The sequence below is a fragment of the Saccopteryx leptura genome, chromosome 6, assembly GCF_036850995.1.
Source record: "Saccopteryx leptura isolate mSacLep1 chromosome 6, mSacLep1_pri_phased_curated, whole genome shotgun sequence".
Classification (NCBI taxonomy): domain Eukaryota; kingdom Metazoa; phylum Chordata; class Mammalia; order Chiroptera; family Emballonuridae; genus Saccopteryx; species Saccopteryx leptura.
Window position 1 is genome coordinate 45,285,475 of NC_089508.1, and position 144,179 is coordinate 45,429,653.

The following is a 144,179-nucleotide window of genomic DNA, read 5'->3' on the forward strand; positions in this document are numbered from 1 at the left end:
AAAACATGGTGTATAGGGTGTGGCACCATCCTGGGTTTCAGGTGCCCATTGGGGACTTAGAATGTATCCCCTGAGGGCAAGCAAGACTACTGTACAGAGCAGAAAGCTGAAATAATCTAAAGAGGTAAGTATGTTTTTGCAGTTAAACATTATTCAGAACAGAGCAATAAATTAGTCCAAGCTTTTTATTAGTTGGAAATAGAATGATAGAAGTCTTGAACTCAATGTATTTTTTAATGGGAATTATAAGTTCATCAGACGAAATCATATGTAGGCAGCTTTAGAAAAGCCACTGACTATTCAATCTATTGCAAGTTCTTCATCTTCTATAATTCTTTTTCTTTTTTAGCAAGTGAGCAAGAGAGAGACAGACAGGGACAGACAGAAAGGGAGAGAAAGAAGCATCAACTCATTTGCAGCACTTCAATTGTTCATTGATTGCTTCTCATATGTGCCTTGACCTGGGGGACCTAGCTGAGCCAGTGACCTCTTGCTCAAGCCAGCGACCTTGGGCTTCAGGCCAGTGACCATGGGATCATCTCAGTGATCCCACACTCAAGCTGCCAACCCTGTGCTCAAGCTGGTGAGCCTGCACTCAAGCCAAATGAGCCCGAGCTGAAGCCGGTGACCTCAGAGTTTAGAACCTGGGACTTCAGTGTCCCAGGGTGATGCTCTATCACTGTGCCACCACCAATCAGGCCATAATACAATTTCATTAAATAAAAGTTAAGTACTATAGCTTTAGTACTTTAGGCTGAATGAACCGAATTCTGTGCAGGAATTCCATACTATGCAGTTAACTATATTGCTTCCAAATCTAAAGAATAACTACCAGTAGCTTTTTAAAGCGAGAAATGTTTTTCAACTGCTGGTCCATGGAGAGGTCTGCCAGAAATTTTGTGTCAGTTCGTGAAAGAGTTAACTACCCTGATGTTGTATAAAAATGATAGACTGCCTGACCTGTGGTGGCGCAGTGGATAAAGCATTGACCTGGAAATGCTGAGGTTGCCGGTTTGAAACCCTGGGCTTGCCTGGTCAAGGCACATATGGGAGTTGATGCTTCCTGCACCTCCCCCATGTCTCTCTCTCCTCTCTCTCTTTCTCTCTCTCTGTCTCTCCTCTCTAAAATGAATAAATAAAATAAAAATTAAAAAAAAAATGATAGACCAGTAATCTTAGTTGAATTTGCTTATGCTCAGGGTGATTTCTGCTTTATTGGTCCCTGACATAGTTCTCCTATTTTCACCATCCCCAAGTGTAAAAAGTTGAAAACCACTAGATAGAACATTCTGTTGTATATGAGATACTTGCTTTATGATTTAACATGTCCCTATTGTCTTATGGCAGTTTTGAAGGTTAGAGGTAAGAGAGGTGCTTGCTCTTAAATTTTAACTTCTATATATTAGTTTGAGTTGAAAAAGTATATATATTTTAAATTTTGAAATAAAATATTACAACTCTGAAGTGGTATTAAGTAATATTTCCTTTCAGGTTTTATTTTAAGGACAGCATCAGTGTTTTCCCCCTGGGTGCTTATTCATCAACCCAGAAGATGTCTTTTTTTTTTTTTTTAAGACTTTATTCATTTCAGAGAAGAATTTTAGAGTGTGAAAGAGAAACAGAGCGTGTGCGAGAGAGAGAGAGAGGGAGAGGGGAGAGGAGAAGGAAGCATCAACTTCCATATGTGCCTTGACCAGGCAAGCCCAGGGTTTCGAACTAACGACCTCAGTGTTTCAGGTTGATGCTCTATCCACTGCGCCACCACAATTCAGCAACCCAAGAGGGTGTCTTTAAGTGCCTTCCGCTTTTTCCCTTTAGCCCATATGATTGTCATGGATACCACCAATGTATAGATACTACTTTTCCTAATTTTGTACCATAGGAATTCCCTAGAGTTGCTGTAGTGGCTTGGGTGGTTAAGGACAGCTCTGTTAACAGCCTCAATGCTATTCTGTTCCTGAGTGTGACCTAAAGTACTGGAATTTAGACATTACAATTTACAAATTACTTTCACAAATAATCCTGTTGAATTCTCACTATGGCCTTGTGACATTGATGGTGTGATTCCTATTCTGTAGATGGGAAAACTGACGTTCAAAGGATAAATGACTTGTCCAGGGTTGCATGATAGTAAATGACAGAACTAGGATTCAAACTCACATCTGGCCTCAACCATTCTTTCTGCTATATTACATTTTCTTCCTATAGCCATTATACTTTCTAGCCTGTGCATTCAGATTCTTGCTGACGATTTGTGGCTGTGGACTGTTAGGCCGTCTTTATCAAAACAATCTATAGCTATTTCCTCCAGTTATGGAGGACCAGCATATATGCTCTTTCAGCCCCTAACTAGACTGATATACTTGGGTTGTCTCTTGAAGTGGGTGGGATTTACAGAATTGCTCACCTTTAAGGGAATTTTGGTTTTATGCTAAACTTTGGTAACTGAGTACTTAGTATTTGAAAAAAGTAACATACTGGCCCTGGCCAGTTAGCTCAGTCAGTGAAGAGCATGGCCTGAAACAACAAGGTTGCGTGTTCAGTCTCCTGTCAGGACACACAGGGGAAGCAACCAAGGAATGCTCGACTGAGTGGAACAGCAAATGAATACTTCCCTTCCCCCTTTCCTCTCGTCTCTCTAAAAATCAAAAATTAAGCCCTGGACATATAGCTCGGTTGGTTGGAAATCCATCCTGGAGCACGGAGGTTACCAGTTCAATTCCTCGGTCAGAGCACATACAGGAGCAGCTCAATATTCCTGTCTCTCTCTCTCCCTGCCTCAAAAAATTTTAATTTATTTTAAATGAAATAAAGAAGAAACATACTTCTTAAGCAGTGGATCTAATTTACCCAGATTAAGTCGTGATCAGTATGAAAGAAAGGAGAATTTTGATATTTAATACTCAAATGTTACAGTGTATTTGATGTTTTTTGAGAATATCAGAGTGTGTAACCTAACCTTTTTTTTTCTTAAGGTATTTGAAATAAGAAATACTGAAGACCTAACTGAAGAATGGTTACATGAGAAACTTGGATTTTTCCACTAATGTGAAGTCTTGTGTTTCTAAAGTATTTATGTATTAACCTGACCATACTGGAACCAGACATAAATACTTATTTATGCCTAAAAATGCACTGTTACTTACAGTTTGTTTCCTGCAGTAAAGAAAAATTCCTCATTTGTTCAAAGTTTGAACAAAGAGGAAATCATCTTCATAGTAATGAAATTTGTAAAATGTCTCCTTATATTTTGTAATTGTTAGGTGGACTACTTCTCTCCAGGGACTTTTTGCACTCTTGTGACTGACTTCTATAACTATGTTCAGAATTTGATACTATTTGCAGACAACAGCAGAAAGTGGGTATTGTGATAGACAACATTTTGCCTCCTTTTGACAAATACTGGATATTGACAATTTATGTATGAAAATAGCATATTATCACTTGTCAAAAATTTGAAATTAATATGGGGTAAAATACTCGAACGACCCTATTTTGAGCCATGATTAATAATTTAGTGTAATCTGCATTACTAGTACATCTTTCATCAATTCTCTCCCTTCTTTGGTTTCCTATATTTTTTAAATCAAGTCCAGAAACTTGATCAATCACTCGTTCTTAAGGTCTGGGAGTTAGATTTTGTAATAATATGACTATTCTATGGAAAGTAGCATCTTAGGAACTGATGGGTTATAACTAATCAAGGGCTTCATTCCTGGTGATGTCATTTCTAGGGAGTTTTGAATCTAGGTTAATAATACCTTATTTATAAAGCACCACCTCTTAATGTTGTCCTGTGAAAACTAGTTATTTTAAATGTGTTAATACTGTGCCTTTAATTTGTTAGCTTTAAAGTTAGTTTAAGACTTTTACACTGCCAGTATTCCAGATTTGGTGAAAGTAATACTTTTGTAAAGGGTCCAAGTAAAACAATTTTCTAATGTGTGTATCTGAAATTTGTAATAAATCGATTTCATATTTTTTAAATTCCAACTATCTGCTTGCATTGATGAATATATGGCAGTTGAGAGTTGATATCCAATTCTGGGGATATTTGTGATTAGTTTTGTGCCATAAGAAATGATTACTTATCTTAAAACTTTGGCCATAGTTAATAACATTAACACATCAATAGAAATTGCATTTTATATCCTAAATTTCAGAAAATACTCTAAATTGGACATCTTTCTTTCTTTCTTTCTTTCTTTCTTCCTTTCTTTCTTTCTTTCTTTCTTTCTTTCTTTCTTTCTTTCTTTCTTTCTTTCTTTCTTTCTTCTTTCTTTCTTTTTTGTATTCTGAAGTGAGAAGTGGGGAGGCAGAGAGACAGACTACAGCATGCGCCCAACCAGGATCCACCCGATATGCCCACTAGGGGGCAATGCTCTGCCCATCTGGGCCATTGCTCTGTTGCAATCAGAGCCATTCTAGCACCTGAGGCAGAGGCCATGGAGTCATCCTCAGTGACCGGGCCATCTTTGCTCCAATGGATCCTTGGCTGTTGGAGGGGAAGAGAGAGACAGAGAGAATGGAGATGAGGGAAGGGTGGAGATGCAGATTGGCACTTCTCCTGTGTGCCCTGGCTGGGAATCGAACCTGGGACATCCACATCCTGGGCCGACACTCTACCACTGAGCCAACCGGCCAGGGCCTCAGGCCACCTTTCTTGTTAGATGATGGCATCCTTGGCATGAAGCAAGGATTCTAATATATAGTATACTTTAAAAACAAACAACTAACTGTTCAACATTAATTTGACAGACAGACTCTAAAGATTAACTAAATTTGGTGAATGAATTCTTATATTAAGAATATCTTAGTCATTTCAAAACTAGCAAAAGCATTTTTTTATGTTGGCATATTTTCTATTCATACGGTAATTTGCATTTTTTTTGAGGTTTTTGTGCCAACTTTAACAAAGAGGTAAAGATATTTGGAATTTTTACAATATTGAATAGAGCATCTTCTGTTCCTGACACTTTGGCTTCACTAATCTAGAAGCAGGAAGCAATAGAAAGTTGGAGATGAGGAAGTGCTAGAGTGGGTATTTGTTTTGGTTAATGAATGAGAAGGAATCTTTATTCCAATTTCCAGAGAGAGAGTGAGAAAATATCACCCAATAATTTTAAGAATTCTTTAAACAGCTATTTTGATATTAGAAAATAATGCTTATAGTTCTGCAGAAATGCAAATTAATCCAAGTGAATTTCATGTAATTCAAGAGTGTTTTGGATGAAGGAAATGAGGTTTGTTTCACCTGGTTCACAGCAATAAGAGAAACAAGTGCTGCAAGAATACTTTTTTAATGAGGTTCCTTTGTCATGTGCATTTTAGTTTGGAAAGTCCTCCGTGTGTCGTGTACTGACCTCCAGACACAGAGCTCTTAGTTCTCCTGGTCTCTAATGGGGGCAAAGAACTGTGACAACTTTTTTTTTAATCTTGTTTGCTTATCAATAACTTGTATTTTGCAAGACAATATACCATAGATTGAGGTTAGGTGATCAGTAGAGCATTTTTTTTTGCTCCCTCTGTCCTATAGGGAGGTTTACAAATCCCATGCTCTAGAGCAGGGGTCTCAAACTCAACTCAGCATGTGGGCCGCATAGCAAGATCACAGCCGTTCGTTGGGCCGCACTAGGTCTACAAAAGGTAACTGTTACGCAACACTTTTCTCACTGCAGTTGAAAACAAAAAAAAAATCAGTACAACAAGCACAATCGTACATGCAGTTTACTCAGTGTCACAAAATGACCAGAAACTGTAGTTCGCATCACAACTGCAGTTAACTAAGCTAATATCTAGCTAGGATGCTAGAGAAATGAAAAGTACAAGTAGGCCCCTAGGCTTACTTAATTTTATCCAAAATATTTTGAACTTCGTGGATTAGTCTGCGGGCTGCACAAAATTGTTCAGCGGGCCGCGAGTTTGAGACCCCTGCTCTAGAGTGTTCTGACTTTTATATAAATTTCCCTCCCCCCTAACCAAATTTTGCAGTGTTCTTTTCAAGTACATTTCTTATTTGATCTGTTTCTGCCTTTTCTCAAATAGTAACTCCAGATTTCATAATTCCAGTTTTTACATTCCGTAACTTTCAGGTACAGCCATTCCCAGTCAGCCTTAAATCTTTCCTTAATCATTCCTTTTTGGCAGCATTTTTTTTTTCCTGGGAACCTCCTTCATGGTCTTTTAAGTCAGCATTTGTTTTGAAATTGTTCGCCTTGCATAAGTTCTGCATAGCATCTAACGTTGTCAGAATAGAACCAGCTAGTATTGACAGCATGTTTTTAGTATGGCTTTTATGGCAACGTAAATGACATGAAGAAAACTGTTCTCAGGTCACTATGCTGAAATTCCAAAACGTCAGAGTTTTGAATAGTAATCAATTTGTTCTGGTGTTGACACAATTGTTAGGGAAGATAGTTGGTTGACTACTGACTGTTTTTGTTTAATTAACTTCTAAAATAAGTGTTCAAATTATCTGTTTCTAAAAAGTTTACTAAATGCCGAGTGCAGTTAAACATACTCTTGTTTAAGAGGGTGTTGCTAAATTTTTATTGTCATTACGAAATCTTTATAGCAAAATGTTTGTCAGCATTTTTCTTTCCCTTTTATCTCCTATTTTCAGGAGTCAAATGTAGCCATAAATTGTATTCTGGTCTGACACTTTAAAAAATTCCGGTTAGAGGAGTTTATTGCCAAATTAAATTTGGCTGTCTTTATTCCCTACCTGTATAGATAGTAATGAAGGTGTACCTTAAAAAAATGTTTGGACTTCTTTAAAACCTGAGCAGTGTCAGTAAATCCATACTGTGGACTAGTGATGACTAGATATTTTCATAAGAGTTTAAATGCTGATAATTTCGTGGAAGTAGAGAGTAACTTGTATTTTATCAATTCAAATATTCTTAGTATGGTGGCTTTCCCTCTGTGTTCAATAGACTGATGATACTGGAATCTACAGAATTTGAGCCTTTAAAACTTATATGAAGAAGTGTCTCACACATTTCTGGACAAATCTTATTTTGTATTTCTGCAAGAATGTAAACCTTCTAGGCCACTTAACACCAGTGGTCCCAAGTTGAATATTCTTGAGAAATTTGTTTCCTATTATGCATTTGACATTTTAAATCAGTCATCATGTTCCTGTAATATTTAAAACAACTACATTAAGATTGTGATAGAAACTGTGTTTTCTTGCTTTTTGGAATGTAGTTCATATACATACAATTACTTGAATATTGTTTGAGATCACTAACATGCCAGGGAAGTTCCCACTGATTTAGATGGTCCAATATAATCTCATTCAGGAGGCTTGAAACAATAATGATTTAGTCTTGTGAATTTTAACAGCTCCCTGTCATCATTTAACAAAATCAACAACTGGCACAACTTCTTAAGCTGTGGTTTCAGTCTCTGCTAGTTCATATTGCATGTTTATTTTGGACAGTCTTCTGTTAAGCACGGTGCTTGTACTGGTTTAAATAAAATGTTAACATGAAAGGACGTCTAGTTTTTTATTTTTTACTCGCCTCTCTCCCCTTGGGATTACTGCTGCCTGCCTGGCCCAGTTGTGTGAGCCACACAGGTGTACAGCAGTTGATTCTGTGTGGAAAAACTGAGAGGCAGAATGGGAATCCTGTGGCGATGCAGAGTTGAGGGAAGGAAACTAGAATGAGTTCATAAAATGTTCTAAAACCTGGTTCTTTGCTAAAATTATTCATTTGTAACAGCTGAGGACTTCATTTCAAATGATGAACTTACGCTTTCAAAGGGAAAACTAGATGTTAGAAGTGCTTAGGTATATGGCCTAGGAAATCAAAATAAAGGTTCTTTTATTGAGTATAGTTTATCACTATTTATTAAACATTCATTTAAGACCCATCCTGTGTTTATTATAGACTAGTCTACATGTTATGTGGTTTATAGGTATCTATTGAATGAATAAAACTCACCAATACTTAGTTTTTGTCATATGTCTTGTGATTGAATATGTCACAGCATATTTATGGTTCTGAAAAGAGTAGTTTATGCCTCCCTAGCCTCTGAGACTCACTAGGAGGACTGGCCAGAGTGAAGGAAACGGGTCTTCCTTGTTTCTCAAATTTGGCCATTTAGCTACTTGGTCAGCTCTTAAATTGTTTCCCCCTCCTTATCTTTTGCCCTTTTCACTTTTCAGCAGCAAAAAGCATTTCTAAACACTTAACCTCATCACAGCGTGGGCCCTCCCTGAGTGGATATGGTATCCTTGTATAGTATGTTTTGAGCTATGTTGGGAAATCAATTAGATTAAGATTTTACTGCTGAGCATCAGGGTGTTTTCACACAGTTCTTTTATCCTTTATTAGAGATTTGCTTCTAGGCTGTCATTTGGTCCCCGTTCCTCACATAGGACACCACTTGTCACAGTGACAACGAACTACTTGAAGACCAGATGACATGCTCTGAGTGTCCGAGGGGAGGTAACAGCCCTAGTCTGCAGACCAAAGGACTGAAGCCCCACCCCCAGCCTTACTCAGATATATTTATATATTAGCCAGTACAAATAACTCAAGGAACAGACAGCAGAAGCTTTCAGGGGGTGAAGTGAAGTGCAAGGAACATGCTGACTCCTAATATCTGTTCTGAGAGCCTAAAGATGTCCCATTACTGAATCTTCTCCTGCTGTTCTGCTGTTTCCAGTCCAGGTCAGAGAGGTCCTTGGACTCGCGACCGCTCGAGGCTTTTGCCCGAGGGTGCCTCACTGTCTCTAATTATTTTCCTAACTTTGCATGTCTTCATAGCATGTTCCTACACTAGGCTACCTGAAAGCCTTCTACTGAATAACCCTCTTTTCCAATCACAGGAAAGAAAAAGCTGAATGCCTAGATTGCATCCAAAAGCCATCCTACAGTGCCCAGGCAAAGCAAGGCAAGGCTGTGGTGTGTGTGTGTGTGTGTGTGTGTGTGTGTGTGTGTGTGTGTGTGTGTGTGTGTGTGAAAAGTCTCTATAACCTACACAAAGAAGTATAGATTCTCTTACCATGGAATGAAAGGTCCTCCATATTTTGGCCCACTACCTGTAATGCAGAAGCCAAGCCCAAATAGGTCACAGACCTTTGCTAGGTAGAAATGCCCAAGCCACTGCTTGCTAAAGGGTCAAGTCTTTAAGGCAGCTGTTAATTTGTCCCAAATGGATGTACATTCCTGTCTTTAAGGCAGCTGTTTTTTGTCCCAAATGGATGTACATTCCTGTCCTCAACCCCCTCCCCACTCCTAACCCTCACATACACATGATCTCTTGCTTGTGGCCGCTGCTTGTTAAACCCAAGGGCAGCCAGCCTGTATGATGTTGCCTGACTGGTACCAAAAAATGAGCAGGGCTGGTCTATAAGTACCTTCGATTCCTGGCCTGGGAAAATGATCTCATACGCTTGAATGAGGCAGGTAGCAGTGGGAGCTGAACTTGGAAGAATGCCATGAGATGGAGAAGAGGCCACGTGCAACCTGCAGAGCAGAGGGTAAGGTGGCGCCAGCTGGGCAGTGTGGAACGGGGCAGGCAGCAGAGACACTGAAGCCTCAAAGTGAAGAGACACACTCCTGTCTGTTAGGTTCCTCCTTTGATCTAGGGCCACTCTTCAGAGTCCCATCTTTCTAAGGCCTGGTGGGTCAGCTCATTCTGGGTAACTGCATGCCTCTCGTTAGCAGAAACCCTCCGTGACTTAATACATGTGGACATGTCTGCTTAAGTGCATACGAAAGTGCCTACCTCTAGTACTACCTCTGGTTTCATCGGCCACTATTACCTACACTTACACTAACTCCAGCCTAACGGAGCCACCTTTTATACCAACATGCCCTGGGCTCATCCCCCACCAGCAGAAACACCCCATGCTGCTGTGGCCTGCCAAAAATCGAGCTTCAAAAAGCATCTCAAATGCCATTTAAACCACGAAGTCTGTTTGTTGCACTAAATGGAGTACCTTCTGAAAACATCCACAAAACTTTTATTAAACAACTAATATTAGAGAAGAATTAGGAAATACAAATAAGCAAAGGGAAGGAAAATCCTGCCACCCCAAGAAATCCTTTGTGATATTTTTGGTTGTCTCTCTCTTTGTGAATTCTTGGGCCCCATAGTTTTTTTATGGCCTCTCTTAAGAATTATGGAATTACATTCATTTTTTCTGAGGTAATAAGAATTTCGATCTAGTCTAATGTCAAAACGTCACTATCTTATTTTCTTTAGAGTTCCCCTCCTTCCCTTTCCCCCACTTTACCTCTTTAAAGTGTGCTGGAGCCTGACCTGTGGTGGCGCAGTGGATAAAGTGTCGACCTAGAAATGCTGAGGTTGCCGCTTCGAAACCCTGGGCTTGCCTGGTCAAGGCACATATGGGGGTTGATGCTTCCAGCTCCTCCCCCCTTCTTTCTCTCTGTCTCTCCTCTCTCTCTCTGTCTTTCCCTCTCCTCTCTAAAATGAATAAATAAAAAATAAAAAAAATAAAATAAAAAAAATAAAGTGTGCTGGAGGCAGGGAAGCCCACCATGGGGAACGGGACATGTTCTGTCCTTTACCGCCCTGCCTCGCTCGCTCCAGTAGTGGGATTGGAGGAGGCACAGTGTAAGGGCACAGAAAAAGACTTATTCACCTGGAGTGGGTGCCCCAGGAGTGTGGTCAATGTCAAATGCAGCTCCTTTCCCCCAGGGAGCGCTTTTGTGAGTTCCTTGCCCATTCCCCTGCGGGGGACCTGGGCTGCACCTCCCTTGACTTGGGCCATACCTCCTCTGGCTAACGGCTTAACAACTGCCCCTCCTAGCCCTTGGCTATAACTCAGCTCTCTGTTTTGGTTACCTTGCTTCTCCAGCCTGGCTTCTTGAGCAGGGTCCGTGTCTGGCCCATAAGAAACATGCATTTTTGCCTTGCCATCGGGGAGGGTACACGTTCCCTCTGCCATCAAGCTCAGCTCTCAGGTCTGGCCCCTGCATACCTCTCGGGTCTCATTTTGTCATATTCTCTTAGCACATAGCACCAGAACCATGCTGGGCTTGCTTTTGCTCCTCAAACACATGAAGCTCAGGTCTTCTCACTAGCTGGAGCTTCCTCCTGGGAAGATACCCACCTCCTACCTTCTCTCCCCATATTGTTTGGCTGGCTCCATTCTGAACTGAGCTCTAACACGGCCTGTCCCAGAGGCTTTCCCTAATTATCCACCCTCAGGTAGCAACACATTCACCATCACATCACCTCTCTTTTAATTCTCTGCACAGCACTTACCACCATCTGCTATTCTTCTCATTTATGGAACTTGTCTGATAGACTCTCAAATGGAATAGTGTAACAACAATTTTTTTTGGTTGTTTTTCAACCTCTGTTCTCTGTCAAACCTCTCTTTTTCCCTTTGGTTAGAAAGCTTCCTTGATGTTACACTATTTCCAGAATATTTCAGTTGCATGGTTGTTAAAAGTGTTTTTTTCTGTTCACTTAAAAAAATTCAATCTCATATTTGCTTCCAGCCTCTTCTCCCCTCAGCACAGGCTGAATTGTGACTTGAGGGAAGCCGGGTGCAGGGACGGGTGTCCTTCTGTCCTGCTCTTTTGCCCAGACACTCTCCCTAACACCCTAGTAAGGAAAAGAGGAAGGGGACAGAAAAGATGTTAGTTTAAGGGACTGCCCATAGAAAGTTGACTGTGTTCTCCTTGGTTGGTGAACTTTGCACAGTTGCATGTAATGCTGGTAAGTAGGTTGCTATTCTATTGCATGTTACTGCTTCTCTGTTTAACTGATTGGCTCCAAGTTCCAAGAGTAGGGTAGGTATTCAAATGGGTCTTTCCGAAGGATCATCTTTTGGATCTTTGAATGGCTTTTCAAGGTGTCTTCATGATTACTCTTTCTACAACTTTTGTTTTGCTTGGATTAAATAATGATCACCCCCACCCTCCATTTTCTTAGTTTTCAATCTATGCATTGCTACTTTTCCTCATATACACCAACAGATTAATCAAATGCCTAGCAAGTTTTCCAAACACTTCTAAAGTCCATACTAGAGGCCCTACAGGCATGAGCCACAGCGATCATCCTGAAGCTTCCCTTGCCTGCTTCATGGAGCCCCTTGTTGGATCCTATGCATTCTCCCTCTCATGAACTCTTTTACCGAAATTCGTGGTACCTGGGAGGAGAGCTCTTGTCCTTTCTCACAGTTGACTGGTGATTTGGCTGGTGTACCAGGTATTTTCGGTTTGCCTCTCCAGAACCCCTGTCTGCCCTTTTCCACCCTGATCTCTGCCCCCCCGGAGACTGACCTACAGGACAGGACCTACAGCAGCTGCCTTCCTCACCCTCTGGTTTCTGCTTGAGTGCAGCCAGTCTCCAGGGAAGATGGGAGTGAGGACAGGGTACTTATTCCCTCAATCAGTCCAGGAGGGCTTCCTTGCCAGTCTATGGCTCTCCTTTGAGAGTCACACTTCCACTCAAGACAGCCCTCTCTCCACGTGACCCGATCCTTCTGAACCCTGGTAATCTCTATCTCCCCTCCGCACCTGGGCTTAGCAATGGGAACAGCATATCTTTGAGGACTATAGAATCCTTTCCCACTCTTTAGTAATAGCCCTTTATCAAATCTTCCTCAAATTATCTTAATTCAGAGTGCCATCTCTTTCCTGGGTATTAAATTCTAGGGTGAAAATCATTTTTCCACAGAATTTTTTTTTATTCTTTACAGAGACAGAGAGTGAGTCAGAGAGAGGGATAGACAGGGGCAGACAGACAGGAACCGGGAGAGATGAGAAGCATCAATCATTAGTTTTTCATTGCGCGTTGCAACACCTTAGTTGTTCATTGATTGCTCTCTCAAACGTGCCTTGACTGCGGGCCCTCAGCAGACTGAGTAACCCCCTGCTGGAGCCAGTGATCTTGGGTTCAAGCTGGTGGGCTTTTTGCTCAAACCAGATGAGCCCACACTCAAGCTGGCGACCTCGGGGTCTCGAACCTGTGTCCTCTGCATCCCAGTCCACTGCACCACCACCTGGTCAGGCTCCACAGAATTTTAATGGCCTCACTTCTCCTCCTTCCAGCTTTGATATGCTGTTAAGAAGTCTGATGCCAGTCTGACTTCAATTCTTTAGTAAATTATATTTTTTCTTCTCTCTGGAAGCTTTTGGGATCTTTTCCATATTTCTGGTTTTGTGAAGTGCTCAGTGATGAGCCCTGGAGTGGATCTGGTTTCATTCATTAGATATTTGATGGACCACTTGAATCTGGAGATTCATATTCTTCAATTCAAAGGAAAATTTTTCTATTATTTACTTGAAAACCTCCTTAATGTGTGTGTGTATTTTTCTGGGGGGGTCTCCCCACACCAACAATTCTTGAACACCAGCTGCAAGTCCTACCATTCAACTCAGTTCTGACACTATCTGCCCAGAACAGCATCAGAGCCACAGGTTAAGGCCTAGTCCCATAAGACTTGCCTCCATTTCAGGTGCCCATCTCAAGCCAAGGTTGTTATCTGTGTTGTCACATTGTATACCTTAGACTTACATACGTTGTGTCAATATCTCAATAAAGCTGGGGAGAAAAGCATTTTGATATACATTAGTCTCAATTCAATCTTTTCCCATATATTTTTATTTATTTATTTATTTATTTTAGAGAGGAGAGAGAGAAAGAGAGAGAGAGAGAGAGAGAGAAAGGGGGTAGGAGCAGGAAGCATCAACTCCCATATGTGCCTTGACCAGACAAGTGCAGGGTTTTGAACCAGTGACCTCAGCATTCCAGGTCGATGCTTTATCCACTGCACCACCACAGGTCAGGCCTTCCCATGTATTTTTAAAAGATAATTGTATACAGCATGTATCCAACTTCATGAGTAACATAATATGTATATATACATTCTCCATTAAAAGAAGATGTTCATAAACTTAATAGTTTCATAATATTTTTTCTGAGTGCATATATTATGGTTTTCTTAACTATTTCCTTATTGTTTGATATATTGTTGGTTTCCAAATCTATTGCTAGAGATATTTTTGTGCAAAAGGCTTTTTCCATGCTTTTGATTGTTTTCAGGAGGGTTATTATACTGAACTAGATTCCTGGCAGCTATGGACAAGGGAGCCCTGCCAACATTGAATACTTTTATTTATTTAAGGTATTGCTTATTTTGATTTACCAAAATGATTATCTTTATTTTTTGCTCTTTTAAAAAGACTTTATTCATATAAGAGAGAACAGAGAGAGAGAGAGAGAGAGAGAGAGAGAGAAGGGTAGGAAGAGCTGGAAGCATCAACTCCCATTTGTGCCTTGACCAGGCAAGCCCAGGATCTCAAACAGGCAACCTCAGCATTCCAGGTCGATGCTTTATCCATTGTGCCACCACAGGTCAGGCTTTGCTTTTTCTTGACTACTAGAGAAACTAGACTATTTTCTCATATGTTAGTCAACTACAACTGTAAATTGTGTAACCCTATCCTTTGTCCATTCATTGTCTGGGATTTTATAATTGATTTTAGTGAGTTTTCAACATACTTATCAATCTCTTGTCATTTTTTGCTGGATATTTCAGTGTCTTTTTTATTTTGGTATTTTTTATGTTTTAAAATTTTTATTTATTTGCATAATTGATCTGTTGATTGGGTGGGTTGGGTGTGTGTGTGAGATGTAACTCACTGATTTTTAATTTTGAAAGTATACCTATGCCCAGAGATTTGACAAACCTACATGTGTTCTCTTATTTTATGGCTAACCTTGGATTTATCTAATTATGTGATATAAAGAGAGTATGTAATTATTCATGTAACTCAACAAAGGTTTTGATATCACCAAAAATATTTTCCCCAATAATTTGGGATGTCTTCTTTGAAAAGTATTTAATTCTTATATGAAATTGGGTCTTTTTCTAGAATATGTATCCTAATATAGTGATGTATTTGTTGATTTTTGTGCCTCAATCATAGTTATAATTTTTTGCAGCATTATAGAATGTTTTGAAATCTTGTAAGGCTAATTTCTTTTCACCGTTCTTTGTTTTCAAATATCTATTTGTTATTTTCATGTATTTATTCTCTAGGTGACTTTAAAATGATTCTGTTCCAAATCTCATTGAGATTTAGGTTATCATCATTAGGTTAAATCATAAATTAATTTGGGAGAAAATGACAACTTTTAAAACTTCAACCAAGAAACATCTTTTTTGGTCTTTTATTTTTCTCAGTAAGGTGGTATAATTTACTTCCATATTGATAGTGCACACTCCTTGTTGAAGTTTCTGACTATTTATGTTAACTAGGCTCTAGTCGTGGGATTAATTGTGAGATTACTCATGATAATGGATTGACAAACCCAAAGACGGCTGTAGTGTTGAGCCTCACTGAGACTGGAATATGGCTCGGGACCTGGAGGCACCCAGCTTCCGCTCCATGGACAGTTTTCTAGTTTTCACATCAAAAGCAGAAGTTTGTTAATTCTCTGCATTAGGGTATTAAAGCATCTTCCCATCTAGTTCCTTGTTCCTGCGGTTGAACCACCTGGCCATTTACTTGTAAATCTGTTCTCATTCTCACTGCCTTGGCTTACTAAAACCAGTCTGACTTCCCTTCACCCTTGGCCCATCAAGGCCCTTCCTGCCTCATGGCCACTCTGACGTTATGAATTCATAGCCTGTTCCCTTTACAACTCTTGAGGCCTGTGGGTGGTAATGGCTCCTGGCTTTGCCAGCTGCAGAGTACTGCACCCTCCTTGTGAGTTTCCTTCAGCCCTGCCCACACCATTGCACATAGTATAGGGCATTCCAATGTGGTACATGGCTGGACTGGCACCTGACCCAGGCCTGACCTGGCCAGTCCACGCCCAGCTTCCAAAGGTGAGAGTCCTTGTAATGTTGGAGGTGAGAGGTGGAATTTCATTACTGTTCGCCCGTGGTCTCCTCTGAGAAACAGAATGGAGCTAGTCCAATGGAACTGGAGGGAAATGGGTTCTTTTCAAATGATAGACTTTTTACTTAAATTTACAAAATGTTTCTAATAACAGTATATACAATTTTTTAAAGTATATGATTAAAAGATTAAGTACTAGAAAGTGTAAAATTCAAAGATTAACAAAGGATAGAATAGATACCCTGCACTCATTTTCTAGCCTAATTACCATATGTAGAAGCACAGAGAATGGCACTTCGTGCAAGCTGGACAGAACCACGAATGCTCCAGGGCTTGTATATCATTAAGGTGACTAATCGTCCTCCTTTAGGGAGGACAGTCCTTCTTTTGTAAGTTCCGTCCTCCCTCGAAAGGTGTCCTACATGTCCTCCTTCTTGATATTGGAAGACTAATCTGTAAATGTTCGTATTCGATCAGTGCAGAGTCGATCCATTGCGTGTGATGTGACGTATTTATATCTAAATGAGTACTTTTTTCTTACAATTATTATTAAAAATTAATAGGCATGTAAGCATAATTACAATTTAAAATATTACAAATGTTTTTATTATGCATTTATCATATTATAGTGTATCATTATTGCAATGAATAAAATGTTTCTTTTATTTACGATATTGTTCCCTTCAATTTGTTTTTGTCCTCCTTTTCATTGTAAAAAAGTTGGTCACCTTAATATCATCCACAAAAATTTTCTTTTTCTTTTCATGTTTTCCAAGCCAGTGTTCATTAGACTCCCAACCTCAGGTTCTCTGGTGTTTTAGGGTCTAATGTGGTTGTCCTATGATAATATGAACAGCAGATACAAATAGCAACCAAGCAGCGAACATATTAAACTCTTGACAATTTTGAGTTTTAGCAATTTCCCACTTTTCTTTAAAAAAGAAGCAGGCCTCCATGGAGGAAGTAGCTACCTTACTTCTGCTGAGCCATGGTTTTGATCTAGTCACATAGAACATGTGTGTTATTTATGTCACCAACTTACTCTTGTGTCAGGTCTGAGTTCAGAGACAAGGGACGGAAGGGTGCGATGGGCTGGGAGCTTGAAAAGACGCGTGGAGCTTTAGGCAGATAGGACATGCTTTACTGGCAGCCGCCGCCAGATGCAGGACGGTGGCGGTCACGGCAGCAGCAGCAGCAACCTGACAAAGCGCACCGGCGTTTTATAGTAAAATCACACACAAAAAAGTGGCACCAAGCCATGATTACAAAAAGTGGGGGAACATTATCAGTTATATAAAGTGGACGCACATGTGTACCATCCCCGGCCTGTTTCCCTTAGTCATGCGTGGCCAAATCTGATACACAGGACCTGTCAACACTGACTCCATCTTGTGCAGACTGTTGACCAAGTCTGGGGAGACCAGCTTCCCCACACTCTGGAACTCCACTTATTTTGGGGTTCTGCTGATGGATTTCTCCTTGGTGTCTCCCCACCTGTGGCCTTGCCTGCTATTGCTGAGTGTCCTTGTATATCTCACATTCAAAGGCCCAGAGGAACAAAGAATCTATGCGGTCAGCAAGGGGAATGTTGTCCTGGTTAGGCAGGGCATTTTCCAGCTGCTCCTCCTTAGTACTTAGTGTAGATGGGATACATTTATAAAAAGGGGGCTGACTCTCATGGCTTGACTTAGAAAATTCCCTGAAAACTATTTATCCAGAAATCAGGAGACTGCATCTGCCCCTCATTAGATTATGAGTTCTCATGGACAAATATTGTTCCATGCTGTAAATTATTAGGCTTCTGTGGTCTGTTGTACTAAGTCTTTTTTGAAACCTTTCTCTCTCACCGTGGTGTCCAGTCAGTCAAATCCAGCTGAGTTTATCTCCCAAACACTATCCAATATGTTCACTCCTTTCTCTCCCAGCTTCTGCTTCTTTAGTCAGATCCATAGCTACTTTTGCTGGGACCATTGATGTGGGCAGGCTCCTTGCTTCCAATCTCATACTCCTCTAGGGTCTTCATGCACAGCGGCGCAGTTTGTATGCTGCACACAGCTGGTTGGCCAAGGAGCTTAGCGGGCCTGAAGTATACCCTGCATTCCTGTGCCCTGGTGTGGACCTCTGTTTATCTGGAGAGAGTACCTTATAATTTGCATAAAGGTACTACATAACCCCGGCGTGGTAGACCTGAACTATTCTAGACAGTAGCCACATGTGGCTATTTAAATTTTAATTAATTAAAATATGTAAAACTCAAAGTTCAGTTCCTCAGTCATACTAGCCACATTGCAAATGCATGTACTAGTGGCTACTGAATTGGACAGTGCAGATAAAGAAAATTTCCTCCATTGCAGAAAGTCTGTTAGAACTGGAGAGACTCTGCTTCTAAACCATTCACTGTACAATTTGCTAGTGTGAGCAATCTTTAATGAAAATCTAAACATGTCCCTCTCTTGCTAAAAAAGCCTTCAACGATTTCCACTTTTGTCAGCAGAGATCACTTAGCAGGTGGTGAATCAATTTTGTGAGTCACAATCAGTACTAAAAACAAAAGCACTTTAGTATTGTTTTGTGAAGTTTTTGTTTCAGCTATGTCTATATTTCCTTGTCTCTATATCCAGTTGTTCATCTCTCTATAATTCAATGTTTATATGATGTTCATGGAAAAAGTCTTTCTAATTGTGCATGGTGAGCAAAACAGTTTGAAAAACATGGGCTTGGAGATATGAAGTCTGAACTCCTTAAGCAAGCACGTAAGACCCTCTATGATGTGAACCCCTCCTTAACCGCTTTCTCACTCTCAACACTGTCTTGCCCTGTGTTCCACTAATTTAGAACTGCTTATGATTTCACCTAAGTAAGACACCAAGCCTTTTTGTTTCTTTCATCTCTGTGCATTTAAATCCTCTTGGACTGTTGATTCCACCGTGTTCTTTACCTTGGCAACTTCCACTCATCATGTAAGCCTCAGCTTAAGAAACAGGAATCCTGTCTTGTACGCTCCAGGGTGGGCTGCGTGCCCTTTCATAACATGCCAGCGGACTTTGGTTAACAAGGCTGTAATACTGTAATGATTTATTTACGTGTTCGTTGCCGGCACTATACTAAGTTCTTTCAGTGCAAGTTTATCTTAGTCATTTTTTCTTTTAGTCATTTTTTAATTTCAAAGAAGAGGCACACTACCTGTAACGTACTAGGCTCTCGTGCAATAAATATTTGTTCAAAGAATTAACAAGGTAAGGAAGAAAAAAATCAATCAGGATGCGGACAACGTAAGTGCGACGCAGACTCCCACCATCAGAGGGCGCCGACGCACCTGGACCAGTGCGCAGGAGCACTAGGCGGGCGGGCGGGCGGGCGCCGCAGCGGTAGCGGCGGCGGCGGCAGTCTTGGCTGTGGCCGGGGGAAGTGAATGGTTTTACCCAGAGGGCCTCGCGCCGCCTTTCTCTGCTGGTACCGGCGCTGCTCCCTGCTCCTCCTCCCTGGCCATGGCGTTTACGTTCGCGGCCTTCTGCTACATGCTGGCGCTGCTGCTTACTGCCGCACTCATCTTCTTCGCCATCTGGCACGTGAGTAGTCGGCGCCTCCGGGGGGGGGGGGGAGCCGAGGGAGGGCGAGGCGGCGGCGCAGCCTCTTATCCGGGCCCGCGGTCGGCGTGGCAACGGCCCCCCAAATCTGTGCGCCGGGGAGCGGGGCGGGGCGGGGTGGGCAGGCTTCGCTGCCCGGGCTCTGCTGGCCTGGGCTCTGCGCCCTCGCTCCCTAGGCCCGGGGCTGCGGGTCCTGGAAGAGGCGAAGCGTACGGTGGTTTGATGGATGCGCCCGCCGGGTCCCGGCACAGGCCGCGCGCCGCTGCGCCTCCCTCGCTGGGGGGCCGGCCGCTGTCCTGCGGGGCCCTGCGGTACCCCGCTTCGCTGGTGCGGACCCTCGGCCGCCCCCGTCCTGCACCCCCGCATTCCCAGAGGGGCGTGCGCCTTACTTAGCGGAAATCAAACTTTTCCGAATTATTAAGACAGGCTGACTTTCTTTTCGGGTTTCCGCAGGAGTATGGCCCGAAGGAGAGTTGTAACCTACTTGAAATGAATTTCCAACTCTCCTTTCCCGTAGTTGTTGGGTGCTCTTTAAGTAGAATCATTGTTTTCGGATTGTTTCCTTGTGAACTTTGATGCAGACTGCATTGATTACTTTGTTGACCTTATCTCCGAACTTTTCCCCCCTAAATCATACTTTGACCGCCAGAGTTTCTCAAGAGACAGTCTTCCCAGCCACCTCTGTATTCTGGGTAGCTTGATTTAATAGAAGTACAGGTAGTTTTAATTTGATTTTGAAAATGCTTAGAAACCTTAAGCTTCCCTAGGGGAGTTTTTTTCCTTTTTTTTTTTCTTTTCTTTTCTTTTTACTGACATGCTGCAGGATAGAAGCCCATCCCTATGGCCCCGGGAAGGAACAAGTAAGTTCCCTGAGACATAGTGCTACAAAGGATTTTAAAGGAAACCTGTTCCTCCAGTGCAAAATTAGAAGCAGCCTTCTGGAAATGAGCATTCATTAAAAATTTATCTTCTGCCCTGGCCGGTTGGCTCAGCGGTGGAGCGTCGGCCTAGCGTGCGGAGGACCCGGGTTCGATTCCTGGCCAGGGCACACAGGAGAAGCGCCCATTTGCTTCTCCACCCCTCCGCCGCGCTTTCCTCTCTGTCTCTCTCTTCCCCTCCCGCAGCCAAGGCTCCATTGGAGCAAAGATGGCCCGGGCGCTGGGGATGGCTCTGTGGCCTCTGCCTCAGGCACTAGAGTGGCTCTGGTCGCAACATGGCGACGCCCAGGATGGGCAGAGCATCGCCCCCTGGTGGGCAGAGCGTCGCCCACAGGGGCGTGCCGGGTGGATCCCGGTCCGGCGCATGCGGGAGTCTGACTGTCTCTCCCTGTTTCCAGCTTCAGAAAAATGAAAAAAAAAAAAAAAATTATCTTCTATTTGCTTCGCCCCTCCCCTTTATATTCTGGTATCCTCTGGACTGTTCTTAATTTGAATGATTGAGCATGTTCACTGTCATGTAAATTTTAAGTCAGGTTTTATGCCCATGACAAGGATTTGTTCATGGAACATAAAGGGGCAGAGTCATTTAAATGGCAGCAGCGTCTTCTGCAAAAATAATCTGAAAGGTAGAGTTATAGCACAAATCCATTTCCTTTTGCTACAGAGTGCAATTATGTTTATAATTGTTAAAAAACTCAACTGTTTGTGTAGTGGGGAATGCATATGTGAGCTGTTAAGTAACTGCTCCCTCAAAATGCTTGTCACTGGGAACCAGTAAATTGAAGGGCATTTTAGGCTCTTTGGTGAACAATAAATAAAGATAATTTGGGATGCATACCAGCTCCATCTTAGTAAGCCTCGGATGAAACTGAAACGTGTAGTTCCCTTCCATCTCTGGATGTGGATTTAAGTCACTTCCTGCCAGATGGTTGTTGCTTTTTGTTTTCTGAGTGATGAGGATTCTTAGAAGAGAGCTGTGGATGGCCTTTTTTACATTTTGAATCGGATTGTGTTTGGCTTAAGGAAAACCTGAACTGCACTTTTTAAAAATGGGTAATTTAGCCCAGGCTGGTTAGCTCGGTTGGTTGGAGCGTCCTCCTGAAGTGCAGAGGTTGCTGGTTCGATCCCCAGTCAGGGCACATACAGGAACAGACAGATGTTTCTGTCTCTCTCTCCTTCCCTCTCTCACTAAAATCAGTAAGTTAAAAAAAAAAATTTTTTTAATGGGTAGTTTAGTCTTAGCTTTGAAATGAATCTGTGTCCAGGTGAAGTAGATCATTTTAAGTCCTATTTTAGAATGGAAAATAGATTGTACTCTACATATCAGTGGAGACCTTTTACCCTTGGGGATTTCTTAGTGGTTCAGAGGAGTATGCATCCTTTGGGAACAAATTGAAAATTCTAAATAAATGTGTAGCTTTAATTTTTCTATGTACTACATAAGCTTTGGTTTATTTTCTTAACATAGTTTAAGTATCTGTCAGAAGACTCATTTGGAAATTCCAAGTATAAATTTACAAAATCCTGTTTACATTAATCGTTGTAGGGAGAATGGTTTTTATGCTGATGGTAATGTCTGTCAGTTCTGTCTTAAGTCATGTGATTGATGCTCTGTGGAGACCAGAGTTGAGAGCACAGATTTGTTTGAAAGCTAAAAATACAGAAGTCATTCCCTAAAGACTGACTTTGTCAGATTTGAAGGTATCCTGAATTGGAGTTTGGTATTTTTATGGATTTATTTGTTTTGTGCTTGCAGTTCTGTGAGAAATTCTGTGAACATCTTTGTCTTGATGCAGTCACAGGTGATTTGAAAACCACTAGTTTAAGAATCTTTTCAGCCTGACCAGGTGGCGGTGCAGTGGATAGAGTGTTGACCTGGGATGCTAAGGACCCAGTTTTGAAACCCCAAGGTCGTTGGCTTGAGCGCCGGCCCACCAGCTTGAGTGCAGGGTGGCTGGCTTCAATGTGGGGTCATAGACATGACCCCAAGGTCGCTGGCTTGAGCAAGGAGGTCCACTGGCTTGACTGGAGCTCGCTGATAAAGGCATATATGAGAAAGCAATCAATGAACAACTTAAGTACTGCAACAATGAATTGATGCTTCTCATCTCTCCCCCTTCCTGTCTGTCCATCTCTGCCTCCCCCCCCCCCTTCTCCCTTTCCTTATCTCTCTCTCTCTCTTAAAAAAAAAAAAGCCCTGGCTGGTTGGCTCAGCGGTAGAGCGTCGGCCTAGCGTGCGGAGGACCCGGGTTCGATTCCCGGCGCCCATTTGCTTCTCCACCCCTCCGCCGCGCTTTCCTCTCTGTCTCTCTCTTCCCCTCCCGCAGCCAAGGCTCCATTGGAGCAAAGATGGCCTGGGCGCTGGGGATGGCTCTGTGGCCTCTGCCTCAGGCGCTAGAGTGGCTCTGGTCGCAACATTGCGACGCCCAGGATGGGCAGAGCATCGCCCCCTGGTGGGCAGAGCGTTGCCCCTGGTGGGCGTGCCGGGTGGATCCTGGTCGGGCGCATGCGGGAGTCTGTCTGACTGTCTCTCCCTGTTTCCAGTTTCAGAAAAATGAAAAGGAAAAAAAAAAAAAAAAAAAAAAAAAAGAAAAAGAATGGCCCTGGCTGGTTGGCTCAGTGGTGGAGTGTCGGCCTGGCGTGCAGGAGTCCTGGGTTCGATTACCGGCCAGGGCACACAGGAGAAGCGCCCATCTGCTTCTCCACCCCTCCCTCTTTCCTTCCTCTTTGTCTCTCTCTTCCTCTCCCGCAGCCGAGGCTCCATTGGAGCAAAGATGGCCCGGGCACTGGGGATGGCTCTATGGCCTCTACCTCAGGCGCTAGGATGGCTCTGGATGCAACAGAGCGACGCCCCAGATGGGCAGAGCATCGCCTCCTGGTGGGCGTGCCAGATGGATCCCGGTCGGGCGCATGCGGGAGTCAGTCTGACTGCCTCCCAGTTTCCAGCTTCGGAAAAATGCAAAAAAAAAAAGAATCTTTTCAGAAGAGTTTTGTATATAGCACTTACACAGAAACCCAGTCAGCAACCTACTCATTAAAAGATCCCTTGAAATCACCTGCAGAAAATGTTCAGTCAAAATAGGTTAGTTTTATTTTTTTTAATTTTTTAAAATTTTATTTATTGATTTTAGAGAGGGGGGAGAGAGAAGGGGAGGAGCAGGAAGCATCAACTTGTAGTAGTTGCTTCTCTCCTCTGTGCCTTGACAGGCCAAGCCCAGGACCTCGAACTGGCAACCTCAGCGTTCCAGGTTGATGCCCACCCACTGCTCCATGATAGGTCAGGCAAAAAACAAAAAAGGTTAGTTTTAGAATGCGAGTTTTGTGCTCTGCTATCAGATTGAATCTTGTTATAGGCAAGTACTTGTGTTTGTGATAATGGTCCCTGTTTCGAACTTTATTACTAAATGCCTTGGGGGTATGTCACAGCTATTGTCAGGTAATTGGCTAATAATGTCCCTAAATAATTAGAAATTAGTATCTTCTAATTGTACATTTAATTTTCAATGTTTATATATTGTATATTAGGGATCATTGGCAGAAGAAAATGACCTTTGCTTTGGGTGAGTGCCCTGGGTGGGTAGCTCATTTGGTTAGAACGTCCTCCCCCTACGTCAAGGTTGCTGGTTCGATTCCCTGGTGATGCACACACGAGAGTCAACCAGTGAATAAATAAGTGGAACAACAAAGTTGATGTTTTTCTCTTCCTGTTTCTCTCTTCCTCTCTCTTTCTTTCTCTCTCTCGCTCCCCCCTTATTCTCTCTCTAAAAAGATTTAAATTAAAAAAAAGGAAAGAAAGAAAATGCCCTTTGGTGGGTCCTATGTGTGTGTGTGTGTGTGTGTGTGTGTGTGTGTGTGTGGCATAGGGCTATCTCTCTCTTTTCTTTTTTTGCTTCTTACATGCAATAAATATTGATTGAACACTTAAGTATGTGCCAGGCACTATTTTAGGCTCTGAGGCATAGCAGCGAAAAATCTTTGCTTCATTAAGTTTACACTTTATTATTTAGTTATTTTCCTTTTATTCCTATTTTAGTTAGAATTTTCATTAGGTCAGGTTGATGAGTTTTGCAAAATTCTAGAAATTAAAGAAAAAACTATCTTTTTATGAAGCTAAGAACTAAGCCAGCATATTAAAAATCTAGAAATATATGACTCCCATTGGTTACTGATAGTATTGAGTAACACTGTCACACATACCAAGATGGTCTTCATAATCCTCAGAGGAAGGGCGGAGTTCTTCTGTCCTGAGGGGACCAGTGGCAGCAACTAAAATATCTCCTCCATAAATTTGGTGCCTTTGGCTTCTTATTTTGATGCCTGACTTAACATCACAAAGTGGTACATTTCCCATTTTGACTTTTTAGTACATTTTGATTTGAAGTTGTGTTTAGTGATCTTACATGTTTAAGCCCCATTTCTCCAGAGTCTGGACAAAGGCATTTTACCAGATGTTTTAGGTGGATGCAATGTTTTTCACCTTATCAAATTTTCAGCTTTCACTTATCATACTCTTAGAAACTGGCCTTACCTGGGCCAACCCTTATTCAGTCTTTAGTTTAGTGACCAGATGAAATGACCTGCATGCAGTAGGAATGTGCATAGAACATGAAAGGGGGGCAGATTGATCACTTTTATAGTGGGCCGGACAGGGTTCTGCTCCTGCTCCGAAGAATCCTCCCTCTGGGGCAGACACAGCCTCTGGGTGCAGAGCTGGTGCAGACGAGCCCTGGCGCTTGGTTGCAGGGGTACGGGCTGGCGAGGAGCACCCACCTGGCCTTTGTGCTGTGCAGAAGCTGCACTCCTGTATGTGGTGGTCCTGGCCATGAAGTTGAATAATCCCTAGTGTTTCTCTATTCTGAGACCATTTCTTACATTTCCAGATTGAAATAGGACTTTGAAATGTATGTATTTGGGTACAAATGGGGACAAATTGAAGCATGCGAGTACATCTCTTGTGTTTCACTGAACACTGTGATAGCGGAGGAGCATGCAAAGATGATTAAAAACATTTCCCCCTGAGGGGCACAGTCTGGTGGGGGACACACCTGTGTGTACTGTTCTCCAGTGCAAGAAATCGCATCCTGGCAGCATTATAGAGCCCTGTGCTATGGGGAGATTAGACACAAAGGCACTTAGGTCTGTCAGAGGAGTCAGGGAAACCCGCGGAGAGCAGTTGACATAGAAAGAAGGTTTTTGGGATAGAAATTTTGATACATAATTATGGGTGAGGCGAAGATCACTTCAAGTCTAACTTGAGAGGCAGAGAAAAAAATTGAAAAGTGAAGATACTTATCACAGTTGTATCAGATCATTTTAGTGGTTATTACTATACAAGCGTTTTCAGTTAAGCCTGATTCTAGTTTAGTAGTACATACTGAGTGTACTGTAAATGAGTACATGTAATGTTGGTACACTTTTGCTTTTGTTTTATTAACTTTAATTATTGTTTGATGATGGGGCATGTTTGTTGCTTTTTATTCAAGTGAGAGATCCTAACTGTTTTAATTTTATTTTAGATTATAGCATTTGATGAGCTGAAGACTGATTACAAGAATCCTATAGACCAGTGTAATACCCTGAATCCTGTAAGTTATAATATCGGGTTTTTCTTTAGAGTTTAAAACTTTTTGCTTTTAACTTGAAATAATTTGAAAATGGCCAATATTCTCAGTAGCATGATATATTTGTACTTTTTGAAACAGGCACTTTTAAAAAATATTCTTCTTTTCTGTCCTGCTTGACTGTTCTGACTATTATTAATCTGCTGGTGATCTTGTCAGCTGTCATACTAACATTCTTCCAATCTGCTTTTTACATTTTCGGCCAGACAGTTGAAAAGGTCAAAAAGATTAAAAGAGTCAAAATTGCATTGAAGGTGTGTACTGCTTTTTTAGTTTAATATTTTAATGCTACATTCATTTCACGGGGAGGGTTAAGGCATTTGTATTTGTAAAATGTTCTGTTCAGTGTGCTCGTTCATACGCCTGTTAAGGTTTATGATTTCATGAAATTTCATATTTTATGCAAATGCTTGCTGGCCCAGTCAAGTAGGGAAAGCTGTTAAATGCTTATGCATTTTAAAAAAAATGTTATAGCCATAGGCACTTCTATATTAAATTGTTGGGTGCAGTGTTGACAGTTGGTTAACATAACATGACTTTAATACACTGTGGGCTTATTCACCTGTTGTGACTGGGAGGGAGTGTTCAGTCTCCTATCGTGTTATCTTTGGTTATGTCTATTCTATTCTGGAATTAACTCACTGTTTCAGCTGGTGTTCATTCAGAGCCTTTTCTTTAAGGTAGATAGCTCTTTTCTTAGGCTCTAGAATTTTACAGTAAAGCCAACCTCTGGACTCTTGGTACCAGAATTTTGTAGATAACAATTTGTATAAATATCTATATAGTTATTTGTAATATGATATATATCCACTTTAAATTACACAGATCTGCCTTATACTATGTTCTGAACTCCGATGGGTTTAATTATAATGTGACTCCATTGTGCTTGGGGTTCTCTCTATATTTTTGACTTTGTTTACTTACCTCATTTAGAAAGATTCCCCTTTAGCCTGTACGTTTGATTTCACCTCGCTGGTTAGAAACTGAAAGGTTTTTGTTAGAAAGTAGTGGATATGTCTTCAAGAAATAGAATACAATAATTCATCTTTAAAAATTACTTCATGAAGATGAGAATTTGTGTAGACTTCAGTTATGTAAAAAAATAGCTTGCTAGAAGGATTTTATTTGGAAATGAGTATATAACAGCAATTTTTAACCAGTGTGCTGCAACAATTTTTAAAACATGCAGTGCCTGGCCCTGACCAGTTGGCTCAGTGGTAGAGCAGCACTGGCGTGTGGATGTCCCAAGTTTGATTCCTGGTCAGGGCACACAGGGGAAGTGCCCATCGGTTTCTCCACCCCTTCCCCTCTGGCATTTCCCTCTCTCTCTCTTTCTCTCTTCCCCTTCTGCAGCCATGCCTCAATTGTAGCGAGCTGGCCCTGGGCGCTGAGGATGGCTCCTTGGCCTCTGCCTTAGGTGCTAAGCAAAAGCTCAGCAATAGGGCAACACATCACATGGGCAGAGCATCACCCCCTAGTGGGCTTGCCAGGTGGATCCCGGTTGGGACCCCAGTGGGAGTCTGTCTCTGCCTCCCCTCCTCTCACTGAATTAAAAAAAAATGCAGTGCCTATCTAGTCAGGGCATTAATCTCTTTTCTCTTAGATTGTCAACTTAAAAAAATGACAACAGCCAGCGCAACAATAGCCATCTGTGTGAATGAATCACAACTATATGTCTTTTATTTTTTTGTCAGATCGACAAAAATATTTTTTGGTGTGCCACAGAATTAGTTTCTGTGTGCCCTGAGATGAAGAAGGTTGAACATTGCTGGTCTATAAAGTTAGTTTGCTACTTTATCATTCTTTTAGGTAAATACGATTGATGGAATAGATTTCTAGTTTGTCTTTAAAGAACTGTTTCAGTATGACTTGATGTAGGTACATTTAAAATTATTAACTTACTAGCTTGTTTCTCTGTTCTTATGAAACAAAATATGAGATGACTGCCTTCCCTTTGGAAAGTATCTTAGTTTACTGTTGAAGCTAATGATGACACAGAATCTAGAAACAGATTTCACCTTCTGACAGCTGTTTGATAATATTCTGTCTTTTGGCTTTTCATTACTTCAAAAAAGCACACGATGAGGAGGATAATAGCTGAAATCGGATGAGTGCTTTCCTGTGTCCCAGGCTCTGAGCTAAGCATCTCTACTTGGGTTTTGTCATCCAGTTCTCCTGACAGTCTTGAGACAGGTCTGTTGTTGTTTTCTTGATAGAGTAAACCTAGGCTTAGCAAGATCAAAGCGCTTAGCCCGAGGTCACACAGTGAAGCTATAGCTAGAATTTAACCCAGACAGCCTGATTTTACAGCTCAAGCTCTTCTTGTATTTTCCTAAAAACTATAAACTTAAGAGGGGATAATTTCATTTTAATCTATAATAGGTGATTTTTGGCTTTTCTTAATGGAAAGAAATTTTCACTTAGAAAAGACATGTGCTTGGGACATCCTAATGCTGCAGTAGGTTGGAAGGAAGTTTTATATAAGCACAAGTTGTGTTATGGATAGGGTGCTGGTAATTGGCTTAATAGCAGTGCATCTGACAGTTTTCCCTATTAAAAATTTGTCTTGACAATTCTGCCAAAGTATGAGGGAAGACAAGAACCATTATTTTTAAAAATGTGAACCTTAACTAGAAAATACTATGATTTGCATGTTGAATTGCTATCACTTCAGTCATATTTGCATGAGGTGTATTTTTCTGGATACTAGTTTTGTGTAAATGTTGGTATAAATGTTGGTTTCTAAGTGGAATAACTTTTGTGGCACGTATGGGAAAATTTCATCATTAAAGAATGATTGGAGAGGATTGGTTTTTATGAGAAGTACATAGTAAAAGTTTCTGGACTTTTTTTTTTTAAGAAGGGGGACTGCGGCATTTGTTTCTTATTAGAACTGGTAGAGTTGCAGATTATATTCACTTACTAAAGTACAGGGGGTTCTTGGGTTACGATACAGTTTCGTTCCTACGATAGTGATGTAACCCGAATTTTGGTGTAAGTCAAAACACACCCTAGTCTAAGTCATGTACCTATCCTAACACAGTTGTAAAATCATAATCTAGGACATAAAAACACAACTAAACCACAGAAAATGGAAAAGCACATAAATATACTGTACTGTAGTAACAGACAAAAATGACAAAAATGAGTGTATAAAGAATTTCTTACCTTTATCCCTGTGGTTGGCTTGCACACTGGAAGGGGCATTGCAAGATGGGAGAGAGTGACCTATTGGGAGGAGGAAGCTGGAGAGGCGGGAGAACCTGCAGAAGGTGCTGGAGATACTGGGTCAGGGGAATCGGGATTGCCTAAGGAACATGCAGGAGATGCTGGAGATGATTCTACCTGTACTACAGGTGTTTCAGCTCGAGAAGCCGCTGATGTAGAGGGTACAGGATCTGTTGCAGGCCTCTCTACCATAAAGAATTGTTCCAGGTTAGTTTGGAAGGTTGATAACCAATTCTCTTCCAAAATCTGCCTATAGCATTGCAAGGCATCCATAACAGCTCTGTGCACCTTACTGAATCTGTCATCGCTGGGGCCCTCAGCCTGAAATTTTGCCAACCCATGCTCTACCATAGAAAAATCTTCTGCCAGACCCTTGGTAGTAAGTCTCTTGGGTTCTGGGGTCTCACTGTGTCTTCCTCTTCACTCTGCTGCTTCTCCAGCTGAATGAGATCCTCAGCAGACAGCTCCTCTCCATATGATGTCAGTAGCTCTTTTGTTTAGAAGCCATGATAAGGGCCAAAAAGTCACCAAACAAAGCAACACAAGTGGAACACTTGCGCTTTTAACAGTCCAAAACGGCGCAGGTAAGCGTACCCCGGGACGCCAACTCCCTCACTCGTATGCCACATTACTGCATATTCTTCTGCCGTGTGCAGCCAAACTAGTTTGCTCACGTAGTCTGTAGGTATGATGCCGATGGCATAAGCTGAAACACTCATGTCCCAACTTTTTAAAGTTTTTATGGGAGTGAGCATCTTGAACTTGAAACGTATGTCAAGACTGTCGTAACCCGAGGACACCCGTATATTATTTAAGATCAGCAGGGATCATGCTTTCAGAGTCATTCTGTCTCCATACCTCAGCCAGTAAGTGTAGGGTGAAAACTTGGATGATTTATATTGTAGGTATCAATTGGCTTTTAGAAAGCCAATTTTAATTTTCTTTATTAAAAAGAAAATTCTATTATTTAAGTTAGGATTGTGAACAACAGCTGCAGTGGAACTGTTAATAAAATGTCCTTTTATATTGGTTGGTTCTAGTAGTAGTCATTGAGTTTTAAAGATTTCCTATGGGCATTTTCTTGTTTAGAGACGGTAGATTTTTAACTCTGATGTTAAATAAATGCTGGCTTTAAGATTTTTGCTATTTACAAGTTTATATTAAGTTTGTAGAAAATATCTGGTTGGTGGTGTGGGTTAGTTGATTTTATTGGGATATCATTTAAAATAGTATTTATCAAAAACTTCTCTCTGTACCTTTAATTGGAAAAGTAATTTGGGAGTATTAGAAAATGGGCTTGAGTATGGAATCTAATGATATTATTTCTTCAACTATGGTTTCCCATCAGGAATGATATGATAATGTTGAAGATTTATATAATTTTAATTTGGTATGATGCAGACATTTGAGAAACTAGCTTTGTAGCTGTGACTTATAGGAAGTCCTTTAGCTGCAAATTGCAGTGAAAGGTGTTGGTATTTTTATTTAACAATGCCATTAGGCTGAAATCCTTAGGATGAGAAAGATAAAGCGTTAACTCCTGGTCATTTTATAAAATGCATTTTGCTTGAATTAATTTTTTCCTCATTTAATACTTCCTGTTATCAAAAGGTTTATTTCGTCTTTGAGTTCTGAGCTTCTTTTGGCCTGCCCTGCCTGTAGCATTTCATTGAGAAGCAGGATTAAAGAAACCGGAAGGCCGTGTAAAAACGGAAGCTCAGGATTTGGGGAAATTTTGATTTTGTGGGTCAGAACTCAGTCTTTTCCCTCCTACATTGCAGAAAGCACCTCATTTGCATTTGTGCATATTGGCGTTCTTTCCTCCCTGACTGTGCTGAGATTATTGGCTGTTGGCTTTCCATTAAAATATTTCTTTGTGGTAATGTGATGTGGTTTGTTAAATAATGTATATGTAATATTCTGGGTTTCTGTTAAAGGCTTTAATGCTATGTGTAAACTTCTAACGGGGAGTTTTGTTTTTGTGGATTTTTTTCATATCATGTTGCATGTGATCAAATACATCATTTTTGTATTTTTATCATTGTTGAATAGTGGAAAGAAAAAATATTACAGTTGGTTTGCAAACAACTGAACAGTCTGGGTGGTAACTTTGTATAATATAATCTACTGCTTTAAGAATTTGAGGTTTAAATATTAGGCTAAGAAAAAATGTTATTCTTTTAGTGCAAAGCTGTATCTTTGATTTGTTTGTAATCCTCCTTTTGGTAAAAAGTTAAATATGGGAAACTCAGTACCATTTTTCATCTTTGATTTTAAGAAAACAGTAACTTTTCATTATGGAAATTGGGTTGCCACCCGCTTTCCAAATTAGCAATTGATTTACTGCCCAGGCATTTTGATAACTGGTTTGTGTTTTTCTTCCAGCTTGTACTGCCAGAGTACCTCATCCATGCTTTCTTCTGTGTCATGTTTCTTTGTGCAGCAGAGTGGCTCACACTTGGTCTCAATATGCCCCTCTTGGCATATCATATTTGGAGGTAATATTTAGATATACTTCTAATACTTTTCCTAATTTTAATTATACTATAGTTAATACGGTTATCTTACATGTTAGTCACCTAAATGAAAAACTGAAAATTAGTTTGCATTTATTTTAAAAATTAAGTGGATGAGCAAATAATTGATTTCATATCTCTTAAGGAGCTTATTTTATTACTCTTTAAAGGTGTTTTTTTTAATGAGGTATAACTTACAATAGTGTGCCTAAGTCTGAAGCATAAAGCTCAATGAGTTTGTCCATACATACACACCTGTGAAACCCACCCAGATTGAGACATACAACAGATCTCGCCCCCTGGAAGATTCCTCTGCGCCCCATTCCTGTCAGTCACCCCAGTACCTCCCAAAGAAAACCACTGACCTCTAAAAAGTTATTCGCCTGTCTTTGAACTTTATGTAAATCAGTGCCTATCCAACTTCTTTCTTTGTGTTTATGACTTAAATTTGGTTATTTATAAAAGATATTTGTATTTCATAACTTATAAAGTTTCTGTCTGATCTATAGAGTTAGATGTTATAAGTAAATGTAAAAATCACATTGCCCTTGATTTTTAAGAAATATATACTGAACTAGTGTTTAGGAATCAAAGGTAGCTGACTCTGAAATGGTTAAAAGTGTGCATATTTAGAAATAAAATGAGAAAGAAGGATAAAGCAAGTGTGGTAAGTGGGAACATTTGAATGTCTGGTGAAGTGTTCTTTTACCTTTTCTGTATGTCTAAACTTATGGTAAAATAAAAAGGTTAAAAGAAAAAAGTCTTATTTCCTTTTTGCAGTTATTCTTATTCTTGGATTTCTGAAAAAGTGTAGAATAAACCAGATCTGACTTGTTTAGCTGAGTACTGTTTGTTTAGGGGCTCTAGTTTTTAAATTAAGATGATGAAAGGAAAGAACTTCATCTCTGTCTTCCCTATGTGGACCACCTCTCGTAACAAATATTAGGCAAAAACCCTCCTTCCCACCCCAAGTTTGCTCCCTTTCTGAGTGGCTAATAGACTGTGTTTATTACAGGTATATGAGTAGACCAGTGATGAGTGGACCAGGACTTTATGACCCTACAACCATCATGAATGCAGATATTCTAGCATATTGTCAGAAAGAAGGATGGTGCAAATTAGCTTTTTATCTTTTAGCCTTTTTTTACTACCTATACGGGTAAGTTTAAAAAATAAAATGAAAACATGGTTTCACTTTGCTGCCTAAAGTTTGTAGGCATTATGCTTTTAATACCTTAGAATCCACGTGAAGAATAACTCAGCGCCTCGAATGGTGGTAACTGGTAGTGACTGCACACCAGCAGATTCCCCACATGGAGTGTGACTATACTGGTACTTGTCAAGGCAGGCGACTGGTGTGCTGTCAGCAGCAGATAGTTTAGTCAGGGATGCTGCTTCCTACGTTTTTGGACTCATTCAAGAGTGAAGAACAACTCTCATTCTCCATGGGAAAGTAATGACATTGGGAGGATATGGTTTGGTGAATTTGCCAAAAAAACCAAACCAAACCAAACACGCGCGCGCACACACACACACACACACACACACACACACACAAAACCCAGTCTTGTGATTGTGTTTAATTTTTTTCTCTATCATTCTTCACAAACTGTGTATGCGCTGCCATTCATCTTCTGGTTTGCTTGATCTGAATGGGATGAATGAAAGATACAGTTCTATCTTAAAGGATAATGCAATTATCAATTTTTCTCCCTTTCTGCCATTATCAACTTGGGTCATTCCTCTAGGCCAGGTTTCCAACCTTGGCATGGCTGACATTCTAGGCTGGATCAATCTCAGTTGTAGTCCTGTGCATTGTAGGATAGCTAGCGATATCTGTGTCCTCCGCCCACTAGCCGGAAGCACCCCTCCCCCAGTCATTATAATCAGCACTGTCTCCTGGGGGTACAACTGGCCCTGGTTGAGAAGCACTGCTCCAAGTGGACTGTAGGAGAAATAAATTGGCTGCTTATTAAAACTGGAAAGGCACATTGCCACATGTGAGATTATAATTTTTTAAGTGATATAAATATACTTTCTCATCTTTTATTGATTTATATTCAACTAGCAGACTTTCCACCTGATTTTCAAAATATGAAGTAAATTAAATTAGCTGTATGAGAAAAATTCTTATAATATTGGCTTCCATTTCCTTTCCTGTTTGTTACTTGAAGAAGTGATAAGTATTATATGGTAGGGTTATGTTCAGAGTTCTCTTTATGTCATATAAATTTACATTGTTGAAAAGGATGTAGGAAGGGCTAGACTGGAATTTAGGAAATGTTATGCTTTTGGAGGTTATAATCGTCAAAATGAGTGTCCTTCAGTGCATCTCCGGGTGTCACTCATGAAACAGATAGTGAGTCAGTTCTGGACAGGGAAGGTCCACGTGCCATTCTGATTTCTTGTTTTCATTTTTAAGTTTCTGTAACGAAGGTATGGAGCAGTTCTGGCATATAGTAGGCATTTTAAACATTGTTGAAAGAAATGAGTGATTGGATAAGTGATAGAATTGGAGATGTACAGTGTGGGGAAATGTTCATCAGGAGATGGTGGCTCTAGGATATTCATTTCCATTTTAAATTGTCTATTGAGTTTGCTCACCTCCTTGGTTTGTATTTCCTTTTGGAGATACATGGGTTTTTTTTCCTCATTGTTTAATTCATTTTATTATAGTCAGACCAATGCACTGGTCTGATCATTCTTACCCTGTCACCCCAACTCTTACCCTTGGGATTATTTTTATTTATTTATTATTTATTTATTTATTTATTTATTTATTTAGTGACAGAGAGAGTCAGAGAGAGGGACAGGCAGGAAAAGAGAGAGATGAGAAGCATCAATTCTTCGTTGTGGCTTCTTAGTTCATTGATTGATTTCTCATATGTGCCTTGACCGGGGGGCTACAGTAGACTGAGTGACCCTTTGCTTGAGCCAGTGACCTTGGGCTCAAGCTGGTAAGCTTTGCTCAAACCAGATGAGCCTGCGCTCAAGCTGGCGACCTTGGGGTCTCGAACCTGGGTCCTCCGTATCCCAGCCTGATGCTCTATCCACTGCGCCACTGCCCTGTCAGGCCTTGGGATTATTTATAGTCAGGAAAAGGGCAGATGAACTGTGATCAAACCCAGGTGAGGATTTTTTTTTTAAGATTTTTTCTTTTTGTATTTTTCTGAAGTAGAAGCGGGGAGGCAGAGACAGACTCCTGCATGCGCCCAACCAAGATTCACCCGTCACGCCCATTAGGGGGCAATGCTCTGCCTAACTGGGGCTTTGCTCTGTTGCAGCTGGAGAGCCTGAGGCCAAGGCCATGGAGCCATCCTCAGCACCTGGGCCAACTTTTGCTCTCATGGAGCCTTGGCTGCTGGAGGGGAAGAGAGAGAGAGAGAAAGTAGAGGGGGAAGGGTGGAGAAGCAGATGGGTGCTTCTCTTGTGTGCCCTAGCTGGGAATTGAACCTGGGACTTCCATACGCCAGGCCGACACTCGACTGCTGAGTTATCCAGCCAGGGCCTTGGAGATACATGATTTTGAAGCATGCTTTTCCCACATCACTCTTTCTGTAGAGTTGTCTTGGCAGTCCTTAAGCCTAAATCAAATGGATATTGCCTTTTATTTCAGTTGTTTGTCCCTTTTTCTTAACCCTGCTGATGTTGCTTAGAACCTTTCTCTAATAGGAAAGATCGTAAATTGACCATTCCTATCTGTAAAATGGGGATAATAATAGTACTCACCTCCTAGGACTGCTCGGAGGATCCAAGGAGGTCATGTATATAAAAGACATGACTGAGGGCCTGGCAGGAAGTGAGCTCTGGGAGATGCTTGCTCCCATTAATAAACCCCATCCCAAGCAGTGTGCTGTTTGGGATTTCACTAAGCCCTGATCCCCCATCAAGCTTTCAGCTGTGCCATTCTACTTGCTAAAATTGGAAAGGAAATAGGGGACAACTACAACTCATGCATCAAGCCAAGTGCCACCCTAGGCAACAGTCCATAAATGCAAATTAAAATCAATTGTGAACACAATTGTCATTGGTCTTTTTATTTTCTGTGATGATACAAATTTGTTTGCTATATAGAACAGACTCAACTTTTTGGAGCTCTTGGGTTTTATAATTAGGAATGTTTGAATTAACAGCCTTTTTCTTCTTTTCAGCATGATCTATGTTTTGGTGAGCTCTTAGAACAACACACAGAAGAACTGCTCCAGTTAAGTGCATGCAAAAAGCCACCAAATGAAGGGATTCTCTCCAGCAAGATCCTGTTTCCAAGAGTAGCCTATGGAATCTGATCAGTTACATTAAAAAATGACTTCTTATTTTTTAAATGTTTCCACATTTTTTGCTTGTGGAAAGACTGTTTTCATATGTTATACTCGGATAAAGAATTTAAGTGGGATTGAGTATAAATTAATATAAAATGATTACCTCTGGTGTTGAAAGATTTGAACTTGCACTCCTTAGGGAACAGCCATAATCCCTTGAATGATTGCATTAATTATTATCTTTAGTCCATTGGAAGCTTTTATTTATAGGAACTTGTAGGGCTCATTTTGGTTTTATTGAAATGCCATCTAATTACAGATTAGCTGTAGATATCAGGTGCTTCTGATGAACTGAAAATATATATCTGATCAGTGGGAAACTTCATGGGTTTCCTCATCTATCATGTAAATGATTATATATGGATACATTAAAAAAATAAGTGGGACTTTTCCCCTTTGACTTGAATATTATCCTTGTATATTGCATGAGTGAGAGATTTACCATATTTCCATCAGAGCAATATACCTGCTTTAATTCTTAAGCATAAAGGATATGATATAAAAACATGCTGAATTATGAAGAATGCATTTAAAGCTATTTTAAATGTGTTTTAATTTGTAAGACTTATTAAGAAATTGGTTATTATACTTACTGTTCTAATCTGGTGGTAAAGGTAGTCTTAAGAATTTGCAAGTACTTTAGATTTACAAAATAGAATGAAAGAACATTGTATAACTGTCCTGCTGTTCCTTTAGTGTAATACAATAAAACTCTGAAATTAAGACTTATTTTCAGTGCATTGTTTTAAAGATTACAAGTAGCGATTTCATAAATTTGCTTAATCCACAATAAAGACATATCACTGTCAGTTTTTAAAAAATAGAGTATTACATTGTGGTTTTTTTTTTAATATCACGTCTGGATCTAAAAAGCAATATTTTTAAATACTAAGCACATTACTCTTTGTTGTTGCTTGTCAATATTCATAACCATTGATGACACTTCATCATTTTTCTTACCAATTTAAAAAGTTACTGTGGCACTTAAAAATGTTCTAATTTTTAGGTTTTTAGGTAAAATGACTTTATTTTGGCTGCTGCTTGTAAGGCAGGCAGATTATGGTTTGCATGTTTTCATAAGCATATTTGTGCTTTATTTGGGTGAGGAAGTTAAGGCAATTAAAAATAATGTGATTCAGAAGATTCTTAAAGTATCAAAGAATGAAATACCAGTAAATAGGAAGTAGACATAATGGTCAAGGGAATTTATGGATATCTTTGTAGAGTCTTACTGTAAGAACTACTCACATTTAAGAATTAGATGCTGTTTTACTCTCTCTTAGAGAAGAAATGCTTCCTCACATTTTGGAGAGTAGTTGTTAATGTTTTGGGGTTGGGTAAGGGAGGTATGTCGAAGAAGAGGATGTGAAGCAGGAGAGTGAGGGGCCATTTCATGAGAGAAGCTTTAAAGACCTTGTATTTTATAGTCTGGTAAATAGCCTGACCTGACTGTGGGCCAGTTCATGAAGTAAATTATTTATTGAGCACTTGCTAGGCGCTGAAGACTCATTCTCTGAAGATGAGGAGTCACTCAGTTTCTGACCCACCTCACTGTATCAGTTCCCACTTCTGAGTTTTCTTTCTCGTTCACAACTCCTTTTGATCATGAGAGACCTGGCCAAGTCTTCTCTATCCACCAGATAGGTTTCCTGCGGCTTTCATATCCTTGTGAAAGTATTTTTACAACCTAAGTTTTAACAAACATCCTTTTAATAATTTATTCCAGAATATTCTTCAGGATTAATGCAAGGTCTTACTGGTTGTAATTCATGGAAGCAACATGCTCATACTTCAGAAATTAGATATGAAATCCTTAGCTGATTCTTCAAAGATGACTGATAGTGAGGGTCTTCTATCTTGGTACTAGGTTGTTAGTTTCTAGGCATGTAAGTGATTAGAACATTAAGCATTTGGATGGTCTCATATATACTCATCTTTACCTTTTTTATTGTTTATGAAATTAAATCCCTTATGAGAGAAATCAGAAACAAAATACTTTCATTTGACAATATCCTATTAACTCTTACTTGCTCTGAATTTGTCCTCCCTCTTAATCTATAGTATTTTTGGATGGCCATAGCCTTTACTTATATTATTCCTGCAGGTCCAGCTGAGGCATAGTTAGCCTGGCTTGTAATCCTTTCTACCTTATATTAAACTGCCCGCTCTGCAGACAGCTGTTTATTTAGATACTTTTCCCCCCTTGTTACAATCACTTTTGATACTGTGTGCTTTATCTTTAAGAGGTTTCCAGCTCTCAGAAACCATTAGTGTAACATACGGTGGTTTATATTTATACTAACAGCTCTTTGTTGCTATGGGTATTATAGATTCTCCTGGGTTAGAAATCTTATATAACAAATGTAGTCTACTTAGCAGCTTTTCTGTTGAGTCATAATATTATATCATGGCAATATGTCCTGCTAGTATTAAGGCATGGAGGTAGAAACTTATTTAAATGCCAGTATCTGAATTTTATTAATGGCGGCTGCTGATTTTCATAATGCTTAACTGATTTCCCCACCCTCTATCCCAGGGTAGAGGAGAGCTGGCTCTAGGGCTATAGACAAACTGCTAATTTGTTTGAAATTTGAATTATTTCCCATGAGAAGGGGGGATGATAGGAAATGACCAGACAATCCACTTTGGGCATGTGTCAGGTATTACTAAAGCATTTGAGAAATGTTATGAATTATACCATGAACTGTCAGACCTACTACCAGTCAGGTCCAGATTCCCTGATACTGGTCTTTCACAAAGCAACGAAGTACATCGGAGATTACATGGTGTCTGTCTCTTTTAAAGTCTCTTCAGTATTTATCATCTTGAGGACGACTCATGCTAATAGCTCTCGTTAAGAGCTCTTCTCTACTTCTCAAATCAGTGTTTTTTGAAAATATGTCATTTGCATAGAAAGGAAATAGAGATATAGATATACTTTGAAACTAGCAAAATACTTTGATACATTTTTCTTCTGGTTATATGTTTATGATCAGTGTTTATGAACTGTCATTGCCATGGTGCAAATAATGACTTCTGTGTGTCCATTATACCCTGCAGGGGGCTGGGCTTTCACCTTAGTGGTGGCTGCACTATATAGCATTGTGATATATTGAGCCCGTTCTAGTAATGATCTGTATTTTAAAAGTACACATCTAAGCTCTCATTTATATAATTTGATACCCACAAATGTGCATCTCTGATCAGTTGTACAGTATAATTGTAAACCAGAAATTCTGATTGCAAAAAATATTTTAAAACATTTGTTTCAAAGCAGAAAGATAAAAACATTGACACTGTGTCTTGCCTTGTTTAGAAAAGTACTCATATCATTTTGAGAAACTAATGTCTCAAATAATGTAATCTTTTGCTCAAACCCATCCTTGATCTGCAGTCAGACCAGCAGCTCTTGAGTCTTCTGTACTTGTGTTATAGCTCAGAAGATGATTCTGAACAAATGGGTCCCTGGTACTGATCAACAGCTCAGGAGATAGTTCTGAACTAATTAATACTCCAGCATGACGCCAGGAGAAAAAACCGTTCTGTTTCTGGATATGTTGAATAGCTTCCTTAGAACAGTTTTACTAAATCTGTTATGTTTGAAAGGTGTAAACAGTTCTGCTGCTTGTTCTGTTTGGTTTTGGAAAATAGTATTAACCATATAAGGTGATGTATCTGTGGGATCAGAGTGAAGGTTTTATCCTACATTGATTTTATTAATACACATTGTGCAAATGAAGAGGCAGTGAATATCCTGACATGGGAAAAATGAATAATTTTATTGCACAATGCTTCTCTACATTTGCATTTCTTTGGTTACCATGTTTGTATTTTGGAGAAGAAAAATTTCTTGAATAATAGCTTGATGATGGGTAGACTTTAAAAGTGCTAAGAGAAACGTAGAATGTAGTTAGCCATTTGTGCTCATGGTTTGTTCAAGTCTAAGTTAACCTCGATGGTGCTGTACAACTGTCCAAAGACAAGCCCTTAAGTAGTCCTGCCTTCCTAGAGCTTGCTTATTTTGCTTTTGTATATTTAATAAAAACCATCTCAAATGTCGCCTTGTGTAGTTCATGGATAATGGTTGTGTCTGTGTGTTAATTCAATTTCAGCAGCTAACTTTGGCTTGACCAGGACTCTAGATGTATCTCTGCCTCTGCTCTCCTATTGTTTTGAGCGCTGTCCCACAGCTTAGGTAGAGAAACTTTCCAAGAACGTTAAATTGACATATTAAATTTAATAGGACAATTATTTTTGAGTAGTGCCATCCCATGTTTCTCTGTTATGGAATAATTGATGTTTTTCCTTATCTTTGGTATTGAAGTAGTTTAGTTCAGCATTTTAAATGTGGAAGTCTTAACCAGCTCTTGTAGCAGAAATTAAGACATGGATGCACTTTGAAAATTTGGTTGATTATAAAGGATTTGATTAATCCATGCCAGTATTTTCCCTCCGTTTTCTTAAGTGTTCATGAATAAGCTGTATGTTTATATTGGATGAAAACTAATGTAAGATTTGGCCATGTTAATTTCAGTGACTTCCTAAAGTTTAATAGAATATTGTGATTTTAAATTGCATTTGGTTGTAATACCAAAATCATAAGGAAGGTCAATCTATGATTGCAGCCTGTACTTTAAAAAATAACAACTTTCTTGCTATAACTTGGCATTTATTATGTTAGATAAGAAATCCCTAGTTTAAACATTTAGATACTGATGGGATATGTGATTTTCCCATCTTCCTTAGTAGACTTGTAAAATTTTAAGTTCCAGAAGCAGTGAATATATGAGTATTAAAGTATTGATTGTGTATTATGGTATATACTGGATCTTTGGTCTGAAGTTCCCAAACAACACTAGTAATTGTTTTAACGTATTCCATAATAAACTTAAAGTAATTCAGCAGCTGCAAGAAGAATGTGAGAAGAATTTTTGGTGATTATGTGATTATTTAAAAACTAAGTTTCAATGTGGTTAAATTTACTTTGTCTTGTAAGTGCCTATGACCATTGGTTCACATTTGTGATCACCAGTAGCCAAGAGAGCCATGGGGCCTAACTCATGACATTGAAACCACAAATGTCTATTCAAACAGGTGGTTTTGACTCATTGTATAATCCTTGTCTGTAGTCCACGTGACTGCTTTTGGTAGCTCAATGTTGAATCTAAAGACAAAAGGACATGTTCAGTAGCATTAGATTAGGTGAAAGTGAGAGTATCGGAGATTGTTAATCTGCAGATAAGTCCTTTGAACAATAAATGTGAAAGAGGAATTAAATTCATTCCATGTAGTTTCTAGAGTGGAATAAAATGTTCTAAAAAGAACAGCTATCTGAACCAAGACTTTGTTGTCTCTGAAAATGTCCAAGCAAATGCTAACCATCTGTTAGGGATGTCCCATAGTGCAAGGGAGGTGAGTAGATGATTAGGATCCCTCACAATTTTGTATGTCTATGAAGTAAAAAAAAAAAAAATGGGAGAGGTTTTGTGAGGAATAAAGGGTGAAAGTTATTTAAATAATTTTGGCTTGGGTACTTATACCAATTTTCACACTTAATACTATGCTACATGCCACCCAGTAGTTACAAATAGTCAAATGAAGTAAAGTCTGGTAAATAATAAAAATATGCAATCACTCTGGCCGAGTGGTTCAGTGGTAGAGCATGGGCCCAGCATGTGGAAGTCCTGGGTTCGATTCCTGCCCAGGGCACACAGAAGCGCCCATCTTTGTTTCCACCCTTCCTCCTCTCCTTCGTCTCTCTTCCCCTCCTGCAGCCAAGGCTCCATTGGAGCAAAGTTGGCCCGGGCGCTGGACGGCTCTGTAGCCTCCGCCTCAGGCACTAGAATGGCTCCAGTTGGAAGGGAGCAATGCCCCTTGGGCATGCTGGGTGGATCCCTGTCAGGTGCATGCGGGAGTCTGTCTGACTGCCTCCCTGCTTCTCACTTCAGAAAAATACAAAAAAAACCCAACAAAACAAAAACACAAACAAAAAACATATGCAATCAAATATTTTTTCCATAAGCCTTTTCAGCATTATCTCCAGGTAAATTGTGCTAGAGCAGCCAGTTCATTTCTAAAAAGGAAAACTATCGCAATTTTCTATCTCTTGTAAGAGATGGAGAGGCAGAATGCATCTGTCAATGAAAGCTTTCGGAGGGTTGCACATACACATTTACATTTCACTTCAGGTTATGTTCAAGAATTCAAATATCAGACATGGCCATGCATATGCTTTTTGAAATTTCTTTTTTTCTTATTTTTTTTCATCTAGATACAGATCTTGATAGTGAATCTCTTGATGACAGATGTGCAGCTAGTTTGTCCCGGAACTCATGAAGATAATTATATTGCTGAAAAAAGGAAAGATATATTGAAATACATTTTAGAAAACTACCCACCAGAGTAGTCACAATGCAGGTAGGAATCAGGAGTCAAACATTTGCTGGGAACAAGTCTCCATCCTCTGGGGTAAGCAAGCATTTATCTTTCAATAAAGCTGTGTAAAGTGTGAAAAACTATTGCTTTAAAATCTCTAACTATCAGAAGGTAGCTTGAAACAGATGAATATTTTATAAATCTGTGAAAACCCTTTCTCCCTTTTTACCGGCAGGAGCAAATAAGATTAGAACTAGTACATGAAGGCACCCTTTTTGCTCGTGTCTTTTCCCTTGGGGGGAGTAAGTGGGGAGGAGAAGGCACTTTTTGTAGCAATTAGCAGTGGTATATTCAAGAAAATCTATCTCAATTTATAGAAGCCCATTTTTTTTTCTTTTTGTGATGACATTAACCCATTTGGAATAATTTTCATAGTAGATAATACTACACATCATTAATCATAACAGATAAGCAAAACTTTTAAAAAAGATTTGTTTGGAGTTTCAGTATATTCCTAGAGGATATTCTCACTGCCAATAATCTCATTTCATCCCATTACTGAGGAGCTGAAACTGCACACTGCTAACCAGGAGAAGCCTGTTTGCCACAGAACGCTCAGGTGATAAACTGACGCCCATACTAATGTGGACTTAATTCTCAACAAGATCAAGGATGTAAAATGTGTGTATACGTGCATATATATATACATTTGACTATGTATTTTGTTTCAAAGACTTGAGAACATCCTTAATGTGAAGTATCATTGGATATTAACATAATAAAGGGAGCTCTGTTTTCAGAATCTGCAGTGAAGTGGATCCTGTAGGGACTGTTTTGTGAATGACCATATATGAGCACTGAGAAATCAGGCTGGGCCCTGGCCGGATGGCTCAGTGGTAGAGCGTCGGCCTGGCGTGCAGGAGTCCCAGGTTCGATTCCCGGCCAGGGCACACAGGAGAAGCGCCCATCTGCTTCACCTCTCCCCCTCTTCTTCCTCTCTGTCTCTCTCTTCCCCTCCCACAGCCAAAGCTGCATTGGAGCAAAGTTGGCCTGGGCGCTGAGGATGGCTCTGTGGCCTCTGTCTCAGGCGCTAGAATGCCTCTGGTTGCAACAGAGCAATGCCCCAGATGGGCAGAGCATTGCCCCCTGGTGGGCATGCCGGGTGGATCCCGGTCGGGCACATGCGGGAGTCTGTCTGACTGCCACCCCGTTTCCAACTTCAGAAAACTACAAAAAAAAAAAAAAAATCAGACTGCTTGGTGAATTTATCTGTTATAATAATTCACATTCATTACATTTGGTTAGACTTGCACCCTGGGAAGACAGACTGTCTAACACCGGGAGCTGCCTAAAAGCCAGGATTCCTTAGTGCCTGCTCCTGATTTAGCTTTATAGAGCTACAAATAAAGTGAAATCAGCAGAATCTTTTCAGCAACAAGATTAATATATACTATCCTTGGGCACTGCCACCACAGTGTTTTGAGAGTGTTACGGAGAAGTCAGTGTACAAAACGTTACTTTGATTACCCACAGAGATAGATAATTAGCATTAGTCATTCATCTATGTTGTTTTGGTGATATAATAGGACCTTCATTAGATCTCTTTGGACAAAACTCTACCCAAGAAACTACCAAGTTTTAATAACCATCTCATTTTTCCAAGTGAGAGGATTCACTCTCGGAATGGGCAAAAACTGAACAGTTGTAGATCCTGGAAGTATAAACTGGGAAGCTGAAATTCTTCATTATTTTGTTTGCAATACTGTGAACTTCTTTAGACATCCAGGTTATATTTAAATGTACATTAAAAAAATTCAAGGTCCTGGCTGGTTGGCTCAGTGGTAGAGCATTGGCCCTGCATGTGGAAGTTTTGGGTTCGATTCCTGGCCAGGGCACACAAGAGAAGCACCCATCTATTCTCCACCCTTCCCCTTCTCCTTTTTCTCTATCTCTGTCTTCCCCCTCCTGTAGCCAAGGCTCCACTGGAGCAGGGTTGGCACGGGCAATGAGGATGGCTCCATGGCCTCCGCCTCAGGCACTAGAATGGTTCTAGTAGCAGAGCAATGGCCCAGATGAGCAGAGCATCACCCTCTGGGTGGGCATGCCAGGTGGATCCTGGTCGGGCGCTCTGCCTTCCTGATTCTCACTTCAGAAAAATACAAAATAATAATAATAATATTCAAAATATATTCAAAATATACAGATGGCCTATAGGCATATGGAAAAAAAATTCAAAATATAAATAGGTGATATATGAATAATAGAATCTTTGGATTTTCATTGCCATTTTGATAATATAGGAGTTCAGAACCAGCCACCCTAAGATGTGTGTCAGTGGTACATGGATTATTTTGAGCTAAAGGCAACCAAGCCTGGCCTGTGGTGGTGCAGTGGATAAAGCATTGACCTGGAAATGCTGAGGTCGCCGGTTCGAAGCCCTGGGCTTGCCTGGTCAGGGCACATATGGGAGTTGATGCTTCCAGCTCCTCCCCCCTGTCTCTCTCTCCTCTCTCTCTCTCTCTGTCTCTCTCTCTCCTCTCTAAAATGAATAAATAAAATAAAAATTAAAAAAAAAAAAGATTTGTTTAAAAAAAAAAAAAAAGGCAACCAAGATCCTGTGATCTCAAGAGAAACTATGCCACCAACCCCCACCCTACCTCTCTACGCCCTGCCCAACTATCTTGAGGGATCTGAATTAGGGGCCTTGCCCATAATCAGAGATTACTGGAGATAAGCGAATCTGTATGGCAGGGCAAATAACTGACCACTGAACTCATGCTCTCCCTGCAATGACCTGAAGCCCCAAGGTGCCTTCCCTCATCCCCAGCTCAGAATGTCATCTAGAGCAGTGGTCCCCAACCTTTTTTGGGCCACGGACTGGTTTAATGTCAGAAAATATTTTCACAGACCGGCCTTTAGGGTGGGATAGATAAATGCACAAAATAAAATTATGCGACCGGTGTAAAAACTGTGGTATTTTAAAATATAATTGTCGAACTTATGAGACAAGCGTCAAGAGTGAGTCTTAGACGGATGTAACAGGGAATCTGGTCATTTTTAAAAAATAAAACATCGTTCAAACTTAAATATAAATAAAATGGAAATAATGTAAGTTACTTATTCTTTCTCTGTGGACCGGTACCAAATGGCTCACGGACCGGTACCAGTCTGCGGCCCGGGGGTTGGGGACCACTGATCTAGATGTTATTTGCCATTTGTCTCTGAAGCTCTCATGCATATGGGGTCTCTGACTTGTGTGTGTTATTCCCGTGTGCATGAAACTAAATTTGATTTTCTCCTGTCAATCTGTCTCATGTTGATCTGATTATTCCATCGCCAAAGAGAACCACAGGAGGGATGGGGAAATGTTTCCTTTCCCCACAATGATGAATTGCACTGTTTGTAATGTTCAGACTGGCACAGACACAGTCCACCTCCTCACCTTTATGGTCTGTATTGCTCCAGATCCCCTTAGGTCTCTCAGGCTGTCTATGGCTTGCTGTGGTGACACAGTGTCAGACAGATAGAGCAGGAGACAGGCGGCTACTAAAGAACATGACAGAAAAATAGTGCATTATTAAATAATTAACGATAGGGTAGAATATATTTAATTAGACTTAAGTTGGTAAGGTGACTAGGTTTAGTGTAATTGTTTGAAATAAAAGACTGAGGCCTTAGTATGTGTTTTTGATAGACAGTTATATTACGATTTTAAATGGCTAGTAGAATTAAAGTTTAACACTAGCTTCATTTTTTTACATAGCTTTACTGAGTTATAATTCATATACCATATAAACATAGAACTTAAGGTACACAAGTCAGCGGATTTCAGGGTATTCACAGATCTGTGCAGCCATCACCAGTCAGTTGTAGGACATTCATCAACTCAGAAAGAAACCCTATACCCTTTTGTTACCCCCTACCACCCCATCACCCCTGCCCTGAGCAACCAGTAATCTACTTTCTGTCTCTATAGATTTGCTTATTCTAGACATTTTATATACCTGAAATCATATGTGGTCTTTTGTGACTAGCACTGCCCACTTAGTATAATGTGTTCAAGATTCATACATATTGTGGCATGGATCAATCAGCACTTCATTCCCCTTTTTGGATGAATATTTCATTGTATAGATGTATATTTTGTTTATTTTTCAGTTGATGGACATGTAGGTTGTTTCCATTTTTTGGCTGTTATGAATAATGCTGCTATAAACAAACATTCATGTGTATGCTTTGTGTGGACATGTTTTTATTTCTTGTGGGTATATACCTAGGGCTGGAATTGTGAGGTTATACGGTAACTGTTTAACTGTTTGAGGAAGTACTACTGCTAGACTGTTTTCCAAAGCAGCTGCACCATCTTACATTCCCACCAGCAGTGTAAGACTGTTCCAATTCCTCCACATCTTAGCAACTGCTTATTTTCCGTGGATGATAGCTATGCTAATGGGTGTTAAGTAGTATTTCATTGTGGCTTTATTTTGCATTCTTTGATGACTAGTGAGGCTGAACATCTTTTCATGTACTTAATGGTCATTTGAATATTTTGTTTGAATAAATATTCAGGTCCTTTTCTCATTTTTAAAATTGGATTGTTTTTATTACTGAGTTATAAGAGGTCTTTATATATTCTAGGTAAGTCCCTTTTCAGATGGTTTGCAAATATTTTCCCCGTTTTATGGGTTGTCTTTTGATTTTAATAGTGATTTTTGAAATCAAAACTTTTTAATTTCCATACTCTCCAACATAAAAGGATTGTTACTCCATTGTGACATTTCATTAACTGTTGTTTTCCCTAACACATTTTAAAAAACTTTAAAGTTAACATATGGTAATTAACTTTGGTTTTCATACTTATGTAACGGCTGGGTATTATTTAGAAGTTATTGTCGGTATCACAACACCTGCCTAGGGATAACATTAGAAAACAAAACACAAGAATGCAGGTGCTCTGACTTGTAAATTATGATTCGCTGGATCCTCCAAAACAATGCTGAAAACACCTCCCACTCCACCACAGCATCCTAGGGAACACCAAATTTAGGACCTTAAATAAACTGACAGTCTTAGACTTATACTGTGTTTTGTTTCATTTTCAAAAAGTAAGCATATGGCCCAGAAACAGGAGTTTGTGTACTTTGAAGTTAAAAAAAACTCAACTGAATAATGAAAATATATTTCTTACCGAGACAAGATCTCCCAATTCCTCCATAACAGCTGAAAGGGAAGCACAATTTTGAAATTGGTATTTTTCATTCCATCCCAACAAATATAACTAAATCTTTCTGTCTGCCATCTATTTATCTATTTTCTTTTCTTTTTCTTTTTTTTTTTTTTTTTTTTGCATGAGAGAGTGGGGTGAGGGGTGGGGAGAGAAAGGGACAGACAGGGTCAGATGGACAGGGAGATGAGAAGCACCAAGCATTTTAGTTGTTCGTTGATTGCTTCTCATAAGTACCTTGGTCAGGGGCTCCAGCTGAGCCAGTGACCCCTTGCTCAATCCAGTGACCTTGGGCTTCAAACCAGTGACCTTTGGGCTCAAGCCAGCGACCATGGGGTCATGTCTGTGATCCCATGCTCAAGCCAGCGAACCCACACTCAAGCTGGTGAGCCTGTGCTCAAGCTGGCGATTTCGGGGTTTTGAACCTGGATCCTCAGCGTCCCAGGCTGACGTTCTATCCAATGCACCACCATCTGGTCAGGCTTTGCCATTTATTTTTAACTCTAATTCCTAGCACAGTGCCTTGCACACCAAGACTAATAAGTATTTCTGAATTAACGAAGAGCAAAGTGCTTATTTATTTGTTAGATATTCTGAATATCTGGAAGGGTCAAGATAGGCAAGGCCTTTTCAATGACCTCTTTAAATTCCAGGATCTACATCTGAGAAGTGGAACTTATTACTTAATAGAAATCAGACTATTTTACCTTCTGCCACTTTGATTATCTTCCTCTCTCTGAATAAAGCCTTAGTGGTTACAGGACAAGTGCTGCCCATATAAAAACTCTTCATTTATCTAAAAAGAGTACTGAGGTAGAGAATCATAGAGGTTTAGAGCATGGCTCTGAAGCCCCACTGTCTGAGCTGAATCCTAGATCTGTCAGGTATAATGTGCATGAGCCAAAGCAAGTTACTTAGCTTCTCTGGGCCTCAGCCTTTTCTTCTATAAAATAGTGACAGCAGCAGTACCTACATCATAGGACTGAATGAGGTAACATCAGTCAAGGTCTTAGGACAGCTTGGCACAGAGTAAGAAATAAATCAATGTTAGCATTGTGAAGATATTAGCAATTCTGCATAACTGAACTTTCCAGAAAAATGATTAACCTTGAAAGCAACAAAACCATTCATTTTCATTATTTTCAAAGACCCTAAAAAGTATATTACAAACAGCTGTCAACGGAGGAGAAAAACTCAAATTTGGGGAGGGAGGTGCTCAAAATCCATCACCTTTCATGTCTTTATCCTGTCTTAGACAAGCAGTTGCTCTTCTTGAAAAGATTCCAATAAAATATATTAAAGCAAAAAAAAAAAAAGGATATTACGATATTACACATTTCCTAACTTTCTTGGAGGGTGTGCTGAACCTAATTCTGATGACTTGTCTTGAACATCGATTACTGTAGTGTTTCACAGAAGCTTTAGATACAGGTCTTGTGATATAAGGTGAGCCAGAGGACCAGAGAGCTCGTGAACTTGCTTTCTACTCTATTCCAGGTGCAGGCCTGTTTCAGAGATGAGGATCTACTGTAGAAAGGTAGGGAGAGATAAAACACTGCAGTGGCTTTCGGCAAGATTAGTAATACTTTACATCTCTTGCTACCCTTATCTCTCCTCTGTGTGACTGATTCCTTCTCATCCTTCAAAATTGAGCTCAGATTTCATTCCCGAAATGCCTTGTGCCCCAACAGCAACCATCCCTGTCCCGTGTGCTTCCTCACACCTTGTGCAAGTTTTACTGCACTTACACGGAGGCACTGCTAGCTGTGGGGTTCTTGTGGGTGGCGGTTGTGCTTCACACTATGTCTTCTGTATTCAGTGGGACATAGTAGGTGCTATGGGTTGAACTGTGTTCCTAAAAAGATATGTTTAAACCCTAATCTCTAGTACTGTCAATGTGACCTTATTTGGAAATAGGGTCTTTACAGATGTAATCAAGTTAAGATGAGGTCATTAAGGTGGGCCTTAATCTAATTTGACAGGTGTCCTTATAAGAGGAAATACCATATGAAGACACAACCACACAGGGAGAATCACATCACGAGAGAAACAGAGACTGGAGTGATGGGGCCACAAGCTAAGGAATGCCAAGGCTGACAGCCACTACCAGAAACCAGGGAGAGGCAGGGAAGGATTCTATCTAGAGTCTCAGAGGGAGTATAGCCATTGGTTTTGATGTCAGGCTTTTAGGGAGAGATTAAATTTGTTTGAAGCTGTCCAGTCTGTGGTACTTTGTTACAACAGCTCTAGGGAATGGTACATCACGGTAGGCAAGTAGTGGTCACTGACCGTGAAGGACTGAAAATGTCCAGGGAGAACCAATGAGCCAGCACAGGAAGACAAGACACTTCTGAGGGATAAACTCGAGCGCTGTGAAGCAATGTGGGCGCTCAAAGATGGCAGAATGCATAGAGACGTGTCTTTGTCCCAACAGTGGTTACTCTGGGACAATGAAAAATTCCAGTCATCAGATGCTTTAATTAATGGGAGCCTGAAGCATTTAACACACGCAAGGCTGCCAGCCATCTTTCCATCCTGTCTGTATTCTGTTCAAACATCAGAGCATTTGATTTGCTAGTAGCTGTTAAGAGTGAAATCTGTTAAGCTTCCCTAATCTGAGCTGGTTTGACCTCTGGAAACTTTTCAGTAGAGACCACTTTCAAAGATTTACTTGAAAAATAAGATCTCACAATTGGTTTGAAAAATGGGTCCAAAAATTGAAATATATTTTTCATTAGCTCCATCTAATTATCTAATGCTATTTTATTTAGACTTAGAAAATTTAGCATAGACAACTATTTATTCCAAAATTTCGCTTTTTTAATTAGTAAAACAATTGGTAATTGCTTACAAGGAGAGGTTATGCTTTTCTCTAGAAAACTGAACTGTAGGATGGCGTCTAGTTTATTCCCTACTATGCAGGCTAGAGTTTTCTGCATGTCAGCATTGCATTTTGGCCAGAAACAGGTGTGTGTCCTCAAACCCTGCACTAGTTTGGTTTGCCTTCAGAACAGGAACTGAAGGCCCCTGAGCTCTAGGTCGAAGAAGAGAAGTTGGGCCTGACAAGGCAGTGGCGCAGTGGATAGAGCATCAGACTGGGACACAGAGGACCCAGGTTTGAGACCCCGAGGTCACCAGCCTGAGAGCAGGCTCACCCGCTTGAGCACAGGGTCGCTGGCTTGAGTGTGAGATCATAGACAGACCCCATGGTCACTGACTTGAGCCCAAAGGTCGCTGGCTTGAAGCTCAAGGTCGCTGGCTTGAGCAAGAGGTCATTTGCACTGCTGTAGCTCCCCCCCCCCCACTCCCACCCCGGTCAAGGCACATAGGAGGAAGCAATCAATGAACAATGAAGGTGCCACAACGAAGACTTGATACTTCTCATCTCTCTCCCTTCCTGCCTGTCTGTCCCTGTCTGTCCCTCTCTCTGTGTGTCTCTGTCACAAAAAAAAAAAAAAAAGAAGAGAAGTTGGCTGGGCTTGTCCTTCCCCTAGGTGGCCTAAGGCGACTTGGTTATTTGGTATAATCTGCGTACTTTCTAGCTTAATGCAGTGACTTCAGGGATTTTAGCGCTTTTGAGGTATCAAAGTATTTAATATTCTATCTTGTTCCAGAAAGGATACAAAAAGTACAGTTAGCACAGAGAAGGGCTGGTTTGACCTCTGGGGCCGGCCCTCCTCTGCTCTGTCTCACTCCCAGCCAGCATCTGCTGTGCTTATCCATTGCCCGCTTCTCATCATCTCGCTGCTGCCGTCTACTCTGGCTGGCACCCTCTTCTTCCTTTCTCTACGCTGCTCTTTTCTTCTCACCTCATTTTTTTCCTTGCCCTATTCTATTTTGTTGTAAACTTTCACATCAGCAGCTGTGTACAGCCACTGACAGAGTCTCTCTTTCATTCTGGTAGCAAATTCACATCAAGTATAATTTTCAAGTTATATTTTTAAGATTGCCATTGCTTAGACATTATTTCCTTGTGGCTAATTGTTTTTAAATTGACCTTGCTGTTGGAAGCAACTGAAAAAGGCTGACCAGTAAGTAAGGTTAACACAAGAATAATGCACCATCTTCTTTGGGAGGGAGGCCCCAATAAAGGAACGAAAAAAGGCCTGTAACGCTATTCTAAAAATTTCAAAGTCTACTTTTTTATTGTCCTTACTCTTTGTTATTACAGCAAATTTCTGAGTGCTTGCTCTGTCCCAAGTATTGTGCTAGTATTTTTCGTGTATTATTCCTTTTTAATTCTTGCAACAAAACAGAAGGTAGGTACTAACTGAATAAGGATGCAGTCATTTGCGATATCATTCTGACTGGGATATTTCTCATATAATGTGTGAAGAAACGGAGAACTTACTGTATTAAGGTTTTTCGGTTATTTCTAAGGCAGACTGCAAGTGTCTCCATTATTTCACAGCAGCTGGCTATGTCAGGAGTCCCTCCGTCTGGGATTGGGTGATGATGAGTGACAATTCCACACTGCTGGTAGAGGTTCAAAAGATTTGGGACTCTATATTTTGACAGTTCCCCTCTGGTGCAGAAAACAAATATGTCTTGTATACCATAGTTCTTTAGTTCTTCTGCCAATAGACCAAGATACACAGACACACACGTATAAAACATTACACAGTTAAATACAGTCAAGAGGGAGAATGTGGAGTTATATTTCTTAAGCCAAACTAAGTAAATATCAAATGATAATCTATAAATTTGAAGTGCTAACTGATAATCTAAGACAATATTGATCTGTCTTCAAACTAGGGTAAAAATCAAGTCACTAACCACAAAATAGAATTTAGAAGAATCTGAAATGAAAGGTGATTAAAATTAAACCTAACTTTATAATTCAAAATGTTTTTTACTGAATTATAGATGAGTCAATTATATTGTTCTTGAAAAATTTTTTTTACAATAAACACTGCATGAATAAATTAAAAAACATGTAATATTTCAAAATGAACTCTTGCAAAGGGATTATAGCATATTCTTTTCTGTTTTCTTCTTACAAAACCAACCATGTTTGCTGCTTTCCTCAATCTGCTGTTTTGTTCTACCCTAAGCATTGTATATAACATCTCCAGCGTGGCGTGGCGCCCAAGGTCTGTATTCTCCCGCATATTCATACGGTGCTACCCTGTCACGTGTTTAATCTATAGACTAGTTCTCTAGTAAATAACAAATTAACCTGATTAGAATTTTACAACTTAGCTACTTTCACTATAATGAATATGAACCAAGCAATAGTACCACAGGCCATTCCACACACTGGAACTTTCTGATGGCAATATTCACTACAGAGCATTTGGTTCATAATGAATAACTAATTCTGGCTGATCCAAGCGTCCTCTTCCTCCTGGCCTAAATCCAAGGACATGAGCTATTTTAAGTACAAAGTGCCTTTGATCATAAACCTCTAGGATTTGTACTTGAAATGTGGCTAATCCAAATTAAGAGCTTTTCTAAGTATAAAATACATATCCAATTTCAAAGATAAAATACAAAAAACCTATCTCGTTAATAATTTGTTTTATAATCAAAACCTACTGAAATGATACTATTTAGGCTATATTAGGTTAAATAAAATATTAAACTAATTTCACCTGTTTTTACTTTTTTAATGTGACAACTAGAAAATGTGAAGTTACACATATGGCCTCTTTTGTGGCTCTTTTTCCATTGGACAGTGATGCTCTAGATCCCTGATGGTGAACCTTTTTATAAAAACCGCCCACTGGCCCTGGCCGGTTGGCTCAGAGATAAAGCGTCGGCCTGGCGTGCAGGAGTCTCCGGCTCGATTCCCGGCCAGGGCACACAGGAGAGGCGCCCATCTGCTTCTCCACCCCTCCCCCTCTCCTTCCTCTCTGTCTCTCTCTTCCCCTCCCACAGCAATGCTCTGCCCCTCTGGGGCATCGCTCTGTTGCAACCAGAGCTATTCTAGCACCTGAGGCAGAGGTCATGGAGCCATCCCAGCGCCTGGGCCAACTTTGCTCCCACTAGTGCCCAATCGCGGCACCATTTGGTTGCTCTGCTACCGCCCACCATGAGAGCTGGGACGCCCACTAGTGGGTGGGAGGGACCAGGTTGACCAGCACTGCAAAAGTGGGCGGTTTTTATAAAAAGGTTCACCATCACGGATCTAGATAATACTGTTGTTACATTTTTGTACTTCTAAAAGGATTTAACTTGTTTTTAATATATTCCGTCATTTTTAAGACTAAGTAATTTTGATTTGCCTCTTGTGTACATTGGATGATTTCAATTATACAGTTGTTTTCAAACTTGCCTGGAAAGGACTCGGAGGAGGAACCACAGGAACTTCTATAAGGAGATTCTAGGTCTCCTGCATCAAACATTACCATCTAGTTTACATACTGGATTCCAATGGAAAACAAAAGGTTTGGAAAATATTGAAAAGCCCTTTTATAGAACATACTAAATAAAGAGGGCTTTCTAAAATGTGTGGCATTTCTTCTTGACCCAGTGATTTACATTAAATGTTCTTCAAATGGAAATTTCCTACCATAGTAGGTGTCTCGAAATCAGAAAATCTTTACAAATACTGCAAGGGTCAACTAATCTATTAGCGTTCTTAAGTATTTTTTGGTAGGTAAGGAATAATTTAGAGAAAGTACATCAGTAAATTGATATTCTAAAACAACCAGAAAAAAATTTTAAGATTTCAAAACATCGCCTGACCAGGTGATGGTTCAGTGGATAGAGCATCGGACTGGGATGCGGAGGACCCAGGTTCGAGACCCTGAGGTCGCCAGCTTGAGCGCGGTTCATCTGGCTTGAGCAAAGCTCACTAGCTTGGACTCAAGGTCACTGGCTTGAGCAAGGGGTCACTCAGTCTGCTGTAGCCCCTGGGTCAAGGCACATATGAGAAAGCAATCAATGAACAACTAAGTTGCCACAATGGGTGGGGGGAGAGATTTCAAAACATCTACACTGGTCAGAATCAATTAAAATTACATTTTTATTTTGATGAATCATAAGGACATTGGCAGGACTAATAGCCTTGAGATACTCCAGGCAAACAGGAATAAAATAATTTAAAAATCCTAGTTTTGTAGTATCATGCAATATGTAAATTTCAAATTGGCGTAGATTATCAGGATACTATTTGTGGAATTCTTAGACTTGAGGCTATAGTGGTATGAACATCGTTGGGCATTGTCTATTTGGGATGGACAATTTTACTACTACCTCTCTGTTCCCAGCTCAGGTTTAATTTCTACTACCACAGTCAAGTCTGCATGTTCAAAATTTTGGGCAGGCCCTGGCCGGTTGGCTCAGTGGTAGAGCGTCAGCCTGGCGTGCAGGAGTCCCAGGTTCGATTTCCAGCCAGGGCACAGGAGAAGCGCCCATCTGCTTCTCCACCCCTCCCCCTCTCCTTCCTCTCTGTCTCTCTCTTCCCCTCCCACAGCCTAGGCTCCATTGGAGCAAAGTTGGCCCGGGGGCTGAGGATGGCTCCATGGCCTCCACCTCAGGAGCTAGAATGGCTCTGGTTGCAACAGAGCAATGGCCCAGATGGTGGAGCATCGTCCCCTGGTGGGCATGCTGGGTGGATCCCGGTCAGGCGCATGTAGGAGTCTGTCTGACTGCCTCCCCGTTTCCAACTTCAGGAAAAAAAAAAAATTTTGGGCAGTGCAATGTCAGTTTTCTATCTACATAACTTCTCCCTCCAACTTAGACATTCTAAATCCAAATGCAATTCTGTGTATAGTATAATTATACCATTCAGTGAAAAGTAGCATCATGTTTTAGTGCATGATGAGTTTTCTGTGCCCTTCACAAATACCTCTTTACATATTAGAATAAGTCTGTGGTTTGAAATTTGATTAAATATCAAACATCTATTTGGTATATTGAGAAGAGATTACAGCTCATTCTTTTTGACAAAGATTTTCAGTGTTTTTTTGGGGGGGGTTGTATGTTTTCGAAGTTAGAAGCGGGGCGGCAGACAGACTCCTGCATGTGCCCCACTGGAATCCACCCAGCATGCCCACCAGGGGGCGATGCTCTGACCATCTGGGGTGTTGCTCTGTTGCATCCAGAGCCATTCTAGCACCTGAGGCAGAGACCATGGAGCCATCCTCAGCACCCGGGCCAACTTTGCTCCAATGGAGCCTTGGCTGTGGGAAGGGAAGAGAGAGACAGAGAGGAAGGAGAGGGGGAAGGGTGAAGAAGCAGATGGGCGCTTTTCCTGTGTGCCCTGACTGGGAATCGAGCCCCGGACTTCCACATGCCGGGCCAACGCTCTACTACTGAGCCAACTGGCCAGGGAGTGTTATTTTTTTGGAAAAAAAAAAAAAAATTAATATGAATGTTTTGTATTACACCTACCTGTATCTTTTTGGATATTTCTTCTAATATCTTTAAATTTACAGCCTATAAGTAGGAATAAGACAAGTGAAAAGTCAGTTTTTGGTCATATATGACAAATATATTTTAACACAATATAGCTACTTTTGAAAGTCATTTCACATTAAGTCATTATCTGTTACAATTCCATTTTGAATGTAAAGTTCAACTTCTTATATTGGAATATAATCCGGGGATTTAGAGTCTAGTTGAAGGAACACTTAATGCAAGGATTATTTATTCTGTGTCCTTTTTATAACAAGCACTAGGCTCTAGTCCTCAGTCTCACATTGTACCCCAGTGTTTACATTTTAGTGAGAGGTATATCAGAAATATAGAACTGTGAATGTGGATCTGGAAGGGATGAAGAGTTGGTCTATGTCCCCTTATCTATAGCCCATAAGGGCTCCCAAAAGTGATTCTCCTATTACTCAGTACAGAGAATAATGTGTTAGCAGACAAACAAACAAGCAAACAAAAACCTAAAAACCAAAAAGCCTTTAAATATATCCATAAGAAGCCAATGTAGTGTTACCACCTACCTGGAAGAGCACAAAGACCAAGAAACTGAGAGCAATTCACTCGTGACAGGGATAGCCTGAAAGAATAAAACTTTATCAAGTTCAGTTTTTAAAAAAGTTATATGAAAATTCAATTTAACAAGCATGTTTGCTTGCCACTGCACAATGGTGTCTTAAAGGTTTATAGTAGTCACAAAACAAAAATTCATAGTTAAATATTAATGTGTTGATCACAGAAAAGCCTAAAAAGACTGAATGTCTTGAAAGAGCCTTAATCATTTGCTTTGTTATAATTTAAGTCCTGAAAAGTGGCAAGTTTATTTAAATTATGCCTGCCCTGGCTGGTTGGCTGGTTGGTAGAGCATCAGTCTGGCGTATGGATGACCTGGGTTTGATAACCAATCAGAGCACACATGAAAAGTGACCATCTGCTTCTCTTCCCCTCCCTCTCCCCCTTCTCTCTCTCTTCCCCTCTCCCAGTCAAGTGGCTCAATTGGTTCGAATATCAGCCCTAGGCACGGAGGATAGCTCAGTTGGTCCAAGCATTGGCCTCAGGTGCTAAAAATTGCTTGGTTGATTTGAGCATTGGCCCCAGACGGGGGTTGCTGAGTGGATCCTGGTTGGGGCACATGCAGGAGTCTGTCTATTTCCTCTCTCCTCACTTAAAACAAAAATGATAATAATGTTTAGACTGCCTACAGCGAGTATAAAGTGTACTTAAATTACCCTGTGGTTTATTACCTGAGATATTTTGTCTTGGTAACCATAGGAAATAAGCTAGAAAATGACAGTCTGACATTTTCATCCCCAGCGTTCATTCTATATTACTAGTTTAAGATTTTTTTTGTGGGACCTCTTTAAACAGATTTAATTTAATATAATAAATATAATAAAAAGTCACAGACCACCTATTCTTTGTTGTAATGGATTTTGGTTAAAATGAAACAATTTCAAGAAACCATATTCTCAATTTGCAGTATTCAGAGACACAGGGGGCAAGGCTTACCTTATTTTGCAAGACAGAAGATGAGTTGAGAAGAAAACAAGGGGAAACATATAAATACCACCTGGCATTGAAAATTAGATGAATTTCTGAGTTTAAAAGAGGGTTTAGAAGGGCAATTAGCTGGCAGAACAAACACACATTTTTTCTTATGCTGAAGTAGGGAATGTCTTTCTTAAAAAAACAAGAGAGAGAGAGAGACAGATTCCAAGATGGCAGTGGAGTAGGCAGACATACAAACTGCAAACTCCTGGGACCAAACTGCATTACAAATTAATTTAAGAACAATCATCATGAAAAACCAACTTTGAACTAAAATAACAGGACTCAAAAACCAAGGAGCACAGAAGAAACCACACCGAGCCTGGTAGGAAGTGTGAGGATGCAGTGGAGGCTCCCCCACTCCCAGGAGCCAGGGGCGGCTGAGGATCCAGAGGGATTCTCATTGCAGGGAGAGAGACCCTGAGAGGCACAGGTTCTCAGTCCCAGGACCGACCCCAGCCTATAAACCCAGAAACTGGAAGAGACAGCCTGTCAACATTGAGTGGGGAGAAGAGCAGGATTTCTGATTGTGGGAAACGGCTGGCAAAGAAGTTGCAGCCTTAAAGGGCCAGCGCAGAAAATCTCGCTCACAGCCACTTGCCTTGGGCTACGGGGGTGAGGAGGGCTGAGAGGACTGATCTTGCATGAGGAGAGTAAGGAGATCAAGGCATGGGAGGGCGGGCACAAACAGTGACAGAGAGAAGAATACCTGTGCTGAGTCATTCTCCAATACTGAGGTAGCCATAGCTAGGAGGAGGGTCACTCCCTCCATCTAGCACAAGCCTAGCATAAAGCCAGTTGACCCACCTCCAAAAAGCTCTCCAGCTCCAATCAGCACGAAAGGCCATTCAGAAAGGAGGAAGTAAAGGGGAGGGGCAGTGACTCAGGTTTCCGGGGAGACCTGAGCTACACCTCCCCCTTCTGATACCAAGAATGCTCCCCACCCTGGAGAGGAACTAGGCAGACCACACCTTCTGGTTCTCAGAGGTCACACCCACCGCATTCCTGGATAGAGTTTCAATTGGGGCCAAATAGCAAGATAGGCCCACTACCCCCCACCCCTGTCCTAAACACAAAAGTTCTCTGCTGGGCTAAGCAAAGAAACAGCAGGGAAATTAAGACTTTTAAGCAGTTCAACTTGTTAAGAAGAATTAATATCTGAGCAACCAGCAGAGGCTGAGGGATAAAGCTCTGGAAGAGGGGCCACACTTCATAAACCAACCTCAGCTGCACAACCCCAACAAGCTTGTAAAATGCACACAAAAAATGGGAAGACAGAGAAATGTAATCCATATGAATCAACAAGAGAAATCCCCAGAAAAAGAACTGAATGAGAGGGAAATAACCAAATTACCAGATGCAGAGTTTAAAATAATGATTGTTAGGATGCTTAAGGACCTCAGAGCTACAATGGATGGACTTAATAAGCACCTAAATAAAGAAATTGCAAGCATCAAAAAGGACACTGAAATCATAAAAAAGAATCAATCAGAAATGACAATTACAATATCAGAAATGAAGGCTACACTAGAATGAATCAACAGCAGGCTGGATGAAGCAGAGTACTGAATCAGCGAATTAGAGGACAAGATATATAAAAACACAGAAACAGAGCAGCAAAAAGAAAAGAGGTTCAAAAAGTCTGAGGAAACTATAAGAGAACTCTGTGACAATATGAAGAGAAAGAACATCCGCATCACAGGAGTTCCTGAAGGAGAAGAGAAAGAATGAGGGATATAGAACCTGTTTGAAGAAATAATAGCTGAAAACTTTCTTAAATTGATGAAGGAAAAAAATCACACAAGTTCAAGAAGCACAGAGAGTCCTGGTAAAGAGAAACCCAATGAGGCCTACATCAAGACACATCATAATTAAAATACCAAAGTTAAGAGATAAAGAAAAAATACTAAAAGCAGCAAGAGAAGCCTGACCAGGTGGTGGCGCAGTGGATAGAGCATTGGACTGGGATGCGGAGGACCCAGGTTCAAGACCCAGAGGTTGCCAGCTTGAGCACGGGCTCATCTGGCTTGAGCAAAAAGCTCATCAGCTTGGACCCAAGGTCGCTGGCTCGAGCAAGGGGTTACTCGGTCTGCTGAAGGCCTGCAGTCAAGGCACATATGAGAAAGCAATCAATGAACAACTAAGGTGTCGCAACGAAAAACTGATGCTTCTCATCTCTCTCCGTTCCTGCCTGTTTGTGCCTATCTATCCCTCTCTCTGACTCTCTCTCTCTGTTCCTGAAAAAAAAAAAAAAAGCAGCCAGAGAAGTCAATTACCTACAGAGGAGTCCCCATAAGGATGACATCCAACTTTTCAACAGAAACACTTGAGGCCAGAAGGGAATGACAAGAAATATTCAAAGTAATGCAAAACAACAGCCTACAACCAAGACTTCTTTATCCAGCAAGATTATTGTTTAAAATTGAAGGAGAAATTAAAAGCTTCCCAGACAAAAAAAAACAACTCAAGGAATTCATTACAACCAAACTAGTACTGTAGGAAATGTTAAGGGGTTTGCTGTAAAAAGAGCAAAGGAAAAAAGAAATAAAAAAAAAGAGGATTATAGATTTAAAGAATAAAATGACAATGAACAACTATATATCAGTAATAACCTTAAATATAAATGGATTAAATGCTCTAATCAAAAGACATAGGGTAGTTGCATGGATAAGAAAACAGGACCCGTACATATGCTGTCTACAAGAGACCCACCTCAGAACAAAAGATACACATAGAATGAGAGTACAGGGATGGAGAAAAATATTTCACGCAAATGGAAAGGAAAAAACTGGGGTAGCAATACTAATATCTGACAAAATAAGCTTTAAAACAAAGGCTATATAGTAAGAGAGAAAGAAAGTCACTACATAATGATAAAAGGAGCATTACAACAGGAAGATATAACTATTATAAATATATATGTACCTAATATAGGAGCACCTAAATATATAAAGCAGATTTTGATGGACAAAAAGGATGAGATCAACAGCAATACTATAATAGTAGGGGATTTTAATACCCCACTAACATCAATGGCTAGAACCTCCAGACAGAAAATTAAAAAAGAAACTTAAATGACACACTAGATCAACTGGATTTAATAGATATCTTCAGAACATTTCACCCCAAAGCAGCAGAATATACATTCTTTTCAAGTGCTCATGGTATATTCTCTAGGATAGACCACATGTTAGGACACAAAACAAGTCTTAATAAATTTAAGAAGATTGAAATCATATCAAGCACCTACTCTGATCACAACAGCATGAAACTAGAAATCAACTACAATAGAAAAACTGAAAAACATTCAAACACTTGGAGGCTAAATAGCATGCTATTAAATAATGAATGGGTTAACAATGAGATCAAGGAAGAAGTCAAAAACTTCCTTGAAACAAATGAAAATGAACATACAACAACTCAAAATTTATGGGATGCAGCAAAAGAAGTACTGAGAGGGAATCTGATAGCATTACAGGCATACTTTAAGAAGCTAGAAAAGGCTCAAATTAACAACTTAACCCTGCACCTAAAAGAACTAGAAAAAGAACAGCAAGTAAAGCCCAGAGGAGGTAGAAGGAAGGAAATAATAAAGATCAGAGCAGAAATAAATGACATAGAGGCTAAACAAGGAAACAACAACAACAAAAACAATACAGAAGATCAATGAAACCAAGAGCTGGTTCTTTGAAAAGGTAAACAAAATTGATGAACCTTTAACCAGACTCACCAAGAAAAAAGAGAGGGCTCAAATAAATAAATTAGAAATGAGAGTGGAGAAGTAACAACAGATAGAGCAGAAATTCAAAGGATTGTAAGAAAATACTACGAAGAACTGTATGCCCCCAAATGGGACAACCTAGATGAAATGGATAAATTCCTTGAAAAATATAATCATTCAAAAATCAATCTGGAAGAATCAGAAAACCTAAACAAATCGATTACAACAAAAGAGATTGAAACAGTTATCAAAAAACTCCCAACGAACCAAAGTCCTGGGCCTGACGGCTTCACAGGCAAATTTTACCAACTATTCAAAGAATTAACTCCTATCCTTCTCAAGCTATTTCATAAAATTCCAGAGGAGGGAAAACTTCCAAACTCCTTTTATGAGGCGAATGTAATCCTCATTCCAAAACCAGGCAAAGACAATTCAAAGAAAGAAAACTATAGGCTAATTTCCCTGATGAATTTAGATGCTAAAATTCTCAACAAAATATTAGCAAATTGGATCCAGCAATACATGAAAAAATCATACATCATGATCAAGTGAGGTTTATTCTGGGGAGGCAAGGCTGGTACAATATTTGCAAATCAATCAATGGGATTCATTACATAAACAAAAGGATAAAAACCACATGATAATATCAATAGATGCAGAAAAAGCATTTGATAAAATCCAGCACCCATTTATGATCAAAACACTCAGCAAAGTGGGAATACAGGGAACATACCTCAACATGATAAAGTCCATGTATGACAAACCACAGCCAACATCATAATCAATGGGCAAAAATTAAAAGCAATTCCCTTAAGAACAGGAACAAGGCAGGGGTACCCCCTTTCACCACTCTTACTCAACATAATTCTGGAAGTCCTGGCTACAGCAATGAGACAAGAAAAAATAAAAGGCATCCAAATTGGAAAAGAAGAAGTAAAACTTTCATTATTTGCTCATGACTTGATACTGTACATAGAAAACCCTAAAGTCTCAATCAAAAAACTACTGGAACTGATAAATGAATTCAGCAAGGTGGCAGGATATAAAATCAATATTCAGAAATCAGTGGCATTTATATACACCACCAATGAACTGTCTGAAAGAGAAATTAAGGAAACAATCCCCTTCACTATTGCAACCAAAAAATAAAGTACCTAGGAGTAAATTTAACTAAGGAGGTTAAAGACCTATACTTGGAAATTATAAAACATGGATAAAAGAAATTAAGGAAGATACAAACAAGTGGAAGCATATACCGTGTTCATGGATAGGAAGAATAAACATTATTAAAATGTCTATATTACACAAAGAAATCTATAAATTCAATGCAATTCCATTAAAATACCAATATCATACTTCTAAGATATAAAGCAAATATTCCAAAAATTTATATGGAATCAAAAAGAACACAAATAGCCTTAGCAATCTTGAAAAAGAAGAATAAAATGGAGGTATCACACTTCCTGATATCAAGTTACACTACAAGGCCATTCTACTCAAAACAGCTTGCTACTGGCATAAACACAGGCATACAGATTAATGGAACAGAACAGAGAACCCAGAAATAAACCCATACCTTTATGGACAATTGATATTTGACAAAGGAGGTAAGAGCATACAATGGAGTAAAGACAGTCTCTTTAACAAATGGTGCTGGGAAAACTGGACAGCTATCTGCAAAGAAATGAAACTAGACCACCAACTTACACCATTCACAAAAATAAATTCAAAATGGATAAAAGACTTGAAAGTAAGTCATGAAACCATGATCATCTTGGAAGAAAACATAGACAGTAAGCTCTCCGACATCTCTTGCAGAAATATATTTGCTGATTTAACTCCACGGGCAAGTGAAATAAAGGAGAGGATGAACAAATGGGACTATATTAAACTAAAAAGCTTTTGCACAGCAAAAGACAACATGAACAAAATAAAAAGATAACCCACACAATGGGAGAACATATTTGCCAACACGTCCGATAAGGGGTTAGTAACCAAAATCTATAAAGAACTTGTAAAACTCAGCACCAGGAAAGTAAACAATCCAATTAAAAAATGGGCAAAAGAACTGAATAGACACTTCTTCAAAGAGGACAATACCGATGGCCAATGGGCATATTAAAAAACGTTCAACATCACTAATCATTAGAGAAATGCAAATTAAAACCACAATGAGATACCACCTCACACTAGTAAGAAAGGCGCTCATTAACAAAACAACACATAACAAGTGCTGAACGAGGGTGTGGAGAAAAGTGAACTCTCCTGCACTACTGGTGGGAATGCAGACTGGTGCAATCACTGTGGAAAACAGTATGAAGATTCCTCAAAAAATTAAAAATCAAACTGCTTTTTGACCCAGCTATCCCACTTCTAGGAATATATTCCAAGAAAAACAAATAACTGATTCAAAAGAAGAAATGCACCCCCATGTTTATTGCAGCATTGTTTACAATAGCCAAGATCTGGAAACAGCCCAAGTGTCCATCTGTAGACGAATGGTTAAAAAGCAGTGGTACATATACACAATAGAATACTACACAGCTGTGAAAAAGAAGGAACTCTTACCCTTTGCAACAACATGGATGGACCTGGAGTCTATTATGCTAAGTGAAATAGCCAGGCAGAGAAAGAAAAATATCATATGACCTCACTCATATGAGGAATCCAATGAACAATGTGAACTGAGGAGTGGAAGAAGGGTAGAGAAGGGGTCAAAGAGGCCAGAGGGAAAGCAGTCAGAGGGAAAGGGGATGAGAGGAGGGGATCAAAGAAAGGAAAGACATTAGTGAAAGTATATACACATAACACAGAGAGGTAGAGGGCAGGATAGTAAATCATGGAGGGAAGAAGGGAAGGTGGTGGAGGGAGGAGGCAAAGGGGGTATCAAGGAGAACACAGGGGGAGGGAGATATATTCGGGGGAACACTTGTGACTATGTAAACAAAACAAATTAAAATCAATAAAACAAAACAAAAAAATAACAAGAGAGGGCCCTGGCCCGTTGGCTCAGTGGTAGAGCATCGGCCTGGCGTGCAGAAGTCCCGGGTTCGATTCCTGGCCAGGGCACACAGGAGAAGCACCCATCTGCTTCTCCACCCCTCCCCCTCTCCTTCCTCTCTGTTTCTCTCTTCCCCTCCTGCAGCCGAGGCTCCATTGGAGCAAAGATGGCCCGGGCGCTGGGGATGGCTCCTTGGTCTCTGCCCCACCCGCTAGAGTGGCTCTGGTCGCGACAGAGTGACCCCCGGAGGGGCAGAGCATCGCCCCCTGGTGGGCAGAGCGTCGCCCCCTGGTGGGCGTGCCAGGTGGATCCCGGTCGGGCGCATGCGGGAGTCTGTCTGACTGTCTATCCCCGTTTCCAGCTTCAGAAAAATACAAAAGAAAAAAAAAATAACAAGAGAGATTATTACATTTACAAGCAAGCAAGAAAGCATTTGTTGGCTGCTTGTAGAGAATCTCGTATGAAAATAAATGTCAAGATTTGGAAGTTGATTTTATATATATATAAACATCTGTATTTGTTATTGTACCTGTGGTAATGTGGCTTTAGTCTTAAATGGTGGTCTAAAGACAGAGGCATTACTGTGGCAAGTAGTTCTAGGATTTAACTAAATGATAAACGATTAAATATCTCACCCTGTTTGGCAACTATTCTTTTCTTATAAAAGAATAAGTAGGGCCTGACCTGTGGTGGCACAGTGGATAAAGCGTCAACCTGGAAATGCTAAGGTCGCCGGTTCAAAACCCTGGGCTTGCCTGGTCAAGGTACATATGGGAGTTGATGCTTCCAGCTCCTCCCCCTTGTCTCTCTCTCCTCTCTCTCCTCTCTCTCTCTCTCCCCTCTCTAAAATGAATAAATAAATAAAAAAAAAAATAAAAAAAAAAAGAATAAGTAGGTTTGGGTACTGTATTTTCCTATGTATAAGACACTCCTATGTATAAGATGCACCTTAATTTTGGGGCCTGGAATATGAAAAAAAAAAGTATTATATAAAGTTATTGAACTCAAGTTTTATTCATCTACAAGTGCAAAAAAAGTACGAAAAAGTGGGAACTGCAAATTAAAAAAAAATCTACAACCACTGTATAAAATCCACCCAGTTTTTAGACCCCAAATTTTTCAAAAAATGGTGCATCTTATACATGGGGAATACGGGTAAGTCGGAGATCATTCCAATCTGATCTCAACTCCTTACTTACTTGTTTCTACTGTGGTTTTCTGAATATATAAAGGACCCCACCTCCTACTCACAAAAAAGACTAATTCTATCATGGATAGTAAATAAAACATGAAGATAAACAAGAGAATCATTAAATATTTTCAATATGTGGACTGCAAGGATTATGATGTGCACATCCAATATTTTAGATTATCATTGATCAGAAGCGTCAACATACCATGATATCTGAATCGGAGTCTGTTCATCTTCAATAGGCTCTTCATCTGATGAGTCAAACTCACTTGTTTGCAATGAACTAGGCTTCAAAAGAAATCAGTTATGTTAAATAACTATAAGTAAAAATATTTACATACAGTCTTTGCTTAATACACACTGAATGCATATTTGCAATTAATTCTACCTAGAATACCAGAAACATCAGCAATACCAGTAACAAATTGTTGCTATTTACCATCCTGTTAATAATTTTAATTATAACACTTTGTAGTAGAGACTTGGATTGGGAATCAAGAAACCTGGCTTCTAGTGTTGGTTCTGCCACTTACTGTTTAAGTGATGTCAGTTTATTCTGGATCTCAGTTTTTCACTCTAAAGTGAGATTTATTCATTCATTCACAAACATTTCTTGGACACCTTCATTTGCTAAGTTCTGGAGAGCAAAGATCCATAAAATAAATAGCCTACCTTCAGAATAGTTGGAGATAAAGATGTGTGCACAGATTACAGAAGAAAATTTTCAGTGCTAAAGTGGAAGCATAATCTATACATTTTAGAACAGAAAAGGGAATGACTATTTAGCAAGCTGGGAAAGCTTCACAGAAGAGATGAATGGGGTAGGTTTTGAGGGATGAGCAGAAGGTTTTAGGTAGATAGGGAAGTTAAGGCTATTACAGCAAAAGGAGAAAGGGCTTGTGTGTATATCTGGAAACATATCAGAGCAGAGGAGATGAAGGTAGACATGCATTTCTACTTATCCCATTTATCAAAAAATAACCTCCATACAGCCTAGTAGTTTGGGGTAGGTGGAATTGCCTGCCCCCAATTTTGTGAGTTATTTATTGGACTTGAGAGATTGAAGTGGACTTGTGTGTTGACTTAAGGAGTTGGAACTCAATTCTGAAGGCATCATTTCTACATGCAACACTGTTAAAGTTGTATAGGACCAATAAAAACACAGCTCTCTTTTATACTTTAGTTGGAAACAACTGAGAGATAAGACACAGGAAAGGCAATCAATATGTTAGTTTTATCACTGAGTGTCATACAGTTTAAAGCAGTGGTCTGATGGGCTTGTCAATTCTTCACTCCAGGACTGGATTTATCCACCCAGTCATAGGCAGCCATTGACAACCCAGGGCTCCTAAGTGGCAGAGAGCATTCCAGAGAAGGGAAGAAAGGGTTGAGCTACCTGTGTGCAGCTCCTCCCAAACTTGAGGATTAGATCACTCACTTTTCCTCTTCTGGGGACAAGTGGAGAAAGAAGCCAGGAGGGAAGGGCAGCTGATGTCCTTCCACATGGTAACATGGGGATTAATAAGCACAACCTCGGCCCTGGCCGGTTGGCTCAGTGGTAGAGCGTCGGCCTGGCATGCAGGAGTCCCGGGTTCAATTCCAGCCAGGGCACACAGGAGAAGCGCCCATCTGCTTCTCCACCCCTCCCCCTCTCCTTACTCTCTGTCTCTCTCTTCCCCTCCTGCAGCCAGGGCTCCATTGGAGCAAAGTGGCCGGGGCGCTGAGGATGGCTCCATGGCCTCTGCCTCAGGCGCTAGAATGGCTCTGGTTGCAACAGAGCGACGCCCCAGATGGGCAGAGCATAGCCCTCTGGTGGGTGTGCCAGGTGGATCCCGGTGGGGCGCATGCAGGAGTCTGTCTGCCTGCCTCCCGGTTTCCAACTTCAGAAAAATACAAAAAAAAAAAAAAAAAAAAGAAAAAAAAAGAAAAGCAAAAGCACAACCTCCTAATGCTATTCTAGAATGGTCTCTTTATAAGATCACATTACGGAGCCAAATTAGGCTATGGATTTGAGTTGCTTTGGATCCATCAGTATTTTCAACTCAACTATATAAAATGCAAGTCCTTCAATAAGTAGTCAACCTTGGTGGTAGGTGATGTGGGTCAGGTGGGACTTCAGCTTCTTGCACCTGTTTTTTATTTCTCTTTCAAGCAGTTTTGAGGATTCAAGATTTTTAATTTGTGTGGCCCACTCACTGAGGCTCTCCCAGACAGGTTTACAAATCCTAACACAGTTGGACGTTTCCACTTCCCAACACCCAGGGATTCTGAACCTCAGGAAAAGGCACGCAGTGCAAGGTGGCCCCGGGGGATGGTGACAGTGGTGACAACATCCACAAGAGGGGGTTGGCAATCGTCTTTCATGAAATCTTCCTAGTCCACGGTGAGGACTGCTCCCCAGGGGGCACAGAGCAGCCCGGTACATCCTTTGGGGTTGGGGTATCCGGCAGAGTGATGACACTGCGACGCTTAAGCCCACTAAGCTTCAGTTTCCTCGGTAAACCAGGGCTCAGGCTGCTCTGGCACGGCTGTCGCGAGGCTTAGGAGACTCTGCAGGCGACAGCACACAGCCCACAAGAGGCGCACAGCGAATGTCCATCTTCCCATCGTCTGCCACTGACCCTGCTCTTCCGCAGCCATCGCTCTCGCGGGTACCGGGTAGCGCCATTTCTCCTACCCAGGACCGTTACTGCTCGAGACACATTCTGAACCAGACACGGGCTGTCCCCGGGCCCAAGAACTGGAGAGCAGAATAAAACTGAGATCCAGAAGAAACTGACATCGCTTATACAGTAAGTGGAAAAGCCAACACCAGAAGCCAGGACCGCTCCCGTCCCTGCCGCTTTGCTCGTCCAAACCTCAGCCCAACTCACCGGTTTCATCGCGGGCCGCCCCACGTCGCGACCGGCCACCGGCTCCCTCTGGCTGCACCAGCGTCTCAGCCGAGCCCGCCCCTCCGCTCAGCTCATTGGTATATCCATTGGTGAGGTGTGGCGCGGCATCTTCTAGAAACCAATCATACCCTGGTCCTGCTTCTTTCCCCGCCCCCGGGTGTCCTCGCTCGGCCTCTAACCGCTCATTGGTTTCTAGGTAGCCTTTGAAAGACGCGCGGGAGGAGGGTCTTATTGAACTTTGATTGGCTGGGAGGGTGCCCTCCCGCCAGTTAGAAGGCTGGAGGGGGGCGGGGAACAGGACCGCGCGGAAGCGTTCAAAGGCAACCACAACGCTTTTGCAGTGATGGGAAGCTGAGTTTATTTTTGGCGTGATCAAAGTGTTATTAGGGTGGGGAATTTTGTTTTCTTTTAAAAAATATTGTTTTAAGGTCATGCTAAGGTTTGGGGGCACTGCCCTAGAGCTTCTTCCTATGAAAACATACCACATCCCTTAGACTTTATAATTATGGTCATATCTGGTCATGTAGATACAATGGAGATGGCAAAAAGATCTAGACTATAAAGATACCTTGTGTGTTTGCTATTTTATGTTCTTTATTCCAGAATCTAGACAGGTTAGGGTGTATATCACCTTCCTGTTCACTAACTGTGAATGAAGTAATACTGTATGAAGAGAAGAGAAGACGTCCCCAGATGGTTCCAAGCATCAGTTTTACATAATCAGCTATAATCTTTCAAAATGTGTTTGATTACTCTCTCCTCCATTCTCCAGTACCCATTTTGCGGGCCATGGGGAAAAAAGTCACCTGGAGCAATATTACCTGCAGATCTCAAAAATATGAAGAAGTTTCAGCTCCCTGACTGACTCACATTGTGAAAATCAGTGGGCATAGAGCTGTTAGGAAGAATTCCTTAGCAAAGAAGATAGCACAGTTTGACTTAGAGACTGCATTAGTCAGGGTTAGGATACATAAAGAGATTTATTTCCACAAATTGGCCTACACAATTGTAGAGGCTTGGTGAGTCTAAAATCTAGTGAGGGAGGTTGGGGGTGGGGTGGGTAGAGGAGCTGGAGACCCCGGAAAGAGTTTTGGTTGTCATTTAAAGGCAATCAGTCTGTTGTAGAACCAGGACTAGTTGATGCAAAATGCCCTCTTACCTTTTTGTTCTATTCAGGCCTTCAGCTGATTAGATGAGGCTCACTGAAGTTATAGAGGGGAGTCAGCTCTATTCAAAGTCCATCAATTTAAATATTAATCCCATCCAAACACACCCTCACAGAAACACCCAGAATAATGTTTGACAAAATACCTGCGCACCATAGCCCAACCAAGTAGACACATAAAATTAGCCATAACAGACATATTGAACTTGGTTCATCCACTCATTCAATAAATATTTATTGAGCGCCATCTGTGTTCTGGGTACTATTCCAAGTGCTTGCAATATAGAAGTGACCTAAACACAGTCCCTGCCTTTATGGGATTCTCATGGTATTGAGGGAGATAGTCAGGGAGATAGCACCGATATGTACTGTGAAGAAAAATTAAAACAAGTGGAGCCTGATGAGGATGCTATTCTAGACTAGTGATTTTCAACCTTTGTTTCTCACGCACTCATAAACTAATTACTAAAGAAAAAGGGGCCCTGACCTCTTCTCCCTTAGTAACTAATTTATTTGTGCCATGAGATGAAAATGGTTGTTATTTAGTCAGGGGCACTGACCTTAGTAATTAGAAGTCGAGGATGGCTTCTTTGAGGAGTCATTTGAGTAACATCCAAATGAAGAGAGTGAACCATTTGAATATTTAGGGGGAGAGCTTTCCATCTGTCTGAGGAGTGAAGGAGTACAAAGGCCCTGAGGTGGAAACATATTAGGTGTGTTCAAGAAATGTAATTCACATCTCTATATGGCACAGGGCAATGAGTGCTCTTTGGGTGGGCTACAGGATGTGAATACTCCCATACTTCCTAACTCCCGTCTTCTCTCCACTTCTCCCAGTGTTGTTTCTACAGATCCTTTAGTCTTCAGCACCAGGTGTCCCTGCCATGTCCTCAGAACATACTGCACCCCCCGACTCAGAATTAAGTCCCAGCCCTTTGTAGTGTTGTGTCACCTCTGGCCTCAGTTGTATGTGAACACAGTCTCAATCTGTTCTAGCTCCTGTTGAGTCTGCAGAGCGGAGAGGAAGAGTGGGCTCTGGTCCCATGGTAGGAAGGGGGTACAAGACTGGGTAAACTGGAATGTATCAACTGCTGTTTGTTCTCTCCAACAGGATGTGTCCAGGCTTTCTCTTTCTCTACCCAAAGACAAACACATCTCACCTCTCGGATGTAGGATGTTTTTGTTTTGTTTTGGTGTAGCCCAGGGGTTGGCAAACTTTGGCCCATGGACCAAATCCCATAGGCCTGTTTTTGTAAGTTTTACTGGAATACAATGATATTCATTTGTTTGTGTGTGGCACTTCTGTTCTGTAACGGTAGAGTTGGGTAGTTGCAACAGGGACTGCATTATCTGCAAAGCCTAAAATATTTATTGTCTGGTCCTTTACAGAAAATGTTTGCCCACATCTGATAGGTAGTCTCTGAGAGAAATGTATATTTCTTTTAATAACATGACTTTAAACCTTCTTACAAAGAGTTCTGGCTTTATTATGCTCAAACGTCCTTCTCTGCTTGGCTTGGTCCCTTCATTATTGAGGGTCCCACATAAACTAACAAGATGGCCCCTTGCTGAGCCATCTGTTTAAGTGGCATCATAGTAATCTGGTTTTTTCCTAATCCCCAAGATTCTTCCCTTGGATGGGGAGAGGGAGTGGTAGTTTAAGTTCAGCTTGCCACACCTATAGTCTTTGTTAATTTTTGGCGTGACTCATGGCTGTTAACAGAAAGGTATGTGGTCAAAATACTGTGGAAGGTTTATCCCAACTACCAGATGAAAAAGTGTTAACACATGTTCCTAGACAGAAGAGTGTTTGAAGAGATAATCAAAGAGAAATGAAATATGAGTACCATTAGTAATCGCCCTTGGGTGTATGTTTTACAACAGATCTATATTAAAATATTTCAATATTAATACTAATGGATTTGACATATGAGTTAAGGCGAGAACTCTGGAATCTTAAGTACAACTTGGAGAGAACATTCTTCCTCACTCTTGATAGAATCAAGCTCAAGAATTTCTCTTGTGATGACCATTAGATACTGTATGTGACATTGGCTACAGACACGTGTTATTTCTCCATTGTTTATCTCTTTGGTGAATTTCCCCACTGCCATTTCATGTGGTCTTGTTGGGCATGTGACTGGGACTGACCCATACATGTTTCCTATTCTTCTGGTCACAGTTATTAGTCCAGGGAATGTACGTAGCCCAAACTGGACCATACTTCCTGGTCTTGTGTGCTTTGGTTGCTCCTTTTTTTCTTTATCTATTTTTTAATTTGAATTTGAAAGAATTTCAAACTTACAGAAACACTGTAGGAATTGTACAAAGAACTTCCATTATCCTTCCCTTGATGACTGTGCACCAATTGTCAGTTGTCCTTTATCATCCTTTCTCTTTGATAATAGAAGTTGTTCTTATTTCCTTTTTTATCTTCCTAAGATTTCTGTTTTACCCCAGAATGATGCTGAGTTCTAATTTGCCCTGGATTATCAGAGTAGATTGTAAATTTTATTTAAAATATTATTTAACATTTTTAAATTGCACTGCATTTTATAATTGGAATAGACTGTATTTTCTACAACAGTTTCACTCATGCCACATGCTCTTCTGCAATGGAACTTTGTCATGCTTCATCATGAGGTCAAGTGTAATGCTCCTTCTCTTGAATATGGGCTGGCTTAGGCACTAACTTAATGAGCAGAATGTAGTAGAAGTGACAAATGATAAGCTTGATAAGATTTCATACCCATGTAACCGGAACCCAGATCAAGAAATAGAGCACTATCAGCTCCCAGAAGCCTCCTTTATGTCCTCATCCGCTATCCCTCACAGGGTTACCTATGTTTTGACTTCTGACAATATTGCTTAATTTTGCTTGGTGAGAAATTGTAAATTAATGAAATCTTTTGTGTGTGACTTCTTTTGCTCAGCTTTATGTCTGTGAGATTCATTCATGTTGTTGTGTGTGGTTGTACTTGTTCATTTTTTTAAAAGATTTTATTTATTGATTTTAATGGGAGGGGCAAGAAGTATCAATTCATCATTGCTTCACTTTTGTTGTTCATTGATTTCTTGTCATACGTGCCTTAACTGGGCAAGCCCAGGGTTTCAAACTGATGACCATAGCATTCCATGCGATGCTTTATCCATAGCACCACCATAGGCCAGGCTGTACTTATTCATTTTCATACAGTATTTTACTGCTTGAATATACTAGAATTTATTTATCCAATCTGCTGTTGATAGACATTGGGTAGTTTCCAGTGTTGGGCTATTATGAATAGTGCTGCTATAAACATTCTTGTCTGTGTCTCTTGGTAAATATATATACACATTGTTGTTGGGTATATACTAGGAGTAGAAGTGCATATGTATATCTTTAGTTGATACCACCAGTTTTCCAAAGAAATTATATGAATTCATACTCCCACTGGCTCTGTGTTAGAATTCTAGCTCAACATCTCTACTGCCATTTGGTATTGCCTGTCTTTTTTATCTTGGCCATTTGTTGAGTGCGTCTTCATTTCAAAACAGCATCTAATTTCAAATTGTTAAAGAACTGACACTCACCAGTTGGATATCAGAAAGAATTAGTAGGTGGCATTCTTTAAGAGGTAGCAAAAGGTTATAATTTTTAAAATTTTAGAAAACGTTTATTTTATAAGTGCAAATATCATTGGATGTATATATTTTGGGGGTTTATGCCTATTTTAGACCATAAAACTACTGATATGAACTGAGTGGCCCCAAGTTAAGAAGGTTCCTAAACTTAGATAACATCAATGAGTACCTGACACTTTGATGGAAGTAATACTTAAGTTCACCAGGCATCATTATCAGCTTGGGGCTAAAATTAAAGTCAAAATAACCGTCCTTTATGAAATAACATTCTCTGGTCCTACCTCTGTCCACTGTCCAAAACTGCAGTCTCTCTTTATTCTTTACACTAGGTCCCTGCGGCTCGCAAGCCATATGCGGCTCTTTGACCCCTTGAGTGTGGCTCTTCCACAAAATACCATGTGCAGGCACTACCTCGATAAGGAATGCACCTACCTATACAGTTTAAGTTTAAAAACTTCGGCTCTCAAAAGAAATTTCAATTGTTGTACTGTTGATACTTGGCTCTGTTGACTAATGAGTTTGCTGACCACTGCTCTAGATCATTGGATCCTTACAGGTGACCTACTGTGTGCTCTGAGGTACAGGAGCAAGGCAACACTGTCTTTGGCTCTCCAGCCCTCAGTTGCTGAGATAATATTTCCAATCACGGCCCAAGGCTGGGACAACAGCCACACTGACACCCACTGAAGGTGCTGTGGCTACCCACTGATGTGCCACCCACTGCCTGCCGTGCCAACTGTACCTTCTCTGTTGCTGCTGCAATTGCTGTCACATGATTTTGCTAACCCTTGTATCTTTAATATCCCATGAAAATTTTAATGAAGCAGCTCTTTTTAGTTTCACTGGCTTTTTCAAGCCCTCAAAACAGGGTCACAGGTTGTTGGGTGCCTTCAACCCTAGGCAGAATCATCCCTCCCCTCTGGCCCTGTCTTGATGTCATTGAACCCAATTTTTTGTATTTTGACTTCTTCTGAAAGCGTGAGTTACTTCCCAGAAGTCCCCTGGCCTTACCTGTAAACAGCAAGATTATCTCACGTTCTGCCAGCTGTGCCCAGGTGTGTCTGACTCCTGCGCGCTTGGTCTCAAGCTAGGGTGACCGCATGTCCGGGCTGGCCTGGGCTAGTCCTGGTTTATGACTGTCGTCCTGGATAATTATTAACAGCTCTTTCTTCTACTCTCAAGTGTCCAGGTTTGGGTGGTAAATTGTATGGTCACCATCTCTCAAGCCATCCCTAGGGAACTTTTCCAGAGGTAAAACAGAATCAACAGCATGTCAGTCAAGAAAAGACATGTGGAGAAGGATTTTGAGCTCTGAAGGCTGGTCGCTGCCCTTGCTTTTTCTTCAGCTGAAGGCTGGCAGCCACTCGGCTCCACCTGCAGGTTCTTCTCTGCTCTGGTCTTAGGTGGAAAGATCTGGAACAGATAGGTGATTTTGAAACTCAGTTGGAGGTTAATACTTGTGGTGGTGGGCCCCACCGGTGTGCCCTGTGCCCATTTGTTCTAATATGGCTTCTGCTGTTTTCTTGAGACAGTTTCTATTTCGTTCCTGTCTTAGTTCTGAATGGGGCCCTAATTATCTCTTGTCATTCCCCCATCTCTGGCTACCCTGGAACTGGACTCTGGCTCCTGACCTGCAGTCAAATGAGTCCTGCTGTCCACTGCCAGCTTTCTTCATGTGGTCTGTCCTACCCTGGTGCCTGCTGTGCTCACCCCTCTGCCCCCGCCCACAGTGCACTCCGCTCTCTGGAAGCCATTTTGTAACCTCTTGTCGCACTTACATGTCGGTTCCCGCCAAAAAGGCGGGGTGCCCCATCAGATAGGGCAGGGGCACTGCAGTCAAATGACTTAGATTCAAAAAAACCCTACGTCTGAGCTCAGATATGAATTCGTGATCTGGGGCTGGATCAATCTTTGGGAAAATCAGATTTCTGAAATTGAGGAATCAAGGTTCGACTTAAAAGAAGCTGGGGAAGAGAACCTGGCACAGCTGGCTTAAGTTTTCATCTTCATGTTTGGGGACAGTTTGGGCAGCTCCGGAAGCTGGGCTACTCACCTATACCCCGCCGCCACAAGCCCGGACAGCTTCTTACTGGGGATGCAACTAGCTCCTTTTCCCCATCCCATCTCCCTGGTTTCGAGGAAACCAATTTGAGAAATTTTCCAGGAATGGAGAAAGTATCTTCTATTCTTAACTCTCTGTCTTTCAATAATACTTATTTTGTTGTCAACTTAATCTAAAATAAGGTGAAAAAACATTATTTTGATCATTTCATACTGATGTGAATTCATAATAAGTTGGAAACATGTATGTTATAAGCATCCCTATTAATGATCTAAAACATAAAACAGAAATTGGCAAGGCTGACCAGATATTAGTTGTTCTTCCTGGAATGGGTGATGGCAGTGGAGAAAAGTAGGATTTCAGTAAACATCTCTCTCCCGTGCAGAAATTCCCAGCGCGGGACTCAGGTCTGATGAAATGAGTCAGGCTTACATTTATTACGGTATATTACAAGCATTTTTCAGGATTCAGAATGACTGGTGTCTCCATGGATTTGGCCAGTTCCTGGCAATTATGCACTTGGCTGCTAGTGTAAACCAGTGTGCCGAATGCCTGGAACGATGGTCCATGTCTGAGTGGCTTTCAGTCTGGGAAGGATGTTATTCAAACACCGTATTCCTTCCCAGGGTGGCCAAATCCTGGTAACAGTTCTGTCCCTTGAGTCTATTTATCCTGAAACTTGACCAGAAAGCATATGGCCACCTCCTTTGCTTCTGCAGCAAACACCTGGGGGACTTGCATGGATTTCATAGTGTCTGTCTGCTGCTTAGACCAGAAGTAGTTTCGTGCCTAAGTACTTTAATCAGCAATCACATTCTGAATACAACATGTCAGATGGATTATCAGCAAATACTGATTCTTTCAGAGACTGCTAAATCTGGAGGCCGGGCCAAATCCCGAGCTGAGTTATGGCATTCTTTTTCTGAAATGTCCTTTCAGTTTTATTTGAATGAATATTAACCAACCTGTCCTCAAGAGCTGATTCACACGTTTTCTTTATGCTTCTGCCCTTTAGTGAGAAGAGGCTGTTGTTTGGCACATTCTGTTTAGCAGTGGAAGGTGTGGAAATACCAAACACTTTGTAGGAACATGACCAAGGACTGTCTCGATATACAGGCAGAGGACTTGAATGTGTGCTCTTGGAGGAAGGATTTTTGGTCTGTCTTGTTAATGAGTGTTAACAATATCTAGTAGACAACCATCTAGCTCAAAATAGCCACTCACTAAGTATTTGTTGAATGAAGAAATAACTGAATGAATAATGATCAGCCCACCCTCTTCGGAACTATACAGTGAATATTTTGTCCATTCCTTATTCTCTTTTGTTTTCTCACTTTGTTTTTTATTCAGTTAGACAGAGGCAGTTAAAAGCAAAAGCATTTCTCTACTAAATGAGGCACATTGAAAGAAAACATGGCTGCCTTGAATGGGGCCTGGTGTGTACTCGTCAGTCTTTTCATTTATTCCTGACCACCTTCTCTACCCCTGCTTCTCTACCCCACCCCTTCTCTTTTTCTTTTTTTCCCTCGCTCTTCCCCTCCTGCAGCCATGGCTCAATTGGTTCAAGCTGGCCTCCAGCCTGAGGATGGCTCCATGGCTTCCCCTTCAGGTGCTTAAAAAGAAAAAAGAGGCTCAGTTGCTAAGCAACAGAGCAATAGCTCCAGACGGGCAGAGCATCACTGCCTTGTGGGCTTGCAGGGTGGATCCCCACTGGGGCGTATACAGGAATCTGTCTCTCTGCCTCTCCTCCTCTCATTAAAATAAAATAAAAATAAATAACAATAATAATAAAAAAGAAGTAGCCCCCTTCCCTGGCTCAGCCTTTGGCCTGGCCTTCCTCACAGAGAAAAATTTGTCTGCACCTCTAACATTGTGGGGCCATGACAATACTCACCTCTTTTCCTCTAGTTTGATCAAGGCATTCTACATAAGACGGACCCTTTTCCTTCTGTCAAATCTTGCAGCATCTTTTATTTCATCTCTTTTCTGCCTTCTTGCTATTGGCTTGTCATAACCCATGGAAGAGCTCAAGTCTCACCAGTATTGAAACACACACACACACACACACACACACACACACACACACACACACACACAAACAGAACAATGAACCCAAAGTCTCCCAAACTAACCCCATACAGCCTAGTTTTTCAGTCGAAAGGTCTGTATTCAGAGATCCAACTTTTTCACTTTTTAAATATCCTAATATCCTTTGCAAAATAAACAAGAAAAAAAAAGTGCTTTCAGAAGGAAAATCTGAAACCAGAAAATATGTCTCCTCTTTAAGACTAGAACTATGTATTTTTTTCTTCTTTGCTAGTTAGATTTCTTAGAATCGAGCATAAATCCCAAATTGAATTGCATTTTACCATGGAACTTTCTGTTGGCCAAATCTCTTGGCAACAAAAGAGAAAAATACAAGAACAATCCTTTATCATAAAACTTGTTTATAATCCAAGCGGAAATACACATTTGGGACCTTTTTACTGGAGTTTGTTTTCAGGTCGGTGGACTGAAGGGGAAAATAAATGATGGTTCTTAAATTGAACCAGTTGATGTAAATGAACCAGCAGAGTGTTTGCAAATCTTTTTTTCTTAAGGTACTTGATTGGAAGAGGTAGAAAGAGGCCATGTAAACTCCTTATTAAAGGGAAAAATTCTAAATGCATTCTTTCTCCCATGGTAGAGTCCTTATAATTTCTGAATTTTTTTTCCAGAATTCTAAACACAACACACTGTCTTTTATTTGAGTATTATCCTTCACAGCAACCATACTTGGAATTCCAGCCTGTTCTTCTGCATTCTTCTGATATGCTCTGCGAAGGTCACCTCCTGATGACATCCTCCTGTCACATTCAGTGAACATCTCCGGGGACCTCTGTGGTCCTTGATTCTGATGACTGACCCCTTCTTGCAATCCCCTCTTCCCTCAGTTCTCCAGGAGTGGGCTCTCCCAACTCCTCTTCTGCGATTCTTCCTCCGACTGTCCTCAGGGTCCTTTCTTTGGCTCTCCTATAACTCCCCATTCTCTCCCTTGGTCATCTTAATGATCTCGTGGCTTCACATTGCCAATGAGCTGGTGAGTTCCTCACCTTCATCTCTGGCCCTAATCTTTCTTCCAGGTTCCAGACCCACATACACAACTGCCTCCCGTTTTGATGGCCTCCAGCAAGTAACAGCATAGAGAAAGCTGAAATTATGACCCCTTTTTCAAACTTCCTTTTCTTCCATATCATTGCAGACCCCATCTGCTGGTTATCCTCGCTCTTTCCGGCCCCCACTCCCTCTATATTTAATTGGTGACTAAATATTGCCTTTTCAACTTTTTGGGGCCCTCTCTTCATCTCCAGAGCCACTGCCTCAAATTAGACCTAGTCAGTTTTCACTTGGAATATTAAAAGCATTTCTCACCCGTCTCCTTGCTTCTGTTTATACAGTTCTCTGGTGCATTCTCTTTGTGAATTGTTTGACAAGGCTGGTAGGCTCATTTTAAGATGCAAATCTGTTTATATAATTTCTCTGTTGAAAACCCTTTACTAAGCCTCCCACTGTTGATGAAGTTCAAATGTTGAGCATAGATAGCATAAAATATTATTTGTTAATTGGCTATCCTACCTAATCTATGCATCTTAGCTTTCTTGGGGGACCTACAGTGGAGACCAGAGGGGAATTTGTTTATTTGTCTTTTTAAAAATTGTTATTTATTCATTTTTAGAGAGAGAAGAGGGGGATAGGAGCAGGAAGCATCAACTCCCATATGTGCCTTGACCAGGCAAGCCTGGGGTTTTGAACTGGCAACCTCAGCATTCCAGGTCTATGCTTTATCTACTGCACCACCACAGGCCAGGCCAGAAGTGGATTTGAATTGGAGAGTTCATAATGCCATCTGAAGGGGAGATTCTTTAACTCCATCCAGTTGCTGCTGAGTGGGTATTTGCGTCCACTCTGGCCCAATTAAGCTTTTTTTTTTTTTTCATAAAAGCTGGATTTATAGGTTAAACATTCTGTTTATTCTCTCTCTCTCTCTCTCTCTCTCTCTCTCTCTCTTTTTTGTATTTTTCTGAAGCTGGAAACGAGGAGAGACAGTCAGACAGACTCCTGCATGCGCCTGACCGGGATCCACCCGGCACGCCCACCAGGGGGCGATGCTCTGCCCCTCTGGGGCGCTGCTCTGTTGCGACCAGAGCCACTCTAGCGCCTGGGGCAGAGGCCAAGGAGCCATCCCCAGCGTCCGGGCCATCTTTGCTCCAATGGAGCCTTGGCTGCGGGAGGGGAAGAGAGAGACAGAGAGGAAGGAGAGGGGGAGGGGTGGAGAAGCAGATGGGCGCTTCTCCTATGTGCCCTGGCCGGGAATCGAACCCGAGACTTCTGCACGCCAGGCCGAGCCAACCGGCCAGGGCCCATTCTGTTTATTAAATGTTGAAAATAAATTTTAAAATTAAAGACGTTGGTAGTTCATTATGAAAGTGAAAAAGAAAAACAGACACATGATCTGTGGATCAAATGAAACACATCTGTCTAAGATTGTCCAAGGCTGATGCCTGCGTCTATAAGCTCCGCCTGAATTCTGCGTGGTAGCCACATGGAACTGCTCCCAGGCTCTGAGCGCGTGGGTGCCTGCTCACCTCTGCTTGTGCTGGCTCTCTCTGTTTGGAATGTTCTCCTTATACTCCTCCCACCTTCCCCCACTCTTTTCCCATATAAATGGGAAGTCCCAGCTCTAATTTGTCCATGTATCCTCAGGGCCTGGCACAGTGATTGACATATATTTATATATATATATATAAAGTTTAAATTATTGTCTATTTTTTCAAATAAATATTTGTTGAATGAATAAAGTACACAGTTTTTATTTGCCAAGATATATACTTTCTAAAATTGACGCTCACTTTCATTTTTATAAAAAAATTGCCAAAATAGGCCCTGGTTGAATAGCTCAGTTGGTTAGAGCATCCTCCTGATACGCCAAGGTTGTGGGTTTGGTTCTCATCAGGGCTCATGAATGAATCAACCAATGAATGCATAAATAAGTTGAGCAACTAATCAATATTTCTCTTTCTCTCTCTTTCTTCCTCTCTCTAAAATCAATTTAAAAATTTAAAACTATTTATTAGAATTCGGGAATAATGTTTCAACCATAGTTTTCAACTATAAAATAATATTTGGGCATTTTAAAAATTATTTATTGATTTGAGAGAGAGAGAGAGAGAGAGAAACATCAATTTGTTTTTCCACTTATTTATGCATTCATTGGTACCCTGACCGGGATTAAATTCACAACCTGGCATGTTGGGATGATGCTCTGACCAACTGAGCTATCTATCTGGCCAGGGCCTCATGAATATTGATGCCTTTTTTGGAAACTAGTCTCCAAAGATGGCCACCAATGAAGCATGCCACCCAGTATTTATGCTCTAGTGCGGTTCCCTCTCCTGGAATCTAGACTGGCCCTGTGATTTCCTTTTTGACCAGTAAATGAGGTGGAAGGAACACTGCATGTCTTCCAAGCCTGGGTCATAAAAGGTCTTCCCACTTCAGCCTAAGTTTCTTGGAATGCTTGCTCTTGGGACACTCTGGGAACTCAGCTGCTGTGCCATGTGGAGCTCACGTCACATGAACAAGACACATGTAGGCCACTTATATAGCCCCCTGCGGAACCCCAGTCAATAGCTAGCATCAACTGCCAGCATATTGCAGCCTCAGACTGAAACCACAGCCTTCAGACTGAAACGACAGCCAACTGCAAAGCAACTGCCTGACACCAAGTGATGTCATCAGCTGAGACCATTCCACCCACAAAACCGAGAGACAATGATAAAATTATGTTTCATTACATAACTTTAATGAATTACTTTTGTTATGAAGTGATGCATAGTCAGAATACCTTGGAAGTGAATATTATGCTTGAAACTGTTATGTAAATAATAATTTACACTGTCTTGCTATAACTGACCTTGGAGTTCTGTGCTACATTACTTCACAAATAACCTCCTTGACCTCACACTTCCATGGGAGTTTTTAAATGTGCAGTTTTCTTCATTTAAAGTATGTGCTACTGATACATTTTCATTTTTATAAAAAAATCTTAGTTAAGTTCTGTAACAGGTTCATACATCAAATCCTTACACAGTAAATAACATGATGATGAAAAATTCCACCCTATAATAGTCAGTGCATTTTTCCTTTTATTGAAATGAAATTATTGAAAATATTTTTATGGTCTTTTTTTTAATGTAGGAAATTAAATTTAATGGGGTGACATTGATCAGTAAGAGCACATAGGTTTCAAGTGAACGTCTCTATAGCATTCGAACTGTTGATTGTGTTGTGTGCCCATCACCCAAAGTCAAATCATTTTCCATCACTGTATATCTGTCCCTCTTTGCTGCCCTCCCCCCACCTCCTCCTGGTAACCACTTCACTTTTATCTATGTCCATGAGTCTCATTATTATATTATATCTATGGTCCTTTCTATTTAGCCGTTATTCTTCAGTAATAATCTAAGCCAGGTTTTTGTTTTTGTTTTTTTAATTAAGTGAGAGGTGGGGAGGCAGGGAAGCAGAGAGACAGACTCTTACATGCAACCCGACCAGGATCCACCCAGCAAGCCCTCTATCAAGTGATGCTCTGCCCATCTGGGGCTGCTGCTCCATTGCTTGGAAACTGAGCTATTTTAGCATCTGAGATATGGCCATAAACCCATCCTCAGTGCTTGGGCCAAATTGCTCAAACCACTTGAGCCATGGCTGCAGAAAGGGAAGGGAGAGAGATAGAGATGGGGTGGGGTGAGGGAGGGGCAGAGAAGCAGATGGTTACTTCTCCTGTGGGCCCTGACGGGGAATTGAACCCGGGACTTCCACACGCTAGGCCAATGCTCTACCACTCAGCCAACTGGCCAAGGCACCAGGTTTTTGTCAATAACATTTATTTAGCTTCGTTATGTTGGCTAGTTCTTTTTCACTGATTTTAAAATTAAGCTGTAATTTACATACGGTACAATTCACCCTTTTTAGTGCACAGTCCTGCACATTTGACAAACGTAGACAGTTGTGTAACACCCCACACTTAAGGTGCAGAACAGTTCCATCACCGCCCCCAGAGGTCCCCGTGTCCCTTTGTAGTCAAGCCTCCTCCTTGACCACTGATTTTTTAAAAAAAAATTTTTTTAATGTTTATTTTATTGATTTTAGAGAGAGAGGAAAGGAGAGAGAGAGACAGATAGAGACGACAGGAACATTAATCTGTTTCTGTATGTGCCCTGATCGGGAATCGAACTGACAACTTCTGTGATTTAGCATGATGCTTTAGCCAACCAAGCTACCTGGTCAGGGCTTGACCACTGATTTTTTAAAAGATGATTTATTGAAGTGAACTTCATATAACTTAAAATTAACCATTTTAAAGTGAACAGTTCTGTGGTATTTAGTACATTCACAATGGTGTTTAACTACCACCTCTGTCTACTTCTAAAACATTTCCATTATTTCAAAGCAAAACTACTTACAATTTTCTCCCCCGTACTCTCCCCGACCCCTCCCCAGCAACGACCAGTCTACCAGTCTGTATTCTGTTTCTGTGGATTTGCCCATTCTGGATATTTCATCTGAATGGAGTCATACAGTAAATATGTGACCTTTTCGTGCCTGGTTTCTTTTATTTAGCATGATGTTTTGGGGGTTCACCCCCTTCTGTAGCATCTATCAGGGCTCCATTCCTGTCTATGGCCGAACAATATTCCATTTCATGGATATGAGCTGTTTCTTTGTCTGAATAGTTTTGCCTTGGCAAGAATGTCATACAAATGAAATAATATAATCTGTAGTCTTATGAGTCCAATGAGATGTTTTTACCTTTGTTTTAAGAGTGAATGGAGTGCCTTCAACTATCCTTATCACTGTTAATCTTTCTTCTTAATGGTTCTGTGGGGCATAATATTTTGGGGTCAGAAATTGTGTGTACTCTCCTCTCTTATGTTTCCTATGCCTCCTTTATGCCTCGAGTCCCTGCCCAGAGCCTGGGCACATGACACTAGACATTATTTTTTTATTTATTTTTATTTTTTGTATTTTTCTGAAGCTGGAAACGGGGAGAGACAGTCAGACAGACTCCCGCATGCGCCCGACCGGGATCCACCCGGCACGCCCACCAGGGGCAACGCTCTGCCCACCAGGGGGCGATGCTCTGCCCCTCCAGGGCGTCGCTCTGTTGCGACCAGAGCCACTCTAGCGCCTGGGGCAGAGGCCAAGGAGCCATCCCCAGCGTCCGGGCCATCTTTGCTCCAGTGGAGCCTTGGCTGTGGGAGGGGAAGAGAGAGACAGAGAGGAAGGAGAGGGGGAGGGGTGGAGAAGCAGATGGGTGCTTCTCCTGTGTGCCCTGGCCGGGAATAGAACCTGGGACTTCCGCACGCCAGGCTGACGCTCTACCATAGACATTATTGCTTAGAGAAAGATTGGTGGTATGAAATTGGAGAACACGTGTCTGACCCTTCACTTTAAATTCGAAAGCCATTTTATGGGTATAAGTAAGATTTATGAAGAATACTTAAGGAATCATGTTGGTTTTTTTCCCCATGAGCTGCAAAAGAGAGAAACTGTGGACAAAAGAGGTGGGTAGAGGCAGAAGTATGTGTGAGTTGCTGCTGCGTTCCTGGAGGAAGCAGCAGCCTCCTCGCCCACCGCCTTCCTGGGGAGCATGTGTTGGGGAGGGCAGCGAGCAAGACATTCAGATCTCTGAGGGAGAGTGAGGACAGAGGGAGTTGGCGATTATGTTCAGGGTGAGGTCTGAGATAGCACGGCAAATGCTGGCGAGAGGTCCCTGAAAAAGTGTAGGTAAGGCAGCAGTATGTGTCAGCACAGAGAGGCCTCCACAGCTGCCTGTTTTCCTGGCTGAGCGAGCTTCTGGAGAGCATAACTGGTTTTGCATCGTTCGGGAAGGGCTTAGAACAGGGGTCCCCAAACTACGGGCCCGCGGGCCGCATGCGGCCCCCTGAGGCCATTTATCCGGCCCCCGCCGCACTTCCAGAAGAGGCACCTCTTTCATTGGTGGTCAGTGAGAGGAGCATAGTTCCCATTGAAATACTGGTCAGTTTGTTGATTTAAATTTACTTATTCTTTATTTTCAATATTGTATTTGTTCCCATTTTGTTTTTTTACTTTAAAATAAGATATGTGCAGTGTGCATAGGGATTTGTTCATAGTTTTTTTTATAGTCCGGCCCTCCAACGGTCTGAGGGACAGTGAACTGGCCCCCTGTGTAAAAAGTTTGGGAACCCCTGGCCTAGAAGTTAGCCAAGGGCCAGAGAAAGAGTAAGGGAGCCGAAAGGTCTCTTGGTACGGAGACCATCCGTGGTGACAATATGTGCTGAGTGGCCAGGGACCAGATGGGAATTCAGCCCCTTCAGCAAATGCTGGCCTGGAAGGTCACTCATCAGAGCCGAAGACCAAACAGGGCGGAGCTATTCAGCAGAAGCCAGTGTCAGGGAGATGATAGCAACAGGGGACGAGATGTGTTCTCCTGGTGTCATGATGCTGTTGCATGAGCCCCTGCAGCTTGAAAAACACCCAGCGAAAAAGAAGGGGGAGGGAAAACTCCAGAATTGTTTTGAAACTTGAAATGGGCCCTGGCTGGTTAGCTCAGTGGTAGAGCCTCACTCCAGTGTGTGGATGCCCCAGGTTCTATTCCCCATCAGGGCACACAAAGAAGAGACCATCTGTTTCTCTACCTCCCCCCTTCTCTCTCTCTCTCTCTCTCTCTCTTTCTCTTCTTCTTCTTCTCCTGCAACCATGGCCTAATTGGTTTGAGCACATCAGCCCCAGATGAGGGGTTGCCAGGTGGTGGATCCTGGTCAGGGTGCATGCAGGAGTCTGTCTCTCTCTATATGCTCTCCTCTCACTTTGAAAAAAAGAAGAAGTTAATAAAAAATGGAAATAGCTAAATGTAACTGGAATTAGCTAGGAGTGTAATTTCTGCCGGCCGGTCGAATTGGAGCTTGAGATAGAGAGTATAAATAATAGTCTTACTGGCCTTTTCATCCAGCAAAGAGAGGGAGCTAGCCTAGTACCTCCTCATAGGGTTATCGTGAGGGTTAAATGAATGAATTGTGTGCACAGCATTTGGGATGGTGCTTGGCACAAAGCAAACACTTACTAAATATTAACTCTCATTATCTGCAAACTACATGCATACATATCGCAAGCAAACAAATTGAAAAACGGGAAGCGATAGGAAAATAAAGGCATTGCTTGAAAATCTTATCTGCTGGGGTTCTGTGCTATCGTATGGGTGAACCAGGAAATCTCAGTTCCTGCCCTTTGGAGCTTTCAATTTAAGACACAGTCAAACTTCTGACAGTCTCTACTGCTGTTGCCAGAGCTGAATTATCAATAACTGCTGACTGCATGCCAAAAGAATTCAAAGGACAACAACAAGGCTGGTTGGTTATTTGGGGCATGGTTTTTATAATCTCTGCGTCTGCAGAGGGTGGGGAGTGGGAGGGTAGTTACTTAGATCTTGCCCTCAAGATCTAGTGGCACTTTGTGTCTTTATGGGCTTAGCTTTATCAATTTACCCAGTGTTCTATTTCTTTCTCTATATGTATTCCATGTAAAAATAGTTTCTGTTCAACTCTTTAGTACTTTCCAAAGCTTTGCTGGTCAGTTGGATAAGAGCATATCATTATAAGTGTGTTGCTTAGAATTAGTAGCCAAAACAGACCATATGATGTAGTTTTCCTTGTGACTTCCTTGCTCATCCTTACTTTACCCATCTTACCATTTTTAGGATCGTTAACCGTATTATTTTTTTTGTCTTTCACCATTCTGTACATATGGTCAGTGTCTATTGATGTCTATTATAATCCTGTACTGTTGGCTTTCAGCCTGTTATTTTTGGATTGTTTTTCAGAGAACTGGCCGCCTTCCCAATTGCCGGTGGCTGCCCTTTTCCTGAATCATCCCAGTCTTCTGGTCTCCACCATGTTCCGGCAGTCCCGCTCCTCTTATTTGCACTCATTACGCAGCAGTTCCAAACTTAGTCCTGTGGAAAGAGCCGAGTGTCTGGACTAGTGCTAAAGCCAAGTAATAAACACATAAATTCCATTTTTTTTACACCGATTTTTTTTTCATTTTTCAATTATAGTTTACTCTCAATATTATTTTATATTAGTTTCAGGCGCAGAGTATAGTGGTGAGACAACCATATACTCTACAAAGTGTTCTCCCTGATATGTCAAGCACCCCCTGGCACCATGCATAGTTATTACAGTATTATTAACTATATTCCCTATGCTTTACTCTACATCCTTGTGACTATTTTGTGACTACCAGTTTGTAGTTCTCCCCCCTTCTCTTCCCCTTCTCTCTCTCTCTCTCTTTCTCTTTTTCTTTCTCTCTCTCTTCCCCTCCTGCATCCATGGCTTGAATGGTTTTGAGCAAGTTGACTCCAGGTGCTGAGGATGGCTCCATGGCCTCTCTTTGGCACTAAAATACCTTGGTTGCCTGAACAACGGAGCAGTGACCCCAGATGGGCAGAGCATTGCCCCATAGGGGGCTTGCCAGTTGGGTCCGGGGCACATGTGGGAGTTTGTCTGTCTGCTTCCCTGCCTCTCACTTAATAAAATAAGTAAATAAAAGACCAATTTTTAAGCATAAATTTTTGGAAGAAAAAAACAATCCTTTCCCCTATTAAAACAGAGAGAAGCTTTAAAGGTACTATCCAAAATCAATGAAGCACCATTTTAATGAATAAGGGTCTAAAACAAGCCTAGGGGGACCCCAAAGCCTAGTGATTTCCTGGAGAAGACTTGATATTAGAGAAAAAGATGTTTTCTCAATGTAATGTGGATTTTATAAAAGGACTTTACATGGAATATATCCATATATACTCCTATGTCCACTGCAGTGTTATTTACAAAAGCCAAGATATGAAAGCAACCCAAGTGCCCGTCAATAGACGAGTGGCTGAAAGAAGCAGTGGTACATTTATGCAATGAAATATTACTTGGCCACACAAAAAAATGAAATTTTACCACTTACAACAGCATGGATGGACCTAGAGGGTATTATACTAAGTGAAATAAGTCAGACAAAGAAAGACCAATACTATGTGATTTGACTTATATGTGGAATCTAAAGACCAAAATAAATGAACAAACAAAATAAAAACAGGCTTCGAGATACAGAGCTCAGACTGCTGGTTGCCAGAAGAGAGGGCAGTTGGAGGCTGGGTGCAAAAGGTGAGGGGATGAAGGAGAAGCAGACCGTCGCTTCTCCTTTGTGCCCTGACAGGGAAATGGCTTTTTATATATAAAAAACATATTAACATCCATTGATGACTAAATCACTGTTGGGAAGCACTTGGAAAGCTCTTTATTCTGGAGAGCTCTGGGTGGAAACACATCCCACCGTGTGCATCAGTACCCGGCCCCACCTCCTCCGTCCTCGAGGGAGACAAATGGCGGGTAATAAACCACGCCCTGGGACTCCAGCAGACCCTTTCAGCTCAGACACAAGTAGAGCAAGGGCACAAGGGAAGCGTGCCAAAGGCCACGGCAGGTTGCTCTAAGGGAAAAGAGAATCAGGAATTTATTTTTAAGCAATCTATCAACCAGCCTCTCCATGACAGTCACTTTTTCTCCCCCTCCCCCAGCTTTATTGAGATATAATTGCACCTTTCCTTTTCAGCTGCTTCTGAACCGCTCACCGACTGCTGCAGCTGAAGTGGTGACTGCAAGCGGTACCACTTCGGAAGAAAGTGTCAGTGAGAACCAATGAGGAGACATGAATGTGCTTTCTTAGTGCTTTCCTCACTGCTCCCCAAGTTGTTTTCATTTAGGCAGGGGAGCCAGCGTGAGCAGGGTCCCTCCCGCGGCCAGAGGGGCGTGGAGCTCCGCGCCGCTGGAATGCCTGAGCGGGGAACACGGCGCTGTGCAGCCCCCGGCTGAGGGGAAGCCCTGAGCAGCTCGTTGAGTTATTACTCTATCCTCAGCCCAAGCAGCAGGAGGTGAGATGATGAGTGAGTGAAAGAGCCCATGGACTCCAATGTGGGCCGAGGGAACCAAAACAAACACGGAGAGGACAGGCCAATATTTAAATCCGTTTAAAGGATAGAGCGCGCAGGAATGTTTGACCATATTTTGTCTAGTGAACAGATTTCAGTTTTTAGTGGCTGTGTTAGTGGAAAGCAGGGTTGCAGGATGGAGTCTGTGTTTCTACCACCACCCGCCCACACCTCTTGTGACTCTCAGGGACATTTCTCCTTTCTTGGTACTTAAGGGGGCCTTGGAAGTTTTACAGTGAGATGGACTCTGAACTTGAAGGCTGTATTTGATGACCCCCTTTGTCCATCCTTCCCAAAGAAAATTTGCCTGAGAATATTGGGAGTGAGGAGTAGACCACGCAGGGAGCAATAAATGCATTTTACAAATGATGACTTCCCATTTCCCAGGCTGCCCAGCTCTGGTTGAACAACCTCAATGTCGTGGACAAGCAGCCTTTTCTTACCCCCTCTCCAGCTGTTGCATAGATGCCTCTCTCTGCATAATCACTTTTAATCCTTCTCTTGGATATTTTTGTTTCTTTACCAACTCATACCAGATTTTTATGTTTCTATTCATCTCCTTACTTTTCCACTCACACATCCATTGCGTTTTCAAACATGGCCACGCCCTTGTTCAACTGGTGGTTTCCAGGGGCCTTCTTCCTCCGGCCAGGGGAAGCCAGTCCCTTACCTGGACACTTTATTGTTTTATGGCAAGTACCCTTCATTGCCTTTGATACCAAGTATTTTTGAACACGGGATGATCATTCAAAGATGGGTTCTATTCTCGCAACTACATAATGAAGTAGAACATTGGTTAGCTGTGAGAATATATGTGTATACATGTGTACACAGACAGACACAGGCACAGACACACTCTCTCCCCACTTCCCTCTTTTTGGGCTTTGGAGGGAACATATTGCCCAAAAGGCAGACAGTTGAATCTCTGTGCTTACGTTACACTTGTCCAAGAAAGCTGCCAATTTTACTTCCCTTTTATATTTTTCTTTGGTTTTCAAGAAAGTTTTGGAAGAGCTGGCTTATAATGGATGGCGTGGGTTTGGGAGGTGACAATTTTTCAGTCATGCTATTAATAAAAGTAGACATTTTTTCAGGCTCACTTAGTTCAAGAGTAAGCAGCAATCTAGGCTCATAACTGTAGAGGGCGCTCGTGTTTTAATAATAGCATTGCAATGGTCAAAAAGCTGGGTAGTGGAGAGTAAGTGTCTTTTTATTGCTATATAATTTATGGGAAAGGAGATAAGGTGCATTTTGGAATAGACACTAAGTCCACATTGTTTTCATGTTGCTTTAATAATGTTTTTTTCTTATGAATAAACTCATCTTCAAATTTGTATCCTTTGGTTCAGCTTTTGTTAAAAATGTGCAAGCTCTACCAAGTGAGAATTAACCTCTTTAATGTTTTATACCTTGTGTTGGCCCTGCCACTCAGTAACTGATGCTTTGTGTGCAGGAAGCAGTAAGTGATCTTTCAAAAATGGCAATTGGAGCAGTGCATTATTTGGCATAAAAGCCTCCAGCGGTTTTTGATCTCATTTGGAATGAACACCCCCTTTCTTACTGTGCTTACGAAGACTTGTAGGATATTAGCCTCTTCTGACCCATCCACCTTGCCTCTCACTTCTTCCCCACCATTCAGCCAAATCAGAGCTGGTCCACCCTCCATGCCCGTGCATGTGCTCAGTGAGTCTGTCCCTATGTCTTTCCACGGTGGCTTTCTTCTCTTTTCTTAGTCCCTTGCTTCATGCAAATTCCTCAGAGAGGCTTTCTCCTTTGTCTACTGTAGCTAGAACAGGTCTGTCCACCCCAGCTTTTTTTGTTTTAATTAGAAAATTTAAATTGTGTTCTGACTCATATAAGGATATTCTATATGGCATAGATTCACCATTTAAAAGTGTACATACAATTCAGTAGGTTTTAGTATATTCACAAGGTTTTACAATTATCACCACTACCTAACTTCAGAACATTTCCATTACTCCCCAAAGAAACCCCATACCTTTAAGAAGTCACTCCCCAACCCCATTCCTCCCAGCCATCCCACAGCATCCTCTAATCCTCTGGTCCCCAACCTTTCTTGAGCCACACACCGGTTTAATGTCAGAAAATATTTTCACGGACCGGCCTTTAGGGTGGGACGGATAAATGTATCATGTGACCGAGACAAGCATCAAGAGTGAGTTTTAGACGGATGTAACAGAGGGAATCTGGTCATTTTTTAAAAATAAAACATCGTTCAGACTTAAATATAAATAAAACGGAAATAATGTAAGTTATTTATTCTTTCTCTGCGGACCGGTACCAAATGGCCCACGGACTGGTACTGGTCCACGGCCCCAGGGTTGGGGACCACTGCTCAATCTACCTTCTGTCTCTATGGCTTTGCCTATTCTGAACATTTCACACCCACTTTTGAACCATTCAAGTACCCTGATTATTTCCTTCCTGGCACATATGCATTTGTTTGTTGACTTGTTAATCACTTATTCTCCATGAATAACTTGTACAGTTTCTTCCCAGTTGAGTCTGCCTAGCCACGCAGTGAACTCGGCTTCTCCCAGTCCCTGTGGAGTGGATCCATGTGTGGTGTGACCACTTCTGGGGTTGTTGTAGAAGAGACTCCTTTGTGATGGGCAGGATGACCTCTAAGAACGCTTCCCATTCAAAGCTCTACATTTCATTCAGTGCAACACCTTCCCATTCATCACATATCCAGCAACAGCTCTTTGGGGCTCCATGTCTTTCCCATGTTTTTTTCTGTTCTTTGCTTGAAACTCACAGAGTCATAGCTGAATTAATACCATTCAACAAAGTGTCACATTGAGTTTCTAGAAGACTCTTTAGGACTGGGATCATGCTGTAATGATAATAGTAACATTCACAGAACATGGGCCATGTACCAGGCATGGAGATGTGTGTGCTGCTCACATCCCCCCCCTCCCCCCCATTACAATGGTCTTATTTGCAACCTTGTGGGGTAAGTACTTCTATAATCCCACTTTGAAGACGGGGGCACTGAGGCTTAAGGAATGGACATATTTTATTCAGCTGGTTTGTAGCAGAGGAGGGACTGGAGTCTTTGGGCCCACTTTCTTAACCACTCTACTTTCAATCTGGCTTCTTAGCTTTCAGCCGCATGTTTGCTCCAAGTGCTGCTGTAATGTTTGCATGTAATATAAGAATTAACATCATTGTACCTGCGAGGATTGTCCATGACAGTGACAGAAATAAGAAAAATATCCCTTGTAATTTTTAGCACAGCAGCACATCAGCAGTTTTTGTAATATGGGATTCTCTGCTGCCCTTAGGCTAGGGAGGTGGCCAGCTCATATCCTTTGGAATGCCCATGGGCTAGGTAAGTATTTGTGTATGGACAGAAGGAAGAATTCCTGTCAGTGACAGAGGCTCAGGCTCCAATAGCACTGGCACTTGGAAGACGGTTATTTCCTGCAGGAGACTTGATCTTTCAGAGAACTAAGTACCTTGGAGCAGCTTGGTCATTATTCTCCAGAGAAATAGGACCAATAGGAGATTACCTGTCTATGTAGCTATCTCTCTGTATCTATATATCTATATTAATGTCTATGTCCAAGTTTATGCCTATGTCTATGTCTATCTCTATATAAAGAGATTTATTTTAAGGAATTGACTTACATGATTATGGAAGGCTGTTAAATCCAAAATCTGCAGGGTGGGTTTGTAGGCTGGAGACCAGGCAAGAGTCGATGCTGCAGAGCAAGTTCAAAGGCTTTCTGCTGCAAAATTCCCTCTTGCTCAGGGTGTGTCAATCTTTTGTTCTAGTCAGATCTTCAACTGATTGGATGAGACCCATCCATATTAGGGAGGGCAATCTGCTTTACTGAAAGTCCATCCATTTTAACATTAATCTCATCCAGAAACACCCTCCCAGAAGTATCAAATAGAATAATATTTGACCACATTTCTGAGCAGCCAAGTTGTCACATAAATCATCAGAGCCCAATACAGTTGTCCCTCGCCATATCACCCTTTACTTTTCACAGTCTCACTGTATCGTGGATTTTAAAATTGTATGTATCTAATTTTGTATCGTGGATTTTTCGCTATATTGTGGGCTTTTGCGGTATATAGGTATTTTTATATATCAGTATATTTATTATTTTAACTATTTTGTGATAAAATAAGCAAACTAGGTGTGGGAAAGGTTAATAACGTGGAAAAGTTTATAAGACTGTTGGGGAGTTTATAATGCCTTAAAATATATATAAATAATAAAATAAATATAAGGTCACTACTTCACAGATTTTCACCTATCGCAGGAGGTTCTGGAACCTAAACCCTGCGATAGAAGAGGGACCACTGTACTGTACTTGCTACTTGAGTGTAACCTACATAGAACTTGGGCTGGAATGAAAGGGGAACAGCATTGTAGGAGAACCTTCTACCACCCCCACGGTGAGAGGAGTGCAGCTCCCACCTACCGAGAGGTACTACCAGTTAACTTTCCAAGGGCAGTCCTGGTGGGTAAGGATGTGTCTCAGCTACTTTAAAGTTTGCCAGAAAACAAGCACTTGCCTGAAGTCCATCTTTGGGTTGAGGGTCCACAAGCAGATGGTTCCTGCACTTTTTAGCTGGGTTGTCCATAGGGACCTAGTGATCACTCACCCAAAAAGGACCCACTTGGTATTAGCTTGAGCCATCTCCTGACTGCATGTATTTATTTTTCTTTCATTCATTCATTCATTCATTCATTCATCAAACATTTGTAAAAGGTCTATTATGTGCCTAGGTCTTTCTAAGTACTGGAGATACAGCAGTGGACAAACACAGACAAAGTCGCTGTTCTTAAGAAATTTACATTTGGGAAATGAAGAGAGACAGACATTTACAGAAAATAGATAAGTAAATTAATTAATTAATTAATTAATAAACAAACAATATGTTATAGACTACATGATGATGAGTGCCATGGAGAAAAATAGAAGTGACAAGGGAAGTAGGGAATGCCAGGGTGGGCAGTGTGGGTGGGGAGCTGTTGGTTTGCATTATGAAGTAGAGTGATCAGGGAAATCCTCACTGCAAAAAATGGTGGTTTTTGAGTAAGAGTAAGTGATACAGACAACAGGAGAAAGAGAACTCCAGGCAGCGGATTGTGCCTAGAATGGAGTGATAGGGTGGAGAATAGTGGGAGGTGCAATTAGAGAAGTAACAAGAGGCTAGAGGAAGTGGAGGCTTGAGGGCCACTGTGGGAGTACCAGTTTCTACTCTGAATAATCTTAATAGCTGGAACCACTGGAGGGCTTTGTGTTGAGGAGTGGTGACATGATCTGGCTGCTCTGTTGAGAACAGATGGTGGGGTGTCTGTGTGGTAGTGGGGAGTGTCTTAGTCCATTTGGCTACTGTAACAAAATATCACAGACTGGGGGACTGATATACAACAGAAATTTGTTTCTCACAGTTCTGCAGCCTAGGAAATCTAAGATCATGTTGCCAGTGAATTTGGTGTCTGGTAGGGACCTGTCTTCCTGGTTCATAGAGACAGCCACCTTCTCATTGTGTTCTCACATGGTAGAAGGGACAAGGGAGCTAGCTCTCTGGAGTCTTTTCTATAAGTGCACTAATCTTATTCATGGGGCTCCACCCTGATGACCTAATCACCTTCCAAAGCCCCCAACTTCCTAAGACCATCACATGAGGGGTTAGCTTTTTAACCTGTGAATTGGGGTGGGGGGCATAGACATTCAGACTGTAGCAAGGAGTGTGAGGCAGAAGCAAGGAGACTTGTGCCAGAATTCAGGGGAGAAATGGTGGAGCGGTGAACCAGGTGGTGGTGAGAAGTGGGTGAGTTCTGGGTCTATTCTCAAGGCCAAGCCAACAGCATTTGCCGCACACGGTGAGGCCTCTGTGAAGAGTGTGCAAAGGTGGAGAAATGCCCATCCAGCCCTCTCTTGCACATTTACAGTCAAGGTAGGAAGATAGCCTTTTAAGATTTTTAAGATTCTTGTCTTCAACAACTATGTCTGAGGGTAGTCTTTGGGACGGTTTTAGGATGTGTGGCCAGTTTGGTCTTAATGAGAGAACCCTCTCCTGGGACTGACAGTGGATTCACCCATCTGTCCATCTGCCCATCCTCTTGGTCCTCGTGTGCTGTAGATATACACGGTCCAGTGGCCATGCAAAGGAAGTGACCTCATGAGAGTGCCCTTCAAGCCACACAGGATGGGTCCTTGTGCGACATTCAGCCGTCGCTCTGGTTTACACCAAATTCAACAACTTGTGGCCTGCAGATACTCAGTATAAATATCTGGAAAAGCCTGACCTTGACAACCTCATTTCTCATTCCTTTCTTGTTACAGGTAATAGAGCTGAAAATGTGGTTTTAATTATAGCGCTAATGAAAACTGAAAATCCAGACAGACACTTGACGAACTCTGCTGTGCTTTATATTACATTTGTGCTAACTACAAAGTGCCCAGCTGGGTGTAACATTATCCCCCTTTCCTCGAGCATCCGCCTGACTGAAGCTGTATAATTGATGTGTACTTTGGCAGGAGGTCAGCTTAAAGGTTTTTTTTTTTTTAAGATTTTTTTTTTTTTAAACATCTTTAACGGTATTTAGGAGAAGAAATACGTTTATTACCTGGGTTGGGAGAATATTTCTCTGGCTTGGCCGACCCTTCCCAGCTCCATTTCAAATTCTTCTAAAGCATTCCACACATTACCATCAGGAGAAGCTCTAAGGGCCAGCAGTGAGCTAAGAGACTTTAACTTGAAGCCTTGTACCTTGGTCGTTGGCCAGTGACGCCGCCTGGGCAAAGTCATGCCTTATCATGCAAACCTGTCTCAGCTCTCTATCCCTTCCCGTCGGAAGGGTATGTTCAGTGTCACGAAAGGGAGAGCGATGGTGGCTGTGAGTGGAATGTCTGCGTGGGCTCGTCTGTCCTCACCTGCGGCCCACGGCTGTCACATTGTCAAACAAAATACAGGATGCCTAGTTAATTTTCAATTTTAGATAAATGACAACTAATTAAAAGTGGAAATAATTAAAATATCGGCTATATTTTTTATTTTTAAAAAACCTTTTTATTTTTAATTATTCATTATTTAACTGAAGTTCAACAGGGCACCCTGTAGTTTTATTTGTTGACTCTGGCAATTCTACTTATAGGGTGTCTGAGACTGGACAGGTTTCGGCAGGGACGCCGAAAGAAGCCTTGCCCATGACTTAAAGCAAGTAAAATTCTCATTGGGAGACCATGTAAAGTTAGCTGTGGTTCCAGCTGGCCACACAGCTCCATCAGGACCCACCTGAGTATGAGGTCACTCCGTCATCCTGCTCCTTAGGTCACATAGCACACCGTGAATCCACTGCCATGGCTCTAGAATGATTGGAATTCATGGCACTGCCTGCCTCAAATGAATGCAAGGTTCTGCAAAGACCCACTGATGATAATGGCATCTTTATTGACTTGGCGGATGACTCCAGTCAAGCTGCATAATTTCTTTCTTGTTTAACTGATACTTATTATTATTATTTAAGTAAGAGGCAAGGAGACAGAGACAGACTCCCACATGCACCCTGACCAGAACCCACCTGGCAAAGCCCCCTACCAGGCGATGCTCTGCCCATCTGGGGCCACTGCTCCGTTGCTTGGCAACCGAGTTATTTTTTTTAGGACCTGAGGTGAGACCATAGAGCCATCCTCAGTGCCCAGGGCCAACTTGCTACAATTGTTTGAGCCATGGCTATGGGAAGGGGAGAGAGCGAGAGAGAGAGAGAGAAGAGGGAGGGTGGAGAAGCAGATGGTCACTTCTCTTGTGTGACCGGGAGTCAAACTCCAGACACCCACATGCTGGACTGATGTTCTACCACTGAGCCAACTGGCCAGGCCTACTCTTTTTGCTTTTATTTAAATTTTTGAATAGGTGATCTATTCATATTACATATCTTCATTTCACCAAAATGTAAAAGATATTTGTTAAGAAGTCTTTCTCTTCTAGTGTCTAGCCATCTAGTTCCCTTCCCCATAAGCAACAGAAACTATCAATTTCTTACTTAATTCTTCCAGAGATATTGATGTACACATATGTAAATAAGTACTGTATGTGTTTTCCCTACTCCTCATTTTTATAAGATTGTTGGCATCCTGTAGCCACTGTACAAACATCTTCCTTTTCTCCATTTACTTTATCTTGACAAGCTTGTCATCTCATGACATAAAGAACATTTTTATTCATTTATTATGGCTGCATAATAATATGTTGTGTGGAGGTATCAATATTTAATCAGTCTCCTTTTGATGGACATTTACAGGGGCTCCAGTTGTTTGCTGTTGCAAGCAACAATGCAAAACATGCTTCATTCTTTCATGTATGTGACTATATCTTTGGTTAAACTTCTAGATGTGTAGAGTTGTTGGACCAAAGAATATATGCATTTATAGTTTGCCGGATTGCTTTCTCTCTTAGTTTCCTATTTCCACTGTAACAAATTACTTCAAACTTCGTTGCTTAAAACAACACAAAATTATATCTTAGAGTATTGGAGGTCAGAAGTCTGATTATCAAGATGTTGACAGGACTTAATTTCTTGTGGCAGTTCCATGAGAGAACCCATTTTCTTGCCTTTCCAGCTGCTATAGGCTGCCTGCATTCCTTGGCTTGTGGTCTCTTCCTCCATCTTTAGGGCTAGAAGTGTAGCATCTTTAAATTCCTCTCTGACCTCTGCTACCAACATCATATCTTCTCTGACTCTGACACTCCTGACTCCCTTTTATAAGGATCCTGGTGATTATACTGAGTCCACCCAGATAATTCAGAATAGTCTGCCTATTTCAAGATACATTAACCACATCTGTAAAGCCCTTTTGCCATAAAGGTACTATATTCACAGGTTCCAAGTTAGCATATGAACATCTTTGTGGGGCCATTATTCAGACTATTATACTCACAGAATTTGTACCAATTTAAGACTCATCACAGCCTCACTTACAGAATGTGCATTCACATTTTTTGAAACTTTACTAATCTGCTAGGTTAATAAAGCGTGTTTCCGTATTAAATTTTAAGTTGCATTTCTCTTATCTGGGTGGGTGAGTGGGATTTATCTAAGAGCCACCTCCTTTTTTCTTTTCTTTTTGTACTGTCTGTCCAAATCACTACTTGTTTTTCTATCAGCTTTTCTATCAGGTTTGGTATAACTTGCTCAGACCCCTTAAAAAGATTAATTCTGAAGATATTTATGTGGCAAGAGCAACTCAGGAGAATGAATGCTAGCACCAGGGATGTGGATTTCAAAAGACAAAGCCATGAGACAGACAGGAAAGTGACAATTAAGCCACAGATAAAAATAATGAAGATACATTTTATCAACTCAGTGAGAGGTTTCAGACTGGCCAGCGGGAATAGAGAATTCAGAGTGGAGGATAACTAGAGAAGATATTTTTGGGCTCAGAGACTTAAAGTGAGAATGACATTTCTTAGTTAGCATAGACTTAAAAAAATGCAACACAACAATTATTTCTCAAATATCCAGAATATCCTTGATACTGTGTTAGACATTTTGGAGAACATAAGGGAAATTTAAGAAAGGCATGGTGGACTTGTTTTAATCAGGGAAAACAGAAACTTTCATAAATTCATTAAATAATCTTTGCAAAGAAGTCACTTTGCAAAGCATCAGATTGGTTTTTCTATATCTTTTTTTAAAATTGATTTTACAGAGAGAGGAGGTTGTGAAATTAGCAGTATTGACTCTCATAGTTGCTTTACTTTAGTTGTTCTTTGCTTGCTTGTTGTATGTGCCTTGACTGGGCAAGCCCAGGGTTTTGAACCAGTGGCCTCAGTGTCCCAGGCCAGTGCTCTCACTACTGCGCCACCACAGGGCTAGGCTGCTACATCTATGTGATGATGAGATACAGGATTACTGCAATCAAGTCAGTTCAGTTATCCTGTGACATTACCTGAATAGGAAATTGCTCTGAGTAGGAATCCCATCTGCAAAAGAGAGGTAGGGTTCTGACATTTTTTCAACAAGTACTAAGAAAAACTATTACTGATAGTGGAATTTTAATTAGTGTCTACACACTATAGCTTTGAAAAGAATCTTTCGGTGTTTCTGTAAGCCTGAGGGTAAACAGACACCACCTATTTGAAATACTATATATACTCTGTGGTTTTTGAGTCTTAAAAACATATTGTTGCCACTGGAAGGCAGTGTTGCCTAGTCACTGTGTGCAGCCAAGCCGTTGGGTGGATCTGAAGATTTGGCTTGAATTTGCAAGGAACTCAAATAAGCCTCTTTTCTGAATCTGGCAAAGATCCTGGGCTGCCCACAGACGTGCCATCCAGGTTGGGTGTTTCCTTGCACCAGGTGTGCTGGCATTAATTATGTAAAATCAGCCTGTATGTATTAAAATGCTGAGACTTGAGTGATTCTCTTTGTTCTCCACTTTTCATAAATGTAAAATGGGACCATCAGCCCTTGCAAATGCATAGCTTAATTAAAAAAGAAAAAATGGTAGGATTTCCATCTAAATAAACACAAGCTGATTAATGAGTTATAAAGGTTCCTTGCCAGAAATCTCACTTTGACTATTCACTTTCATGAGACCAAATTATTTTATAATTATCCTAGTATTTTTTTCTCCTATCACCTATTGCACCTGATAGAATTCTATCTAGGTCAATTATGAGTTCTCAGAGAAAATTGGTTCAACAATTAAATTGTCTTTCTGCATTTTTTTCCCTTCTTATCAACAAATATTCAGGTAATGTTTTGATTTAGGAGTACACTTCAGAATTTAAGTTAGTATTCTCATTGACTTTTTAACAGATGACTCTTCTTTAGACTATTAACAAGAATCCCATATCTCTGTACAGCGCTTTAAAAACGTAAAGCGTTTGTATGTATTTTCTCATTGGATTTTCATAACAGTCTAGTGAATTTGGTAAAGGAGGAATCATGATTTCCATTCTGGTGCTTAGGAAACAAGTTCAGGGTGAGTCATGCTCCTAGAACCTCTTAGTCACCTTCTGGTTATAAACTGTGCTTTTTGCTTCTTCATACCCACTACATATAAACAAAGGCCCCTTCATCTCGTGGGCCATGATAGTAAAGCTGGAATGGTAGTCTTACTTCATGGCTTTTTTTTTGTCCCACCTTTCTTTTTACGGTTCACAGACAAACATAACTCTTTTTCGTTGTGTCGCGAAATGATCAGCACAGCACTATTTTTCATGGACTTAGGGAGAATAAGGGGACTCTCTCTACATGAAAAGCTTTTCCGCCTCTTAGGCGCTTTATTCTAAAGAGTGTTTCTGTAGAAACGTTTTTTACTTGAAAGACTCTGGATCACTTTTCAAAAGCAGAATTCTCTTACCTGAAATACATTCCTACCTGTGCTGAAAGACACAGGTATAATCGATGCCTTGATCATAAGGACAATCTTTATCAAAAGTGCCTTAGATCCTGAAGAGCCTAAGGGGATGAGAGAGAGGCCTTTGCCTGTGTCAGAATGTGGTCAGGAGCTCAGCCCCTCGGTGGACCCAGCAAGAACGAGGGTTTTAGGGAACTGCGTTGGAATTCCTCTAATAATCTCTTTCAGCATCAGATAATCAGCATCAGATAATTAACATATTTCTAGATTCAGGTCACTTTAGTTCAATTGATGCCTCTATGTCCTGCAACATCTTAGGTTTGGTGTTGTTTTGAAAATTGATAGTTAAAGTTTATCAGGCAGTAAATTAGCTAATGAGGATTCTTTATCTATTATACTGGCTAACAAAATGGATTGAAAATTAAGTTCGTTTTACCCACTGCCCTATGGCGAGTTTTATAAACAAGGAATAGTCCCTTAGGGGCTGCTAGAAAATTCAGATTTACCAGTTGAGTTCAGATACAGTCTGCAAGCACTATAGGTAGAGTTCTTGTGTCCTTGAATAATCCAGCTCTGTGCAAGGTGTGCTTTTGAGGAGATGGGAGAGATCCTAGTGGATGCTCTCTTTTTTTTTTAATGCTCATGTTGTACATGATAGTGAACTCTCTCACATTGTGCCCATAGCATTTAATAATATATCACAAACATAACTTTTAATTTAAATTGTAAAATAATTTAAAAGTGTTTATTGAGATAATTATAGATTTGCATGAATTGGTAAGAAATAGTACAGAGAGATTCCATGTATACTTCTCCCAGTTTCCCACAAAGTAGTATTTTTTCAAAACCCTAGTACAATATCAGAACCAGGATAAGACCAGTGATGCAATCTACTGATCTTATTCAGATTTCCACAATTTTCCTTGCACTCATGTGTGTGTACATATATGTGTGTGCACACATGTGTGCATGTATGTAGTTCAGTAAAATTTTTTTCACTTGTGTAGGTTCAGGTACCCACCACCATAATCAAGACACAGAACACTTGACCCTGGCCGGCTAGCTCACTTGGTTAGAGCATTGTCCCGATATGTCAAGGCTTATGGGTTTGATCCCCAGTCAGGGTAAATACAAGAATCAACCAGTGAATACATAAATAAGTGGAACAACAAATTGATGTTTCTCTCTCTCTCTCTCCCCCTTCCTCTCTTTCTAAAATCAATTAAAAAAAAAAAAAAAGACCCCGAGCAGTTCCATCACCACGAGCTTCCTCACACTGCTCCTTCACAACGATACCTCCCTCCCAGCCTTGGCTCCATTTCTAAAATTTTGTTATTTCAGAAACGTTGTAGAAATGGGATCAGACAGTATGCAACCTTTTAATACTGCCTTTTTTCACTCAGCACCTTTCCCTGGATATTCACCCAAGTTGTGTGTATCAAGTGTTCATTCTTTTTTTATTGCTGAGAAATGTGGATGAACCACAGTTTGTTTAACCATTCACTCATTGAGGGACATCTGTGTTATTTCTAGTTTTTGTGTGTGGCTATTTTGAATAAAGAGTCTATGGTCATTTGTGTACAGATTTGGTGTGAATGTACGTTTTCTTATATCTGGAATAAATTCCCAATGCATATAATTTTTATAAAAGTAACAGGAGTAGGAGAAATTTCATGTTGCCTTCCAGAAGATATAGTCTTCTAAAAAGATGATCCATTTCAGCTTACATCTGTAGAGACTCCAGACTTGTCAACATGTCTTGTAGACCTGTATGCTCTTTTTATCTTGTCCTAGGTAAATAGAGAGTGATTTTGCATGAAAATAATTTGAATTTCAGTTCATTATATTAGCTAAAATGGCTATTTTGTGGGGGGAGATGAGGTGTAAGTACTTAAAAAAAAAACAAAAAAGTTGTACAGGTTGAGTTATCACTTCCTGTTTTGCCCTCCCACCTCTGAACTTTCTAGTCATTTGCAGTACCTCTATTGTTGCCCTGTTACATTGTAATCATCTGTTTACACACCAGACTCCCCACCCTGGTGGTCTCTCAGTTCCTTGAGAGCTGGGCTCTGGTTTTACTCATCTCAGTAATGCAGGGCAGATATTTAATAAATGTTTCTTAAAGAATGTATTCTCTCCCCCTCCCCCCCCTTTTTTTTACATAGGACAGTTTGTAAGTCATCTAATATATTTAATTTTCATACAGCTATTTTGATAAAAATTAGCATAAAGTTACCTTAGTACCTTCTAATTATGCATTATAATCATGTGTAGAGAAGAAACTCCTGATTAAGACCATGCTTTGGAGAAAATTAGAGAGTGCTTTATGTTTGTTAGGATGAAGGGAATTTGTTAAGGACAACAGTGATATAATCTAGTATTTCACATGAGAGAAAATAGATTAAAAATTCAACTCTTCCCTAAGTAATGTAAAAAAAGAAATGATATAATCTAACATTAAGCCCTAACCTGTATTTTGTAGTGGGATTAGTGCATTGTGACATTTTTCAATATACTACATTTTGACAGTTGGAAGATATTTAATGTTATTTGTTTGTTTGTTTATTCAGTGAGAGGAAGGAAGGCAAAGAGACACACTCTCGCATGTGCCCTGACTGGGATCCACCTGGCAAGCCCACCAGGGGTGCTCTGCCCATCTCGGGTGTTGCTCTGTTGTTCAGGAGCTGAGCTCTTCTTAGTACCTGAGGCAAGGCCATGGACCCCTCAGCCATGGAGCTATCCTCAGCACCTGGGGCCAACTTATTCTAATCAAGCCCCAGCTGCTGGAGGGGAAGAAAACGAGAGAGAGAGAGAGAGAGAGAGAGAGAGAGAGAGAGAAAAGCAAGAGGGGTAAGGGTGGAGAAGCAGATGGACACTTCTCCTGTGTGCCCTGACCGAGAATCGAACCTGGAACATCCATATGCTGGTCTGATGATCAACCAGCCAGGCCTAGTGTTATTTTAATTCAAGTTTTTATAAGGTATAATTTCATCAACATTCTTTGGAGGCTATGGCCATCATGGAAGAAAGAGTATGAGAAGTCTAGGATAATAGTTTAAGTTTGGTACCTTATTTTAAACTTCATGATAAAGTTTGTATTTCTGGAATTAATACCATAGTCTTTGTATATCACATTGCTGTGGCTCTCACTCAAGATGGTAAAGCCCAATAGTCTTAGAGCCCAGATTCTGCCTTTATTTACAGAAATAAACTTAACTTTAAAATATCTATATCATAATAAAAATACTATCACAGACCAGTAAAATGTAGAAATAATTATATAACTATCTTAAAAATATATATGTAAGTGTAAACTCTTGTAACTCTTTTATAGGAACTTCTAATAATAACAGTATTTAGTGACTGTCTCCTTCTGCTACCTCTGCTAGGCATATTGATTTATAAAGTTGTCAAATGACAGGCAGGAAGTTTAGAAAAATTAGGTTTTGAATAATATAAAAATATAATTATCCAAAGTAGTCCGCATACTCCTATGTGATTTGATAGGAAATATTGTGGGCTTTTTTCTTTTAAATTTGACAGATTTTATAGCAATAAGATTATAGATATCCTCCTTATGTGAAAATTAGAGAAAAATTATACACTCTTCTATTCTTGACATATTTTCTATTGCATTTTGGAGAGTTTACATTGGCAGGCAAGGATGTGATATTGTTTTAGAAGCAGCAGCAATTTATAGTTTGGTTGAAGTGAGTTCTTGTAACAATGACAGGCGCAGTTCAGCACTAATCCGTGGGGATCTATGCAACATGGCAAACAATACACGTTCCAAGACATGTTTGAATTATGAATCCAATGGTGGGCGGTCTTTTAAGTTCTGTGCAGAATAGCTTTGGTGTGAGTTGATGGAGCATTTTGTACCTGGGATTCAGAACTTTTATGAAGGCCAATACCCTGAGACTCATTCAAGCAATAAATTCACTTGTCTTTGAGTTTACAAGGCAATAAACAGTGAAGGCCTTTGACCTTAACATTTACTGAATACATTTGCAGCAGTTGTGTTTATTGACAACTATTTATAGGGAAGCATTGGGTACTGGATTTCTTAAGGGGAGGGCAAGGCTAAGGCTGCAGTTCTTTTAAAAAAAAAATTAAAGTTCCAAATTTAATTTTTGGCTCTTAGACAAATATTCAGTTTTATAGTTGGGATTTGAATCTGCCTTCATACAAATCATGCTTTGAGAATTTGTTTCTTTATCATACAACTTAAAGAAGACTCATGAAGGAGAGCACTAATAGGGTAGTAAATGCTTGCCTGTTCTAGTCAATGGATATTCTGTATTTGAAAGTAGGACAGAAGCAAATGGTAAAGAACTTTCAAGATTATCCCCCATAGAGTCATTGTATGTCATGAAGTAAATTACTTCTCTTTTGGATGAGCATCCAGTTATATGGCTCAACAATGCTATGTCTCCCAAAGAGGCTGGGAGATTTATTAATTTCAAATACATTATGCATTTTGAGTTTTATGAGTTAGAAACATGATAGTAAAAGAGGAATCCCTATTATTGAAATAAATACTCTGTTATGAAAAGGGCAGCCTGCAGCTCTTCTTTATTCCTGAAAGTTGGGAGGCCTTACCATGACTTCTCATTGCAGGTGGGGAACCAGACTATCAAGAGTTTGTTTCAGTAAGAGGGTGAGTTGGTGGTGATGGCTGATTTAGGAAAGATGCTGTAATCACCTGGGGTACAGGCCAAGCAACAGATATAATAGGAAGAGTCACATTTACTCAGGGAGATTCCTCTGAACCAGTTTTCACTGTAGACTCAGACCACAGTTACTTCTCACCAAGAGGACATGGTACCTGCAATGACCAAGGAATGCAGGTAACCCCTTTCTGATGATGCTCTTTGCACACATTGGAAATAGCGAGACATCTTTTGTTGATCTTGGTGGGGCTTATGTCTTGAAAAACAAGATGTGCTGATCATTATCTTAACACTCTGGTGACACTGGGAGTTCTTGGGTGGGTCTTTAACAGAATTCACCCCTCCTGGATTCCATGGGAACATTGACACCATACTTCTAGTTGATAAATTCTGCAACAACAACCTTTGACAGCCTTGCAATTCACTTTAAAAACTTTAGCTCACAAAATTCTTGAAGTATGCGTTCTTTGGGTTGTGCTGTCACTTTTCATTAGTCAGCGAGTCTGTGGACCCACTCCACTGGGGCCCAGATTGTATTTTTGCCCATTGGCCTGAATCTGGGATTGCTTATGTGCCTCTTTTAACAGGTTGTAAAAGAAAAGTAGGCTTCATCTGCTTGTTGATGAGAATAGAGTAGAATCTGACTGAGTTGGTTTTGCTAGGTAATCTAGTGTTACAGTGTCAGTGGTTAATGGTTCTAGTTAGCTCTGCCTGGAGAAAAATACATATTTAAATTGCATAGGCTACCCTCTTACAAGTGTGGCCATGGTTCTGGGGAGTGCAGGAACGGTGTGAGTGACTCACTTCGCTCCTTAAGACCCAAAAGGTGATTCCCAGAGCAGGTGCTACTTACTATTAGCAATCGGTTGGTAAGGTTAAGGACCAATACCTGGAATAACTTGTTACTTCATATAAGTCAGAGTTTCATTATCCTTTTCATAATTATCCTATATTTGTTGTGTACGACAATTATATCAACTTTCTAGTTATATACAATGTAACATTTCAATATGGCTGTATCCCATGGATATTAATTTCATCTCAAGGCAGCCATTTTGGCGGCATGCCCCTGGCCTGGGACTGAAGACAGCACGACACTCCACACGAAGTCATGGTGTTGCGTAATAATATTAGTTGGTCAAAGCAAGTAGCTGCATTCTAAGGTTATCATGTGTAATTCCTTTTTTTTTTTTCCAGCTCAAGAGCATATCTTGTTTTAAACAACTTTTTGAAAGGTAGCCAAAGAAAAGTTTGGCTGAGATATGCCCTTACCAGCCCTGTTTCTGGGATACAGTGTTCCACTTCTTGGAGGGCGACAATAAACCAGAGCTGGCTTTGGGAGTGTGTAGCAATCTGTGTTCACATATTTACATTCCATGCATAAGAGTAAAGCCCGAGAGGAAAGAATGAAATACAAAAACCTGACAATAGGAAGATGGATGAACGTCTTGTATTCAGTTACAGGGACTGAGGTAAGGGCGAAGTTCTAATGGTGTGAGCAAAAAGAGTGCATTAGTTAGAGCCAGTGAACACAAGACTAACTGGCAAAGCTTTGGATGGATTGAATTTGGGGCTAGAATATGAAAAATTGCATAAAGACGATTGGAGGACTTCTCTTTTCTTTCCTGTTCACTCTTATCAGTTTTCTTTGAAAGCCAGTGTCTCTAGGGAGGCAGAATTGTTTTTATGACTAAGCTGATCTCATATTAACTTTGGGGCACTCGCCTCACAAAACGGGAAGCTTAACTCCCTGAAACAACTAGGAACTTCCCAGAAAGTGGTGAGCTTGTGTTGGAAACAAATAAAACACAAGCCTACAGGCTGCGGAAACCTGTTTGTTAAGCAGCAAGGGGAAGTGCCCTCAGCCAGACAGCCACACAGGAATGCCGGGCAGGAGATCAGATCCACAGTCGGAAGAGGAGAAGAGGCTGATAAGGCGGCAAAGAAAGCAGCTTCAGTCACTAAAATTGGTTTCGGGGGTAAAGTGAGGAGGGCCAGGATGTTTATGATACAATCGTATCGTGCTGCTAAATCCTGGCACACACCACAGGATCTGGGACTGAGAGGCACTATTTAAATAACCCAGCGAACATGAGGCCTCCCAAATTGTGCTTAGGTGAGAAATGAAACACATTTCAGTTAAGAAAAAGCAGTCTTCCTTATTCTCAGCAGGACATCTCACTAGGTTAGTCAGTGTGCCATTGAGCAACAGATTAGTTGTACAACTAGGGTTACCGGGAATCATGCTTTGCACTCGAGACACAAGACATGTGAGGCTCATTCCTATGAGTTCATCAGAAGAATATTTTTGTGAAAAAGGCATTTTATGGTGTTACTTGCCCTTTCCTCAAACACAGGCATACTTCAGTGACCTTCCAGACAACACATTTTCATGCTTCTCTTTCTCCTTTTGGTTTCTTGGAAGTATAACCCTTTTTGGGGAAGAGGGCAACTTTGAACATTTCCTATGTACTTGTGAGTTTCTAGCCCCAGTTACTACCATGGCCATAATGATAAGAGGTGAAAACTGGAGATTCCCAAATGTGCCCGAGGCAGTCCTGCGAGTGAGCCTCCTCACCCTGCGTGCCCAGCACTGCAGACTCCGGCTTGGTCCCTTCTGATTCTGCCCACAGAAGGCACTGAGATAAGAGGAACCATGTGCCAGGGATTCAGATGGAGCTGAGAGGTATTTCCAGTTGTCCAGGAGCTCATTTTGGCCTATCCAAGCGTAGTGTTGCCGAGGGGGAAGTGCTCTGTCAGGTGTCCACATATGGAAGCCAAACATTGATGAGTGGGAATTGTCAGTAAGTGGAAATTGGTGGTGGAATACCTTAGCCTCCCTTCTTGTTCAACATTAATCTCAGGGCTGTGTTTACAGGCTGATACCAGATGTGCCTGACTCCAAGACCGAGTTTTTAGAGGTGACAGGTGGCGTGTTTACCTCAGCATAAAGAAGGTCAAATGGTATTAGAGATCCCAGGGTAAATGTCTGGCACGGCATTTGGCTGCAATCTGGCCCAGAAGCTGGAGGCAAGTGTTCGCCCCAGGGAGTAAAGAGATGTAGTTCTCAATGGCGGCGATAGGGGTCGCAGCTGGAAAGGAAAGGCTACGTCAGGGAAATGAAATGCGAGCATTTAACTTGGTGTCCCCCGGGGTCATTCCTCTTCATGCACCACTCTAAACTGCTGGCTGGTTCTTGCTGTTGTTATTCTGCAGCCATGGTATTTGGTGAGCTCCGTTTTTAGGAACACATAATTGGTTTGACCTGCCCAACTGCTTCTTACATGAGGGGGAGCATTCCAGGAATGGATCTTAAAACTCGTGCCTCTCAGACTTGAGAAATGTACATTGTCTGCGTGCACCCCTGATGTCAACTTATGTTCTTTTTTATTATTGTACGCTAGTACACACATAGCATTGGGCACGCATTCCTTATACTTACAAAACCGATGCTATTGAAAATATCAATATGATTCATCAAAAAGAGTGGATGATGTCGTTTTGCTCAAGCCCAGGTCCCTGATTCATGGTAGACACACAAACTTGAGACCCAGTCCTGTGTTTCATTTGTATTTTTAACTTTGGCGATACTAGTTCAGAGAATTTCTGTGAATGCAAGTGAGTTGTAGGGAAAAGATTAATAACTTCAAGACCCTGTTTGTTAGTTTAGGAAAATCAGACCTTCTATTAAATTTAAGATTTGCTGAGAATCAATTTTCAAATACCAATTTTAATGAGGCATCGGTGGTGTACAAGTGTCCTCTGTACTAGAATGTCAGCTTTGCATCACAGTGTATTGATATCTGCATCAAATGACTCCCTGATTCAACAATTGTTGAAATTTGGACTAGAAATATTCTTTATTGGTTATTTGCTATTATACTCATGGTAACAAACTGGTGTAAATAGTTATGTACAAAGGCAACACCCATCCAACACATTAGCTCATGTAATAAATGGAATAAACTGTTGTGGCAAAGATTCTTTTGAGCACTGTATGTCTATATTACTATGTGCTTTGTGATATCTCAATTCCTCCACTGGCATTTTGAAATGTGAAGTACCAGCCCTGGTTGGCTAGCTCAGTTGGTTAGAGCAAAACACCAAGGTTACAGGTTCAATCCCTGATCAGGGCACATATGAGAAGTGACTGATGAATGCACAACTAGAGGAACAACAAATGAATGTTTTCTCTCTCTCTCTCTCTCTCTCTCTCTTCCTCTCTCCCTCTCTCTGTCTCTCTAAAATAATGGATCAGTAAATTAAAAAATTAAAAATAAATGTAAAGTACCCATGTGGATCACATACTATGGAAAGGCAGAGCAGGCGTGGTCACCCTAGAGCAGGGTTCAGTTGTAAGGCACTAGCAAGGTCTCTCAGAATTTTCTTATGCTATATATTTGACGTTATTATCATCTAATAAAGGGTCTTTTTATAAGAAGAAGAAGTAGAAGAAAAGAGAAAAGATATGAATAATAAAATGGCAATAAATACATATCTATCAAAAAAAATGATTGCAAAGTAAAAATTGACAAATGTATGAAACTACTTAAAATATCACTGAACCGGGTGCTCTGGTATTTTGAACAACAAAGAAAATCAGGCAGTCTCCCTTCATTTCAGAAAGAGAAGTTAGATGACGTCTTGACAGAATTCAGAATCAGAGGCTGTTTCTGAGTTTATCATCTGATATTTATATTTATCATATTTGTGAATTGATGTTTGCCTAAAAGAATAAAGGGTAGCATTTTCAACTTTAAAAAAATTCTAATAGAGCATAATAACCAAAAGATGGAAACAGCCCACATGTCTGTCAGTGGATGAAATGATAAATGAAATGTGGTATTAACATACAATGGGCTATTAGTCAACCTTAAAAAGGAGGGAGATTCTGACAAACACTACAACAAAAATGGTCCTTGAAGACATTATGCTAAGTGAAATAAAACAGTCATAAAAGCACGGATATGATTCCACTTAAATGAGGCACCTAGAGTAGTCAATCATAGAGTCAGAGAGTAGACTGATGGTTGCCAGGCACCGGGAAGAGAGAGGAATGGGCAGTTAGTGTTCAGTGGGTATAGAATTTCAGTATTGCAAGATAAAAAGAGTTCTAGAGATGGATGGTGGTGATGATTGCACAACACCTAAAAATGGCTAAATTGGTAAATTTTATGTTATGTATACTTTACATATTAAAAATTCTAACAGAGCAATTTTGGACACCCAAGAATACTGCAGTCTGAGAAACACCATTCTGGACTGTGGTTGTCCAGCGTGAGTTAGGCCACCAGGGCTAGTCCACAGTCCTTGGTGAAATGGTGGAAACAGGCAATTGTGCTAGGTTTTCATAAAGCTATGTTGACCCATTTAAAATGTTTTCCTTTATTCTATGCTTATGTTTATGTCACTTTTTTTTTTTTTGGTGGCTGACCTTATTCTTCCTTGTGAAATGAAGACAGTAGCAGTTGATGATGATTATTTTTCTTTAATGTACATACTTGGTAAAGTCAGTAGCTGGAATCACCATGTTGCTAACTACCAATTCAAAGGTTATTTTAAAAAGTGATCAGTAAATCACCAGGTAGGGGGCTTGCTGGGTGGATCCTGGTGAGGATGCATGTGGGAGTCTATCTCTGCCTCTCTGTCTCTCACTTAAAAAAAAAAAAGAAAGAAAGAAAGGAAGGAAGAAAGCAAGCAAGCAAGAAATCAATAAAATTCTGAACTCTTATAACTGCTGCTTTTTAAAACTGGCATGTGGTCCTGGTATTCCTTCCCATTTTGAGGGCTATGCTGATTCAACGTACATTGAACAAGGGAAAAATTATAGCTTAGCATTCTAGAACCAGATTCCACCATCACCCTCAGCAGCCTTTGCAAAACATAAGGACCTATACAGATGCAAGCTCTTGTTAGCTCTCTTTCAATATTTATTGAACACTTATGGTAGGCTTGGGGAAACAAAGATGAATGAGATTTGGTCCCTGCTCTGGAGGAGCCCATGGCCTGGCAGGGGAGGCAGTCACATAATGGACTCTAACACAATGTGATAAATTCTGTCACAGAGAGATGTACAAAGTGCTATGGGAGCACAAAGGAGGGGTAGTAAACCGTAACATTATCCTGTTGTTTTACAGCTTTCATAGAAAGGAAATATATTATTTCAGACTTGCAGTCAAACCCTCTGGCTGAGATGTGGGCCTATTTCCCCTCATTTTGACCCCAAATTAGAAAACAAATCATCCCACCAGCACGTGGGCAGCCGTGGATGGTGAATTCAGGGTGAGGATGTGGCGGAAAGCACATTGGGGGACACGGCGTTTATCAAGGCTTGAGCATGTCACAGGGAAGAGTTAGGGGATCATGAGTTAGAGTAATCAAACAAGACCCAGTGTGGCCCAGAACCCAGGGAACAGTGAGGCTGAAGGGCTGCATACCAAGCCCACTCAAGGGCCCTCCGTGGCAAAGGGGCGGAGGAAGGCTGTGGAGCTGTATTAAGAATTGAGTTGGCCCCGGCCGGTTGGCTCAGCGGTAGAGCGTCGGCCTAGCGTGCGGAGGACCCGGGTTCGATTCCCGGCCAGGGCACACAGGAGAAGCGCCCATTTGCTTCTCCACCCCTCTGCCGCGCTTTCCTCTCTGTCTCTCTCTTCCCCTCCCGCAGCCAAGGCTCCATTGGAGCAAAGATGGCCCGGGCGCTGGGCATGGCTCTGTGGCCTCTGCCTCAAGCGCTAGAGTGGCTCTGGTCGCAACATGGCGATGCCCAGGATGGGCAGAGCATCGCCCCCTGGTGGGCAGAGCATCGCCCCTGGTGGGCGTGCCGGGTGGATCCCGGTCGGGCGCATGCGGGAGTCTGTCTGACTGTCTCTCCCTGTTTCCAGCTTCAGAAAAATGAAAAAAAAAAAAAAAAAAAAAGAATTGAGTTGATCATTGAGAAGAAGGGACTGGCTCCTTAGGAAAAATAACAAAAGACACTAATTGCTGAAGGCTTACTGTGTCCTCAGTACTGTGCTAACATCTATTCTTTCACTTAATCTTCACAGTGACGCTGGGGTATACCGGTAAATATAGCTGTTATCATCCCATTTAACAAGTGAGATAGCTGGGACTTAGAGAGGTTGCTAATTTGTCCCAAGTCACGTAAGTAGAACATGCTAGAGAAAGAGCCAGGGTTTGACACCAGGCCTGCAGGTCCCCAAAGCTCACCTCTTCAATCCAACTTCTCACATCAGTGACAGTATCTCTCACTGTCCAATGACTGTTTCCACTGGGTGGTCCACCCAGCACCTCAAATATAAAGTGTGGAAGTTAAATCCATGCCTCTTCTGTCTGATCTGGTTAGCATCTCTCCCCTCCCCAACCTTCCCCTCCTCTTCTGTCCTCTCCTCTCTTCTCTAAACCTCAGGCTCTTCTTTTCTCTTCCAACTTCTTTCTCGCTACATCCAGAAGGTGGCCTGGCCTTGTTGCGTCCGACCCAAACCTCCCTTTCCCATTGCCGTGCTGCAGTCCAACCCGTGCTGCCTCTCAGCTGCCAACTTGTCCTGGTCCCTAGTCTCCACCATCTCCAGTTCACAGGAACTCTGCTGCCAGAAACTCTTTTAAAACCCAGCTCTGATTACATCATCCTCTGCTCAACATTTAATATAACAATGAATTTCTTCCTGTGGACTCAAAAGAATGTTCAACTTGCATAGTTTGTCATGCAAGGCATTCAACAATATTTCTCAGCCCAACTTTCCAGTGTTAAATTGCATTAAGTTACCTTCATGTCCCTTTCTGCCTCCTCATATCCTTTTTGTTTGTTTGTTTGTTTTTTAAAACTCTTTATTTTATTTTATTTTTTTACAGAGACAGAGAGAGAGTCAGAGTGAGGGATAGACAGGGACAGACAGGAACGGAGAGATGAGAAGCATCAATCATTAGTTTTTCGTTGTTCATTGCCACACCTTAGTTGTTCATTGATTGCTTTCTCATATGTGCCTTGACCATGGGCCTTCAGCGGACCGAGTAACCCCTTGCTTGAGCCAGCGACCTTGGGTCCAAGCTGGTGAATTTTTGCTCAAACCAGATGAACCCACGCTCAAGCTGGCGACCTCAGGGTCTCGAACCTGGGTCTTCTGCATTCCAGTCTGACACTCTATCCACTGCGTCACCACCTGGTCAGGCTCCTCATATCCTTTTATTCCAAGCAAATTCTTTCTGTTGCCTTACCCTCTACCTCTGCGCCTATATGTCCTGCTAGTTGTCTGAAATGTGCTCTTATCCCTTTTACCTGCTGACATCCTACCTATTGTTCTAGGTCAGCTTCAGGTGCCATTTCTTCCCCGAAGACCCCTCTCTCGCCCCTGTTCGAAGCGGCCTCTTTCCTCAGGATGCTGGTGGCATTTTATAGAATGTAACACAGTAGTCCCACAATGCCTTTTACTTGCATATATACTTGCCTTACCTCGTGCATTAGACTTGACTTCCCAAAGACAGAGATCTTGTCTTTTTCATATTTTGATTCTCCTTAGGGCCTACCTCGGGAGCTCAAATATTCATTGAAGGAATGAACGGTGTGGGAAGAGGGTGTCAGATGAAAGAATGAGGGAGCTGAGAGACAAATGGGTTCTGGCTACGTAATGACTACCTTTGATGACCCTTGAATTTCTCCTGAAGGAATAACTCCAGCATCATATACAGAATTCTGTCTTGCGTTTTGCTCTGCTGCAATGATGTCACGTTGTCTTCTCTTTCTTCATCATCAAATTGTTTTCTTGTCGCTCACATTTACTCTACCAGAAACTCTTCCACACCTTTAAGATTAAATCAACATTTTTCAATCACTCCAGAAACTCCTTTATATTTATTTCAGAGAATTGTGTTTTATATGTTCGAAAGATATTCTTATGGCTTTGTGTCAATGTACATTCTGGGCTATTTAACTTGGTGGGTTTTCTTGTCCTTTGCCTGCCTTCCCCAGTGACCCTTTGCTGAGAGCAGGGTCATCAGTAGCTGGTTTGGATGAGTTCTCTGGAGCTGAGTGGTGCTTAGCAGTGTGTGGCATCCCTGACTGTGTACTCATGACAATCAGGTACACGTTTGGCTGATTTCTTTGGTCATTTTGAAAGTCATCGTGGGATCTGCTGGACCCTGGATGTCTCCAGAAGGGTTAAATGGGAATCCAACTGCACTTTGGTTTCGTCAGCCACTCACAGAGTTTCAGGAAAGCAGGCTCGTGTTTGGACACCCAGCCTTGTCTGGTCTGTTACTGCACACGCAGAGACTGCTCAGACTGCCCATGGAGAGCTGGGAGCCTGAGGAACCACGTGCAGGTGCTACATTTCACATTTGGTTATTCAGATTGGCACCAGGGGAGAAAATATTGGACTCTAACCGTGTTACCGATTATGAGAAGTTAGTTGTGGCCTTTTGTGTCAAAATTATGTGCTTGTTTAAGCCCTGGGTACTATGGTGATCGATCTTATGTAAACACAAAGACAAATAACACTTTATATTAATCTGCCACTTGTGCCTGTCAAGTTACCTAATCACTGCATTTGTAAGCCTGCATCTCGTGGGATAAATGTACCAGGCAGTATAATGAGATGTTTCCCCTCCACGTGTTGGGGCTGCTTACTCCCACTTGGGATGCCTGGCCCTCTGAATGCCACGGCAACTAGGAGCAGGAGCTTTCCTGCGGAGGAGTCATGGTGTGCAATTTTCTTGGAACTCAATGTGAGTTTGAAAGGAAAAATGACCCAGAGGAGGACAAGCAAGAAGAGACAGCCCATTAGCAGCCGAACCATATGACAAAGTAAAAAGCAACTTCAGAGCTGTCAACGCAACAGCTGGGGGAACATGCCAAGAAGCCAGATGCGGCTGCTGAAAGACTCTTTTCCACAGAGTTAGGGCCTGTGATGTTCATCTCAGCCCCATGTGTGGCCCTGGGCACGGGGCTTTATTGCAGGATAAAATAACAAAGGCAGGAGATGAGGGGAACTGCAGGCATGCCCCTGGGCTGACTTATAAAGTGAAAGAAGACAATAAGAAGTGGAAATCCTGTTCATTATAATCTACCAGCATTATTAGAAATTTTAACTTTACACATCCCTCCTTTACAAGGGATTTATTTGGAAAACTACATAATAAGTGGCACGCTTTGATTTGAAGGGAGCTACTAGATGGGTGAGTTCCCGCTGCCAGATCACCCCGTCGGAGTTTCTAGCTTCTTTTTTGCTGTCCCAGGAATATTTATATGAAGTCTTCTGGTATTGATTTTTGTCCCAGATAAGTGGAATTTGTTCTCATTTTAACAGATGAACAAACTGAAAAAATCTCCCCGACTTAAGGGAATGTGAAGTGGCTTGCTTAGAGTTATTCCATTCGACATTTCTAGGACTGGACCTTCCTGAGCGCTAGAGCCTTTCCCCAGCACTTGCCACCATGCTCTTCCCTCTTCTCCCTACTCCGAACTTCTTGCTCCTCCCAGTTCACCTGTTTCCATCAACTGTTCCTTCCCTTTCCCTAGTAATTAGTAGCACTAGACTATTAGTAGTCTAGTAGCTCTAGACTACTAACGGTACAAGAAAGCAATTTATTTTCTTTCATACCCAAAAGACTACTGGAGGATTCATTTCTTGACTTTTTGAAAGAGGAAAGCACTTTATTTTTATTTTTTCAATTAATTTATTTTTTCCCTTTTTAGAGAGAGGAAGAGGGGAAAGAGAGAGAAGAGAGAGAAGCGTCAACTCTATGTTTCACTTAGTTGTGCTATTGATTGCTTCTCATATGTGCCCTGATGGGGCTCGAACCAGTGACATTGGAATTAAGCTGGCAACCCTGGGCTGGAGCCAGCGACCTCCATGCTCTGGGCAATGCTTTATCCACTGTACCACCTGCCAAAGTAAAGCACTAAAACAAAAAGATTACCTGCACTAGAGAGAATTTCTGGAAACAGGCTGGATAGGTAACTTAAAATTTTTTGAGGTGTGAGGAAATGATTTTTTTCTGCATCAGGTAAATAGAGCAATCAGAAGATAAACTGCAGAAATCAAGTTTTATGCATTTCCTTAAGACCTCGGGGGTACTTTGCTTTCACACTCAGGAAGGTGGGTTTGGGTACTTTCTAATGTGACCACTCTTGGTTCATTCCCCTCCTGACAGAGAGCAGACATGGGGCTGATGTAAAGTATTAGGTCATCTAAAGCTACCTTGTAGGTGGTGTGGAGTGTCGTTCTGCCTGGACACGTTTTTATGTGGTGGAAGTTTGAAGATCCTAGGGTGTGCTGGCCAGGTCACTGAGCACCTGGGGTGAATTTCAAACAGCCATAATAAGAAAGAGGTGTTTTCCTCATTGTTTTGTCTCCCCTTTCTGCGCTTTCCTTCTGTTATAGAGCAACACGAGGTCTCACTGCCTGACTTAGCGTGGGTTCTCTCCGCAGAGCCAGAGACAAGGGCTGTGTGCAGGTAGTTTATTTCATGAAGTCTCCTGGGGAAGTGTGTGTGTGTGTGTGTGCGCGCGCGCACATAGGGGGGTTGGGAATAGTGAAACAGGAACAGAGAGGAAGCCGAGAAAAATGCACGTCATCGAGCTGGTCAGCACCATGGGCAACAGGGGCTCAGTCCCACTGGGAACCCCCAAAAGAGCTGTGGAAAACGCATCTCTGAATTACCACTGCAAGGATGGAAGAAGGGAGCATTTGTCCACTGGCCCCCGTGTTCCATAGGTCAAGGGTTGTCCTGTGGGATTAACTTTCTCGCACTTCCAAGTCTGTGCGTGTGTGCGTGCCAAGGTGCCCCAGGCTGTGCTGTGTCAGAGATATCCTGGCAGAACGTGAGAGATCTCGAGTGCAGCTGAGGCTGGGCTGATGCGAGGTGCACAGGGCGCACCTGAGTACAGCTGGTTGCCACAACAACGGCTTGAGTAAAACGTGGGCTGAGAGGACGTGAGGTGGAGCACCTGTCAGGTATGACAGTCATACCTCAATCTAGGTGTGGCCCCTGGCAGCTCAGGGTGGGCTGGAGATTCAGGACAAAGCATAGTCCGCGATCTTGTGGTAGGTGCACAAGATTGTGCTGAATTCCATCTGCTTCGTTGGCTTTTCTCTAACGTTCTCCTGCCATAGGACTGCAGGACGCTCTGTTGTCCAGCCAGCCGTCCACTGGCTTTACACACAGGACAGAATGGAAACAGGACTTGGTGTTCAGCCAATCATTTCTTGCATTGCCTGGCATATGAGTCGGGGTCCCAGTAGAAACCGAGGCACCCTCTAGAGCAGAGGTAGTCAACCTTTATATACCTACCGCCCACTTTTGTATCTCTGTTAGTAGTAAAATTTTCTAACCGCCCATCGGTTCCACAGTAATGGTGATTTATAAAGTAGGGAAGTAACTTTACTTTATAAAATTTATAAAGCAGAGTTACAGCAAGTTAAAGCATATAATAATAATTACTTCCCAAGTACTTTATGTTGGATTTTCGCTGTTTGGCAGAATAAATCTTTATAAAACAACTTACTATAGTTAAACCTATCTTTTTATTTATACTTTGGTTGCTCTGCTGCCGCCCACCATGAAAGCTGGAACGCCCACTAGTGGGCGGTAGGGACCAGGTTGACTACCACTGCTCTAGAGGGTAAGCCAAGAGAAGGGACTGATTACACAGGTCTGGGTACAGTTAAAGGAAACCAGAAATAAAGGGAAGTCTTACCACCCTGAGCCTGCGGGAATGAGTGGAACGGAGCAGCCACTGAGCCCTGGGAGCAGAAGGTGCAGCCGGAGTAGTGGGCTACAGGAGAGGCGTTGGGGCCTTCAGGGGAAGGATGAGTCTTATCCATGGACACCCAGCAGGAAAGGAGCTGGGGAATAAATACCTTGACTACCCTCTGATCTCCTGCTGGTGCCTCCCCTTGGCTGACCTCAGTTAGAAGCCAGAGAGCAAGGGAGCCCAAGAGAAGCCCAAGCAGGTCAGCCCTCCTAGGCTCAGAGCGGAGTGGAGAAGGGTGGAGAGTGGACCTGGAAGAGCAGATGGAAGACACCCAACAAGGCTGGTGCACACTGATATGGTGGTTTATGTCCAGTTCTATCTTTTGAAGACTGGGTGCCATTCACACTTACTTGGAGATGGGTTGTGTTGGCACAAATAAGGAATCCTTAGGTCTAAAAAATGATAGGCTTAGATAGATCTCTCACTTGGGGGTGGGGTGGGGAGAGTATGTGGCTCAGAGTGTGACTAGTCTGATTACTGTGGGATTTTATATATTCAGAGTTACTTGGAAAATATTTTTTAACAACAGGATTAGAGAGACATTTATTTACTATATAAAAATCATGTTGGCCCATGGACAAGGAATAGAAGGGGGAAGAAGATGAGATTAAAAGCAAGTAAATGGTTTGTGGTGGAAGTGAGGGAACTTTTCTCTCTTCTAATTTTCTTTGTTGCTATTTTAAGGCTATTTTTGTAGTAAATTAAAAATAAAAAGAAGCCACTAGTCACCTAGAAGAGCTTGTTTAGGCTTCTGGACAACCATGCCTGGCAATACCCAGTATTGTGGATAAGGAAGGCTTTAAACATGCGTATTTCTTGCCCGAGTCTTGGAAACTTAAACTAGAATCCATGTGAGGTTCATTTTAATGGAGCCCTCTAGGTTTTTAAGCATTTTTTCCCATAATTACTTCTGTTTTCTTTATAAGCAGTTTTATGGGGACTGGAGGGGAGGTATTTTCCTTACCCCTTCAAGTGGCTTCATGCCCAGTTCCCAGGTCACTATGGTTACAGAGTGAGCTCCAGTATCTAACACAACCTCAGTTAAGTGGGACACCCAATATTCTGAGACTTGTCCTTTCTTTCAAGAGGCATAGGGAGAGAGGTTGGGATTATTGGGTGTTAGGAGTAGGCTGGACTTCATCAGAATACTGTGAAGAACAGGAGCGTCCCCACCCTCACCTCTTTCCCGATATGGGGACACTGCAGCGCTCGCCAGTCTAAGTGGGGTGTCACTAATGCTTATCAGTGGACACAGATCAAGTGCCAGACGCAGTTTCCAGCACATGACCCTGAGAGGTGGAGACGGGTGACTTTAATACTTCTCTTTCTAACCACAGTTGCAAACCTGACTCCAATATCTTTGTACTGTCATGAGAATTTACCCTGAGAAAAATGTTTCGGTTGAAAGGTATTGTTTCTGATCTCATAGACCATGACCAGTTGACAAGTTATCTGAGTTGATTTGGTTCAGGGGCCTGGCTTCCAGATGTGACTGGTAGTTTGGTTTACAATTCTCCTCTCACCCCCATCTGCCCAACAAGGGCCAAAAAAAAAAAATTTTTTTTTTCTTTTCTTTTGAGAGAGAGAGAAAGAGTAAGAAAGACAGTCAGTCAGACAGACAGGAAGGAGAGAGATGAGAAGCATCAATTCATAGTTGCGGCATTTTAGTTGTTCATTGATTGCATCTCATACGTGCCTTGACCGAGGAGCTCAAGCCGAGCCAGTGACACCTTGCTCAAGCCACCGACCTTGGGTTTCAAGCCAGCAAAATATGGGTTCAAACCAGTTACCATGGGGTCATGTTTATAATCCTACACTCCAACCGAAGACCTCATGCTCAAGCTGAATGAGCCTGCGCTCAAGCTGGTGACCTCAGGGTTTTGAACCTGTGACTTCAGCATCCCAGGTCTATGCTCTATCCACTGCGCCACCACTGGTCAGGTAAAACATTTTTTTTGAGGGGAAATAAATTGCTGGCTCATTGCCAGCATGAATCTGGTATCATCAGGTGAGGACAGCATCTAAAGAGAATTTTGTTGTATATGACATACAGGTACCTATTAGTCTATAAATGGTGGCAAGATAGTTCTTTGTCTTTCCTCAGTGCAAGGAACCAGTATAGCATGGGTCCCCAAACTTTTTACACAGGGGGCCAGTTCACTGTCCCTCAGACCATTGGAGGGCCAGACTATAAAAAAAACTATGAACAAATCCCTATGCACACTGCACAGATCTTATTTTAAAGTAAAACAAAACAAAACGGGAACAAATACAATATTTAAAATAAAGAACAAGTAAATTTAAATCAACCAACTGACCAGTATTTCAATGGGAACTATGCTCCTCTCACTGACCATCAATGAAAGAGGTACCCCTTCCAGAAGTGCAGCGGGGGCCGGATAAATGGCCTCAGGGGCCGCATGTGGCCCGCGGGCCGTAGTTTGGGGACCCCTGCAGTATAGGCTTACGGTAGAATTCAAAAGCAGTTGATTATGGCCTCCAGATTTATAGCAAAATTGAAAACTTAAAAAGATTACCTAGGGGCCCTGGCTGGTTGGCTCAGTGGTAGAGCGTCGGCCTGGCGTGCAGAAGTCCGGGGTTCGATTCCCGGCCAGGGCACACAGGAGAAGCACCCATCTGCTTCTCCACCCCTCCCCCTCTCCTTCCTCTCTGTCTCTCTCTTCCCCTCCCACAGCCGAGGCTCCACTGGAGCAAAGTTGGCTGGGGCACTGAGGATGGCTCTGTGGCCTCTGCCTCAGGTGCTAGAATGGCTCTGGTCGCAACAGGGTGACGCCCTAGATGGGCAGAGTATCGCCCCCTGGTGGGCGTGCCAGGTGGATCCCGGTCGTGCGCATGCGGGAGTCTGTCTGACTGCCTCCCCATTTCCAACTTCAGAAAAATACAAAAAAATAAATAAATAAATAAAGATTACCTAGTAAGGTTTTTTTTTTTTTCTTTTTCCTAAGCATGCTTGCTTGATATTATTATCCTTGGTTAAAAAAAAATTTGTTGAGTTGTCTGAAATGTCTTGAACTTCAACTGTGCATTTGTGGTGGAGTCTAATAGGACAAAGGGTGGCCTGCACCTGAGGAGAGGATGTGGAGGGAAGGAGAACGGAGAGGCCTGGCTTTGGACCCGGAGTTTTTCTTGCATCCTTTAAACCTATTTCCAGCCTTTGAAAGAGTCCCTTTGCATCTGGGCCACCTTTTCTGCCCTTTTTAAAAGTGGAGTTTTGTCTGGGTGTCTGTACTTCAAGCAGCAGAACATGTGTTGGAGTGGAAGTCCTGCTTGTTACAGAGATGCACAGCTTAGGCTCAAAGCTTCACCTGCAAACAGTCCAGCAGACTAAAAGCAAGGTTCTGAACTTTTCTGTGCTGCTTTTCCCTATTTTATAGAAGAGACTCCTCATTGCTGACCCTATAGGATTCTTGTGATGCCTCAATGAAAGCATGTCTAATAATCTTACACTAAAGTTGCTTTTAATTAAATGACCTGTTTTCAACTAGATCTTTTCAGGCCCCACACTTGTCTCACTTCCTGAACCCTCACATACAAGAAATGTGAAATATGGGAGAGGAGGCACTAAACCCCCAAAAAGTGTGGGAGGTTGATGATCAGAGAGGTACATGACTCAACATCATGACTGGTAGGCGGACAGTGTTAGCTGCGCCTGCAAAATGTCCTTTCACCAGCCCAGACAGAGCTCCAAGCTGTTTTTAAGGAGTTCCCAAATGTCAGAGGTGGAAGTCTAATTTCCCTAGGGGTTTCACTACACCTTCAGGTTGCAGTCGCCAGACAAGTGGTTCCCAGACCCGGCCTTTTCTCAGGCCCCGAGTCTCTGACCAGGAACTCCCTCAGGCTCTGCTTTGTAACTGTAGCCGCACCTCACGCGTGAGACCGAGCGCAAGTGCAAGGGCAAGAAAAAACACAGAATCGTTGCACAATCGGAGACCAGTGTAAACCAATATAAAGATAATAGCACTCCCCTGATTCTGTATCTGACGTTTGCAGGGCCTCCCAGCTCTCTCACGTATTGTTTTATGGTCTAATCTGCTTTTTATTTCTCTGAATTGAGCAATGCTGGGAGAACAGGGTACAGGACTCTAGGAACTGAAAGAACAGAAAAACAAGGTATGCTTGGCAACATTAAATTTTTAAAATATTTTTTGTTCTCTTCTTAGAATGGATCCCATCTGCCTCTTGAAAAAAAATTCATGCAGAAAGGTTTTTTTTTCTTTTTTTTCTGAAGTTGGAAACAGGGAGGCAGTCAGACAGACTCCCGCATGCGCCTGGCCAGGATCCACCCGGCATGCCCACCAGGGGGCAATGCTCTGCTCATCTGGGGCGTTGTTCTGTGGCAACCAGAGTCATTCTAGCGCCTGAGGCAGAGGCCACAGAGCCATCCTCAGCACCCGGGCCAACTTTGCTCCAATGGAGCCTCGGCTGTGGGAGGGGAAGAGAGAGACAGAGAGGAAGGAGAGGGGGAGGGGTGGAGAAGCAGATGGGCGCTTCTCCTGTGTGCCCTGGCCGGGAGTCGAACCTGGGACTCCTGCACGCCAGGCCGATGCTCTACCACTGAGCCAACCGGCCAGGGCCCAGAAAGGTTTTTTAAAGAAATCAGTGTGTGTATAAAAAAAAATATGTATATAATTATTTATATTTGTCACTGATGGATTTTGCTTGTCACATTAGAACAACAAAGAAAATATTAGTAAAGAACAATAGGGGACTGAAGTGCCTTCCTGCCACCTTCTACCTCCCTTCCTCCCCTTTTCTTTGAGAGTTCTAAAAATAAATCTTCAAGATAAAACTCAGGGATGGTTTAAAAACGCATGCTTTAACAGTTGATGTTTAATCACTTGGAGATGAGATACTTATTTGTTGTAACTTTAAAATGCATCCCCTTGTGTTCATCCAGCACCTTCAAAGTACCTAGAAAAAAAATAAGTGTACAACTCAGTTCTTATCCTTAAGGGGCTACCGTCTTGTCAGAGGTAGTTGGGGCCGGGTGGGTGAGGGTTGGGACACACGGTGGAAGGCAGACAGAGAAGTGTTATGATAACATGAAACCATGTGTAAAAGTGTTAAAGAACCTTCCAGATGGTCAAGGAAAAATAACCTGGTGGGTGTCTGGAAAGTGAGGGGTGCCAGAGGTGGAACTGGAGATGGCTCATATGGGGCTTTTGAGAAAATATTTCTCTTCCTACAAATATAGCAATTTACTTGTCACCACTGATCAAGGTGGCACGTGTAGAAGCCAAAGACTGAAACAAATGATGTGTGCCTCATGTCCAAGCAGAGGATGGAAGCCACTGGAAAGGCCTTCTCTTCTCCGTTTGCTCAGGAGGCAACGGACCCAGCTGGTCGTCAGTCAGTGCACACGCTGTCAGGAGACCAGAAACAACGACCATCCCTCAGACTTCCAAGCCTCGGCCGTTCTAGGCAAGCACAGTTTGGGAGCACAGGAATTAGGCGATTTTGTTTCCTCTCCCCGGATGTCCAGAATTGGGCTCTGCGCGTTGTGGTCTGAGCCTGATATGGGCCAGCTGCCCTGTATTAGTTCTGATGCTACATTTCCAATCTGAGGTCCCTGGGATCCATTTAAGTGTCACCACTCAGAGAGGTCTGTCTGGGGGGCCCTGCCAAGAGGGGTCACAGCCTCCATTATTCCTTGACACTGCATCCTGTTTATTTCATTTGAGACACTTTTCACAAATAATTATTTTGCTAATTAGTATTGGAGAGCAGTACCTCCAAAGTAAGAGAGTTGTGTGCTAGTAGTTGCAGAAAAAGAAAGGTTAAAGTCTCAATAGCTTTTTAACTCTCCTTTCAGATAACCTTCTGGAAGTTTGCTCACAACCACAGGCCGGCCTCCTCCCCTTGCTGAATGTCACAAGGTTCCCTCCTTTGCACCTGAGTGTCATGACCCCAAGGTCTTCCTCTGAGAGGTGCTTAGGCCTCACTGGAGTAGCTTTCCGATGGCCAGACACTGGATGCTGTGAGCTCAGTCTCCAGGTGGTGGACTCACTAGTCCATCCGGGCAAAGCCCTTCTTATCAATGCCAAAACGTATCGCAAGTTCTGAGTCTGGGGTCTTCGTCTTTCCCCTTCACGTATATTTTGGTATTTAATGTCTTGTCTCCCCTACTGGATTATTTGTACCCTGAGAAGAGGGATCATGTCTGTCTTGTTGTTTATGTTGCTAGGGTGTAGCATAGAGCCTGAACTGTCAAGGGTGATGATGGCTTCTTCTTATCCCTGTAGCTCTATTTTTACCTTGGAAATGTCCCTCCCCCATCTCCCAACACCTGTGTGGTTCACCTGACCCACCCAAACTGCAGGAGGGGAGAGAAAGTGAGAACAGAACAATTGCTTCTGGTTCTCCACTGGGGTGACAAGCTCTCTTCTAAGGGTGGAGGCTGGGGAAAGGAATGGAGGAATATGAAGTCTCCAGAGACAGCCCCCTCCTGCCCCCCCAACCAGTGCCTTTCCCTCCCAGACACACTTTTAGATTCAGCCTGGTGGCGGTTTGCTCTTCTCTGGCCTCTCCCGGCGCATTCTCTGGGGCCAGCTCCCTATGTGGGCTGTTCTTCTTGTTCTTGGATGCTTGGGCCGGCCTTTATCTCCTCGCCATCTGTGTAAGGGGATCCTGCCAAGATGATCAGATGTGAACTCAGTGCCAGAAATATTTTAATTAATTTATGGTGATAAAATGCGAAAAGAAAACTATCAAGGAAAGCCTAGGCCAAAGAAAATTAAACAGAAGAGAAAACAAAGAAACGAGAACCATGCGGCCTTGGAAGGAAGGGCCCGGTTGGCAAAGGAGCCAGCAAACGCTTTTCCTCTCTTGCCCTCTTTACTTTTGTAATAACACCCAAGTGGAAAAGCCACACAGGAGACCCAAGGACTGGGGGGGGGCGGGGGAAAAGGAGAAAGTAGAGTGGCTTGTAGTTGTGTGGAAAGAGGGAACGAGGCTGCAAGGTGGCAGGCCCGTTGCCATAGGGGTGGCCAGTGCTTCTTAGGTAAACAGCAGAGAGGAGTTTCTTGAGCTGCAGCTCTGCAGAATGGCTTCAGCCGATGTTTAAAGATGTCACTATTTCAACTAAGTATGGGTTCACTGCAGCCTGGCAAATAGTACTCGTGTAGGGTGAAATACTAAAGAAAACCAGTGCTAGTTACCTTTATCTCTCCAAAGGAAAAATGAGCCAGCAATATTTATTTGTAGTCTTCTGGGTCATTAGACTTATTTGCAAGGTTGATTTGATTTTGTTTTTCTTCTGTCCCCCCCCCCTTTTTAATGGGAAATACCTACTGAGTGCTGAATAATGACCAATTTCTCAGTTATTCCTTCCAACTGAACTTTAGATGAAGACAAAGGAAAAAGAAAATACTTGTGAGCCAGCACACAGGAATTCTCTCAAAATAAGAAATTACTTGGTTTCTAATTTACTTGGATATTATATCTTTATAGATTTGATGGTCATAATCCAACTGGTGTAACTCAAGGAAAATAATAGATTTTTAAAAGCAACTGACAGAAGAATATAACAGTGAAGGGAAAAAAAAGGTTACATGAGCTACTGATAGGGAAAGAAATTAGACAAACTTCTTAGAGATTTGAAAGAATCTAGAGCACATATTGCTCATTCATCATAATTAAGAGGGAATGATATAAAATTGAATAAATAAGTTTATGTTGAACTTAGGGGTGGATTATTTATACAGTTAATTTAATAACATAATAGAATATTAGGTCTGTAAGTGACTTCATACGATGTTTGAATCAGAATTGCCTAGAGAGGTTGTTTTTTTTCTTTCTTTACAATTCATATGATTGAGCCCCACCTTCCAGGGCTTACGGGGTCAGGCCTTGGCATATACATTTGGAAAAAGTTTGCAAGACATTCTTCTATGTATTCCTATGCATTTATTCATCTATTCATTCAACATTTATTGAATACCTACTATGGGCCAGAAGCTAGGGTAGATGTGGCCTACCAGCAGTCAAGAGAGAAAGATGTGGTCTCTGTCCCTGCTTTCTTTTTTTTTTGTATTTCTCTGAAGTTGGAAACGGGGAGGCAGTCAGACAGACTCCCGCATGTGCCCGACCTGGATCCACCCGGCATGACCACCAGGGGGCGATGCTCTGCCCATCTGGGGCATCGCTCTGTTGCGACCATAGCCATTCTAGCGCCTGAGGCAGAGGCCATGGAGCCATCCTCAGTGCCCGGGCCAACTTTGCTCCGATGGAGCCCTGGCTGCGGGAGGGGAAGAGAGAGACAGAGAGTAAGGAGAGGGGGAGGGGTGGAGAAGCAGATGGGCACTTCTCCTGTGTGCCCTGGCTGGGAATCGAACCCGGGATTCCTGCACGCCAGGCCGACGCTCTACCACTGAGCCAACCGGCGAGGGCTGGTCCCTGCCTTCTGAGAGGTATGGTCCGTGGGTAATGCATCACCCTTGCATTTTCCATAAAAGACACTGTTTCTCTGAAGGTTTCCGTGACCTTCCTTGGATCACCCAGTTAGTTGGCGGTAAACTGATATGGAAGTTTATACCCAGATCTCCTGATTCTTATTCCAGGTTCTTTCCACTAATTATCCTTGCTGATTTTCTGATTATCTTTTATTTAGTCATATGAAAATGCTTGGAATTCCAGTTATGCTGGAGAAACAGCTGGGTTTGGATCTCGGTTGAAATCTTTGCTCTCCTATGTGCTGGATTTATGACATTAGACAATTGTGTAAACCTCTGGCAACTTTCAATCTCCTCATGTGTTAAAAAAGAAACAAACCATCCCTACTATACTGAGGTGGTGGGAGTGGATGTGACTATTTGATCAGACAACATAAGCCGAAAACCTTATCCAAAAGCTACACCTTTGGGAGAATTCAATTATTGGAAGTTTTGCCCAGTTCTGTGTAAGAAGTCTCAAATATTACTGGGTGCTGCTGGGGGGTGGAGCGTGTGAGGAGCCAGCCTGGACACTGGCAGGATGACCAAACTGACCTCACCCTTTAGAACATGCCAAGTCAGTGTTGGGCAGACTGGCACTGGGTGAATCTTGCCATCCAGTCAGCGGTGAAGTGCTTAGGATGCCAATGGTCGGTTTCTGGGGCTCATGACAAAGGGCTAGCAGCCTCTCCAGAGCAAGCCAGGCATCCAGAGCTGGCCCAGAGCGGGTCTGCCGCCGGGAAGCAGGCACCCTGGAGACAGCCTGGAACGCAGTGGCAGCGGCTTCAGGAGCCCGTTGAACGGCTTTTGCTTTTCTGTGCAGACCGTGCCCCAGGGCCCGTTATGCTGCTGATCAGCTCAGCAACTTTGGCCATAGTCTGAGTCTTGATTGAGCTTCCCCGACCGGACAAAGTTCACCAGCTAAACTTGCTCCAGGTACAGAAGGTACCAGCTCATGGTACACAATTAGGATGAGATGAGAAGAATCTGACTGGATGGAGGCAAAGCCATCTCTGTCACCAGCAGCAAGAGTCAGATTTATACTGTACCATGGAAACCTTCTGTGACCTTTATCATTTAAAAGAATGTATCCCCTTTCCTAGGCATATGACCAAGAGAAATGAATATCTATGTTCACTAGAAGATATATAAATGAATGCCCATAGCAGCATTATATATAATAGTCCCTAAACTGGACACTACTCAAATGCTCATCCACAGTAGACGGATAAATACATGGTGGTAAAGTCATGCAGTGGGAGATACAGCAACAAGAATGACCCAACCATAACCACATGAAACTACATGGTTAACTCTCACCAGCAAAATATTAATGCAGTAAGCCAGGTGCAAAAGAGTACGTACACTGATTCCATTTCTATACTGTTCAAAAACAGGCAAACTTATCTGTGATGTTAGAAGTCAGGAGAGGCCCTGGCCAGTTGGCTCAGCGGTAGAGCGTTGGCCTGGTGTGCAGGAGTCCTGGATTCTATTCCCAGCCAAGGCACACAGGAGAAGTGCCCATCTGCTTCTCCACCCCTCCCCCTCTCCTTCCTCTCTGTCTCTCTCTTCCCCTCCCTCAGCCAAGGCTCCATTGGAGCAAAGTTGGCCCGGGCGCTGAGGATGGCTCCATGGCCTCTGCCTCAGGCACTAGAATGGCTCTGGTTGCAACAGAGCGACGCCCCAGATGGGCAGAGCATCACACCCTGGTGGTCATGCTGGGTGGATCCGGTCGGGCGCATGCGGGAGTCTGTCTGACTGCCTCCCCGTTTCCAACTTCAGAAAAATACGGAAAAAAAAAAAAAAGAAGAAGTCAGGACAGTGATTCTCTTCGGTGAGGGCAGTGACTAGAGGAATGTGCGAAGTAAGTTGCTGGCATGCTGGTTCTGTGTTGTTTCTTCTTCTTCTTCTTTAAATTAAAAAAGTTTTTTTCCATTGATTTGAGAAAGAAAGAGAGAGAGAGAGAGGGAGAACCATCAACTTGATGTTCTACTTAGTTGTTCCATTTAGTTGTGTACTCATTGATTGCTTCTGATTTGTGTCCTGACCAGGAGTCAAACCTGTGACCACTGGCACTCCTGGTTGACGCTTTATCTACTGAACCACCCAACCAGGGGCCTGTGTTGTTTCTTAATCTGGGTGTTGGTTCCATGAGAGCACTGAGTTTATGAAAATTTTCATTGAGCCACATACTTAAAGATTGGTACCCTTTGTATCTATAATGTTGAATTTCAATGGTAAGTTTACAGAAAAGAAGATATACTAATATCTCTGCATGAGATCCTGGCTGGTTGGCTCAGTGGCAGAGCATCGGGCTGGTGTGTGGATGTCCCGGGTTTGATTCCTGATCAGGGCACACAGGAGAAGCGCCCATCTGCTTCTCTACCCCTCTCCTTTTCACTTCTCTCTCTCTCTCTCTTCTCCTTTCCTCCTGCAGCCATGGCTCAATTAGAGTGACTTGGCCCTAGGTGTTGAGGGTGGCTCTAGGGCCTCCACCTCAGGTGCTAAAAGATGGCACCAGTTGCAATGGAGCTAGAGCCCCAGATGGGCAGAGCATCGCCCCCTAGTGGCCTTTCTGGGTGGATCCTGGTAGGGGCACCTGTGGGAGTCTATCTCTGCCTCCCCTCCTCTCACTAATTTTATATCTATCTATCTATCTATCTATCTATCTATCTATCTATCTATCTATCTATCTATCTATCATCTATCTATCTATCTATCTATCTATCTATCTATCTATCTATCTATAAACAGGCATCCCCAAACTACAGCCCGCGGGCTGCATGTGGCCCCGAGGCCATTTATCCGGCCCCCGCCGCACTTCCGGAAGGAGCACCTCTTTCATTGGTGGTCAGTGAGAGGAGCACTGTATGTGGCGGCCCTCCAACGGTCTGAGGGACCGTGAACTGGCCTTCTGTGTAAAAAGTTTGGGGACCCTACATTATTATCATCATAGATTGCTTTTGAACTGGGAGTTGGCACTGTAGTTTTTCCATCAGTAAAATAATAGCTAAGTAATATGTGGCATTTTCTTATATCTGGCATAACATAGTCACTCAATACATACACAGGTTTACAATTGTTTATATGGAATATAATGCAGTAAGTAATAGTACAAGAATGAACTTTGTGTTTGGTGTACTCACACTGCAAACCTACTTTTGCCCACCTTTGTATTTGTTGACTAAGTGAAGAATGGGTCATAGCTTTTCTGTGGGACAGGTGAGCAAGAGTGCCAAAGAATTTACAAAGGCCCCCAGAGAAATATTTATCAGAGATTTCCTTTATCTAAACCACTGAGTCAGACATTTAGGAGGGGAGTCTCCCTCCTCCTGTGTGCCATCTAGCTTAGACCGTCTGTGTAAATCCTTGGCACTCCTCTTTGGCAGTGAGAGAGCAGCCCAGATTTAGGGTGCCCTCCCTGTAGGGAGCGCTTCCTCTTTCCACAGCACCTGGAGCCCTTCATTAGGTCCAGTTCAGCTGGATCTTTGATGTCATCTCTGTAAATGCTGCCCAATCATTTTTTCTTGGTCTTTGATGAGTCAAACGTGAGCAGGAGATTTTGACCTAAGGGCATGGCTTGTGGCAAGGAAGGAAATACCTCATCTTGTTGGGGTACAAAAAAGGGAAATTAAAAGGTACTGTGAACTGGTTCATGCAAACTGACTCAGAGGTCTGCCAGACTTCTTCCAGGCAGTGTGATGTGGCATGAACACACAAATTTGCAAAGAGGGGCAGTTCTGAGATAGCAGCCACAGAGCCCCCTGACCAAGCTCAGGTGGGATTTTTTTTCCATCTGAGGCAGTCTCTGGTCAAACCTGTTGGTCAGGAAGCCAAAAGTGTCAAGTATTTGAGAGCTGGTTGAAGCCACATAAAAGGGCTATTGAAGTCATTTTCCATTAGAAAATTGCAGGTGGTGAATGTTCAAACATGCATTCTCACACAGACCCAGTCCTGTCCCTAAAGCTTGGAGTTTGCTTCCTTTTCAAATGCTCCAAAAACATCATACTACACAACTCAAATTCTACAAACAGTTCTATATCAAGAAACGTGTACCTTCTGAAATTGGGTTTCCATAGATGTGACTCCTTTATCTCTAAAGACAACGACACTTCTTTTGGCCCTGGTTAGACAGACCAGGAAGTCTTGATTTTCAGAGCACAGCCCAATTAAATTCGTTACACCTGCATGGAGTGGGGGTGAGCTAGCATACTAATGGAATTTGAATCCCTCTGCTGGGGTCTCTTGGAGATTTGCTTCTTTCTAATGATGAAGCTGCTTAATCAGCTTGTGTAACATGAGTACTTGTGTTGTTTGCCCAAATGTCAAATAACAATGATGACATCTACGCAGAGATGAAGTCAAGGGGTAACGCCTGCCGCCAAGGGCTGTCAAGTTCACTGTGTCCTGTGGAGTCCATCCCAAGAACTGGACACTCGGGCGCTTGGTGGTCAGGTCTCACTCTCAGCCCTGGATGTTATCCTCAGAGACTAGTCCCTGTTAGGATAGGTGTGGTGGCGGCCTTTCCTTTTGTGCTGCTGGTTGCTGGGGTGATTAGCACAAGGGGAGGGGGAGGATGCAAGGGTAGGAAGGCGAACAGAGAAGAGTTGGGTGGCTGTAGGCTGTGGAGTCACCAGAAGATACTGAAAGACCCTAGATGTTGAAAGACGAACCAACCAACATGTAATTAGCGGTAAGCCCTGGGTCTCCTACTGAAGAACCTCACCCTTCCCACTTCTAACACTGCCACCCCTAAAGCCATGTTTGGGGTGACAGAAAGCCTTCCTTTTATTTACTTGAGGGCGAGAATGAGAGAAAGATTGATGATTAATATTCTTTCCAAATCTGGCTATGTGAATTTGGGAAGGTTTCAGTTTTCTTCTCTGGTGTAAAGCAAGGGCATTGGACTCTCTGGTCTCTGAGGTCCTGTTCAGCCTGCAAGTTCTGCATCCCAAAGTATCTTCCAAACAGCTTCCCAGGGAAGTGCTATCACCAGAGGCTTCCATTAAAATCCAAATGTATTTCTTGTGAAGGATAATGTAGTAAGCCTCGTTAACATGAATCCCCCAGTTCAAATGTATTTGCCGAATGTATTTGAACATTTGAGGACCTGGGACACAGGCTTGGTTCATTTACTTTGAAGGAGAAGAGAAGCACACGCTGGAGAAAGGGCAACTCTGCTACCATTTACACAGAAGGTTAGTTGAGGCAAATGGCAAGATTCTAGTGGCAGGATTTCTCTGTTATAATTGGCACCAGGAACCTGACACTGCAGAATCCATAGCTGAAAGCAGAAGACAGCCAGCCTTTGAGGTGGTCCCCAATGATGCCCTCCTGCTGCTACTTATACCCTTGTGTAATCTCCTCCCCATGGGTGTGGGCTGGACCTGGAATCATACCTAATTCATGCAAGTGTGAGAGGGTCTATAACATTTGTCATCAATACACCTATACTAAATACTTCTAATTTCTTTTATTTAGATTTAATTTATTTATGTTCAAGAGGAGTGAGAGAAATAAGGGGGTAGGAGCAGGAAGCATCAACTTCCATATGTACTAGGCCAACCATCAACTTCCATATGTACCAGGCCAACCCAGGGTTTTGAACCGGCAACCTCAGTGTTCTAGGCCAATGCTTTATTCACTGCACCGCCACAGGTCAGGCTTAAATACTTCTAATTTCACAATTGAGAACCTATTTATAACAGTTGTTATCCTATTAAACAAGCCACTACTTTTTTTTTAAAACATCAGTGACTCATTTCTGACATTGAAAGCCTTGAGTTTGATTGAGACATGGATTTAAAGCATTTGTAGTAGCTGCATATAGGTTTCCAGTAGAGAATTCCAGCTGACCACTGACCACTGCAGGTCTGTGCATTGAGTCGAGTGCTTTCTTGAGCTTGGGCAGCCCAAACCCAGACTTTCAGCTGAAATGCAGACACACACACAATATTCCTTCGCACATATTGAAGTATCTTAAAGCAAATCATAGACAAGCAGTAACTAAGGATAGGTTTGCAGAAGGGTTTAAATTTCTTGTTCATGTGGATGGGTAAACCCCTAGTCTTCTGTTTTTTTCTTTACACTTATTTATTTCTTGATCTCTCATTCTTTATCTATTGCCCTGGGTTTTTTGTTTGTTTGTTTTTGACATTTGATGGAAGTAAAAGAGATATTCTTTAGCTAAAGATTACAGTTTCCTACCATTCTAAGCAGGGTTCAGAAAAAAGAGGTGAGGAGTGGAGGGAGGGGATGAGGTGGTGGAGCTGCTGCTCTCTAAAGACTCTGGGTCCATGGCTGTGGGAGGCTACACAGGTTCAGCAGACGTGGCTCAGACTTGGTGGGTGTCCCAAAGCTCTATGTGTGTTGGCCATCTGGCCATTGGGCTCCTGCTTTTGTGAAGGTACATTTGGATTGGGCTACCTAAGCACACAAAGGATGACAAGAAATTCTGGGGCTGGGCTGTGCAGGCTCAAGATCCCATCAATGTTTAAAAATGTATAGCTCAAACCAAGGATGGCATTGGCATCTACAATACCTTTTTAGGCACTATTGGAGATGCATCAGCCCATTTTATTTATTTATTTGTTTGTTTATTTATTTATTTATTTTTACAGAGACAGAGTCAGAGAGAGGGATAGACAGGGATAGACAGACAGAAATGGAGAGATGAGAAGCATCAATCATTAGTTTTTCGTTGCACATTGCAACACCTTAGTTGTTCATTGATTGCTTTCTCATATGTGCCTTGACCGCGGGCCTTCAGCAGACCTAGTAACCCCTTGCTCGAGCCAGCGACCTTGGGTCCAAGCTGGTGAGCTTTTGCTCAAACCAGATGAGCCCGTGCTCAAGCTGCTGACCTCGGGGTCTCGAACCTGGGTCCTTCCACATCCCAGTCCGATGCTCTATCCACTGCGCCACCGCCTGGTCAGGTGCATCAGCCCATTTTAGATAGAAGATCTACAAGCATCAGGGTCCCTGGAGGGCAATTGAGTGACTTAAGTCAATAAGCTTATTACCAGATGGAATTTTGGGGTTCCAGCCCCCAGGAAAGGTATATCTTGAAACTCCCTTATCAAAATACACCTAAACTGGTAAATAATGGAAATGAAACATTTTAGATTAGACAAAGAAAACAAATGAACATAAAGTTACTTCCTATTCTCAAACAGGTTTCTCTTTCCTGTTTTGAAGGAAGACACTGGTAATAAGCAATGACTTAGACCCACTTTCCCTAAAGTAGTCATCTACCCCATCTCATGCACTTCAGCCGTTTGTTAGTAATCTGCTTTTGCTTATATTTACTTATTTCCTTTCCTCCTGCAGACCAGAGTTTTAAAAGTGACTTTGAACCTGATTGGTGGTGGTGCTGAGGATAAAGTATCCACCCAGAACCCTGAGGTCACTGGCTCTGAACGTGGGCTCATCAGTGCAGGGCCGCTGGCTTGAGTGGGGGATCGCCAGCTTGAGCCCAAAGATCGTTGGCATGAAAAGGCCAAAGTCACTGGCTTGAGCAATGGGACACTGGCTCGGCCCTGGTCAAGGCACATGCAGGAGGCAATCAATGCACAACTAAAGTGAAAACAACATGAGTTGATGCTTCTCACCCTCTCTCTCCCTTCCTGTCTCTCTGTCTCACTCACTGTCTCTCAAAAACAAAATGAGAAACAAAATGATCCTGACTAGATTGAGGAATTGACTTTCAGTATGGGCACACATGGGTCTGGGGGACGTGGGTGGCGTCAGTGCTGCTTTGGTTCACGTGCTTCCCGGGAGAGCACCAGCACCCATCAAATAGGATCTGTCCAATGGCAACCTCTTGGTCCCTACACCGGTCGGGACCGCTTGGACTGTGCCCATGGAAAGACATGCTCCTGATTGCCTCTTCTCCTCTGGGCTGAGTCTGCGCTGACCAAGTTCCAGTCGTGTTGTGCTTTTTAGCCTGCCTGGGCGGGTGAGACGGGAGCGGGTTTCCTTTGGATGCGGAGGAACATTCCTTTCTTCCTATGGGGAAGGTGGTATTTATGTTTCTCAGAAAAGAAGTTCCTGGAGAATAACATATTGCTATATGCTTTTAATGTCTGGGATAAAAAGAGAACAATTGAAGCAATCTATTTCCCCTCTGAAGTGCTGTCAGGAGGGTCAAGAGGGAGGGCGACCTAGGAGCCCTTCTTCAGAGTCAGTGTGTGAAGAAGTAGTGGCGCTGAACTCTGCTTAAAATCACCTCAGAGCTTGTTAAAAAAACAGCAACACCAACGCCTAGATCCACCTCGGACTGATAAAGTCCGACTCTCTGAGCGGTCCTGGTGTTTTTAGAAGCTCCCCAGGTGACTGTCACAGGCAGCCCAGGTTGCGCGCCACTGCAGTGGAGTGCTGTGAGGCTGCTGTTGGGATCACAGGAGACGGAATCTTGACTGCCGGAGCTTGACGAAGAAAATTGACCACTAGAATTAAAGAGAGTAATGAATTATAAAACATTGGAAAAAAAAAAAAAAGAATCCATGAGTCCACACTTCCGAGTCAGGCATCGTGTTGGGCACTTGCCTTATATTATCCCATAATCTACACAAGGACAGTGCAAGGTAGGTGCTCTGTCCCTCTCGCCACCTACAGAAGAGGAACGGAGGCTTAGAAAGATGGGCTGATGTGCATGAGGTTACCCAGCTTGGACGTGGGGCAGCTAGAATTTGAGGTAATATCTATCTGATTGCAAAGTCACTTACCCTCGTGCTTCTGCAAACGGCCTACTAGAGGTGGATGAAGGGGAAGAAACACAGGCTTTGGGTGGATGGTTGCTTTGTGGCTATGGTAATGGGCCAGTCCATAAAGAGAGGCGGTATTAAGGTAGTGTTAAGGACAAGTTTTAAGTGTTGGTTGCTGTGCAGCTTCCATTGGCCGTGCTTCCTGTGGCTGCTTCCTCCTTGCCCTCCTATGTAGTCCCGTTGCTTCTGGCTTTCCAGGAGGTAAGCTGGGCCAGCATGCTGTGCACGTCAAAATAGACTCCATTGTCTTCTTCCCAAACCAGTTTCTTCCCCTGTGAGCTGTGTCCTGCAGATTTCCACCTCTATCCCACCAGGCACACCAGTCTGAAAACTGGACCTTGTCCTCTACCCTTTCGACATTCCTATTTCTCCACCATGTTGATGATAGAGCTTGGAATAGAGCCAACTCCTAATTATAGGAAATCTCCCTCCTTTCTGTTTCCTGTCGCCATGCAGCCATTGCATTTGTTGTTCTCTCCTTCTTCCTTCCATTTGAGGATTTTTTTTTTTTAATTAAGAGAGAGGTGGTGCCCTGGCCGGTTGGCTCAGCGGTAGAGCGTCGGCCTAGCGTGCGGAGGACCCGGGTTCGATTCCCGGCCAGGGCACACAGGAGAAGCACCCATTTGCTTCTCCACCCCTCCGCCGCGCTTTCCTCTCTGTCTCTTTCTTCCCCTCCCGCAGCCAAGGCTCCATTGGAGCAAAGATGGCCCGGGCGCTGGGGATGGCTCCTTGGCCTCTGCCCCAGGCGCTGGAGTGGCTCTGGTCGCAATATGGCGACGCCCAGGATGGGCAGAGCATCGCCCCCTGGTGGGCAGAGCGTCGCCCCTGGTGGGCGTGCCGGGTGGATCCCGGTCGGGCGCATGCGGGAGTCTGTCTGACTGTCTCTCCCTGTTTCCAGCTTCAGAAAAATGAAAAAAAAAAAAAAAAAAAAAAAAAAAAAAAGAGAGAGGTGGGAAGGCAGACAGACAGACTCCCACATGCGGCCCAACTGGGATCCATGTGGCAAGCCCCCTATGGGGCAATGCTCTGCCCATCTGGGGCCACTGCTCCGTTGCTCATCAACCAAGCTATTTTAGCACCTGAGGCGAGGCCATGGAGCTATCCTTAGTGCCTGGGGCTAACTTGCTTCAATTGAGCCATAGCTGCGAGAGGAGAAGAGAGAAATAGAGAGAAGGGAGGGCGGAGGGGTGAAGAAGCAGATGGTCGCTTCTGTGTGTTCTGACCAGTAATCAAACCTGGGACATCCACATGCCAGGCCAATGTTCTATCCACTGAGCAAACTGGCCAGGACCTATTTGTTTTATAAATTGAGATCACATCTGATATTTTCAAAATAAAAGAGTTCCCCCTACTAAAACCAGGTTGAGAACCCCTGACCGATAGGATAGAAATCCAGATTCCTTAGAAGGTATCCAACGACCCATCTCCAGTTTAACTGAGCCTCACAGCGTCTCACATCTCCCTGGATCTTCCCTCCAGCCATCCTCACAGTTTCTTCAGTACCACCCCCTCCCTCTCTGTTGCATTCCTATGGGTCTTTGTGAATAGCGTTTCCTCTGCATGCCCTTCCCCCATCACACTTCTAAGTCTGGTGAACAGGTTTCCAAGCGGGAAGGCATCTTTCTCCGTAAAGCCTCCTTTGAGGCCCAGCTCCAACCCTGGCAGAGGGGAACACTCCCACCATTGGACCCTCTCCGTGTGTGCCTGTATGAGAGCAGTTACCACTCCTCTGAAACATCTCTTGAAAGCAGGGACAGGTGTAATTTAGGTTTTTGCAGGTGCACGTGTAATGTAGTATGCTGAATGTGCTGGAGCTGGCTTGCACCTGCTCAGCCACGCTCAGGAGAGCCTCTGTACACTGCTCTCCCTTACTGTCCACTCACTGCCCTCAGGGTGGTAGCTTGACACTGGCCAGGGTGGGAGTATTTACAGCACAGAAATTGACCCCACTTCCTTGAACCACCAGGGGAAGGATTCTTTCCTTTCTGACACCCTAGTGGTTAAGATGTGAATCTGGAGGTACTAGGGTTGTGTTTTGGGGAATGATAGGGGACTGAAGGAATGATGCTGACGCACAAGAGTGGGACAGAATCAAAACCTTGAGCATTTCATCCCTCGGTCCCTAAGGCCAGACTCACACTCGTCCCATGATTTAGGTGGGTGAACTAATTAACTTTTTTCTGCATTTTGGTTGAGCTACATCAGGTTGTGTTTCCATCACTTATACTCATCACCCGGCTGACATTGCGGCATTCTCGGGGATGTTTTGCTTGTATATGGGGACAATGAACTCAGAGACAGCCGCATGTATTATATGTTTATATAAGAATTTCACACCGTCATTGAGACAGATGCCCTGAAACAGGGGTTGGAAACCAGAGGCACCCAAAACATAGGGCATGCCTCTGAGTCAGACACCCAACAAACCATTCTCTCTTAACATCCGCGCCATAAAAAACAGCATAGTTGGTTCCAAAGTTCTATTTCAGGTTTGGTTTCTCAATGACTTTAAACCTTAAAATAGAAGTGTACCCAGCAGACACCTCATTTTTCAACATAGAATTAAGTTCTGCCTGATAACAGATGGATACTTTCCACATTAATGTAAGATGTGAGCATGCATTGTGAGATAGTGTAATGCACTCCAGGAACCGACGGTGATATATTTAGATACTGATTAAAAGTAAAACTGATACATCATTTCTTCTAATGTACATGAATAGTACCAGTGCATAACAGTGCCTCTTGGGACTGAGGTCATTTATTTTTCCTCCTGGATATATTGTTTATATCATGTTCTCTCCCTCATGTTATATATTAAATTGTTTAATGTAAGCCATAAGAGAGCACATGTCACTAAAGGTCTTTTCCCCCCCCTCGTGAAATCTGAAGAATCAAATCTTCTAAAGCAGGTGATCTGTCAGTTTTCATTCCTGAATGTCATTGGTACGTACAGCTTCTCTTATCAGTTCATTTCACATTCCCAAATCGAATGACTATTAATCTACAACATCTGAGCAGAATGACTGGGAGGCTTCCTGACTTTTATGCAGGCTACTTTCTGGGTCTCAAATGTGTGTGCATAGGAACAAAAGCTGCTCTGCAGTTACTAAGAAAATTAATTCATTATTTGAAAGTTTCTTAAGATGTGAAGACCATTTAAAGTCAAGTTGATAACAACTCCTATGATTATTTTTGGAAACTTTGTGTGTATTATAGTGTTTAAGAGTCAAACAACTATATGCCTTTGGAAATAGTATGGTCCAAAATTAAACTGTTCTGTCATCATAAGCACCTCTTCAATCTAGAACTACAGCAATAATAACCACCATTGTTGAGGGTTACAGTGTGTCGGCACTGTGCAAGAACTTCATATACACCATCTCATTTAATCTGCACCTAAATAAATACACTGTGTGCTAGTTTTGATTATTCCACATCCAATCCATCAGCAAATCTTGTTGTCTCTGTCTTCAAAATACCTCCTGCATCTGTTTCCTAACACTTCTGCTGTGGCTGCCTGGGCTGAGCCTCTCTCATCTCTTGCCGGGATTACTGTAATAGCCTCCTAATCAGTCTCTCTGCTTCCCCTTGGCCTGTGTGGTATTTGTTAGTGTTGTTTACCTGCGATTCTCTCTTGCAGGCACACGATAGGATTGTATTTTCTCACTGTCTTTGAAGTTAGATATGATCAAATGATATGGTTAATGAAATGTGGAAGTGATGCATGTCACTTCCAGGTTGATGTTTCGGGGCCTGTGCACGAGTTACCATGGCTCTCCTTCTGTCGTGATGATCTGCAATGAGTCAGATAGAGGCTGGTTCAGCCCTCTATTCTAGCGTGAGGAGAGGTGGACCAGAACCTCGGCTAACCTCCAAGGACATGGAGTGTGAGTGGGAAGTAGCCTTTGCTTTTATTTATTTTTTTATTTTTTATTTTTCCAAAGTTAGAAGCCGGGAGGCAGTCAGACAGACTCCCACATGCACCCAACAGGGACCCACCTGGCATACCCACCAGGGGGCGATGCTCTGCCCAGCTAGGTCGTTGCTCTGCTGCAAATGGAGCCATTCTAGCACCTGAGGCGAAGACCATGGAGCCATCCTCAGCACTGGGGCCAACTTTGCTCCAATGGAATCTTGGCGGCCAGAGGGAAGAGAGAGATAGAGAGGAAGGAGAGGGGAAAGGGTGGAGAAGCAGATGGGCACTTCTCCTATGTTCCCTGACCAGGAATTGAACCCAGGACTTCCACATGCCGGGGGCCAACAATATACCACTGAGCCAACCAGCCAGGGCCATAGCCTTTGCTTTTGTAAGCTACTAAGATTATGTGGGTTTTTATTATCTTCTCATTTTATAGGTTTAAGGAAACTGAGGCCTATGGAGCTGATTCTTGTAGAAATGATTATGTCAAAATACAAGAAAAGCTGACCTGGCATATTCTGATTGACATAATGCTACCCCACCCTACCCCCTTACAGTCTCATTATTTATTTATTTATTTATTTATTTATTTATTTATTTATTTATTTATTTATTTATGACAGAGAGAGAGATGGACAGACAGATAGGAAGGGAGATAGATGAGAAGCATCAACTCATAGTTGCGGCACCTTCGTTGTTTATTGTTTCTTATATGTGTATTGACCGGGGGGCACCAGCTGAGTCACTGACCCATGCTCAAGCCAGCAACCTTGGGCTTTAAGTGACCTTTAGGCTCAAGCCAACAACCATGGCATCATGTCTATGATCCCATACTCAAGCTGGTTACCCCGCGCTCATGCTGGTGAGCCTGTGCTCAAGGTTGCGACCTCAGGGTTTTGAACCTGGGTCCTCAGCATCCCAGGTCAGTACTCTATCCACTGTGCCACCACCTGGTCAGGCTACAGTCTCATTTTTAAACGGCAACTGGAACGATCCTTTCAAACATATCAGTCTGTGCTGCTCTAAACTTCTGATGGCTCCTCATCAACGTAGAAAGTGAGATCAAAGTGCTCGCTCTCAGGCCCTTGGTGACCTGCTTAGCTCTTTGACCTCATTTCCTAGCTCTCCCCTCACTCCCTTTCCTTAAGCCACACTTGCCTTCTTGCTGTCACTGACCATTCCTCAAATGCTCCTGCCTCAGGGCTTTTACAGCTGCACTTTGCTTCTGCCTCCAGGGCTTTTGCCCAGATATTATAAGGCTTCTTTCTCACTTTATTCTGGCTTCTGTTGAAATGTCCTCTCCTTAGAGAGGCCTTTCCTGACCACCTTATGTGAAATAGCGGCCTGTTACTCTCAAACTTCTGAACTCTGCTTTCTTTTTCATCATAGCGCGCTGTCAACCCACCACTACCTTACATTGCAGTTTCAATTTCTTTGTCCTTTCTCTGTGTTTGTTCCTTCTGAGAGCAAGAATTTTTGCCTGTTTTGTTCACTGCTTGAGCTTACTCTATGGTTACTGGCCACTCCAGGCACGCAGAAAAAATTTGTTGAATACAGTAAGTTATCCCTTATCTGTGGGGGACACATTCCAGGACTTCCAGTGGATGCCGGAGACCATGGGTAGTACTGAACCCTATATATAATATGTTTTTGTACGCATGCCTACCTATGATAGAGCTTAATTTATAAATTAGATACAGTAAGAAATGAACAACAGTAATAAAATAGAACAATTAGAACAATGTACTGGCCCTGGCCGGTTGGCTCAGCGGTAGAGCGTCGGCCTGGCGTGCAGAAGTCCCGGGTTCGATTCCCGGCCAGGGTACACAGGAGAAGCACCCATCTGCTTCTCCACCCCTCCCCCTCTCCTTCCTCTTTGTCTCTCTCTTCCCCTCCCGCAGCCGAGGCTCCATTGGAGCAAAAGATGGCCCGGGCGCTGGGGATGGTTCCTTGGCCTTTGCCCCAGGTGCTAGAGTGGCTCTGGTCGCGACAGAGCGACACCCTGGAGGGGCAGAGCATCGCCCCTGGTGGGCGTGCCGGGTGGATCCAGGTCGGGCGCATGCGGGAGTCTGTCTGACTGCCTCCCCGTTTCCAGCTTCAGAAAAATACCAAAAAAAAAAAAAAAAAAAAAAAAAGAACAATGTACTGTAATAAGAGCTGTGTAAATGTGATCTCTCTTTCTCAAAATATCTTACTGTACTGTGCTTATGTTTTCACTTAAAGGAAGAAGTCTAAAACTTCTCCTTGGCATATCTGAATGGCCAGCATCACTACTCTTGTGCTTTGGGGGCCATTACTAAGTAAAATAAGGGTTACTTGGACACAAGCACTGTGATATCATGACAGTCAATCTGATAAGCAAGATAGCTACTAAGAGACTAATGGGTGGGTAGCATATGAGGCATGGATACACTGGACAAAGGGGTGACTCATGTCCCGAGTGGGATGGAGCTGGACAGTGTGAGATTCCATCATGCTCCTCAAAAGGCCACACAATTTAAAACTTTTTAATATTTTATTTCTGGAATTTTCCATTAAATATTTTTGGACCAGAGTTGACTGCTGGTAACTGAAACCACAGAAAATTGTGGATTGGGGGAGACTACTGTCACTGTGAGCCCCATTTTACACATAAGTAAACAGACTCAGAAGTGAAGTATCTTGGCCAAGATCACACACGTGACAGTAAGGGAGTTGTGAGCAAGCCTTGGTCTCTGACTTCCATATGCTCACGAGCCGGACTCTTCTCCACACAACAGCCTTAGGTTCTGTCAGCACATGCGAACACTGGGTGCTGGGTCACACCAGCCGTGCACTTTCTCTGGTTTTCATTTATGAAGCCTGAGGTTAAGATGAGTGGTTCTGAAAAGTTCCACACTCAGTTGTGGTTCATTTGTCATGTGGGTCATAATCAGTTTTCTAACTTCATCCTGACAACACTTTCTCATTGTGCTAATGGAGAAAACTTGTTATATAATAAATAAAAAAAAACATGGGTGATCCCAAAGTCACTGCTTGCCTGAAAATTGAAAAGTTTCTGCACTTAACCTTGACAGCTGCTATCTTGAAACTCACTTTGAACACCAAAGGGATGTAGCATTTTGGAGAGCCCTTTGTCTTTGATGCTGGGAGGAACCCACTGGCTGGGCTGGGCTGGGCTAGGCTGATGCGCTCAGTTCTTGGGGAGCAGGTCTGCCATCCACTCCAAGCTTGGCCTCAAACCCCCACTGGAGCTGGGCTTGCCCTGCTCACAACATAGACACAGAGAGTGGAGATGCTAATAAAGCAAGCGCCCCATGGGAGATGGTTTTGTCATTAAAAGTAAGATTTTCCCAGATAATCAGCTAATATCCCATTAAGATTTTTATAGAGTCACAGACTGTTTGGAAGGGGAAGCCCCTTGGAGTTCATCACCGCAGCGTTCTCAGAGCATGGTCCATGGACTGTCTGCGTTAGGCTCGCCAAGGGTGAGTCGAAGATAGAATGTTCCTGGGTCCCACTTCAACACAGCTCAATCAGAAGGGCTGGGAGGGGGCTCGGGAATCTGCGTGGTGAGCGAGCTCCCCAGGTGTTTCTCATGAACACTCGGCTTTGGGTCTAGTTCAACCTTCTCATTTTATAGGTTTAGAGAAACTGAGGCCTAGGGATTTGATTCTTGTGGAAATGATTATGGCAAATTGCAACAAGGAGGGGTGAAAGTAATTTTCATGGTAAAATAAAATTTTAACAGTCATCATTCATCTCTTTTTTTGGCACGGATTTCCTTAATAATAAAAAAAATACAAACAGAAAAACACAGGTCTATATAGGAAGCATGTGGCGAACTGAGGTTTTTGCTAACATTCCTGGAAGTCGGTTCTCAGATTCTCTGCACAGCCCACTCTAGAGCTGTCGACTCTTGTCTGAAACAACCGCCTCACGTGAATTCTGCTCCTGTGCTGACCAGCAGAATGGAGGCTACTGGGAGTTAGTCGGCAGCTGGAGAAAGTGAGAAAAGTGAGAGATTGGAGAAGAAAAAGAAAAATGAGTGAAACCCCAGCGGATTATTCATCAAAATAAATATCACGAAGCACTTTTTTTTCCAGAGGTCCTTATTACATTAGGCAAAGGAAGAACTGCAGAGCACTTTAGAGAAGCCAAAGTGACTATGTGACACCCTCCCTCCCTCGCCCCCGCCACTGATGTGAAACAAGGTTGAGGACCTATCAATTAATCCAGGAATGCCTCGATATTGGAGAACAGAAGATTCTCTGTCGTTTATCCTTTGTATCAATATACGAAGAAAAAAAAATGGCCCGAATTTTGTGGTCAAATGTGGCTTTAAGCGAGCAGATAAGAGCCCAAGTAAATGGAAGCACTCCTCCGTTCCTAAGGGAAGTTGGTGAACTGCCCACATAATTTGCTGATAAAGGCCCATCTGTTAAAACAAAGTGGAGCTGCACGGGCAATACATTTCAGCCAGAGACTGTAAGTGGTTATTTTTTCTTGACAGTCTTGTTGGCTTTTTTTTTTTAAGCCCAGAAAACTATCTGCGAATGAAATATAGATGATGATATTGGCTTTAAGTTAATGTTACACTTTTCGCCGGCAGAGAGAAATCCGTCCGCACACGTTCCTTGGTAAACACTGTTGCGTGATAAATTATTATGAGAATAAAGTCATAAGGAAAACTCAGCTTTGCCAATGACACACGTAGAAAAACAGCAGATGTCTGATGAAGTAAAGAGCCGACTTATTGCCAAGACCTTGAAAAACAAAATTAATTTCCTTTCGTCTTTGATAATGATGATGTAATGTAGCTAATAGGAAGAGCCTGCCACGCTCAAGTAGTTAGAAAAGGAGAAACGTTTGCCAGGCACCAGGTCGCTGGATGAGGGGAGAGAAAGAAGCGAGGTACTTGCACCGCGTTGCTTTGCAATGTCAGTGAGCTCTGGCGCTGTGAGTGTTTCTAAGGAACTATTTCATGAAGGTGGGAAAGCAGTTAAATTGGAGTTTTTACCTCTGACAATGATTTCAAATCTCTGAAGCCTTCAAAAATCATTGTTGGTGAAAAAGATACTCCACATTAATAAAACGGTCAACATTTTACAGAACAAATTTAACTTCTATGGGAAGGAGAATGCTAGGTTTTTAGGTAACTGAGGCATAGGGCTGGGTCCTCTTCCATACTGACGAAATTATAAAGCACACACTAAGGAAATATTTCTCTACTACTAAGCCATAGGTGGGCCCAACTGTCTGTCGCCTTTCAGCCCCATTGAAAAATAATCACCAGGAAAGCTTATGCTAAGGAACTTGCGACGCTGCTGGGCTGGTGTCTGAAGCTGCTGAGTTTTCTGGCCCCCCAAAAAACGCGGTTTGAAATAAGCGAGTGGCCTGCAGTTTCACTTTGGTCTTGCCATCAGCACTGGCCCCGTTCTACTGCACATCTGAGCTTGTTTTGTAGGTTCTCAACGACATGCTTTTTGAACACCCTTTTGGTGAGGTTACTCTGAGTCTCAGAAAGGTTATTCTGTCCCTCTTAGGACAGCTGGTGACCAGAGGGGCAGAGTAGCAGCTGTCAGAAGTACTGGTTTGGTGGGGTTGGTATCATTTGCGCCCCTCTCCAGTCGCTCCCTGCAAGGTGAGAGCATTTGGGACTAAAACTGAACAGGTGGGGTCCCTCTCTCAGTAGTCCCCCCTGCAGAAATGCTGCAGACAGGTCGACGCTCCAAATCCAGAGACGGCCACCTCGGTGCATAGGCCAGAGTTTTTAACTTTGTCTTGGTATTTTGAGGCCTGTGATGACCTGGGGGAGAAAGAATTTTGGTAAGAGCTGATGGCTGGGTCTTTTCCAAATCCTTGATAGTTCATGTTGAAATTGGGGAGAGATGCGAACTTTATCTGTTGTGTCTGTCCTCCTGCTTTTATTTTATTTTTTTCTGTTTCTAAACCGTTTATGTTGGAAACACATTTAAAAGGTCCTTTGTTTATTTTT

General features: G+C 42.1%; 3 protein-coding genes across 4 annotated transcripts in view; 2 read left to right on the forward strand and 1 right to left on the reverse strand.

Annotated features, from left to right (window-relative positions):
- The window catches only part of GMFB (glia maturation factor beta), a 9,421-nt gene extending 5,450 nt beyond the window's left edge, over nucleotides 1-3,971 (forward strand). Inside the window, exon 6 of the mRNA XM_066342358.1 lies at nucleotides 2,976-3,971. Coding sequence (XP_066198455.1) covers nucleotides 2,976-3,047 — 72 coding nt within the window. The 3' untranslated portion in view covers nucleotides 3,048-3,971. The remainder of the gene's footprint in view (nucleotides 1-2,975) is intronic.
- Nucleotides 3,972-19,173: 15,202 nt separating this feature from the next.
- CNIH1 (cornichon family member 1) lies at nucleotides 19,174-39,286 on the forward strand. The gene is made up of 5 exons (XM_066342357.1): nucleotides 19,174-19,411; nucleotides 25,884-25,952; nucleotides 31,602-31,714; nucleotides 32,748-32,891; nucleotides 35,884-39,286. Exons 1-5 carry the CDS (start codon nucleotides 19,331-19,333, stop codon nucleotides 35,909-35,911), a joined length of 435 nt encoding a protein of 144 aa, XP_066198454.1. The 5' UTR covers nucleotides 19,174-19,330; the 3' UTR covers nucleotides 35,912-39,286.
- Nucleotides 39,287-41,159: 1,873 nt separating this feature from the next.
- On the reverse strand, nucleotides 41,160-68,457 carry CDKN3 (cyclin dependent kinase inhibitor 3). 2 transcript variants are annotated; one of them, XM_066342355.1, is made up of 8 exons: nucleotides 68,362-68,457; nucleotides 65,694-65,776; nucleotides 56,551-56,606; nucleotides 55,991-56,035; nucleotides 52,002-52,224; nucleotides 47,615-47,646; nucleotides 45,869-45,972; nucleotides 41,160-42,401 (listed from the first exon to the last, which is right to left on the reverse strand). In XM_066342355.1, exons 1-8 carry the CDS (start codon nucleotides 68,368-68,370, stop codon nucleotides 42,315-42,317), a joined length of 639 nt encoding a protein of 212 aa, XP_066198452.1. In that variant the 5' UTR covers nucleotides 68,371-68,457; the 3' UTR covers nucleotides 41,160-42,314. The 2 variants fall into 2 exon arrangements, with proteins under 2 accessions (XP_066198452.1, XP_066198451.1); XM_066342354.1 differs by lacking the exon at nucleotides 41,160-42,401 and adding an exon at nucleotides 43,495-43,653.
- Between the last annotated feature and the right edge of the window lie 75,722 nt (nucleotides 68,458-144,179).

Coding starts and splice junctions, on each gene's coding strand:
- CNIH1 (XM_066342357.1), top strand. CDS start 19,331: ATGGCGTTTACGTTCGCGGCCTTCTGCTACATGCTGGCGCTGCTGCTT. Junction 25,953..31,601: donor AGTGTAATACCCTGAATCCT/GTAAGTTATAAT, acceptor TTTTTCTTCCAG/CTTGTACTGCCAGAGTACCT. Junction 32,892..35,883: donor TTTTTTTACTACCTATACGG/GTAAGTTTAAAA, acceptor TCTTCTTTTCAG/CATGATCTATGTTTTGGTGA.
- CDKN3 (XM_066342354.1), bottom strand. Junction 52,225..55,990: donor AAATATCCAAAAAGATACAG/GTAGGTGTAATA, acceptor GTCTATTGGCAG/AAGAACTAAAGAACTATGGT. Junction 43,654..45,868: donor GAGCAATACAGACCATAAAG/GTGAGGAGGTGG, acceptor TTTTTTTTGTAG/TTTTCTGAAGTTGGAAACGG.